Source organism: Lytechinus pictus, chromosome 3 (assembly GCF_037042905.1).
Source record: "Lytechinus pictus isolate F3 Inbred chromosome 3, Lp3.0, whole genome shotgun sequence".
NCBI classification, from domain to species: domain Eukaryota; kingdom Metazoa; phylum Echinodermata; class Echinoidea; order Temnopleuroida; family Toxopneustidae; genus Lytechinus; species Lytechinus pictus.
The window spans coordinates 21,885,654-22,007,549 of record NC_087247.1 but is presented as its reverse complement, the minus strand read 5'-3'; the positions used below and the strand labels follow the sequence as shown (position 1 = coordinate 22,007,549).

Here is a 121,896-nt window from a genome sequence, read left to right as displayed (position 1 = left end):
TTATTTTACAAATTTCAAATTGTTACTTGCTTGCGACTTAAAAAGAAAATGAATAAATTTCCCCTTATATTCTTGATTCAAATGTATTTACTCTCAGAATATTGTGCCTCACTTTATATGTCACTGATTGTTGGCCTATTATTGTTGCTGTGTTGACTTCTCTTGTTTTTCTTTCAACTCTTGTATCCCTTTCCCTCTTTCATGCATCTAACCTGCCAATTTAGGTCCTCAAGGCTAAGGGGTCAAACACGAGCGATTTCCAGTACGATGAGGAGAAGAATGAAAAGGTATTCATGATGAGCCAGGCCGATGAGGTCCGGGAGAAAGTCATCAAGAGACACCTCAAACACCGGCTTCCTCGCAAAAAGGGAATGTATGAGGTATGTTCTATGGTAGTTCTTTTATCGGGGGCTGTGTCATGAAAGTTTGATAGGGGCAAGGCGACATTAAACTTTTTTTTTTTTCTTTCTCTCTAATGCAAGGGTGAAAAAGTGCACGAGCCAGATTCTTTTGATATTTTCTTAATATTTTCTTCATTTTTCTTCGTGTTTTGGTCTCCTTTTTTAAAAGATTCTTTCATTCACTAATTAAATAATCATTTACAGGAGGGAGGTGTCCACTGCTCCATGTAGCGCTGCCCTTCTGGTTAACATTAATCTCGGTATCTAGATGATTGATCATAATCATTTTGATTGATTTTTTTAAAATTCGAATGTCAAGTTGAGTTGTCCGAGTATTATAATAGGCCTGAATTTTGTCTGCCAATCTACTCACACCTTTCCTTGTCTTCGGTGAGTTAAAGTAGTTGGGGCGTCACATCTGAACGTTTTAACCATGCACTGTACGTATAGTCCACGGCAAGTTGTTGTCTTAATCCATTTAAAAGAAAATTATTTCTTCATAATTATACTTTGTGTGGTGAACAAAAAGCAATTCTTGAAATCGATGACTTGCTAGACGAAGTACTCAGCAGAGGTACGATGGCTAAAACGTTCAAGAGTGACAGTCCCTTTTATGAGATGTCCGAACCTTTTTCCAACTGATACACCCATTATAGTTACCAACCCAACGTCGCTCTGTTCAGACGAATCAAGATCATCATTTCTATGACGGTAATCACTGGGAGGTCGGTGGAGTCGATCCATCTCGTGATAAGGACGTCGATGTCGGATCCGACCCCCTAGCAATGGAACATACCACCAGGAAACTTACCATCCAAGCTGTCAATCAGTGAGTAGAAATTCTGGGGCCCGTTGCATAAAAGTACCATTATGATAACTTTGCCATTCAATGGTAACTACCATGGTAATGCTGATCAACAGCCAATCAAAATCGAGGATGCTATATGCAAGTATCCGCTGCATGGCAAAGTTATTATAAAGGTACTCTTTGCAACGGGGCCCTATTTAGAATTTAAAAAGGTGAAATTTAATTATGAATAATGGTTAAATTGCCTTGGAAAAAAATGGGAGCAATTGGATACGATTCCGAGGGGGGGGGGGAAGAAATGGGGAATGTGCCTCTCTATTTTCGAATGTTGTACAGTCATCTATACGGAAGAGGGCGTCCTCCCTATATCAAGTAGATGGACCGATCTAGCAGGCTATGATTGGGAGTTATTACCATGTTACACCTTGTAAAAATTCCGGCCTTCTCTTCCATTTTCCCCTCCATCCATAGCAATCTGACTAACCCCGAAAGTGGAGTTGTTAGATGAGTCACAAGTTCATGATGCACTGTTTGTCTGGTTTTCCTTCCCCTTTCCTTTTGAGGCCTTTATCAATTTCAAGCTCTAAGCTTAAGATGTCTCCCACATTTCAAAATGCTATTTGTTTTAATAATAAAAAAAAAGAAATGTATCAGGTATAAATATATTTCAATTAGATTGTTAGAATGTATATATGCATATGTTATTCATTATGTCATTTGCTTATTATTATGTTATGCTAAGAAACAATGATTACACTTGTATATACTTTTGTTATTGGAATGTGGAAATAGATAAATCAAATCAAATCAAATGTTCTAGTTTTATTGATATATCAAAAAAACACAAACGAGTACAAAAGAAAATCAGCGTTGAGATGGAAGATAAAAATGATGTACTTATGACAGATTTCTTAGGACCCCGAAGAAGCAAAGCTTGTCACCAAGAATACGCAGCAGAAAATAATGGAGTCACTGGTATGAAAATAACGCCATATCCGACATGCATCAAGTTTGAGATGGTGAAATGTGGGAGAGAGGATGAATTCAGCCCATGTTTAATTTCACGTAAAAGTGAAGAATAATGTTGATGAACTTGATGGATGCCGGGGGGGGGGGGTGGGCTTACATATTTTTTTTGTCACAATCTGTGTGCACAAAGAGGCAAAGTCGTTAAAGGGGTCATGCGTAGGCGAATAGGCCTATACTTTCCTGGGGTGGAAAAAAATCAAAACAAAATAGGACGGCTTCCACGTCTGAATATATTGAATGTGCATGGAAGAAAAAAGAATAATTTATTTTATTTTAATCATTCACTTTCGCATCCTCTTTTCTTTCGTCTTCCATGCACTCCTCTCTGATCTTACCAGGGCCGTTGATACTGAACAAGAAAGGCGTATCAAGAAAGAATCACGTGACATGAGACGCGCAAGCGCAGTTTTGAGTCCAGTGAATAAAGAACTCAAATCCATTGTTCATAAATCAAAGGTAATTATTCATTCCTATTTGGCAATAAGTGGTGAAGATAAACATCCCTACTATTTAGATAAAATTGGATATAACAAATACATTAAACAATGGTTTAATCCTTCGGTCAGCTACTTTGAATCTTATAATGTTTAAGTGCAATTTAAGCGGAATGTTCATTTGTTTTAGTATTAAACTTTCTTCTCATGGGGGGGAATCTACCAGGGGCCTTTTGCATGAAAGAAAAACTCTTGATTTTTTTGGGGGACGGGGCAGAGTTTTTTTAATACGTAAGTTTCAATGGCATAATTTTGTTTGCCAGAGTTTTTGTTATTTGCCAGATTTTTTTCATGGCAAAAGTTTAATGCAACGGGTCTTATGTTGTATAATCTTCTAAAAATAATAAAAATTTTACGCTTTTTAAAACATTATCTTCATATTGTTTCAAAACATGGATGCAAATACTGGTTTACACATGAAAATTTTTATTTCATATATTTAAAATAAAAGTAAATGTTTTACGTTTTATTTCAGAAAACAGAGAAGAAAAAGGAAAAAGAGATTATCACGAAAGTGGAAGAGAAACTTGATACTGTTTTAGATCAACTCCTTCATACTGATCATCTGAAGTCTATGGAGGAGACTGAAAATACAGAGCGAGAATGGCGAATGCGACGAATGGAAGACCTCACAGATTTTGATAAGGTAATGGCGCATTCACATTTCCCCCAACGGCGGCCGTACGGTGAGTCGAAAACAGCCGTTTTAACATTTTTCTTGTCCCAGGTACACAGGTGGTTTGAATAAAAATGAATAAAACGGCTGTTTTCGACTCGCCTTACGGCCGCCGTAGGGGATATGTGACTGCAGCATAACATTCAATTCTGATTTTGCGAACAGAACTATATCATTTTAAATAACGGATGTACGGATGACGGTAAAAAAAGGACGCCATTAAAAGGCAAGAAAAAGTGAATATTAATGAAAAGGGAAAAAATCAAACGGACATAATACTGAACACTTCATCTAATCGGTGGTAAAATAAGAAAGTTATAGCAGAATCGCTTATTTTTCACAAGGCAGCTATATGCACAGCACGGTGATATGCTAATGAGAGAGTCACCTTCACTCTTTCTTTGGATTTTTGTTCATGAATTATTTTCCACATTTGACAATTACGAAACTCTTCATTGAATCCTTATATTCCAACAATGGCAATTACACATGTTTAGGAATGAATTAAAATAATAATGAAGAAAATAAAAAAATATTAATGTTAAATTACGATGATTCCAGTTCGATCAGCAATACCTTACATAAATACCTCGTATAAAATATGGTATCTTTTTAACATAATCACGGTAAGTGGTTAAATCTATTTTATATTGAAGGCTGAAGCTGACAAAACCCTACTGACCGAAGTCAAGACGATGTCGAACGTGGCCAAAGCACGACGTTATGTCGAGACCGAACTCATGGGAGCTTTCCACGACCTCGAAGAAGTTCACGACGAAGTCGAACACGGAGTGGACGATCTTTATCGTGAGCTCAAGGATGATTTTGTTCTTTCGTTCAAACGCACCACACATCTCATGAAAGTTCATGCTTTGGTAAGAAGGCTTATAGAAGGATATGACGAGAATAATTAACAATAAGAGGAACTGCACCGCCACCTCCAAAACATGAAACGCTCATTTTTTTTCTCCCATTACTAAAGTTTTACCTGTAGAGGTATTCAGGGATCGGAACTTAGCAATTAATTTCTGATTTGTCGTTTTGACGTGAGAGATCAACGAAAGGTCATACCAGATTTTACCTTATTGGGAAAATTATTAAAAACAAAATCTTATAATAATTATAATTCAAATGAGATCTTAAAAAAAAATAATGTGCGACGCCATGCTGCACTTCCCCCATTCGCATACCGCCCGTCATTGACTTCTTGTTGGGCATTTCACTATAGTAAAACTGTGCATTGTCCGGTGTCTTTATATGAATTTAGAATAACGCTGAAAAATATTGAATTAGAAATAAAAGCCGCTTTGCCTTTACTTTCCAATTTAATATATTTTTCAGCTTTATTCTATTTTTCGAGTTATACCTAGTCAGATGTGTGCGAAGCAACCAGCTTGGATGACGAATATCTCAATCTTATCACAATTTATGATTTTTAAAACAATATGATAATTTGACAATTTTAAAGATAATCACAAAGAAATATGAAAGTTTGATTATGTTAACTATTTTTGTTTTCAAATGTCTTTCCTTGCATGAATGTTGCAAGCCTCATTCGAAGACGAGGCAGAAAAAATTGTTAATTTCCGATCGTATTGGTCCTCTGCACGGAAATCTTTAGTAAAAGGCGAAAGATTTGTGCGCAATGCAGTGAACCCACGGACACTGAATGAACATCAAGAAATCAAAATGTAGATATTTGAAGACGATTGAGATTATGGTTAGTGTTCAAACCTTACCTAGACTCAACGATGTTCTCCTAATTAGAATAAGAATAAAGCAAGCGTCTTAGAATGCGTTCCTTCACCAGACTGGTGAACATAAAGCAAACCGCGGCCTTTACGAGTCAAAATGAATGCATAATGATTCGACGAACTAATCAAAATGGGGGAAATATTTGTGTACGCCTATTTCAAAACATACAAGCCTACAAAAATATGTACTTTTTAAATTTCATATATATTACCTTTTATGACGAGATAAGACCAATGGGTTTTGGATTCGTATCTTAAATTAGCTTCATCAACCATCAACTAAATACTTATTTTAAATTTACATCTTGATTTCCCTTTCTTCGTTTAGCATCCGTGGGTTCACTGCATCACGCACAAATCTTTCGCCTTTTACTAAAGATTTCCGTGCAGAGGACCAATAAGATCGGAATATAACAATTTATTTCAGCCCCGTCTTCGTACGGAGCTTATACTTAATTCAATGAAAGAGAAGGATATCTTTTAATTTATACACTCCACATTCCAGGGTTAAATTGACGCGCAAAAAATTATTTTGTAAGGACCACACTTCTGTTTAGAAATGGCACGGAATGGGCTAGATGTGACCCAGAAAGGTTCAGATTTGATCATCTTTTCTTCAGTTACGTAATAAGCAAAATATTGAAGGGCCAGATATGACGTATCGGGCAAATACCTAATTTCGACATAAATAAAAAAAAATCAAATTTTGTGATAGATTTTGACCCAATATTCAGAAAATTAATCATATTTTACCCTTCTCTCTTTCCTGTTCTTTCCCTTTTTTTTCTTCTTTTTTCTTGGTTGTGATTTTTTTTGGGGGGAGTAAGCGCCCTAAGCCCCCCCCCCCATCTGCACGTTACTGCTTTTCTTTATCACATCTGATCTGATTCTTGGTCAGTTTTTAAATGGAACGGTGCTTGACCCCAAACGAACTGATTACCGGGGCAATGTAAAATAATAATAAAAATAATAAATATTTAGAATATCATCATAACAGTACAAGAAAATATTTATAATTTATTTTTGGCATTATTCATCTTTGTGACAGGAAGAAAATGAACGTCGAAGGCGTCTTCAGGAAATTGAGAAATTTGTAGATGAGAAAAAGAGCGACCCCGTACACGATAAAGCAATGGATTCCAAGGATATGATGCAGGATGAACTTACTAGAACCTTTGCCACTGTACAGGTAAGTTTATGCAGAAGGATTGAGGTCTTCAGGAAAAAAGGATGGAGAGAGAAAGAGATGGACAGAGAGAAAGAGAGGGAGAGAGAGAGATGGGGGTGGGGGGTCAAGGAGAGAATGTGGGTGTTCTTTTCAACAGGCGTACGGCCAAGGGGGCGGTCGCCCCACCCCGACCATAAAACGCACCCTAAGAGAATAAAAAAGGGAGGAGAGGAGAAAAAGAAGGGTGAAAGGAGAAAATGGAAGAAAGGTAGCTCTGTGAGTTTTCCTACTTAAATAAAAACCGAAACGAGACGTTTTCGCTCTCCTCCTAATTTCATATATAAATTATGATTTCTCTCTTCTCGATAAAAAAATTACATTATTTATTTCCCTTTGTTTCCCACACCATTTCTCTAGCCTGGTTCCCCACCCCTCTCCGCCTTTGGCTTCTAACTAGTGTATTTCTTGTTACCAAGCAGTATACAAGTACATCTGGAGATTTTATAGAGTAGAATAACCGCCCTTCTGGTCGTAACAGGTTATTTCTGCCATATATCTGTCACAACTCCCCATAGGGTATATACCGCTTTTCAGCTCACTACTAGACAACAATATTTCGGGACAGGCAGGTTACTCATTTGAAAAGAGGTGGGCATAAAACTCATGTCGTACTTAAAGACTTCTGTTTAATTTGATGACAGTTCATTCCATATTCTTTCACACCCATCTCTTGTCTTGCGCCCTTAATTTGAAATTTGAATGTCACTAATGATTTCTTATTCATACAAAAGGAAGCGCTTGATATGAGTGAAAGAAATTACACATCTTCCTATTTTTTTTCAAATTTCGATAAATCATAGAGGTTTCCGCGCTTCGCGTGAGAAGGGATAATCACCCTCTTTGCATCATCCATTCCAGTTTTTTTAGCTCTATTTCCCTCGTAATCAAATTGTATAATCTAACAAAAATAACTGAAATAGAGCGGGTGAAGGCACTAAAGATATACCTGCATAGTTTAATGAAACATCTGCCCCTGATACTTCAGAGCCACAACGCTATGCGAGGGAAGGAATATCTTCTCCATGCGTACCCGTACTCTCTAGTTTGCGATTGAAATATATTTAACGTTGCGAAATTTGTTTGAAAGCAAATCTGATCTTACCAAGGAAGGGTTTTAAAACTACCTCAAGAATGCAGACGTTTTAGCTTCCGCACTTCGCGCGAAAAGAGAAATCATTGTCATTCCCTCTTTCTTAAATTTTTTTTGCGCGTTAACAATTTCTTTCCAATTTTCATAATCACAAAAAAGTCAAGTGAAGTGGAGCTGATAAATGAACTAGCGAAGAAAGAGACGACTTCTTTTAGATTCAATTTGATGAAACATCGAAAGCCTTCCCCCTCGCACTCACCTTTTTGGAGCGTTGATTTTCACATTATTATCCGGTCCACAGTTAGGACGTGCCTTTCGACTGCCTCTAAAGTGGTGTTCTGAACAAGCATAACGCACATCGCTTTTATTTCATTAAAAAGATTATCATTACAATGTGTTCTATGTACTAGAAAAAGATACCCAGACTAAATAATAAATTGTTAATCACTGGCTTATAGGGGTTGTAGGACTAGTTGTCCCCCTCCCCATAAAACGGTCACACCGAGGATAAAAAAAGAAATGAAAAAGGAAATAAAAGCAAAGTGGTAAAACATCCAAATAACCAAATTATCACGAAATTGTATTTTAATTTTAAAGGGAAAAGGTAAAATAAGCAAATTTATTTCTGGATAATTCGCCCGACCGATTCCCCGTACACGTTGTTATTCCAAATATATCCCTAATTCTTACTTTGTTATCTTTTGTATGTATTGTAAATATGTTTCTTCCTAACTTTTTTACATTTTGTCAATGTTTTAATCTTAAGTCAACCGAGTTTTTCATTTCCTGTATTATATGTGTACATGTATATTTATGTAAGGGACCCCCCTGTAAAACAGCGTTGATATGTTATCAACGCTGAGTAGGGCATTCCCTCCGTATTTTTACTGATCATTTCTTTGTAATTGTAAATATATATATCATTGTTATTATTTTTAATTGACGGAAAATAAATACAATACAATACAATTCCCTTTCAAAATGTTTGCCTCTTTAAGTTACACGTCTCAATCGTTTCACATCTACATAAGATTGTGTTAGACCTATACCTAAAACTACTTTATTCATTACTGTACTTCCATACTTCTTCAGCAACATTTTTTTTCTATCTCTTTCTTGTTTGGTCACTTGTCATAGTTAGCTGAAGCAGAAGAGGAGGAAACATGTCGGGCAAGGACTGAGGTCATGATGGGGGAAGCTCTGGGAGAACTTCTACATTGGTAAGTATATTTTACACAACTCAGCCCTGTTGTGCGAAATATATAAGAATTGTATACTAGTAGAGTAGTAGTAGTATAGAAGTAGTAGTAGAAGTAGATGTAGAGGTAGTAGTAGTAGTAGTAGAAGAAGTAGTAGTAGTAGTAGTAAAAGTTGTAGAGGTAGTAGTAGTAGTAATAGTAGACTAGTAGTAGTAGTAGTAGTAGTAGCAGTAGTAGTAGTAGTAGTAGTAACGTAACAGTAGCAGTAGTAGTAGTAGCAGTAGTAGTAGTAGTAGTAGTAGTAGTAGTAGTAGTAGTAGTAGTAGTAGTAGTAGTAGAAGTAGTAGTAGAAGTAGATGTAGAGGTAGTAGTAGTAGTAGTAGAAGAAGTAGTAGTAGTAGTAGTAAAAGTTGTAGAGGTAGTAGTAGTAGTAATAGTAGACTAGTAGTAGTAGTAGTAGTAGTAGCAGTAGTAGTAGTAGTAGTAGTAACGTAACAGTAGCAGTAGTAGTAGTAGCAGTAGTGGTCGTAGTAGTAGTAGTAGTAGTAGTACAAGCGGTAGTAGTAGGAGTAGTAGTAGAAGAAGTAGTAGTAGTAGTAGTAGTAGTACAAGTAGTAGTAGTAGGAGTAGTAGGAGTGGTAGGAGTAGTAATAGTAGTAGTATCAGCAGCATGTAGTATATTTGTTGTTGCTTTATTTTGCTTTGAAAGTATATCTTTTTATCTTTACATGATGTTTTATAATATTGATAACTTTTTTCCAACCCTCCCCAAACCGCAAACTAGTCGAAACAGTCAACTTGCAGACAACGCATGCGTGGAGGAACGAAAGCGACGAATCAAAGAGGCGGAATCAGAGCTTCAGTCGAGTCATGTTGACCCGATCAAGGAGCGCATGCGTGATGCTGTAAAACTAGTTCAAGAACAGATGCTGATCAAGAAGTTTCACGGCAAGAAAATACAGCCTCGATCTGAACCTGTAAGTCTGCTTTAAAAAAAATATAATATGGGCATTGATTGGAAATGATAATTATCACTCGGCTCAGTGAAATCAGCCATTTATCTTTAGCCTACAGATTAAACGTTTTTCTTGCACTTTGCATGCAGAATCTGATAATGCAGTGTCACTTTGCATGCGAAAGTAAGGTTTATTACCAATTATGTCATTAAAATTTGACTTCTGTAAACGTGTTCTTTTTTTGTAAATAAACTTGCCCATTGGGGCAAAAGTATGAAAAAAAAATTGTCATTAAAGGGGAAGTTCGGCCTGACAAATAAGTGTTATTGTAAAAATAGCAGAAATAATATAAAAATATCGGTAAAAGTTTGAGGAAAATCCATCAAAGATTTAAAAAGTTATTCGAATTTTAATTTTTTTGACTTGTGATGTCATAATGCGGGCAGCTTCCCATGTATTTTGAATTAAAAAAAAATGATAAGTCACTTTCTCGAAAAGTGAAATGGTTTTATTATACCTTTAGTATATCAACAGACAAATCATTTCACACCCGCTCATGGAAGAATTTTATACATCATAATCCATTTAAGAAAAAAAAAAAGAAATTTATGGATTTTTATTACATAACGTATGGTGCAGCCGCTCGTAAAATATGACGTCACAAATAAAAACTGTAATAAAATTCTAATAACTTTCGTTATCTTAAATGGATATTGACCAATATTTGTTACTGTTTTTCTGGTATTTTTAATAACAATCTTTTTGTCATAAATGGTGAACCTCTCTTTCAATGACATATAAATATGGCAGTTTTAGTGTAAAAAAATATTCTTGTTGACTGTATATACTCACAATTAGTCACAGTACATTGCCTGCTCGGCGTTATCGTCGTTTCCTCTATCAATTATTTACATAGCCAAACAATGCTAGTTCAGAGGAAGAGAGTTTAAATGACCAAAGATTACGCCAGATGAGGATGAAAGCACGAAGAAAATCATGCGTTCAAGGGTAGGTCTTCCTTTGTTCAGGGGTGATGTTAAAGGGGGGGGGGGAGTGACCATCCACATGATCGTTCAAAATTGGAAGGGTGGTGGGGGAGGGGGGAGGAGAGAGAAGGGAGAGGAAGAAAGAAAGAAATAAAGAAGAAAGAATGTTATTAAAAAGTGAGGTCTCAGTGTCACCTTCGTTCACCTTCGTTTGTACTTCAATCGAGAAAAGATCACTATAAAATTAAGGTCGTCTTACCCCCCCCCCCATCAAAATACCTGTTTTCATTGATAATGGGACATACTTTTCAAAAGTACCGACTTTGCAAGCAATTAAAAAATATGTTTTGTGTTGAAATTTAAAGCAGATGAATGAAGAAATTCACGATTATGCAACTGTAAATTCATTGATTAAAATGAGCATTAAGAATGTCAGCTGAATCATTATTTTGTTGCAAGCTTTGATTCCAAGTTGCCACGTAAGTTATTCATACACACACTTTTTGTGAAATGGTTTTATAACAGTGATATCTCATATTGCTATAAAAGAGGCCTAATAATTGCGCATGGGACTGTGAGCTGATGTATATAAGTCATTTTTTTTTCTTGTGCATTGTTAAAAATTCAAAATTACTTATCTTCATCTATAGATAAAGCTTCAAGTGCTGGGGTGTGGAAGGGGGTCGAGATTACATGTTCTATATATATATATTTTTTAATTTTCGTTTGATACAGATATTCGGATGTATAACAATACCATTCAAGCATCGATCTCCCTAGTCATGTATCTCATCTCTTCATAAACATCATCATACACAGGGTTCCAAAACGCTTGGCTATGATATTTTCTATGGACGAAGCTTAATTACTTAACATTTTAGAATAAGGCCATAGTGATGAAGGAGCAGCCTATTATTGTTAATTACCGAAGTATTTACCAGAATTAACATTAAATACAAATAAAAATTGAACCTCGTTCGTTTGAGTGTTTCTCATTTATTTCTTTAAAACACCAGACAACACCATATCATATATTGCACTCTCTTCTGTTAATGTATATCAATACACTAATAAATTAAGAATAAGAATTAATGGATCGGAACGGAAGAAAATAATCGTAAGATTTATAAAGAGAGTTGGGGGGGGGGGGGTAACTCGGAGGGGTCGGGAGGGGGTGTGGTGGTCGATTCTGGTGGTACATGGTTAATTGAGGAGGGTGTGTGTGTGGGTACCGGTCGAGGGTCTAGGGTCGGGTGGAGTCGGAGAAGTGTAACGTAGTAGAAAGACGTTACGAATTAAGGCGTAACAAAATGTTAGAAGTTCTATCCATAGCCCTGGAGAAATTCACTGCAGCTGTAAATCGTTTCGCCGCCGATCATTCTTGATTCATGATGATGTGACAAAGGTACGCTCATAAAACAACAAAATACTAGCCACTGGCACACTGTTGCAGACATTTTTACGAGGTAAGTCCCACTCGTGTGCTCCCATGTCAGTAAAGTTTTCCCTATCCCCAGAATTACTCTCGTGTCGATCACAAACACACAAAACTTAAAGGGTAGCGTGGTGATTAATGAATGATGTATTGATCTAAATGGTGATGGTGATGATAAATTGATGATGATGTCTGATGATGATGATGATGATATTTTTTAAATAATATGATGATTTCCATTTTCTGATGATCATGTCTTCATGACCATGATGACGACATGATCATGAAGATGATGATTGTCTGGATCACTCATTTAATTAGACTAAAAGCTTCAGTCTCTGTTTTGGTTGTTACGCTGAACTGTGTTAACTCAAGAATGGGGATGATAGTAAAATGTCAGAAATTGTTGAATAAATCCCCAGAAACGACGGTTATTCCTGCATGTCTATCACTTAATGAACAAGGTAATATGAGTATATGATGGATTTTGATGATAATTATCGATTGATAATTTATGAGCCAGTGGGGATTGTGGTGATGATAATCTAAATTAATAATGTTGTGATCTAAATGATTATGATCATCATCATCAATCATTTATCATCAAAATAAATGTTGTTTTTCATCATGATGATGATGAACAATCATTCATTATCATCGTGATCATCATTATCATCAATCATGATCGTATTCGTAATAATCAGACATCATCATCCTAATTATGATGATGGGTTATGAAGTAAATGACTTTGTAGATGGTGATAATATAATGTTACGGATGGTGATGATGATCTAAAATAAGTGAATGATCTTGATGATGATGATGCTGCTGCTGCTGGTTATGAGTATAATTGATGATGATAATGATGATGATTGTGATGATGATGGGGATCCATGATGATGATAATTGGGGAGAATGATGATGATAGTGATTGATGATTATTAGTCCTGGGCCTGGGATAAATACTCTTTTTGACATTGGATTGTATGACAGGGTAAACGATCGAATGGTTAGAACAATCCAGATTCCTGGATAATCAGAAATCACAAAAAAGTTTACCTTCTTAACAGGTGGTCACGCGTAATGAGTGAGCTGACTCGAAGCTGACTCAGTCGAGTGTCCCAGTACAGCGCCCATTTACTTGCACATCAATACAGATGAATGATGCACAGCCGCTGGTACAGCTCTACCTCATTGTCTAATGTTTTGTCTTGAAAGAGTTACAATGTTTGGAATTCATAGAATTTTGGGATAAATTTCATTTGTTATTTTGCATTCTCATTTTTCAAAGATTACAGCCATGTACTCTCATATTTCTTATTAATCAGTAATCAACATTCGATTAGTGTAAAAAGTAGAAGCCTGTTGCTGACTGATGGTTAACTGATTGAATGCTTCAATGATTCCGAGCTTTTCCTCCCGGGTCTAATGATGATGATGACACTGATAACGATTACTGATGATTGATGATCATGCATGGCTGTGGTGTAGTTTAAAAAAAATGGTAATAATGTAAATGATAATGATAAATTGATGATATTAGTAATGGTGGAATAGTTATGGTGGGCAGGTGATGGTGATGACAATGATATGAGTGATGTCAATGATGTTAATGATGGTGATAATGAGTTGATGACGACTGTCATTAAGAAATTAGGGGGATGGTGATGATGATATTCCAAATGAATAATATCAGGATGTAAATGATGATGATGACTAGTGACTAATGATGATGATGATGATTATTTGATATGAAACGTTGTGGCCCAGTGGATTAATCTCCAGACTTTGAAACAGGACTGTGAGTTTGAATCCAATCCATGGCATAGTAATTCCTCAAAACGCTGTGAGCACCTGAACTGGTTGCTGAGCTTCGCCGGGATAATATAGGAGCGCGTTGTGCACCTAACTGGGTGGATATGTGCGCAATACAATATCCTATAGTGATGATGATGATGATGACGATGATGATGATTGATGATGATGGTGGTCGTTGTTAGGTTGTGATGTTAATGATTTGTAGATAGTGATAATAATTGGTGTGTTGGTAGTGATGATTAACAATCTTAATGATTATCATGTTATTATCACATTTGTGATAACAATGACCGTGACGTATTGGTGGTGATGATGATGATAATAATGATTGAGAGTATGGTAAGGATGAATGATGGCTGTGATGATGATAGTGATGGTGATGATAGTGGTAGCTGGTTGTGATTTCACTGACTATTGGTTCTCAAGTTTGTATCATTATAGTTCTGAAGATGGTAATGGTGAAGATGTTCTGAAGGAAAATGTTGACGGTTAAATAATAACTGTAATAATGAAGGAAACAATTAAAATGAAGTTGGTGAACTAACATGATGGTGAGGTTAAAAGTTAAGATAATGACCGACAGATGAATATGTCATTAGTCTGAAGTAGTTGATGTCAACATGATAGTCTAGTCTGTTTGTTCTAGTAAAATATTAATTTTTGATAAATACTCTATACTTTTAAATTTATTGAATATAAATGTGATTTCACCCTTAGATCATGCCCCTACGCTGAAATGAAGGCAAGAAGACATCAACTCGGCATTGCAAATAATTCGCTTTGGAGAGCTATCAATCAGAAATAGTGTGGGATAAGTTCTCGAGAAAAGCACCAGTCATGGCCAAATTTAGTCTGTTACCTTACCTGATGAAGAAGGAGGAAGAGGAGATTGTGGTCTGGACTGTGGAAAACTGGGAAGAATCAGTTTTGGTCAGACTAGAGGAGATACCCAATCCGTAAGCAAAATACTTCTTCATAGTACTTCTTGATTGTAATTAAGAAAAAAAGTATTTTCTTCTTTTAAAAGTCAAGTCCACCCCAGAAAAATGTTAATTTGAATAAATAGAGAAAAATCCAACTAGCAAAACGCTGAAAATTTCATCAAAATCGGATGTAAAATAAGAAAGTTATGACACTTTAAAGTTTTGCTAATTTTCACAAAACAGTGATATGCACAACTCAAATGAGAAAGTCGATGGTGTCCCTCACTCACTATTTTTTTTGTTTTTTATTGTTTGAATTATACATTATTTCACTTTTTACAGATTTGACAATAAGGACCAACTTGCCTGAGTCATATAGTATTAAACAATGCTCATTCCATTTGTTCAGGGAGGAATTAATTGTTGTTTCACTTGACAATGAGGAGAAAAAATAGAATATTCCCTATTTCATATTATAAAATACAAAAGAAATAGTGAGTGAATGACATCATCAGTCTCCTCATTTGCATACCCACCTGGATGTGCATATAACTGTTTTGTGATATTAAGCAAAACTTTAAAATGTCATAACTTTCATATTTTACATCCGATTTTGATGAAATTTTTAGTATTATGCTTGTTGGATTTTTCTCTTTTTATTCAAACCAACTTTTTGTTGCCCAGGGTGGACTTGTCCTTTAAAAGCCATGAAAAGGGACAACAGTAATAATCATGACAATATTGTAATTCTGGTAATATTGTTAAAGGTTACTGAGCCACTGCTGCTTATTATAGTATTATAATTATAATATAATAATATGATAATTAGAATAATAATGATAATGATTATAATAGCAATCATCATAATCATTATGATAATAGTATAATAATAATAATGATAATAATAATAATAATGATGATAATAAAAATAATAATATTAATAATAATAATAATAATGGTATGGTAATAATAATGATAATAATGATAATAAAAATAATAATTATAATGATAATAATTATGATAATGATAGTAATAATTTGATAATAATAATAATTTATTAATAATGATAATAATAATAACAGCAATGATATCATTGTTAATAAAAAAATTATAATACCATGATAATTACAATGATCTATAATCTGTAATACTGCTAATAATTACAATAATGCAACTAATGACATCTATAGTAATGATAAATAGACATGAAGTTAGAAAACTCATTAGATTGAAGGGGTACTCGAGGCTGAAGATAACACAATTTGAACATATAAAGAAAAATCAGACAAAGCACTGAAAATATGATCGAAATTGGACAAGGAATAACAAAGTGAAGGCATTTTGAAGATTTGCATTCTTTTGGTGAAACAGTTCTGGGCATGTCTTCATGATTATTCAATGAGCAAACTGATGATATGGTATCCCCACTTGTTCTTTGGTATTTTATTGTATGAAATTAGGTTTATTCAATTTTTTCCATCAAGAACTAAAAGAAAAAAGGATTAACAACTGATTTAATAGTGCATTAGATATTCATTGCTGCAAATTATTTCATTATAAGGAAGATATATCATTCACACTTGCCATATGATAAAAAGGACATTTATGTAATAACATAAGAAAAAGGAAAGTGAGGATGTGACATCATCAGCCCACCTAATGAATATTCATGATCCGAATATAACTTTTTTCCCTCAAAATATTGCTTAACTGTAAGGGATGCCGAGTCCACATGGGGTACTATAGTAACCGGGGTACCGCAGGGATCAATACTCGGATCCCTCCTATTCTCGATTATGGTGAACGACCTTCCTAAAGTTACCTCAAAAAGTAGTGTGATGATGTACGCTGACGATACTATTATCTTTTACAGTGCAAAGAAAATTGAAGATCTCGAAACTGTACTTAACGAAGATTTGAAACACATCAGTAACTGGGTTAATAATAATGGACTAAGATTAGACCCCACTAAGACACAATTTATGATTTTTGGAACACCCCAGAAATTAGCAAGTACGAACAGACCCCTTTCATTACATTTGGACAATCATGTAGTACTGCAAGTAGACAGCTACAAATACTTAGGTGTAATATTAGATCCTGCCCTAAATTGGAAGGATCACTTACAACATGTTAGTAAAACAATTGGACCTAGATTAGCTCTATTGAGAAGATTGAAACAATTTTTACCACTAGATAGTATCAATATGCTAGCAAATGCTCTGGTATTGCCATTGTTCGACTACTCCAGCACTGCTTGGTCAAATTGTGCAATTGCGACCAAAGAGTCGCTTGTGAAACAACATAAAAGAATGGCACGAATTGTCCTTGGAGTTGGTACACGTACTTCCACAGATTATGTTTTGAGTCAGTTGAACTGGACATCAATTGAAAATCAGTGGAAAATGCAAAGATGTAAGCTAGTATACAAAGCTATAAATGGTCAGGCACCAAATTACCTGACCAATTTATTTGACAAAGCGAATTCTATTCATAGTTACAGAACCAGAGCTGCAATAACTGATGGACTTTTGATACCAAAAGCAAGGACAAATTCTGGCAAACAAGCTTTTTCCCATGTTGGTGCAGTGGAGTGGAATCGTTTACCGCATGATGTAAGGCAGGCACCTTCTAAACACACATTTACTGCAAGATTCTGGAAAGTGACCCAAAACTAGGTAACACCCCTCATGAAATTCCTTTAGTAAATGACTAACTCACCTAATACAGTAAAATATATCTTACATATATATATTTCTAACCAACTTTAGTATACCAATAAACAATTTCACGTGCCTGACACCATGTGGTTGCTGATTCCACTCCACTGAACTATATGTAGATGACAATAAGTTTTATGTGCATGTTCTGTAATTGTTTTCTAATGTATTTTTTGTTATTGTATTCCAGGGCCTCTAAGTATAACAGTGTTTGAACCACTGACAGAGTCACCCTGGTAAAATAAGACGTAATAAATAAATAAATAAATAAAACTTTAAAATTTAAAGTTATTGTTATCAAACTTTGATGACATTTTCAGCATTTTGCTCTGTGGATTTTACTTCATTGTTAGATATATTCAGCTCAGAGTACACCTTTAATAATGGTATAAGTATATAAATTACTCTATAGCTCATACATGAATTAACTAATGGTTAATATTTAACATTTATCACTTTCTATGATCTTTCAAGAAAATTACAAATGATATTGACTCCAATAAAAAAACATAGAGAATAAATCATAATCTTTGCCCCTCTCCTTCCTAATCAGGTCATGAAGAAAATGTTTTACATAGATGGCAGGTCGAACCCCTTTTTGTGGAGTAGCAACTTGGGGATGTAGGTGGAACCGTTTTCATGCCGAGCATCCTAAATTAGTATTCTGCAAGCCACAATCAATTGGAAAGGAGTGTACAGAAGTTACCAAGAATCAAATAAACAGGTATGTCTTCACAATCATGTATATTTCAAGTTAAAATTGGTGTAATATGTATTCCTTTACTAAGCAACATGTTGCTTATATGCCCTCCTCTTCTTCTTCCATCAATATTTTAATTCTCCTAGGAAATGAGTCAGTTTCCATGAATATGACATTTTGCCCATACATTTCATCAAGATTTTCATTAATTGCCTATTAAATACAACCAATATATTACTCAAATAAATTTGGACAAAATGTAATAAGTGATGCCATTCCCAATACATTTTTGTTTCTCCTCCATTCACAGATGGGTTGCAAGAATTGGAGGAATTCTTAGAAGCACACAATGCAAGAAGCATTCCTGAGGAGCTGGATCTGCTGTTCAATGCTGACAAATCAGGCTTCCTCCTTGGTGGTAGAGCATCGGACTTGGTCTTGTCCCTTAAAGGAGAGTGGGTAGTTTAGCAGTTTAAGGAGGCTGACAAAGGGCAGGTAAATGTGCTTGTAACAGCATGCGCGGGTGGCAGTTTTTTTGCCACTAGTGATTGGATACCAGGGTGATGGAACAGCATACCAATGAGTTCCAAGGGGCTCTTTCTTTGCTAGGACCAAAAGGCTGGATGGATAGTAAAGCCTTTAATGGTTTCATTGCTAATCTTTTCCAGCCCTATCTGGTCCAGATGAGAGTGACCCTTTCAGTGCCCCTGCTCATTGATGGCCTTTTAGCACATCAGACCCTGGCGGTAGCCAAGCGTTGTGAGGCCAATTAGATTCTTTTGGACTGATTTCCTCCCAATGCGACGCACATCATCCAGCAGTGTGATGTGTCGGTGTTCCAATCTCTGAAGGCATCGTCGAACAGAGCAGAGGAGCTGTTCCATTACTGTAATCCCAGTGAATACATCACAAGAACAACATTCTCTAACACGTTTGTGAGCGCTTGGCAGGAGCTCCTGTGAAAGCCAACAATTGCTGCTTCTTTCAAGCTGCAGGAATCTATCAATTTACAAAGCATTCAGTTAAGATCTACTTTGCCCAGCGGACCTGTATTGCTTTGTCGATCGTATGGATAGGATACCCCAGGAAGAGAAATTCCATCATCCTGGAATGATGCGTTCATTCCCGAGGATGATGACATGAGGTCATCTCAACCCGATGAACCTGACAATGATGCACCGTCTTCATTGTCAGCCCCATCGGGAATATGGAGTTGGTAGCACCATGGATCCCTCTTGTATCCATGGTGTAGCTCCATGTCTAGAGAGACCTCTAAACAAGATGTTCATCTCGACGTTGGTAGAAGAATACCTTGTTTATATGATTTAATTCGCGAATCAAAGGAGATGAAAAAGACATCTGCCTGAGGCAATTAGTGGAGAGGCGTTTATCAGATATGCTGTGGAGCAGAGGAGAGGGAAAACAGTGAAAGGAGGAGCGTGACCACAAGAGAGTTGAAACGGAGAGAAGGAAGGAATTTGAAAAGGAGCAATAAAAAAGACAGCAAGAACTTGGAGAGAGGATATTTAAAACACTGGAGATAAGAATGAAATAGAAGTTAGAGTGGATTAGAGAAATTTATGAGTGGAAAGCGAAAGAGAAGTAAGAAAGAGAGGTAGGGATTGAGAGAAAGAAGAACAAGAGTGGTATTAAGTGAAGTGAGAAGAGTACAATAGTAGAGGATGAGTTGTATGTATATCCAGAATGTATGTTGATCAATGATGATCAAGTGGGTGAGATGTGATTATTACAAGGCATGGATCCATCCCCAGTGTTCTGCCCTTTTTGATATTCCCATTGAAGATGTTCATAAGTATACATTTAAGTGTAGTTTCTATTGAATTGTTTCGTGTTACTATTTGACATAACCCTTATTGTATATAGACAGTTATCTTGCCTATTTTGATATTTATATTTGAAATATTTATGTTGTATTTCTATATTACCGTTACGTAAGATTTTATTTGTATATATGTACTTGCATGTATGTACCGTGGTGCTGAGAAGTTAGTGAACCCCACCAGAAAATGAATATATTTGAAAGTGTTCAAATTATGCCTTCTTTTAGACATTTAAAATATTACATTCAACAGAGTTTTTTTATCTGGGCTCGCCGGACATTGTAGTGTTGTTGTCTATGCTCAGCTCAGCATAAAAGAGTGCATTTTCTAGTGGGGTTCACTAACTTTTTAGCACCACTGTATATAATATTGACAGACTAAAATTCAAACAGAAGAAATGGGAAGGAAAATAATTTGGTTCTGTACTTATGCTATATTACTGTTTCACACTTTGAAATGACATGTACTTTGCGAGGTGTGCAAAATAAAATCTTTGTTAACTGAAGGAATTTTTTTTTTTGATACTATACACTCCCCTTATGATTAGGAACACCTTTAATATTGATAGAATTGGTAGATTTTAGTTTATTTACCAGTATTGCATCCTATGATCATGAAAGTTTGTCAATGATTTCAACCATCTAGGAGTATTTTAAACCTGACTGCATCAAAATTTGATCAGGTATGGCCGTTACCACCTTTGACCAGCAGACCTGTAAAATGCCTGAAAGCCTGTCAGAGGCTGTCCAAAGGCCGGGCCCAAATGCTGGGCCATGTATTATTATGAAAACTCAGCATGAGATAGTAGTGAGAAGAAACAAATGCCGAAGAATCAATTTCTAAGTCTATTTCTATGAGAGTTCTTGTACAGGGTAAAATGAGGAAAAGAAATAACCCTGAGTTTTACCATATAAAGTAATGGTAGCAAAAGTTTATTGAGTTTCCTTTTAGCAATTAAAAACATATCTACATGTTTACATGTTAATACTGCAGGTAGTACAGGTGTAATAATCTTAGCATTCTGCGCTACTGTTTTTATTATCAAAATTGAACTTAAACTGCATCTGATCTCTTTGATAAGATCTGTGTAGTTTGTCTTAGTGATTGACTATTTTAATACCGAGGGAAATATCTTCAGTTTCAATCACAAAAAGAAATAGAGTTTTAAAATTATTTTATGTAAAATTGGAATAGATTTCCTCCAGCAGCATTTTTATTACTGTTTTTTTTTTTGCTTTTACATTTTCAGTAGCAAACCTGACATTAGGATTTCTATTTGGGCCAAGAAAAGTGATTCAAACAAGATTTCTTACAAAATCTTGCCTGCAGGTCAAAGGTCATAGTTGCGCTGCATGTACCTGAGCAATTTTCTTTGCTATGATGTAGTTTATAGTGCTTCAATGATTTAGATACAGGTATTCCCAAGCTTTTGAAGGGCTGTGTACATGTATTTTTGTTATCATGTATGAAAATATTCATTTGTTCACATAAATTGAAGATTAAAAAAAAAAAAGTTTGCTTTGAGAATGTGTTTAGTTATTGTTGCTATAACAGATAGATTCCTGCTGCTTCTGTTGCAATGCACAGTCACCTGACCCTTTTCTCACTCCTTTTTTCAGTCATGTGTATTAATATCTTCTATGTGTATTTTATCTTCATATTTACAAATGTTTAGATGTGAAATTCATTGTCACATATGACACTCATGTTCCCATGCATGCTGTTCCATTTGTCAGCTTCATATTTTATTTGCTATTCGTGTGGACTGTTATTCATGTGACATGCTTATTCATATTACATCATTAAATCATATTACATGTGAAACGTTCTTTGGAGAAAAAAAAAATCAATTGTCAAACCTGTTTTAAAGATAATATGATTCAAGATTGATTTTTGATAGACATTGACTTATAGTTCAGACATGTATTATATGTAAATAGTTTTTTGTTTTGTTCTGCTCTGAAGCGCCTTGACTTTGAGCATCTAATCAAGATGGAAAGTGCGCTATACAATGTATTATTATTTCTCAAGTTGTAGAATTTAAAAATATCTTATATCTTATCTTATATGCTATTTTGATGTCCCGAGTGAGTCATTAAAAAATTTCACCTAAAAAATCACAAAGTTACTGACAAAACACATCATGAACACACAACTATTAAAATGTAACTTCTCCCAAATAATTCTAAATAATTTTTACATTGCAAATGCTTTGATACCCGGTAATCAGGATGTGATGTAAAATCTAATTTTACAACTCAGCAAAGATTTCCTACTGGTTATCCATGCCAGGCAATGAACATATCCCACATGAAAATAGCATCATATTATTTGGGCAAGGATACTCTTTCTGGACATGAATGTGTTCATGACAACGGTTAATCTTTAATAGTCTAGGAGATAGGGGGCTTTATTCAGAATTTTTGGTGTGGAAGGTTTGACAAGCTTATCCGGGGTAAAATTGTGCGCTGATTCCAAAAATGTCACTCTTATTGACCGTACTCACGCCATTTTTGGTCATTTTGGCCAAATTTTGACCAAAAATGACAATTTTGACCACTCTTTGGAAAATGGTCCTTTAACAGACTGCTTTTGTAGCCACATGCAATTAAAAGGGTATATCTTAAGTAAAAATGCACACAAATTTCAGATAAAGTGCTTTCATTTGCCAAATCGCAATAGCAGTGGTCATCTTGGCCATAATTTGGCCAAAAATGACAATTTTCATGATTTTTTTGGCCGAAATGTGTTACAAATATTGATCAGAGCTACGACTGGATGTTTTTTAGAAATCCACATCTATTTTCAAAATGTGCGCTAATTCATAACCATCAACCTCATGTAATTTATTCCGTCAGTTTTGACCTATGAGGGTCATTTTGGGTACTTTAGACATAACTCACCATTCGCGCAGTTTGCATTATTAACTGTTTAAATAGGCAGGAAATTGAGGTCTTTAGCATGTTTTATCTTCTTCCCTTATAAAATGAGAATGCATTTAAATGTCCTACTTGTGTAGAATTTTATGCTGATTCCAAATATATCAGTCATAATAAACTTATTTAATAGCTTGTGGTCATTTTGACCACTTATGGCTCTTAAAATGGCCAATGACATCAGTTAATTTTACCCCCAAATACTTTGAACGTTACCAGAACCATTACAAGTGTGCTGCGACACCTAATCATGCCAACATTGGTGTGTTAATCCTTTAAGTTGAACATCTCACAAAGTATTTTGACCTTATGTAATTCATTCCATCAGTTTTGACCTATGAGGGTCATTTGGGGGTACTTTATACATAACTGACCATTCACGACGTTTTGCATAATAAAGTGCACATATACAGTTCATTTTACCCCAAATACTTCGAACGTTACCAGAATCGTTACAAGGGTGTGTTGCGACACCTAACATTGGGGTGTGTTAATCCTTTAAATTGAACATCTCAAAATTATTTTGACCTCATTCCATCAGTTTTGACCTATGAGGGTCATTTGGGGGTACTTTAGACATAACTGACCATTCGCACATAGGCAGGAATTTGAGGTCTTCAGCGTGTTTTATCTTCTTCCCTTATAAAATGGGAATGCAAATGTCCATCTTGTATAGAATATTATGCTGATTCTAAATATATCAGCCTCAATGACCCTATTGAACACCTTATTGTCATTTTGGCCACTTATGGCCATAAAAATGACAAATAACATCAGTTCAATTTATCCAAAAGACCTCAATGTTACCAGAATCGTTACCAGGATGTGCTGTGACATCTAAGTGACATCTAACATTGGTGTATTAATCCTTTGAAATGAACATTTCAAAAGTATTTTGACCTCATGGAATTTATATCATTAGTTTATACTTTTGACCTATGAGGGCCATTTTGGGTAACTGACCATTCGTGCAATTTTGCATAATAACTGTGCAAATCGGCAGGAATTTGAGGTCTTCAGTGTGCTTTATCTTCCTCCTTTATAAAATGGGAATGATGCATAGGTCGTTCTTGTGTAGAATTTCATGCTGATTCCCAATATGTCAGTCTTAAGGACCCCATGGTCATTTTGGCCACTTTTTGGCCCCCAAATGACTAATACCATCTGTTCAATACTTCAATTTATCCAAAAATACTTTGAATGTTACTATAATCGTTACAAGGGTGTGCTGTGACACCTAACACTGGTGTATTAATCATTTAAATTGAGTGTCCCAAAAATATTTTGACAACCTTGGTCATTTTGGCCAGATTGTCCCCTGCCCAATGTGTATACTAAATTAGCCTTTCGTGAACATAGTGAGGAGACAATTCAGGATTGTGTTAATATTAGCATCAATTATTGTTAAATGGGAAAAGTTTGAAAGCTTTTGGGTGAAAATCAATGCAATGATTCCATATGAATCAGTGTTATTGGCCGAACTATTGGAATTTGTGGTAATTTTGATCACTTTTCCTCAATAATTTCTAGTGACCACACATTATTTGATTTAAAAAGGGCTCAAATGTTGCGTAATATAATTTTCAGCGTGAGCCACTACACCAATAATCAAGAGTTTAATGAATGTGATAAAAACCTTTACATCAAGTATATATAAGGTTGTTTGACCATGCACTTTGGTCATTTTCATGATTTCAGGCACATTGACCATTTTGTAATTCATGGGAACGAATTCAAGAATGATGTTAGATAGGACATATTACAAAAACTTTCTGCACCAGATTAATACAATGATTTAGAATATATCAGTCTTAATGACTACTTAGTGGTCATTTTCACTTTTGGTCCCTACAATTAGCAATGACAATTACATGTATCAAAAGTATTCCAATGTTCTTGCTCTATATTTTTGTAAGATTTGTTGTATCAATCATAATCAGTGACAGATTATTTAATTCAATATGATATTACTAATAGTACATAATCAAAATGTGACCATTTTGGTTACTTTGACCGTTTATCCAATGTGTGAATTTTGAAATAAACATGACTTAGCAGCAATTGTAGGTCTATGAACATGATGAAATGCGTTCAATCCCTTTTGATGGGAAATATTAAAGGATCACCTTGAGTAAAAATTGTGCCAAATATCATGTGACTGTCTACTGTGGCCCCTTTGATCACTGTATGTTCCTAAATAGCCAGCATTATGTTCCTTCTTTAAAGTCAAGTTGTACTGAGAATCATTACAAAGCAAAATATGTCACAGTGAAGTTCACAAAGAGTTTTGACTATCATTCATTTTTACCATCTTTGTTTTTTCTTGTACAGTGCTTCACAAACCTCACATTGGCATGATTGGTGAGCAGCAAATTTACCCTTCTTTTGAAGACGTACTGGGTAATAAAACACATTCTCTATATGAAATTATTATCTGTGCCGAATTTGGTCACTCTTTAACAATTTAGGGCAAATTTTCCACTTTCAACTTTACCAATCATGCCAATGTGAGGTTTGTGAAACATTATACAAAATGGCAAAGGTAATAAAAATGCATCATGGTCAAATCTATTCGTGAAATTCACTTTGACCAATAGCTTTGTAATGACGCACCTTTGAATTCAGGATTAGTGCCTTCCTCTAGAATATATTTATCTGTATATTTAAATTAAAAAGGAGGGAATGATGTTATGGCTACTCAATGACCACTTGGGCCATATTACACAGTGGTGAGGTATTTGGCACAATTTTTTACTCAAGGTGAGCTTGTGATATTTCCAATCGAAAGGGATTGAACGCATTTCCACAATTGCTCCTGTCATGTTTATTTACAAAAGTCATACATGCAATAAATAGTCAAAATTGCCAAATTGGTTTCAAAATTTTGATAATGTGCTATTAGTCATATCATATTGAAATCAATAATTGATATAATACATCTTATTAACAATACGGAGCGACAACAACATTTGAATCCTCTTTGATACATGCAAATGTGATTGGTCATTTTCGGGACCAAAAGCGACCAAAATGACCACTAGCTCATAAATGGTCATTGAGACTAATATATTTGGAATCATTAATCTACATTAATCTAGAAAAGTGTCTTAACATAACATGTAAATGATGCTAAAATGTCTCATTCCTGAATTTGCTGCCCCATATATGTGAAGTTTACATAAATATTTACTGTGTGGTCAAGGTGGCTAAAATCATGTAAATGACCACGGTGCATGGTCAAACAACCTTATGTATGCTCGATGTAAAGGATTTTATCACAATTATCAACACTCTTCACCGATTATTGGTAGCTCATGCTGATAATGATACTGACCAGCATTTGAGCCCTTTTTGACTCATCAAAGCATGTGTGGTCTCTCTCTTAGCTGATCCCTCCACTAATTGGAGATTCCTAGGGTCCATGGTCACTGGTCAATATTGAGAGAAACGTGGTCAAAATGACCAGAGGGTCCAATAGTTATACCAATAACACTGGTCTGTGTGGAATAATTTCATTGATTTCCACCAAGAAGCTTTCAAACTTCCCCATTTAACAATAATTGATGCTAATATTAACGCAATCCAAAATTTCTCCTCACCATGTTCGATATAACCTGAATTAACATACACAATTAGCAGGGCTGGCCGGGGGGGGGGGGGGGGGGGGGGGGGTCAAGGTGGCCAAAATGACCAAGGTAGTCAACTTTGGGGGTGCTCAATTTTAAGGATTCATTCACCAGTGTTGGGTATTACAGCACACCCTTGTTAAGATTCTGGTAACATTCGAAGTATTTCTGGATAAATTGAACTGATGTTATTGGCCATTTTAAGGACCATAATTGGCCAAAATGACCTTAAGCTGTTGAATAGGGTCATAAGGACTGATATATTTGGAATCAGCATCAAACTTACACAAGATGGACTTTTGAATGCATTTCAATTTTATATGGAAGAAGATAAAACATGCTGAAGACCTATGTGCAGTTTATTATGCAAAACTGCGTGAATGGTCAGTTGTGTCTAAAGTACGCCAAATGACCCTCATAGGTCAAAACTGATGGAATAAATTGCATGAGGTCAAAATACGTTTGAGATGTTAAATTTCAAGGATTAATACACCAATATGTTAGGTGTCACAGTATGCCCTTGTAACGATTCTGGTAACATTCAAAGTTTTTTTGGATAAATTGAACTGATGCCATTTGGTCATTTTAAGGGCCATAAGTGGCCAAAATAACCTTAAGATGTTAAATAGGGTCATTAAGACTGATATATTTGGAATCAGCATCACATTTTACATAAGATGAACCTTTGAATGCATTTCCATTTTATATGGGAAGAAGATAAAACACGCTGAAGACCTCAAATTCCTGTCTATGTGCAGTTTATTATATGCAAAACTGCGCGAATGGTCAGTTGTGTCTAAAGTACGCCAAAGACCCTCATAGGTCAAAACTGATGGAATAAATTGCATGAGGTCAAAATACGTTTGAGATGTTAAATTTAAAGGATTAATACACCAATGTTAGGTGTCACAGTATGCCCTTGTAACGATTCTGGTAACATTCAAAGTTTTTTTGGATAAATTGAACTGATGCCATTGGTCATTTTAAGGGCCATAAGTGGCCAAAATGACCTTAAACTGTTAAATAGGGTCATTAAGACTGATATATTAGGAATCAGCATAAAATTCTACACAAGTAGGACATTTAAATGCATTCTCATTTTATAAGGGAAGAAATAAAACATGCTAAAGACCTCAATTTCCTGCCTATTTGAGCAGTTAATAATGCAAAACTGCGCGAATGGTCAGTTATGTCTAAAGTACCCAAAATGACCCTCATAGGTCAAAACTGATGGATAAATTACATGAGGTTGATGGTTATGATCCAGCGCACATTTTGAAAATAAATGTGGATTTCTTAAAAACATCCAGTCGTAGCTCTGATCAATATTTGTAACACATTTCGGCCAAAAAATCATGAAAATTGTCATTTTTGTCCAAATTATGGCCAAAATGACCACTGCTATTGTGATTTGGCAAATGAAAGCACTTTATCTGAAATTTGTGTGCATTTTTACTTAAGATAGACCCTTTTAATTGCATGTGGCTACAAAAGCAGTCTGTTAAGGGACCATTTTCCAAAGAGTGGTCAAAATGGTCAATTTTGGTCAAAATTTGGCCAAAATGACCAAAATGGCGTGAGTACGGTCAATAAGAGTGACATTTTTGGAATCAGTTTTACCCCGGATAAGCTTGTCAAACCTTCCCCACCAAAAATTCTGAATAAAGCCCCCTATCTCCTAGACTATAAGGTTTAATTTTTTTCTGTCTCATTCGATATGTTGAATTGTTTGAATATTAAATTTTGCACAAAATATAATACAAATAAGTTTCTTGAAAAGAAGATTTATAAAAAGGAAACAAATAAAAATATACTTAATTGAAATGAGAATACAGTATCAGAAAATGCCTTGAATCTCACTGCTTCTATATTGCATACTGTTTGAATCCTATAGTTTATGATGGTTGTTGATTGAGAATGGAGAGTAATGTGAACGTGAAAATTATTTTAGGAGCATGAGGATGAAAAACATATTATTCCATATGAAGAATTTATGGAATTAGAGAAAGAGGTGTAACAATGGCATGGAAAGGAAAATTATAAAGAAGAATGAAATTAAAGAAAATAAAGAAATGTGTAAAGAGCAAAAACAAAGTAGGCCTAAGGCTAAACAAAACATTGTTGGAAGTTGAATGAATACCAAGTATACATTATAATAAACATAAACAAAATCAAATACAGAGAAAGAAATGTGATGAAATGCAACATTTATTTCAACAAAAGTACTTCTAAAAAGTGACAAGAACTTATAATAGAAAACTGAAGCTTCTATGAAATGTAAACAGAATTTAAATTGAAACAACAAGAAGAAAAAAATAGCCGGGGCTTCTTATGACACAGCAAAATATAATAAAGCCTCATAAGAAGAGAAATTGTTTGGTTTGGGATAATCATCATCAATCTTCCTTTTTTTAGGGGGGGGGGGGTAAATGGTTTGTTTATTTCTCCTTAAAATCAGTCACATTTCCCCAAATAATCACAATGTCGATAAAGTATACAATATTTTGAATGCATATGTAACAAATAATGTAAGGAAAGCCAGTTATCTCTATTTAGAAAGTGCAAATAGGGTCATCTATCAGTGGGTGGATACTAGTGTAGGCTGGGTGTAAACTAGTGCGAAAATTGATCGTCGTTATTGCCATCTATCTATTGTGATCCTTTCTTCTTTGTGCCTAGAAACTAAAGGAGCCTTAGAAGAAGGAGAAAAGATCTTGAAACTTGGTGGAACAGCAGCTAAAGCCTTTACAGCTGAAAGTGATGTAAGTTGATGTCAAAACTTTGTTTATCTCTTTGTATCTCTTTGTATCCTGACATTTATTATCACTTTTATAAGCCCTATCACATAATGCGCTCTATCTGACTATACCCTCTGAGAAACAATGAATGATTTTTTTGGACTTTAAAATCTTACTTACCTTAGCCCAAGTCTACACCAAAAGCAAGCTGATGTAAACAAATTATATAAGAAAATATGAATGAGAAATACTTTCATCATTCTCCTGTCAGTCTATATATATGATCCCCAAAAAATTCCCAACATTCTAGCCAGTTTCGAATATCATGCTTTTCTTCCTCTTCTCCTCTCCCCTCCCCTTCTCCTTCCCGAGTTCACACATAGGTGCAAAATATTTACATTGCATTAATTTGTCCCAAGCTCCGAGGGCCAATTCTTTTCTCCCAAGTGGGGGTTTTACAGACTTTTAATTGAAAAATCAATGGGTTTCAGAGTTTTTAGGAGATGTAAAGCTCTTTACAGGTTTGTTATCTTGACTTTTGTGCAGTGAATGATTTGAATAATCTAATGTAAATAACTCTAGAGGTCCCTTTTTAGCTCATCAGGCCCTAAGGGCCAGATGAGATTATGCCTTGGCGTGGCGTCCGTCGTCTGTCGTCGTCCACAATTGCAAAATGCTTCTTCTTTGTCATATCAAGTCCGATTTCAATTCTGTTTGCTTTATAAAAATATGATAGCACTAGGTGGGGGATTCAAAACTTCTACACAGAATTTTGAAACTCATTAAATATGCTAATTTATGTGCATTTAAAAAAAAAAAAAAAAAGGCTTCTTTGTTTTGTTGACCACTTTTTATTTTTTTGCTTACATCTGGTAGAGCTTCATGAGGTTCACTTAACTTTTACAAAAAAATTTGAAATTATGACTAGAAACAATGTTATGCTAATATTTGCAAAATTAATTAATGCATATTCTTAAAAATTCTCATAAAATGCTTCTTTATTTGTTGACCGATTTTGATTTTTCCTTCCATCTGGTAGAGCTTCATGAGGTTCACCAAACTTCTACACAGAGTTTGAAATTTCGAGTAGAAAATTATGCTATTTTATGCAAAATTTAGTCATAAATCACAGAAAATGCCTCTTCTTATTTGTTGATCGAATTTCAAAATCTTTTTCGTCATTTCAAGTTAGATTTCAATTCTGTTTGCTTTATATGACAGAACTAGGTGGGCATTCAACACTTCTAAAAAGAATTTTGTAACTCATTAAATATGCTAATTTATGCACATTTTTCAAAATTCACAAAAACTGCTTTTTTATTTGTTGACCGATTTTTATTTTTTTGCTTCCATCTGGTAGAGCTTCATGAGGTTCACCAAAATTCTTCACAGAATTTTAGAATTTTGACGAGAATTTTTTTTATTCTAATTTATGTGAAATTAATTAATGCATAAAAATTCAAATAAAATGCTTTTTCTTCTTTATTTGTTGACTGATTTTGAGTTTTTTTTCTTCCATCTGGTATAGTTGCATGAAGTTCACCAAACTTGTACACAGAATTTTGAAATTTTGACTAGAAAATTTTTTATGCTAATTAATGCGAAATTTATTCATAATGATAAAAAACGCTTCCTCTGTTTGTTGACCAATTTTAATTTTTTTTTCATCCATCTGGTAGAGCTACCTGAGGGTCACCAAATTTCCACTCAGAATTTTGAAATTTTGACTAGAAAATTGCTAATTTTTGCAAAATTTATTCATGAATAGAAAAAAAAAAATCTCCTTCATTTGTTGGTCAATTTCAATTTTGTTTGCTTTATATGATAGCTCCAGGTGGGGATACTAAATTTCTACACAAAATTTGGAAACTCATTAAATATGCTAATTTATGCATATTTTTCAAAACTAATAAAAAATGCTTCTTATTTATTTGTTGACTGATTTTGATTTTTTTTGTTCCATCTGAGGGCCTCATATACTTTTGTTTCCTTAATTTATGTCACCAATATAATTCACTACAGTGTCAACTGGGCTGAAATTAAAGATTGTGTTATATTTTGTTGCGAGATGCTGGATGAGCTCCACATCATTGATGTGCTAGTTTTCAATCTGGAGTAGTGTCGGCAGACAAGTTATTCATATTCAATAATAAGAAGTGCAATATAAGATCTAGTACTACAATTATGAGATTTAAGTAATGTATAAATTATTTATCTTTGTAAAGATGGCATCCATGGCTTAATACGTGATTCTTTTAGAACTTTTTATATCACTTGTTTTTCTACCTTTCTTGTTAATTTCTTTTTTGAATTTGAGCTTTGAATGTGTGTGTGAGAGTTTTTGCTACGCTCACAAATACCTTTACGAACATTATGAATGATTTCATACCATTTATTTCCATGTATAAAAATCATTTGTACTGTTTCGTCAAGATATTTGCGACCATAGCATTATATCTCTTGCTCTAACTGTCTAGAGTTTTTTGTTTTCATGTAATAGGGACCTTCCTATATTGTAGGTTCCAAATTATTATTTCATGTTAAAGTGTAAAATGAATACTATGTAATCTGCTATTTTGTAATAGATGAACTAACTTGAAGTGTTAATCTTATTCTATTTCAAACTCAGGGGAACGCCCTCCTCAATGGGACCAAACTCCATCAAGAAGGGCAAGACAGGATTTAGTAGTCCCTCAGCCAAATGGAAGATGCCCCGCCTTAAGAGCAACAGCGAGCAAACACATCTAGAAGAGCACCAGCTGGATGGCAGCTAGGTTAAAGTGTCAGATGGAAATCAGTTGGAAGAGGGTTGCATGACACGTATTATATGTACATTATATTCATGTTGTGTCTCCTGATCATGATGAAAAGCTGCACGCACATCACCCACAATGTGATTGTCTGGTTACATGTTTTGAAGTTATTCAAAGTCTCATAAGACTTACCTATTTTTGTATTGGCGAATAGATGAATGAAGTTTCAGATCACCTGGTGAAGGTTAAAGGTCATATGAGGTCAGTGTTTTATAAAAAAATGAATGTTGTTTTTTTTGGCGAAAAATCATTCATCTTAGTTGTTTCAAAGTCATCGCTACGCCCATGCTGAATCACATAATGTAGCAAGACTACCGAAGGTGCACCCCTTACAATTTTTGCTTCTTTTCATGGCAAGTTATTATTGTTTTGAGAATGGTAGGTCACTTAACTTAATCTTTGATATAGTATTCTGAAGTCATTATGATTGCTGGTTTGAATTATTTTCCCTGAAGTCACACAAACTGTCAAAAACACAAGAATTTCTTACAAATGTGTTTCCAATAATCTACCTAGGCCACTTGTTTGTTTCATGCACATGAGTTATCTATGATTTCTTTATACCTGAAATGAAGTGCAGTTTGAAACACCTACTAAAGGAAAATTACCAAAAGCTTGTTGACTGGTATAACAAGCGCAAGGTAGTTACTTTTCAGAACAAACTAGAATTGTAGGGAGCAGTTCCCGTAACATGCAAACTACCTGTACAATCAATTTTAAGATTAACTCTAAGTAATGTAACAAAAAAAATCACTTCTATTTTTTTGTATGACAAAGATTTGGGATCACTTGCAAATTTGATATAATTCTGATTGGTCACTGTTTGAACAAAATGCATGTGTATCAATGATCTTGATTTAACAGCCATTGCAATTGATTGCTACTTTTATCTAATGGAGCTCTTCCATTGACGAATGGATACCACGCGTGACCATGGGGTTTCAAAAAGCACCCTAAACAAGTATTTTCCGTGTTCTGAATATGCAAGAGATTTGTCATTAATACAAATATGTACTTCATATTAAGGGAAAATACATGTACACTCTTGAAATCAAGTGTGCACAATTTAATGGTCTATTTCATTGAAATAATGAATTTCTCTGAAAATAATCAGACATGATGCTCCTTATGTAATATGTCCAAGTTTATTAACACCATTAATCATGATTTATTCTTAATGTTGTACAATAGACAGTACAAATGTTCATGTTCATGTTCATGTTGTCCCAGCCTATGTTAGAATAATATAGAGATTCTTAGAAAAGATATTTTGATGTGCAATATAAACAAATCAAAAGTCACGCATTCTCAAGTACAATTGGTGCCCCATAAACTTATGATTCAATACAAATCATAGAATAATTGTATAATGCACATGATCAATCCCATATTCTGTGATTATTTAAATTTAGAGAATGCACAGTTTGTGCATAATTATGAAATTTCATATTACTTACCCTGATACCTGGGGGGGGGGGTGCATAATCCTACCCCCTCAACCTATTATGAGAGAATATTGAAAATTTATAATTTCAAATGTAGGGAAACCTTTTTTTGACATATAAAAAAAGGATTGAATATTTTAAGTAATTTAATTTTGATGGCTGTCAGAGTCCGTGTTAATTGAAATTTGTGATGTATAAATAACAATTTTTTTTACAAAAACGTAACTTCTTCTAATTCATTTGTGTGTGAGTATATTTAGGCAGATGTTCAATAGTATGTATCTACATGAGACTAAGTGATAATGATTATTGTGATGATGATGATTATGATGATGATGATGATTATGATGATGATGGTGATGGTGGTAATGATGGTGATGATGATGGTGATGATGATGATAGTGATTATGATGGTTGTGGTAGCGATGGTGGTGTTGTGATGAGGATGATGATGGTGATAATGATGATAGTGATTATGATGGTTGTGGTAGCGATGGTGGTGTGATGATAATGGTTGTGGTAGCGATGGTGGTGTGGTGATGAGGATGATGGTGATGGTAGTAGTAGCGATGGTGGTGATGATGATGATGTAATTTATTCAGAGCAAACCCACTCTTCAGCGTGATAAAAGTCACATGTAAGAATAATTCAGATCCCACGGCACGAGTTATTGTGCAATATTAACCTATAGAAATATATGTTATTGGTCAACCAATGGACCCTACATGATCCAATGGAATATCCCAGTAAAACCTGAGACATTGTGTACTAGCCCAACTCCCTAGAAGGCCAATTCATTGAACGATATCCTGATTCTGTATTGCACACTACTGAATATAACCGGTGAAGCATTTAGTATTATAGGATGGCCATTTGTTCCGTTAGGTTTTCCTTTGTTGAACTTCTCTATTTGGTTTTGTTAGGTATTCTTTTCACTTCAGTTTGGGATGTTCTTCATTTCAGTTTCATTAGATACTTCTGTTCTTCTCATCACATCAGTCATTGTTCTACTATTGTAGTCATCTTCATTCCTTTCCTATTCAGATGTGCTCATTTATTCCATCCTCACATCTGGTTCCTTTGTTAAACATTGCTCAACCATCCAGGTCATTTACCTATCCTCATCCCTTATTCTTTCTTTCTCATTGGTTAGTTTATGAATTGGGTTATTCCATTTTAGTTAGGTTGCATGTTATTTATTGTTTACCTTTAGATTATGTTCAAATTGAATAGACAATCCTGCCCACCCCTAAAAAATGATCTTGTCTTTTGTTGTGCATTCTTCACCCGGATTCTTCATTATACTTAACCATCCAGGTCATTTACCTCTCCTCCCTAGTTCTTTCTTTCTTATTGATTATTCTCTGAAGTGGGTTGTTGCATTTAATTTTGGGGGTGTTACACATCCCAAGTTCTTTCTTTCTTTTTGGTTATTTCAATGAATTGGGTTGTTACATTTAATTTTGGGGTGTTTCTCATCCATAGTTCTTTCTTTCTTATTGATTGTTCTCTGAATTGGGTTGTTACATTTAATTTGGGGGTATCCCTCATCCCAAGTTCTTTTTTTCGGTTATTCTCTGAATTGGGTTGTTACATTTAATTTAGGGGTGTACCTCATCCCTAGTTCTTTCTCTCTTATTGGTTATTTCTATGAATTGGGTTGTTGCATTTAATTTGGGGTAACAACCGATGGACCCTACATGATAAAATGGAGTGTTGCGCAATATTGCGCAATATAGTGTAGTATTGCGCAATATTACGCAATACCCAGCAAACCACTAATGGACCCTATATGGTGAAGTGGAGTGTTGCGCAATATGGTATAGTATTGCGCAATACCCATCAAAGAACTAATGGACCCTACATGATGAAATGGAGTGTTTCGCAATATTGCGCAATATAGTGTAGTATTGCGCAATACCCAGCAAACCACTAATGTACCCTATATGATGAAATGGAGAGTTGCGCAATATGGTATAGTGTTGCGCAATATGGTATAGTATTGCGCAATACCCAGCAAAGAATTAATGGACCCTATATGGTGAAATGGAGTGTTGCGCAATATTGCGCAATATGGTATAGTATTGCGCAATACCCATCAAAGAACTAATGGACCCTACATGATGAAATGGAGTGTTGCGCAATATGGTGTAGTATTGCGCAATATTACGCAATACCCAGCAAACCACTAATGGACCCTATATGATGAAATGGAGAGTTGCGCAATATGGTATAGTATTGCGCAATACACAGCAAAGAATTAATGGACCCTATATGGTGAAGTGGAGTGTTGCGCAATATTGCGCAATATGATATAGTATTGCGCAATACCCATCAAAGAACTAATGGACCCTACATGATGAAATGGAGTGTTTCGTAATATTGCGCAATATAGTGTAGTATTGCGCGATATTACGCAATACCCAGCAAACCACTAATGGACCCTATATGATGAAATGGAGAGTTGCGCAATATTGCACAATATGGTATAGTATTGCGCAATACCCATCAAAGAACTAATGGACCCTACATGATGAAATGGAGTGTTGCGCAATATGGTGTAGTATTGCGCAATATTACGCAATACCCAGCAAACCACTAAATGGACCCTATATATGATGAAATGGAGAGTTGCGCAATATGGTATAGTGTTGCGCAATATGGTATAGTATTGCGCAATACCCAGCAAAGAATTAATGGACCCTATATGGTGAAATGGAGTGTTGCGCAATATTGCGCAATATGGTATATATTGCGCAATACCCATCAAAGAACTAATGGACCCTACATGATGAAATGGAGTGTTGCGCAATATGGTGTAGTATTGCGCAATATTACGCAATACCCAGCAAACCACTAATGGACCCTATATGATGAAATGGAGAGTTGCGCAATATGGTATAGTATTGCGCAATACACAGCAAAGAATTAATGGACCCTATATGGTGAAGTGGAGTGTTGCGCAATATTGCGCAATATGATATAGTATTGCGCAATACCCATCAAAGAACTAATGGACCCTACATGATGAAATGGAGTGTTTCGTAATATTGCGCAATATAGTGTAGTATTGCGCGATATTACGCAATACCCAGCAAACCACTAATGGACCCTATATGATGAAATGGAGAGTTGCGCAATATTGCACAATATGGTATAGTATTGCGCAATACCCATCAAAGAACTAATGGACCCTACATGATGAAATGGAGTGTTGCGCAATATGGTGTAGTATTGCGCAATATTACGCAATACCCAGCAAACCACTAAATGGACCCTATATGATGAAATGGAGAGTTGCGCAATATGGAATAGTATTGCGCAATACCCATCAAAGAACTAATGGACCCTACATGATGAAATGGAGTGTTGCGCAATATGGTGTAGTATTGCGCAATATTACGCAATACCCAGCAAACCACTAATGGACCCTATATGATGAAATGGAGAGTTGCGCAATATGGTATAGTATTGCGCAATACCCAGCAAAGAATTAATGGACCCTATATGGTGAAATGGAGTGTTGCGCAATATTGCGCAATACTATACCATATTGCGCAACTCTCCATTTCATCATATAGGGTCCATTAGTGGTTTGCTGGGTATTGCGTAATATTGCGCAATACTACACCATATTGCGCAACACTCCATTTCATCATGTAGGGTCCATTAGTTCTTTGATGGGTATTGCGCAATACTATACCATATTGCGCAATATTGCGCAACACTCCAATGGAAATGGAGTGTTGTGCAATATGGTATAGTATTGCGCAATACCCAGCAAAGAACTAATGGACCCTACATGATGAAATGGAGTGTATCGCAATATCGCATATTGCGCAACACTCCATTTCATCATGTAGGGTCCATTAGTTCTTTGATGGGTATTGCGCAATACTATACCATATTGCGCAATATTGCGCAACACTCCAATGGAAATGGAGTGTTGTGCAATATGGTATAGTATTGCGCAATACCCAGCAAAGAACTAATGGACCCTACATGATGAAATGGAGTGTTTCGCAATATTGCGCAATACCCAGCAAAGAATTAATGGACCCTATATGGTGAAATGGAGTGTTGCGCAATATTGCGCAATATGGTATAGTATTGCGCAATACCCAGCAAAGAACTAATGGACCCTACATGATGAAATGGATTGTTTCACAATATTGCGCAATATAGTGTAATATTGCGCAACAAACCTTTGACCTTTTTCTTGACCCTACACCTCTTTCCCTTTAATATTCTTCTCTCTCTTTCTCTCCCTTCTTTGACCTTTTCTCCCCTTTCCTACTTTCTCTTTGATTATAAACATAGTATCTCACCATCCCTCTCTCTTTCTACTATGACATACCTTCTTTACCCTATCCTACTTTCTCTTTGATATACATAGTATCTCACCATCCCTCTCTCTCCCACTACTATGACCTTCTATACCCTATCCTACTTTCTCTTTGATATACATAGTATCTCACCATCCCTCTCTCCTACTACTATGACCTTTTATACCCTATCCTACTTTCTCTGTGATATACATAGTATCTCACATCCCTCTTTCCTACTACTATGACCTTCTATACCCTATCCTACTTTCTCTGTGATATACATAGTATCTCACCATCCCTCTCTCTCCTACTACTATGACCTTCTATACCCTATCCTACTTTCTCTGTAATATACATAGTATCTCACCATCCCTCTCTCCTACTACTATGACCTTCTATACCCAATCTTTCTTTTTCTGTGATATACATAGTATCTCACATCCCTCTTTCCTACTACTATGACCTTCTATACCCTATCCTACTTTCTCTGTGATATACATAGTATCTCACCATCCCTCTCTCTCCTACTACTATGACCTTCTATACCCTATCCTACTTTCTCGGCTCTGTAATATACATAGTATCTCACCATCCCTCTCTCCTACTACTATGACCTTCTATACCCAATCTTTCTTTTTCTGTGATATACATAGTATCTAAAGGCCCTGTCACATTGTTCCGTGCAAGCCTTGCGGATGATTGCCAGCAATTCACCCGCAACAAAGTTTTGAGCATGTTCAAACTTTCCTGCGTGCAAATCAGATTTACGTGTGTTCCGCAGGCAACTGCGTGCGAGAAGTAATTCCTCAAAAAGCTGTGTGCACCTGAATAGGTAGCCTAGCTTAGCCAGGTAATAATAATAGCAGGGCCCACTGGGAGAACAGTTTTCGGAACTGAAGTGGCTACCCTGGGTAAATATACCGTTGTTATTATCATTAGATACTGTCAATGCGGGGGCGACCTGCGGGTAGAAAAAGTCATCCGCAAGGCTAAACATGGAATGATGTGACAGCGCCTTTACCATCCATCTCTATTTCTCTACCTACTTTGACCTCCTTTTATATACCCCTCTCAATCTTCCCTTTTCATATTCATCATCTCTTACCTTCACATATTAAATTATTGTGTTGTATTCCCCTTTTTACCTCCCCTTAACTGCTTATGCTTATAATTATATATATGCATTAATTAATCTTGTTAATCTATTGAATGATGATGGTCCTGTGTCTATTAACAAAACTGACAACATTCAAAGGACAAGTCCATTCCAACAGAAAGTTGATTTGAATAGAAAGATAAAATTCCAACAAGCATAGCACTAAATATTTCATCAAATTCAGATGTAAAATAACAAAGTTATGACATTTCAAAGTTTCGCTTAATTTTAAATAAATTATCTGCACATCCTGGTCGTAATGCAAATGAGGGGACGGATGACATCATCCACTCACTATTTCTTTTGTATTTCATTATATGAAATATGAAATAGTTTAATATTCCTCATTGTTATATGAAAAAAAAGAGTTTTATTCCTCCTGAATATGTAGAATTACCATTGTAATAACATATTGAGGTTCAGTCAAGTTGGTCTGTATTGTCAATCTGTAAAATTTGAAATTTTGTATAATTAAAAAAATAAAAACATAATAGTGAGGGACATCATTGACTCTTTCAATTGCCTATAAATGAATTGTTCATATAACTGTTTTGTGAAACGAGCAAAACTTTAACATGTCATATTTTTCTTATCTTACCTCTGATTTTGATAAAATTTTCAGCATTATGCTCGTTTGATTTTTCTCAATTGATTCAAATCAATCTTTTTATTGGGTGGGCTTGACTTTTTTTAAGCACAAGAAAGTCAAGATGATCTTTAAATCTGAATCACTTTATCTTTATTTTCTCTTTCCTCTCATTTTATACATCAACAAACGGCCAAACACGTTTTACCTTTTCTTTACATTTTAACATTCTCTTTACATCCATGGACATGTTTAAATACAGAGTACTGTAAATATAAAATCATCTTTATGAATTATTTTTGTAATGTATTACATATTTGAACACGACATTATATTTGCACATTTTTTTTGTCTTCCATGATCAATAGAATAATTACTTTTTTAACAAAGTAACCTAACTTTTTTTCTACAATTTCTAAAGAACTGTTTGTCTTTGGTTACAAAATATCTCTAAATTTACAAAGGTAAATCTCACTCTCATACATTTGATATTTTAATAATCTTATTTCCATGAAGTAATAAAACTTTTCTTATGCATTTTTTGCTACAAGGATTTCAGGCCATCCTGAGCAAAATGTCACAATTGAACCTTGAACACATATTTTTCTTCTAACATTTATATAATGAAAAAGTTGATAAAACTACAATTTACTTTCTTCACAATTCTACATTCAAACACAGAAGAAAATATTTTGCAGCAATACATGATCATATACCTACACAGTGTTTTCCTTCTAGCTTTTTCATTCAACGGTTCACCGTTTCTTTCTCCATTTACTGGCAAGTCAGATTTTGGTGGGAACTTAATAGAATTCAGCAGTCTTTCCCAAGTCAAAATAACAATTCTCAATCTATTTCACATTAATTACCAAACATTCTTAATGAAATAATAAGCACCAAACATGCACAGGATTGCATTGAACACATTGCCTCATTAAAATGCACTTCATGGTTGTTTCTACTAATGAATTAATTTAAATAAGCTGACTAAAAAGAATACAAATTTAGGATATTTTTTCATAACAGTTGTCAGATCACTGGGCTCCATAACACAAAGATTAGCGATTAATCGTTAATTTGAAAGAACAATTCAGATTGGTTCCTAGTCAGTCAACGGAGCAAAATGTGCATGCAACGATGATCTTGATAGGCCACTTCATTTTACCGATTAAACGCCAACCTTTGTGTTACGGAGCCCTGATGATTTCTGTGAAATCTTTAGCTCTGGTTGGTTGAAAAATAATGGGTAAATGAAAACTGAGGCTACAGTCAAACCAACGTCTCCAGACTGATCAAAGCTATTATGTTACTTTATAAATGGAATATCATCAGTCAGTTTTGAGTCAGTTTCATTGGTGTGGCTACAGCATTGTCATTGGAGACAATTTACAAGAAATATTGCCCAGGACACTGATATGTAGAAAGTCTCTTACATAATGAAAGGCAAACGAGAGTTTCAACTAAGATTTTCATTGTAATGACATATATATATATATATGGGAGAGAAAAAAAGTACAGTAGAATTTTTTAATCAAGGGAAATATAAACATTGTAATAAACATACATGTAAAGAACCAATGAACATGTCCCAAGCAAAATAACCACTCAGGCTTATTACTGACCATTGTCAATTACCACATACCTAAAATGTTGCAAGAAAGTACTAAAGTCTTAATACCAGTTGATAAGAAAATGCAAATGGACAACTATGACGTACACATAGAAATTATTACTCTACTAGCCAAGTTTAAATATCTTCTGAACAAGAAGTGCATTATTTGTAAGAAACATGATAATCAGGCAAGAAATTGTATAGCACGTGATAATCCGTTCATAATAAGTTGGGGGTAAATTCACACTGACATTGCATATTGACCATTACAAAGAATTTAAAAAAAAATAAAAAATGTGCCCTGTATGGAAATAAATCCTATAACATGTGAAATGTAATCTAAACAAAGGAAATGTTTCTTTATTTTTTATGTAATATGGGTAATATTTAAGTATTGCTGAAAGAAACATGTGGGGATATTTCTAAAATAAATATTTGGACAAATGAAATAATGAATACAGCTCATAAGTCACACAGAACACAATGAAACTAAATTGAACCAAATTTTACTGGGACAATCAGATTGTCATCTATCAAAAATTTAGTCAAAAAAAAAATATAAATGTGTTGACTACAACAGGGGTGTGTTAGGAAGGTAGAAAACTAAAGCACAATATATTTGAAAATCTATAGGAATACAAAATCATTCCAATCACTGACAAAGCATTTTAAAAGGGGGTTTGATATCCCATGTGGCGTGCCGATTTTTAACCTTTCGGAGCCGGCTGGCTTCTGCAGAAACGAAATATCAGTATTTACTACTTATGTCTGTAGAAGGATTGTTTTGGATCAATTAATTTGGCAAATTTCAAATAAGTTATGGACAACAAAAATAAAAGCCCTCGTGATATTTGCGCATTTCAGAGCTCACTCATGAAAGATTTATAATTATGAACATATTTTGTATAATAATTAATGCGTGTTCTTGCATGAATCTGAGATAATTAACTTTTAATATTACTCGAATTATGGTTATTTTTGTTCGCTGATACCCGTCATGCCCACAAAATGTACTAATGCATCATTAAGAAATGGACAAGCCAATTGAAATCTGACTTAACTTTGTTGCTCCAAGAAACTATACCAAAAATAAAAATATTCCTATTATTGAAAACACCCGAGTGGCATTGTTGAAACACCTGTTTGCAACACATTATCTTGCCGTCGGCTCGTCACTTGGGGTTATGCAGGCTAGTACATTCCTTTCCTTTCTAACACATCCCTGACTACAACTTGAATTAGAACATTCCCCTGAATATAATAAACAAGATCAGATATATGAATATCCAATAATATTATGTACTCTGCCTTTTATCTAAGTTTGTAAACAGGAATACCACAAAGTATTTTGCAAGAATATTGTAAAATATGCATACAATAGAAAAGTGAATACCGAGCGACAAATTGAATGCCTAGAAATAAAGTATTAAATAAGTAGCGATTGACGATAGACTGAAAACCTTGCAATCATGGGTGGATCCAAGATTTCATAATAGGGGGGGGGGAGGTCAGAGAATTTCTATAAGTTTTGTTTTGCAGACATTTCTGACATGCGAAACAACAACAAAATATTGACTAGTTAAAAAAAAAAAAAAAAAACAATTTCCACTTCACTGCCAAAAAAGAGGTTGTCTATCAGCATAATGGAGGTAGAAACAGTGTCTAACCATTGGCCCCCCCTTCCCCTGATCCCCATGCCTGATAGCAATCCACTAATCAAATAATTGACAGATATAATACTATCATGATATTTAAACACAATAAGTTACTTGGTACAAAATGTACAGAGATATGCTTTCAAAAATAATGTAGCAAATCAACACTATTTTTTCATTGCACAAGTATGTTTGCGTACAGTTCATCCTCCTTCCTCCTTTATTGAAACAATTTTGTAATTACTTGCACTTATGAAGTAATAAACTGTGTCACTATAACATGTAATGGTAGAAATAATGCAAGCTGCAAGATTGTAACTAACATGCAAGTCTTTCATTATGATAATGCTTTTCAAAATAAACTAAAAACGTTTCTATAAAACCTGTTTTTCAACCTCAAGTTAAAAAAAATTGTCTTAAATAATAAAATAGAAATGCAAAGTTTGAGATAATCTATAAAGTGTATTTTTTAACAATATTTTGAAATATTCATGATACTTGGAGTGCTAGAGATTTGTGAGTATCACACTATCAAACCACTGTAGAACACTACTGTAAAATAATCTACAATTACCGTACATGCAGAAATGTTTTGAGAACAAATTTTGCTTTAAGAGACCATGACTATGAATGAAAGGCTATTTTCTCTTCTCATAGTTCGTACATTAATTAAAGAGACATTAAATACATCAACTGATAATGAGAATACAGAAATAATCATGATTTTTGATACATGAATTCACATAATCAATAATTATTAACCATTTCAAATTGGCAATAAATATTAAGTTTGAACTACTCTAATGTGAATATTTGAGAAGAATCTTCACAAGTACAATGGAAGGAAAAAATAAGCAGAATATAAAAATTTACTGCCCTATGAAAACTAGCAACACATACTCGCTAAGAGAATCAGATATCAGACCACATGTTCCATACTAAATTGTTATTCTTTTCTTAAAATTTTACTCCAGAATAGAATAATCAGTTTCATGCATTTTACTATTTAAGTTGAGTGATTTTCAGGCTAATCAGCTGCTAAACTGCATCATTAATCAACTCTCAACATATCAGAAAAATAATTTTTTAAAAAGATCAAACAATAAATGGGATGTCAAAAATATGAAATATGAATAAAGATAAGTTGTTCTAAACAGTAGTTACTCTGGTAGATCCAGTGGGACTAACCACCTCTGAACTACTTCGACTACTGTCATCTTTGTGAAACCCCATCCCGGAACAGTTGGTGTCTATCTCGCCTTTCCGATTTGGATTTGGGCTATAGTTATAGGGTGACACCAAAACAGGTACAACATTGTTGGAAGAAGGAGAGGTGTCATTCTGATGGATACCGAATGGTTTCTGGGGAAGTTTCAATCTCTGAGGGCGATGTGGTGATTGATCAACGGTAGTATCTGACAAGCTACGGCTGCGCTGGTTCTGGACATTTCGACGCATGCTCAACTCTCCTTCAAGAAATGTGTCGCTTGTTTCGCTTTTATTGTCGTCAAGACGAATGAAAGAGTTCAGTCGATTTTCACAGTAAAAATACTGCTCATCGGCTTCAATGGAATTACCATCCTCATCTACGGGGGACATACAGTCCCCCGATAGTCCGTTTGGGGAAAGGCTACCAGTTTGAGAGTGTGGGGAGAAGTCTCCCCGCTGTCCGTTTGGGTCAATCTGTATATCACCTCCTACTGATCCAGTTGTAACACCGGGACTCATTGGAGTAGCAGGATCAGTATCTACTTCTGAACAGCTTTCAATGAATTCCTCTGGCATCTCTTCTTTCATGATATCGCTACCACTATCCCATTCAACAAACTCATCAGGCATCTCTTCTTTGTCAATATCATTGTCACTATTCCAAGCCTCTAGCTCATCCAGATGCCTGTCAAAGCTGAGATCAGCCCCACTAATGTTAAGATCAGGTTCTAGTTCAGCCAGAGGAGGACTGGGGAGGACCTGCTCAGCGGACGACTCTGATTCTGTCTTGCCTTTGGTCTGAACCTTCAATTTTTTTGGTGACTTTTTTTCCTTCTTGGAGAAAAACCCTTTGCTCTTTTCCTTTCCTTCACTATCACTATCCGATTTCTTTCCACCAATCTTCAACTTGAGAAAAGAGAATCGCTTCTTATCTGCCTTTTTCTCCTTTTTCCCTTCATTTTTTTCTTCAGATTCATGCTTCTGTTTAGATGTTAATTTAGGTGTTGATTTACCTCCACTTTTTGATGAGTCTAAACTAGATTTACTAGATGATTTGGAATTTGAGTTTTTATTAAGTGATGGAAAAATATTTCTCTTTGCATTGACTGCTGGTGACTTATTTGAGCTAGGTAATTCAGGCTGGGCTGATTTCTGTCGAGAAAGGCTACCAACTTGATGATTGGTAGAAATACTACTCAAACTGTATGAGCTACTATGACGTGATGAAGAGTTGATACTGATGGATGCACAGTCCTTTACCTCATCTTCAGGCCTTTTCATCCAAACACCATCACCTTCTGCAGTTTCACGTGTTGGAGACACAATTTTACCTCCACAGTTTTTCACGGGTATGTTAAGTTCTTTGCAAAGATCCTTAGCTTTCAGTTGTGAATTTTGTTGTTCATCAGACGAAAGATCACTTTTAGTCACATTATCACTCACCCCAGATGCTCCCTTTTCTTTCTTGCTACTGATTTCAATACTCGACTGGCCCTTCTTTTTAGTGAATGTACCAAATTTTGATGGTGTTTGTGGTGAAGGTGTCTCCTCAGAAGATGATTTATTTACAGCGGGTGATCTTGGTCCTTCAGCTGATGAAGGCCTACTTGCTGGTTTGTTGTGTAATGCTCTTGTAGAGGCACCTGAGGGTTTAGGACTAGCAGATGCTGCCCTAGTAGTTTGAGGACCTGTTCTGACTCCTGTATTCCCAGGCTTTGCTGGTCTTGTATTTTGTCTACTGGCAGCCGACTTTGGCGGTGTACTGGAACGATTTCCATTAACATTTGGATTTGTTTTCACACCTGATGGCGATGATGATCTTTTGCTCAGACCTCCAGATTTCTGAAGTCCTGAGTTGATCTTGGAAGTTGCAGAGTTATTTCTTTGTGTAGACCCTGGTCCCTTTGTTTGTGGGATGGTCCTCTGCTTAGACACTGAGCTTTGTGAGGTTGTTGATGCTCTGGAAGGAGATTCTGATCTTTGAGATGTAGTAGACACTCTAGATGGTGACTCTGACCTTTTTGCAGGTGCATTTGTCCTTTGACCTGGGGAAGAAGATCTAGTAGCAGGTGACCTAAGACCTGGGGAATTAGTCCTCTTTGGAGTGATTTTTGAGACACCAGTGGGTTTACTGACTGTTTTGTTTCCAGTGGAAGACTTTTGACCCTCTTGCGACCCCTGGATACCACTGCTCGTCTTTCTCCATCCACCTTTAGACATAGATAAACTGGATTCACTTTCAGTCACTGATGGAGCCTCTTCTGATTGCACTGGAGACAGAACCTTCTCGTCTCCACTTAATGGATTCATTTCAGGAGTTTGTTCAGGGAGTGATGCACTATCTTTTGTAAATGTTGATTGTTTGAGCAGCACTGGTCGATCACCATCGTCTAAATCAGGTGAACCTCCATCACTTTCTAAGCTAATGCTTTTCATTTGTGATGTCAATTCTTCATCACCCAATGTAGAGTCATCGACAGGTTTGTTGGTAGATGGGCTTTTGTTCACAGGTTTTCTTGGAGTGCCAACAGAACCAGTTGTCTTTGTAGAAGGGCTGTTTGATCTTGAAGGCACCGGCATCTTTGATTTTGGACTTGCTGATCTACTTGTGCTGAGTGGAGGTTTTCCAGCAGGAGAGCCACGACCAGTTGGTGGCTTTGGTGAGGTTGAACTGCTAGGAGAGGTTTTGCTAGGGTTTTTTATCTGTCTAGGTTTGGGGATATTGCTGATGCTTTCTTTTGAAGACCTACGTGAAGAAGTTTCACTCTTGGCATCTCCATCTTTTTGAGAATCAAGGGAGGATTTCCTTACCGGCCTTGGTGGTGTGATGCTACGGGCTGAATTTGTAGTATTTCTTACAGGGGTAATATTCTTATTTCCATTAGGTCCTTTTGGTGAAGGTGTGAGCCTTGGTGGAGTTCCAGATCTTGGTGAAGTGGTTCTTGGAGGCGTAGTGGTCCTCCCTGCTGTCATAGGTGATGTTGTACGAGGAGGTGTGGTAGTCCTAGGAGGGGTTCCTCTACCAGTTGGGGTTGCACTCCTTGGTGGAGTTGTAGAAGCACTGCGAGTAAGGCCACCTCTGGCACCTCGAATAGCACCCCTTCCTCTTGATGTAGTGGGACTTCCTTTAGCAAGGCCACCTCTAGTTGCTGCAGGACTTTTTGGGGCCATAACACTCTTTGGTGGTGTGATAGATCGTATTTTGCCAGTAATGGGACTTCGGTACACCTTTTTCCCACCTTTAATTCCTTTGGGGCCATCCTCTTCCTCAGTTACAGATTTCTCCTCCACACTATCTGATGGTTTGCTGATTCTTGGTCCCCTTCTAACAGGTTTTGATTCATTTTCCTTGATGGTAGCAGAACTTTCATCATCTTCCATAGATGGACCACCTGAAATGACCTTGCCATTTATTTTCTTAACAGGTTTCTTGCCTTTTGATTGCGGCATGCCAGATATGATGCACTCATCCAGCAAAGCCTGCTCACTAGCAGCATCTCCATCAGATTCTGCATCCAAAGAACTAAGAGAACTGTTTCTTGAAAAACAAACAGGGGTGTCCTCTGTTGCAAACACTCTCCTGGAATCCTTGTTGATTCCATTGGCACTCTCAGTCGACCTTTGTTGTTGACTTTCTTCATCCTGCCACTGTTCAGTGAGATCTGGTCGCTCTTCTTCATCATTGTCACTCAATGCACTCAAACTTGAATTGTGGGAAAAGCAAGTTGGTGTGTCTTCAACGGCGTAGCTTAGAGGTGCCTCCTCCGAGCTCAGTCTCCTCATAGCCATAGAACTTTCACCAAGATGATTCATTCTGTTACCACTTATCCTGGACGTCCGTGTCTTTTCAGCGAGTCTCTCTTTTGCACTTTTTTCTACCGTTCCACGTTCATCTGCTTGTTGTGGTGATGCATCCTCTTCATCACAACTGAGAGAACTGAGTGAATCTGCCCTGGATATAACACCAGGGGTACCTTCCACAGCAAACACTCTTGGAGAGTCCAGAGGAGACATTGCACTCTTAGCAGCATCTGCATTATGATAATCATTCATGCTGTAATACTTTTTATCAGGACTATGAACCTGTTCAATGGGATTTGAGAAGGATGTTCTCTGCTTGGGAATCATTGTCTGCTGTCTACTTGAACCTCCATCTGCTTGTTTCCTTTTACTAACTTCTTTCATTTGAGCTTTAGCTTCAGCAAGGTCGGCATCCTCATCACAGCTTAATGAGCTTAGCGAACCATTACATGAAAAATTGATAGGTGTGCCTTCAACTGCAAAAACACGGGGTGTATCAGATGGAGTACTCCCCATGCTGACTCCAACACCTAAGGTACTTCTGTTCTGAGGTAAATTTTGAGAAGTGATGTTTCCATTGACATCTTCGGAATCAATGGGAGAAGTAAGGTCACTTAAGGATGTAGCATTGGATATTCCTGGTGTTCCTTCCATGCAGTAGGTTGTAACAGTATCAGGAGGAGGTGACGGATTGTTCACCCAGTCTTGCCCTCGTTCTTGGCTTGAAGTAGATCTGGTATCTGAGCTCATCTCAGGGATGGGAGATGGACTCTTGTGACGCACATCTGTACTTGGCAATCTCTTTCGAGGTGCAACTCCCTTCGGTGATCTAAACTTTCCAATGTGTCGGGGTGATCTGTGTTTGGCAAGTAGTGATGTACGAGGCTTGCTAGATTTGGATCTTGGGATGGCAGAGTTAATACACTCCTGTAACATGGAATCCTCTGCCTCCTTTGTGACAGAGTTAGTTTCAGACCTGGCATCATCCATGTAATGTAGAAGATCCCCTGAAGTTTGCACTTGATTATCTGATTCAATACCACTAGGTTTCTCCATGGCACTTCTGTCTGGATTTGTAATCATAAGTTTCCCATCTGATGAACTCTCGATCTCAATGTCTTCTATGCTTAGATCACTGAGCGAAGTAGCAGCAGAAAAGTTCACTGGAGTGTCCTCTGTGCAAAATGGCTTTGATACATCCTGCAGGGCAGTGGATTGAGCAGAATTTGACTTCTCAAAACTGACGTGCTTACTAGTTGACGGCTTTTGACTCACAGGTATCTTCTTGCTGGTAACATCTCTCTTGCTTTTAGATTTTGATGGCTTTGGTATTCCCTTTCTTCTCACTGGCAATGCTGCATTAATACATTCATCTAACAGACTCTGCTCTTGTTCTGAAAAGTCATTCCCACTTGGTTCAACGTTCTTTTCATCTGCATTCTCTTTGTCTTTACTGCCAGCATCTTCACTTCCCTCATTCCCTTCAGGTGGTAAGAGACGTTTTGCAACTGTAGCTTTGACATCGCCGTCAATTGTCAAAGCACTCAGGCTTGTAGCACAGGAATTGTCAATGGGTGTTCCTTCAGTTGCATACATTGTGGGCTTTTCTTCCATTTCAGGAAGCTTAGGAGCATTTTGAATATCTTCCTTGACATTACCCTGCGATGTTCTTCTAGGACTGGGTGGCATTGTATCACTGGGGCTATCTGGTAATTCACTCGGACTCACAAAACCACTAGCTGCACGACTGTTGGTATAAATTGAGCTTACATCATCGCATATATCTGGCACATCATCACTACTGAGTGAACACACTGAACTGCATCGGCTAAAGACCAGAGGAGTTTCTTGGACTTCATCATGGTGGTGAACGTCCGATGGGAGCTGCAGCAAAACTTGCTTATTTGTCATTTTTACAGGGGTTGGCTCATTTGGAGGTGTAGTGGTTTGTAGGTCATCACCAGGTGAATGAGCACTGTCATCTTTACTTTTCTCATCCTCGTTCAGCTCATTTAAATCAAGTGAACTGAGTGAGGAACATCTTGAAATTGGGCCGGGGGTTCCTTCTACACAGTATGTCTTTGTGTTGTCATCATGACTGCATGGTTGTGACTCTTCTTCCTCATGATGGCTTGATGCAACCGAATGTCGTGATCCTCCATGCTCTGATCCAAACTGAGACACCAAACTTGATGGAATCTCTTGATTCGATGAAACATTGTAGCTACTATCACGCACCTCTGGCTCCTCGCTACTCATATAAACAGTCCCACCTGTGTTGGTCTCTAAAGTTGTCTGGACAAACCCAAAACTTTCTGCATCCTCTCCATGTGACATATCATTTGCATATCTTTGAGAAAAATCAGTTGGCCTCTCATCATCTTGTGTGAAAGGTTCACTGTTATCCATGTTCGAGTACATACTTGATCCTTGGATTGTATCTAGGACATTGTGATGAGAAGATACTGACTGGTCTGAATACTGTTGTGGAAATATTCCCTGGTGTTGACTGGACATGTAAGAGTTACCTGTGGCCAATCCTTCGCGAGGTCTATGTGGTGAATTGCACTTTTGACATGGCTGGGATGAATTCTCTTCATTCTGCTCTCCATCACCGCTGCTTTGCTGTGAGTTTTCCTCTTTACATCCATGCTCTTCGGGAGGTGTTCTCTTTGGGCTATGTATCCCTGGTGGAAGATCTTCCTCAGAATACTTTAAACTATAGTTTGTTGTAGAGTCCATGTTTGTACCAAAAGCCTCATCTGCAGAGTGCACCAATGCATTGTTCTGAAGGTTCCTTCCAGTCCCATGCATGTTGAGAGAGCTGTCCGCTGATTGAGAGTGATCCATCTGAGATCGATTTTGCGCCAATCGTTCATGGATACCAGCTGGGAAAATATCGCTAGAAATACTGTTTATGCTTTCTGTAGATGATCGCCTAGCGACAAGGCCCTGCCCTCCATCAAAGCCAAAGGAGTATGAGTTGGAACGACTTGAAAGATTGGAACCCTCTGGTGGCATATGGGTGAAAGAGCTTGAGCGAGGACATGTTGGTTTTTGTTGGTGGCCATTTCTAGACTGGAGCCTGCTTTCAAGTGACTCTCGACGTGGACTCTCACTGCCCTGGCTTGAGTCATTTGGAAGACCAGCTTGAGCTACTTCTTGCATGATCTGTATTCAAGATAAAACAAATATTGAAAAGGAAAAATAAATATTCATATCAAACCTACTTCAATTTACTATTACACTGACTTTATGTTCAAATATTTAATACCAGTATTATTATACAAAAGAAAATCAATAATAGATGCATTCTTGCCTTCTGAAATAATCATCAATGAAAAAAATTCAAATCATGAGGATGTCATGGTCATGCTGCTTCTTACTCTTGTTTTCAATGAGAGGTAGAGGGTTATTTTTCCATTTCTATAGCACCATCTATTTAAATCTATTCAGAGGAGCTCTATTACTATTACCCTCAGCTCCAGCTGCTACTTCCAGCACTTGGTGCATTCCAGGAATTAATTCAATTTCAATTCTGTAATTAGCATAAGCTCTGTACATTGACCATAGATATTTAGGAGCTTTTGGAGACAAGTTTTTGAATTCTAACGATGCTGCTTCGTATTTGATTTGTTATTATAAATTATTCATTAAGATGGATTCAGATATTCAATAAGAAATTCTCCTAATGTTTTAATTTGAAGATAGAGTATTTAGATAAGGAATGGTTGAACTTTGGCTATGTCGAAGGAAGTTTCATTACCTGTGCTATCCTGCTTCCTCCATGTGGTTTCCCAGGACTATTCTCGACAGATCCAGGCTGACTTGTGGTGATTTGACCTTCACTTTCTTTTGTCTTCCCTTCTTGGAAGGAGTGATCATCACGAGTTTCAGGAGAATTCACAACATTTCCATGAAGTCTATTGCTTGGTGAAGGCGCTCTCTGCTGGCTATTCATGAGAGAATCTGGTAAAGGGGTGGCATTGGGATTCCAGATGGGGATTCGCTGCGGAACTGGCGAATAGTCGGGACCATGCTGCTGCCGAGATCTATGGCCTCGATTCCTGAGAGAGGCACGTTGTTGGCTTTGAAGTAAGCCATGTTGATCAGTTCTACCTTCCATCTCAGCATATGTGTCCTTCAGATTCTTATCAATCTCTGCTTGGAGCGCTCGTTGTTTCCTGACATGGAGTCCTGGAGTGCCTTCCTTCTGGCCATCCGCTGTGGTCAAGACATCAGGTCGCGATGCCATCAGATTCCTTAGTGCAGCTGAACTTCCCATTGCAATCATTTTATGCTTGGAGTTGATAAGATTCTTGAGCATACTGACTGCACCTAATTCCCATAAGAGATCCTGATCAGCCTTGTTCCTGGCAGACAGGTTCCACAATGTCCCACATGCATTGCTGACAATGGTAAGGCTTGAAGACTTCAGGTGATGAAGTAATATTTGAAGACAGTTGTGCTTTCTTAAAAGCTGCCTGTACTTTTCACTTGTTGCGATGTGGCTAGAAACATTCCTTAGAATACCACCACCGTTTTCAACAACAGCCGAGTTCCGTGTTGGACTTCTATAAGTTAAAGAGCCCACCAGAAACTCAAGAGCACCATTGACGGCACAAATGTCCGCCTTGTTCTCAGTACAGTGTGCTGAAAGGTTCCATAATGCACTTAAAACGCTCTTCAGTGTTGATTCCTTTTTGACTTCCAGAGAACAAGTCATTAATGCGACAACTGCTCCAGCTTCCCTTAGAGCCTTCTTGCTGGCCATATCTGCCCTCCAGGAGAGGTTCCTCAAAACACTAGCTGCTACTTGTCTTAGGTCCTCACTCTCTGCACTAAGGAGGGCCACCAGGGCTTTCATACATCCTTTCATAGAGCAGAGAAGGGCTTTGTTGGTGACATCCCCAAAGGTCAGGTTAGTAAGGGCCATCCCTGCATACCGTCTCAGAGTGACTGTGTACTGGTCGTTGCTGCTTCCGTGAACCTCATAATCTACTTGCAAGAGTTCAGCTATTGCATGAAGGCCACCTGTAAATAAGAGAACATATAATAGATTTACTTTCAATTGTCCATTTAGAGTAAAAAATTTTACAAAAATCATGCAGCTAGTAGTCAGATATTGATAGAAATAGTAAAAAAACAGCTGCATAAATCTATTGTTTTCAAAAATATCATATAAACCATTCATAAAACTCTGAAAAAGTGCTTATGTCACAGCAGACTGACCTTTGACATTTCATCATTCATAAAACAAATATTGACTTGATCAATATTGACATAGGATCTACCTGTATAGTGATACAGCTATGTCACAATGCAAAGGCACAAGAGAAATATTCTAATTCCAGCTACTTAACTATGCGCATTTGTATAATAAGTGCACAGATAAAATATGACATAAGACTTTTCCATCATAAATTATTATATAAATCAGGGAATGAAATTGAACACCATACAATGGTATCACTAAAGACAAATATAGCCATCTGAAATTTTCCATTTCAGTTCTAATTTTATATTGACTACAGCCATCACTTATTTACCACATATGGTTACAATTTATATGAACAATATTTATCTTCCATATTTGAATGCTACAGTCACACTGATGTAAATGATTTAAAGACCGACCGATGGGTTGTCATTGGGAATAACACAATAGCTTTTGTTGATCAGGGTTCCATTTCACCAGTGTGAGAGTACTAGAATTATACAGTAAGTACGAGTGTTGTAGCTAGAGATGAACTCCTACGGTGTGAGTAAAAAAAAACATGACACCTCACAAATCTCCAATTTAAGAAGAAAATGTGTCATGAATGCAAAACCATTATATATGACTGGAAAGAGTATCTTCTCCCAAATATCTTGATACCATATTAATGTGGTATGTCTTCACACTTGGATATTCAATAGGTATTCTTTGCAGTGATGTAAATTTTGATTTGTGCCAAATTAAGGCAGAAATGCAATAAATGAACTTTTGATGTCATAATCCTACATATTTGCAATCCTTTTTTATTGAAATTTACTTGAGAATTGATACTAAAAAGTTTTTATTAAACAATTATAATGTAGATTACTGAGAAAGTATTTTGAAATGGATTTTAATGCAACCCTTGTAGGATTATGACATCAGTGACATCTGTCATCTGGATTTGTTCTATGCAGTCATGCCTTACTTTGGTGCAAATCAAAATTTACACCACTACAAAGAATACCTCCTGATCAGCCAAAAGTTAACACATACCACATAAATGAGGTATCAAATTAATTGGGAGAACATATCTTTCAGGCCATGTATAATAATTACGTGTCTCTGACATATTTTCCCCTAAAATTGGGGATTTGTGAGGTGTCAAGCATTTTTTTGACTCACACGTTAGATAGAGTTGTGTTGTAGATTAAACCCTTACCTAGGTGGCATATTGCACTGCGATGCTCCTCATCAAATGAGAGCTTCATGAGAGCAGCCATAGCAGGACCAGGATTGTGATCTATTGGTAGAGCACTCTGACTTGATGCTGCCATAAAACACATATAACATTATGCTTATTAGAAAGGAAACTCGGGTACAGCAACTCTTTACGGAAAGAGTTATAATCAACTGCAACTCGAACAAATCAAACTTTGCCAAAAATTTATTTTCAACCAATGAAACATGCATATCAAGGACTGGCACTTCGTTTCTTAAGTTGTGTTTAAAAGTGACTCTTTCCGCAATAGGTCCATCATGCTCGCCCCATAAAGCATGTGATGGCCATTGATATTTATCCCATACGTAAAATTAGTTTCCACATTCTTTTCTCTCTTCAGTTTTCATAAGAATTTTTGCGTAGCAGCACATTGACCTGGGAAGCAGTTTGCAACAGAAAACACAATTTTGAACTAAGGTAACATAGAATTTCTTGATGCCAAAGTTGACAATATAAGAAATGGAAATTAAAATAAAAAGTGGTCATGTATAAAAACAAAAAAAACCAAATAATTGCAATACATTTAAGAATAAACATGCAAAAAAAGGATTGTTGTAAAAAGTTTGTAGGTGAGCATGTTTCTATTTTTATCGATTACGAAATAATTATAAAGCCGTTTGAAGTATATGGTTGCAACTTTGCTGAATAGCTCATTAGTCCACATCAGTTAATTCTAAGTTCAGTGCAGAAAAAAAAAAAACACTGGTTAACATAAAAATGACATTGTAAAGAAGATGTCAGACTGTTTTTTTGAATTATTTCTATACATTGTTTATATTTTCCCAAACCTTTCTAATTTGGATTTGAACTCTTCTAGAACATAAAATGTGAAAGCTACCAGACTCACCACTCTCCTTATTTTCGGTCTCCACAAGGGTGTCACAGTAGGACCTGATTTGTTCAAGGAGACGAAGGACACGCCCCTCCTGCTTACGTCGCTTCTCATCAGGGTTGAGATGTACAATGTTATGAAGGGCTGTGCTGGCACAGTCCCTTGCCTTCTGACTCCCCCTGAAGTTACCCAGCACAGACTCCTGGTCCGTTCCATGCAGGATATGGATTAAGAGGGGTATACAACCTGGTGAGGAATCAAGGAAAATGATATAGCACAGAAACTTCCTCATAAATGACAAGGATAATAATATTTCCTTTAACAAAAATGATATATATGTACCTTATAATATATTTAGCTCACTAAGACAAATGTACATTTAGAAAAAAAAATGGTCAGTAATAATATAACACAACAATTTTTGTAGAATATGCAGATTAATGGCCGAGTGTATGAAAGCAACAATTATGAAGTGCCATCAACTGGTTATTCTAATAATATTATCAAGATCTTGAACCTAGGAAAATACCAAACAAATGAAGTTGCCACCACTTCTAATTATTAATTCATGAAACATACAATCAATCTCATTTGCTTATCATCTTTATTAAAAAAACAATTAGAGCTGAAATGTAGACCAATGCCAAATTTGCAATTTTCTGGTCTTCAGTTCAGCGAGGTTATATGTGTGCCCCATTGAAACTCCTTTCTTGCTGACACCATTTTACCCTTGATCAACACCCATGCATCAAGCTTACAGAATACAGATATAACTTGAAATGTTTTAAATTCCTTACCAGACTGCCTCATAGCTAGACAACTATCGGCAGACCTGGACATCATGAGTAGCGTGCTTGCCATGTCATCCCTGTCATGCGAACCTAACATGGAGAGTAGAGAGTACACAAACCCAACCTAAAGGAAGAAATGGAAAATAAAAACATTTAATTGATTTCAATTTAATTCATTTATTTCTACAAATGTAGCACATATTAAAAAGATTTAATATAATAAAAGCACACTTTGAAAAAAATGATATAAAATTAGGAATACAACAATTCTACTAGCAAATGTACAAGTTGTCAGAAATAAAAATATATTTATCAAGTACAACCCCCAAGATTAATACAAAAAAGATTATAGTTTACCAATGAGAAAAGGAATAATAGGACATCATAACTGAGAATCATCTGTTTATATTAATGTTTTTATGCACATAATAAGTACTGAGAGGTTTACATTTATATAACAGTGAAAAACAACCAATTCTAGTTTTTTCGTTGTAAATTTCACAGCAAATACCATTAAAAGAAATTTACATGTAAGTATTCCTTTAACAAACCTAAACGTAGGTAACATTTCCTGCTTTTTAACTTAAATAGAAGAAAAATAATGAATTTCGATGAAAAAAGTCATGAATCTAAAAGAAATTAGCAATACTGCGAAGTAGAATAATCATGATCAAAATATCCTGAGAGAACATGCTTCAAAGTTTTTACCTTGACTCCGAGTTGTTGGTTGTTAGCACCAGCAGTAGAACTCTTCCTTGGACCTGTACCAGAACAGGATGATGATCCAAAACTCATAACACTAGATGTTTCCTGCTCACCATTACCACTCCCTGGACCACTCCCACCACCACCACCACCACCTCCAGCAACACCAAAAGGAATTTTTCCCAAGACCTGTTCCATCGTATCCCCATTCAGATTAGCACCCGCATGCAGGTTGTTGAGAAAGGGCCATGCTCCATGGAAGAAGGTTGGTGGACACGGCGGAGCAATACCTGTTCCCGTTTGCTGCTGTTGTAGCGGTTGTTTCTGCTGCAATGGTGGCTGTTGCATGCCACCTGCTTGCACCGATCCATCGTTTGACAGGTGTATATAGGGGCTGTCTGTAGCAGTTTGTGTGGAAGAGGTAGGATTTGGTCTTAGACCATTTGGTGGAGAACCACTGAGACCGAAGTCTGTTTTGGCATCGATGACCAGACTGGCTGCTCGTCGATGTGATGCAGGGCTACCATGGGAGTTTGAATCATGTGAACTTGCTGATGATCGCTTGCTGTTTGTACCTCCACCGGCTGCATTCAGGCTCTGACTGTACACTAACCTCAGAGCATCATCAGAGAGGGAAGCCTAAATGACAAAAAAAAAATACCAAACAAACATCTCAATGCATTTGTATGTTTTATTCTAGAGTAACCAAGATAAGTCAGACAATGACATATATAATAAATAAAAACATTAGTCATGCAGCAACAATGCTTTTATATTTTTTGACATTGATATCTCACTGATAATACATCATCTTTGGACTCTACCCTTTAGATACTTCATATTATCACAAACAAGTAATTTGTGAATGCACCTCCATACATGTATACATAAAAACAAATGCTATACTAATATAAGTTCTTTCAAAAACCTTTTTTTCCTGAAAAATTGCTAAGGACTTTGAAATCTGCTAATATATTAATAATTCAGACAAAATCCAAAAACCCTTTAGCAAATCGTAAGGGATACAGGTTCAAACCAATCCAAAGAAACTTTTAAAGCAATTTCATTTTATCTGGGAACAGAAAAGAAGACAGACAAAAGGCTTCATACCTGTGCACCCTGCTCCCATACTTGGGCTAAAAGTTGCTGTTGTTGTAGTTGCTGCTGTTGATGTTGTTGCTGCTGTTGTTGATGTTGCTGCTGTTGTTGATGTTGCTGTTGTTCTTGAACCTGCCTGAGCTCATATTCAATTGCACTTAGCCTCTGCATGCGCATCCGATGCCTTGCTGCGATGTCCTCCATAGATCCCAGTCTCTCTTGCATCAACTCTCTAAGCTGGCGGGCTTCGTACTCCAGCTGGCGCCGTGACATGTCAGTCTGAAGGGAGTACTAAAGATTGGTCAAGAATAGAAAGGAAATCTTTATTTTAGCAAGTTCAAATATGTACCAATGAACAACAAAGGTAAATGTTGTTACTCCATTGAGCAAACTCTATGGCATGTAAAAAAATATTCCCCTGTGAAAAAAATAGAAAAACGGCTCAATAAAATTCAACATCTAAAATCTTCTTTCACATTCCCTCTTCTATATATCTTAATATTGTTCTTGTAACTAGCAAAGTCAACTATAGAAGAAAACTTATCTGCTTGTTAGGAAAAATTCAAATGGATATGAAAAAAATTGTGAAATATTTGGGACCTTTTGCATTAGATTCAAGAGGTAATGTCATTAAATTTCATTTTCTAAATTAAGCAATACTCCAAGTACCCCTCAAATTCTTAGTAGAAGAGCATCAGATTTCTCAAGCCGACTACAAACAGCACATCAAGCAGAATTCCAGATCTATATATTGCACTGATGAACGAGAAACTCTGGAAAGTAATGTGTAGCTTGATATGGCACTACACATTATCTAGAATGGCGTCTGTCTTATCTCCTTCCCACATTGTAGATGCCTCACTGAAGACTCTTCAGACACTCTACATACCTCTCAGACGGAGACACACATCCAAATGCTAACCTGTATCATGGCAGCCATTGGAGCCATAAGGACATTAACCAATATATCATTATATTTATTCTATATGTAATTTGTGTTGTGGCAAAATGCAGTGTGGAAACTTGGAATACAAGTTTTTTTCTGAACATAAAAGTTGCAATTTTTTTTTATTTAAGCATATCTGTAAGTCCATGATAAAATTTGAAAAAAAAAATAAAATCAATTATATATTTAGCATGTATTTTTTTATTTTACCATCCCCTCCCCCATGGTCTAATTATCATCGAAATGACAAGAAATCAGTTGAAATTTTATACAAACACTTAAAAGAAAAAAAAAAACAGCTAAAGGGGAAAACATAGAGATACTTTATAGAATGACCAATTGATTTTTGTTTATTGTGGAAGATTTCGAATATGGAGGAATTTTCAATTTCCTTTGGCAAAACTCAAGTTTTCTTCAACTTCTTCATTAGCCTCCTTCTGGCACTTCACAGATGATATCACTGACTTGCGTCAATTCCTGAAACCCTCTCTGATGGATTACATCCGTTGAAATACCAAACATGACGTTGACATGTAGTGGACTTATTCATACCAAACTAGGATTCCATAACTGTCCTCATACCACGTAAACAATGAGAGAAATTAATTTTCCTTTGTTATCTTTGCATGAGGTAGAATTTTGCAAAACTTTGAAATATTATCAGGGATAACTTATTATTATATAAACTCCAAAACAGATATAAGTTTTAAGTTCATATCGTTTACTTAAATTTTTGTATCCAAAGTTGAAAACTTCATCAATTTACTAAAATGAGATACAGGTTTGCAGTGATGTTTTAGATTCACGATTCACTGAAGCCTTTAAAAATAGACTATGTACTAAGATGCACAATTACACATAAAAGTTTAAATTAGCAAATACTTTACCATAATCCCTTTCACCTCTTCATGATCAATTTAAAATATGGGTGAAAATAAAGCGATGTAATGGTTACTAGATTTCTTTTAAGTTAAATGTAAATTATGCAGGCAAATGTAAGGTATAATAAAACATAACTTAAGGATTGTTAAGATTAAGTTGAACATATGTAATTCAAAGTTCAATGCAAGTTATTCAGGTACACACATGACGAAGTTAAAAATAAATTAGGGTTTGGTAAGATTAAGTTGAACCTATGTAAAAAGATTAATTTGATGACAAATTGATGGAAGTTGTACAGGTAAACCTAAGTTTAAGCAGGCCTCTACAAAAAAAATTTCGTGAACAAATTTGCTTGCCCGATAGAAAAAACTGCTTGCCCTATTTGTTTTGTAATATTTTTTATCATGACGGCACTACTCTTATTTTTAAAGGTCATACAAAATAACAACAATTGAGAATCATGTACAGTACAAAAGAACACACATTTGAAAGTATATTTTCAGCAACGTAGGCCTGAGTCATTACGTTTATTTTGATTTTTTTTTTTGCTATTTATAAATGGGGCTTAATTTAAGGTAAAAAAAAAAATCTTCACCCAAAGTTGCTAAAATTTCATATTTTGCATCTTTAAATCCACGAAATGGTTATCTGTTTGCCATATTTCCTTAGAATTGTTTTGATTTAGTTGGAAACTATAAAAAAAGCTAGTGAAAAATATTCAACTCTGAAGAAGATCGTTTTATGATGTTAAAAAAAAAAATCAAAAGTGGAGTGGCTAAAATTTCACATTTTGCATCATTATTATTATTACTTATTATTTGTACTGCGCTTTTCCCATTAGGCCCAAAGCGCTTACAATGAATTAATTAAATGAAATATTTTAAAAACTACAAAGTACGAAAGAGATGAGTTTTTAATGACTTTTTGAAAATTGCTAATGTTGGAGACTGTCTAATTATTAGTGGCAGGTCGTTCCAGGATTTTGAAGCCGACACTGTAAAAGTTCTGTCACCAGCTAATGTACGAGTTAATGAATATGTGAGGCGAAGGTGATCACTGGCCGACCTAAGTGCTCTAGTTGGTGTATACAGATTCAAGCAGTTACTTAAATACTGTGGAGCCTGTTTATTCAGTGTTTTGTAGACAATCAAGAGTAATTTGAATGTAATTCTCTGTTTAAAAGGAAGCCAGTGAAGAGAATTAAAGAGTGGTTGGGAAGGATGATCTCGGGAAACCTGTAAAATTAATCGTGCTGCCCAATTTTGTAGTCGTTGAATACGAATTAATTGATTAGAGGGAATTGTAGAAAGGAGCCCATTGCAATAATCAATACGAGACAGAACCAATGAACGAACAGCATTGTGACAGGCAGACTGGTCAATGAACCTTCTGATTCTAGAAATGTTCCTTAAATAAAAAGTGACTGTGCTACAGATATGAGAGATATGGTACGACATTGACATGCGGGAATCAAATATGACACCAAGGTTTCTTATTTTTTCTGATGGTCTAAAGAGTGTACCATCAACATCAAGTTGAACATTTGGAAGATTGCGCAAGTTATAAGTAGAGGCCGCAACAAAAAATTCAGTTTTTTTGTCATTTAATTTTAGCTTATTCACTATCATCCACTGTCTTATATCTGATATACAATTCTGGAGTTTAACCAGTGCATTATTGAGAGCTCCAGGAGTCTTCGGATCAAAAGAAACGTATAGTTGTATGTCGTCAGCATAAAAATGATAATTGATACAGTGATTTCGGATGATGTCGCCAACTGGAAGAGTATATATTGAGTAGCCTATGGGTCCGACTATTGACCCCTGAGGGAGTCCAAATTCTAGAGTTATGGGATTTGACAATGTGCCGTCAATATCAACTTGCGAAGTCCATCCAGACAGGTATGATTGGAACCAGGATAAGACTTTGGACCTAACGCCTATTCTATTGAATAACCGAGATATGAAAATGTTATGATCTATTGTATCAAACGCGGCAGATAAATCTAACAGCACCATAAAAACTACATTATTTGAGTCGAGAGAAAACATGATATCATTTTTTACTTTGATCAGAGCTGACTCGGTGCTGTGACCTGGCCTATAGGCAGATTGGAGAGGATCAAAAATATTATTAGATTCAATATGATCAGCTAGTTGAGTACATGCCGCCTTCTCGATGAGTTTACCTAGAAATGTTAAGTTTGAGACCGGTCTATAATTACTGATGTCATTTACGTCCAACCCTGATTTCTTCAAAAAAGGTTTGATGATTGCTGAATGTGCTTGATCAGGGAAAATACCTGTAGAAAGAGATTGATTGATTACATTTGTGAGCAATGGTAATAAATGAACAATGTTTTCTTTCAAAAACCATGTAGGAATCGGGTCAAGTCGGGAGGATTTAGTAGCCGAAGACATAATGATTCTGGATACATTTGACTGAGAAAGCACCTGAAATTCTGCGAAAAGTGGAATATTTTGATTTTCAGTATCACTAAACTGAATGTTAACAGGTACAGTACATGCATCAAGTTCAGCTCTTATTCTCCTTATCTTGTTGACACAAAACAAAGAGAATTGATGAGCTAATCTGGTTGCAGATTCGTATAAGGGAAGTTGATTCGACTTCTTGTTCAAAAGTGAATGAATGATCTGATATACCTCCTTGACAGAACACGAACCTAACTTTTCTTTCAAGAAATCATGAGATGGTCATTTATTTTCCAAATTTCCTTGATTTTTTTTTTTATTATTGAGAAACTATCAAGAAAATTAAGAATATTCACCTCTCTCTTGTCTTTTCTTCATCATTTTATGATGTTACACTCGGTCCATATTTTTTTATTGTAGTCCCGCATGTAGACTTTCATGGGTTTTTTTTTCATGGTGTTGCAGCATTGATCATTGATCGTATCGTTTAATCGTTTTACACTTGGTCAACATGAAAGTCTACATGTGGGACCACAATAAAAAAAAAAATTTACCGAGTGTAACATCATCAGAAATCAGAGTAAAGAAAGAGAGTCAAGAAAGAGCTGAATATTCTTCATTTTTTCAGTAGTTTCCAACTAAATCAAAACAATTTCAAGGTAATATGGAAAATAGATGGCCATTTCATGGATTTTTGCAAAATGTGAAATTTTAGCCACTTTTGGTGGTTTTTGTATCGGCAAATTGCTCAAGTAGCGCATGCGCAGTCATTGCACACATAGAACGTAAGATGCGATGGCACGGTTTTTCGAACGAGGTACCTGGTGATAAATTATTGGTAATTGGCGCTGATTTTACATCAGTTTCCACTGTTTCTTTTACTAGTTTGACATAATCTGAGAGATAGTTGTGATTATCCCAAAGATATTGAAATTTAGAGGGTCTACTGATATTTTATTTCCAAAACAACCACTTGCCCGATCGGGCAATTGACTTTGAGAAATGCTTGCCCGCACGTCACTTTCACTTGCCCCGGGCAAGCGGGTTTGTCGCGCCCTGGTTTAAGTTTTAAATGAGTTAAGGTTCTGTAAAGATAAAGTTGACAGAACTTGGGGAAAAATATTCCTTTTAAGTTAAAGGTAAGATATGAAGTTAAAACTAAGATTAAGTTACAAATAAGTTAAAGTTTGGTAAGATTAAACTGAACTTACATGGTCAGTAATGGGCAAGTCTTCAATCCTCCTTGTCAAACTCTGTAACTGGGCAAGACATTGGCTTCTTAGGTTCTCCTCCTTAGCTTGTTCATTCAATATCAGCAACCTACACAGAACATATATAAAAATAAAAATTAAATTAAGTGAGATAGGGAAAAAGGGATAATATATAATATCATTATATAATTCATAAAATACATACAACATAAAAATATGCATTAAAACATCATGTTTTTATTTTATTAACAAAGGAAATAGCAACTGTATTGATATGATTCATCATATGTAATTGAAGTAAAGAGAATATGTGCATTAATTCCCAGATACTTGAATATACAAGATTTGATAAAGATAGATAAAAATTCACCCAACAACAACAATAACAACTCATTTTACTCCTGTTGTCCGAGAAAAGGGAGAATCTTGATTTTGCTGGCTAGTTAGAGAATAAAATAGAACCAGAAGAGATATCTAAATCAATGGAAAGAATGACCATTGTAAGCTGTCAATCTCTGATTCATTGACAATGAAAGCATAATTTGAATCAGCCCCTAACTATGGACTAATGATCCAATACTGAAAAGCACGAATGCTAGAAGTGACATCTGTCCTGATTACAAAAAATAATCATCATAAATCAAATGAAACTAGGTCAAGGTAGATGGGGGAATTAGAAAGACAAATTTAGCTATGTCTCTTGGGTTATTCAAGCACCATCTCTTGATGCTTTCATTCTTTAGTGTGCTTAGAATGATCTCTACATGTACATGATTTATGATCTTCGGAGGAAACAAGAAAATTCAGATTCTGATGAATTTTCAACCCTGGAGCAAAATAAATCTTAATTTATACCATCTACAATCTACACCCTTCAATTTAGAAAATAGCAGAAGTAAAAAGAAAAACCAAAGAAGAACATGAAGGTTGGGGAGGGGGGTATATATTAAGAGGAGAAACATGAAGCTGCTCCTTCACTGAGTTATTAGCACTGCTTTTTCACACACAAAATCTGACAGGCAAAAAATGATGAGAAATTTATCAATTCAAACTCATTTCCCTTAATGGATGCCCATGTTACACCATTGAAGAATAGGAGACAATAGATCATGTTTTGATCTGTATCTACATGTATGTCTATCAATCTCCCTTCTTCAATAGTAGTACAATGCTTCTGATATCATGGAATACTATAAGGATAATAAACAAAGTTTCTTTCTTTATTTGATAAAATGAATATTTTGTCTATGCTTTATTATTTTTTTAATAAAATGTTTTCATATAAAAAAGAAAGTTCCTACTTGAAAAAAATAGGAAAGATATAAAGGTCTACAAAAAAAGCCCAAAGGTCCAATCTGTCAGTCAGAAAACAATCCAAGTTTCAAGACTTGGCAAGGACATTGTCTAATGAGACAGAGAGAACATTACCCCAAGGTGAATACTGATGGTGCCTACATGTTTATATTACATACAGACATTCATGCATTCTAGCCAGACTAGTGACATTTGAGCTGTCTGAATATTTGTTTACCACGAGAAACAACATGGCTAGCTTGAGCCTGAGGGGATGAAATGTTAGCTCAGAAAAGAATTGTATCACTTAAGGCTACAGCAAAGCTGTACTGAAGTTACAAATTTCTTTGGATATTACAGCATAATGCAATTACTGAAGGGAGTTAGCATTAGGTTGGGTCACATACCGTGGATTGTGAATTCACGTAAATTCTGTGTGAACATCGTATTGAAACAAAACCTGGATGCATGCACAGTAAGGCTTTGCCCGAGGGTTGTCAACGTACAACAAGATTATCCAACATGAGGAAAATTAAGCACAATTTTGAACATCCATGACTTTGAGGCAGGAAATAAATTTCATTAACTGAGATGTGATTACAGAAACTTGTGAATATCAGTGAAGACACTGAATCATGATGCTGTCTACAAGTTTGAATATCTAGACATGGAATAACCAAGGAAGTTTCTTAAAAGTTCCAAGCTTCCATAAACCATCCTAAATTCTGATGTGAAAAGGTACATCCATCAGCCAACTGACAACCAACATCCCATATTTCATCATACCAGATGACGAGGGGCTTTCAGTTAGAGGATAATTGACAAGAATCAAGGAAAGAAAAAGAAAGAAAGCAACAAAATCCAGCCAGTTTATAAAAACAAGGAATAAAGTGTTTTCACATCAAAAGAAGATAGCAACTGTGAAACTGAACACAAGATTTGTGACATTGGTGACAAGACAGTGGCAGGCGGAACTCGGGATTAAAAAAAAAAAAAAAAACCAAAGAGCTAAGGCATAAACTGAAAAAAAATATAAAGCCCCAGATTACTATTTTTTATCATAGATGGGGTCAAATATTTCTACAGCATACTGAACAGACACTCATCATTAGAGAAACAGAAAAGAATGGAAGGATAACTTTGCAGCCTTTTCAGTATCAAGTTATAGGACGACAAATTACTTTTAACAATTCTCTTATTTTTTTGTTTGCAATTCAACCAAATGCTGACAATTTGAAAAATATTAGGTGTTTGCTTGAACTGCGCTAATAATGTCACATTGATGAGTACGACAGGTTAAACACTATCTTTCAAACAATTGAAAGAAACAATTCAATGATCATTTAAAAAAAAGAATAATGCAGATGCTGTGTAGTTCATCATCACATCCTAATATCCACTAAAAACAAATGTTGCCAATTTAGAATCTCCACTGGTATACTGATGATATCATGTTGGTGTGATACGAAGGGACATGTTTACCAAGCATCACAGACTCATCTTCTTCTAATTGTCTTCTCTCACCTATCTCAATTATCCCGCTAAACTCTCTCTAATCAAACAAACCATGGACACCTCTGACATTTATGGATACCCTGCTTCAGCATCACTGCTCTCCATCTCATGTACTCCCCAGTTATGCAGGCAAAGGCATTTGGTTATGTTGTAATAACAGTGTCTGTGTTATAAAACTACAAGTTGACAGTATTACCCAAAGACTTATGTGAAACAGTTTTGTATTATCAGAATGAAAGGCTCCTTCTGTGGGAATTCTGCCTGTAGATTATTTTTTCTCCAATGTTCACTTCCTTTTTTACATCACTTTCTTTAATCTTCCTTTTAATAACACAACCTACCCTCCTCCCTCTTCCTCTTCTCAAATCCTTTTATGCATTCTCTCTTCATACATTTGTAAAATTCTCTCTCATTTTTTCACATTCAGTTTTACACTGAAAAACAGAAATAATGGATAGTGGCCGATTGTGCAAATGGGTATTCCCCTTTTTAATCATTCTGTAGACTGTCACATTCCCCCTTATATCCTATATTTATATCCATCCATCTACAAAGCCCCTGACTTTCGTCTATTCTTTCTCTTCACTGTCATCCTATCTCTCCACCCCCTCCTTCTATACCTATATTTATGTCCATCCATATACAAAGCCCATCCCTTCCTTTCATCTATTCTTTCTCTTCATTATCCCCCTATCCCTCCATCTCCTCCTTCTCTATCCATCCTTCTCCTCCTGATTGATGTCACCTACGTGTGTGCTATCGTTTCTTGGCAGGGAAAGCTGAAACCATCAGTCAACTTTCTGCTATTTGCACATGGTACAGCATCAGAGCCCAGTGAAGCTGTGTATAATCAGTGATATCTTCTCCCTGTCCTCTGAAATAGTACAGGACTATAACGTCCTTTTGCTTCTTTCCTCTGCAAGGATGGGAACGAGATGTACTCACAACCATGGGCAAATGATATGTAAGCCAGGAAGCGTTGCCCAAATTCAAATTCAAACCAAAGTTAATTGTGAAAAAAAAAAGTTATGAAATACAATAACTAAAAGTACTATGGGGTTCAGCCGATTCTTGTCAGAACTAATCCAAGTATACATGTAGTCTTATTTCAAAAAGTGGTACATTCTTCCAACTTAATCACAAAAAAACAATAAATGCCAGGAAACTGATGTGGCACAAATTGAACATTTTCAGAAACATCTCATTTGAAATTGAATCATGAATTCAGAAATATACTGTAAGAATGAGAGATGAAAAAAAGAAAATGAGTACACAGCAAATATCACTGCCCTACATTTAGGAACAAATCAATTACGTTAATGTGCTTGGCTTACATTCATGGTGTTCTGATATTGATTGTGAAACATGGCATCTGCATTTGATGTACACACAATATTAATTACATCAAGCTCTGAGAGTAATTTGTAACAACTGGATCGATTGAATAGCAGTTGGCTGGAATGGTGATTTGAATGCTATTTCATCGCACTGCTTATTAGAATGCAATGCATGTCTCAAAAGATAACCAATTTCCATTCCAAATGATCAACTAAAATAGAGTCTTTGAAATTGTAATATAAATTCACATCACTGGTACACAAACTTTACTCCCACGTCTTTGGTTACACAAGCCCAAGCCATCTGAATGCCTCCTGGCTGAACCCCCATCTACATTTATAAATCTTCAAGCTACTTATCATGTTCATCCATTGGTGTCATGTGGAGTCTTCAGAGAATAGTTCATTCTACCAACTTACAAGCATCCATGTAAGATCGATACACACATAGCATGCTATCACTGTCACATTGCAATTTAGTGGGCCCAAAAAGGGGAGCACCGTAGACAACATACCAGATACATGTACTATGAGAAAGATCAATATCATCCAGACAGCCATGTAGGCAACATCAAAACCATTCTAATCTAATGTTCGATAATTCAAATTCGATCGGAGCCACAATATTGGATACATAAGCTTCAAACGAGCAATATAGCACATTTATCAGCAAAGGTATAATTGGATGATGAATGCTTCATTTTCTTCCCCTCTCTGAGACAGTACTATAATCAAGGAGTGGACTATATATATATTTATATATATCCAAATCAAATTCATTTACGTTAAAACAGGGATCGGTCAGGATAACACATGTACTTGACATTTGAATTTTTAATTTTTTTTTTAAAGCTCTTTTCGATATCTCTGTCACTGCCTGTCACTTGTCATGCAATATCTTCTCTGAAGCTATATTAAGAAAGCCATATGACTATGCCATTGTTTAAAGTTTAAACTTCTTCACTATCATGCATTCAGTCATTATCCCCCTCCCACTCCAAGGCCTGACTTTACCAGGGAAATGTTAATAATCAAAGGCCAATAATGACTAAAGAGTACTTTCCTTACATCAGAAGAGAAATGATCCTCATGAACTAATGACAAACAATTCTCCTAAATCAGCCACCCTTCTCAGGATACATACACCATTGCACACCATCCTTTCTCAACTTTTATAATTCTTATGATAATGATAATTTCATAACAATTACTTGCAGTCTTGAAGTACTTTTTCCCACACGAGACGCTTTCATACCCACTTGACAAACCAAATAAAAGAAAATTTACAAACACCCTATATCACAATCACCAGATCAGCTCAGATCACTAGCAGCCCAAGCAAACCAATCCATGCTACCTTTGAAAAATCCCTGTATAAGTTATTGTAATTTTGAAAAGTACTACTATCTTAGTGTGTATTTTTTTTCACAGATATTACCAGTAATTTACATCACACAGGCAAAGAAACCTGCTATTTTCTGATTGGTGTAGATGCCCTGATCAGAAAATGCGAAGCATTTTCCGGTATTGAGTGGGTGTAAAATCACTGTTGTAATGTCTTTTTTTTTCAGTCAGTTAATCTGTATTTTCTTACAAATTTAATCCATAGAAAGTCAGAGACACCTTCATTTATACTTAATTTGTTTCACTAAGAATATACAACCAATGAAATTGCATTTTGGGTCAACGTTTCATATCATGTCAATTATAAATCATCATACCTGTCATACCCTTTATCATTCTTTTGGATCCCAATCACAAACTAAAATGAAAATGATGAAAATATAATGAACCCCTGACAAGCTAACAGACATCACGTATGCATTTCAGATTCATCAACAGGAATAAACCGGCAATGCAAGAGTCTGCATGGAGTGTAATTAGGCCATATATACACTGTGCTTCCTTTCTCCCTAAAATATTCATGAGAATTCTGAATTGGCCACGGGAATCATCTAATAGCTCATCCTGACAAATTAAAGGCCATAAAATGAAGAGACCGAGACTAGTTGGGGCCAAAAGATAAAGTTGATGGGTAGCGAAAGGGTATCTCCTTCTGGCTATGATGTATTCAGAGTCGTTGCCTTGCAATCGGTAATTGGAATCTCACTACAAATACAGACAGATTGGAGTCAATTATTCTTTTTTTGGTTTTAGAGATTAGTTCAATATCAATGTATCAAGTGAAAATCACAGCATACATTTCAACTGGTAAATATTTTGATCAGATTCTTCCATCACTACTATGCTTTTAAAATTCAAACTCACTACTACATTTTATTACACAATCTTGGATAGACAGTTCATCATAAAAAATGTCCCCATATTGTTTATCATGATCATCAGATCATTATGGTATTATTGCTGTTCATATGGATACATGCACAAGTTCATGGTTTTAGAGACTCATCTGATCTACTTATATAAATCTATATATATATCATCCCCAAAGAAGAAGGAAAATAATTGTGAAATATGATTTTTGTTTTCTCACTTTATCCATGATCATCACAAATAAAAATGACAGGAACATGCTGCAATAAGACTCAGCATCAAAGAACATTTTCTAAAGAGCAGTCCACCTGCACAGATGCTCTATCATATTTCTAAAGCCAGAAAGCATCCAAGAAATATGAGCATATCAAATATCACAAAACAACTTTTACTCATAACGCTGCAGCTAGAATTTCTCATCTATAAGTGATCACCATCTACAGCGGAAATCCTTTGGGTGGAAGATGCACTCACTGTCTGAAAGTCAATCGACGGTTGCCACTTTGTTGACTGAGACATAGCCACTGTGTTAATCTAGCAAGGGTGTGACACATGGATTTAATCCAGCCATGTGTTCTGAAAGTTGGGAGAAAATTGACAGATCTAATGAACTGCAATAACCTTGAATGAATGTGAGGTTACCATATTTGTAATGGTATTTTTTTTTAGCAGGGTCATTGCCCCTTTAGGTCAACATTTTAGGTATAACAGCTATACTATCACAATAGGATGATTGGATAGCATGACAAAAGATTCATCTATTTTTCTTCAAAAGTGAATCCATTTTTTTTTGGCTAAAATTGTCTCAATAGTTCTTCCTCTCTCATACACATTCTCCTTTTCTCCTTCTCCTTGATATGAAATAAATATCTTATCCTCCTATTATGAACCATCTCTATCTCCATTACACATTCTTTTGTTAATCTAAAATGGACTCGTTCTCAAACCTCCTCTGCATTCACGTCAAGTATTAGCTATATAGGTCTATTTTATTTTATCAAAGCTACATCAAATTCCATATCCTATAACAAAGATTGACAGGTATGATCATGCATTCTGATCCTGACTACTTTATTGCTTAGAAAATGTAAGATACAAAAACATGCCATCGCATGCTCTATATCACCTTAGAATCTGTACCAACTGCCCTAAATTAGTCATTGTGTGTCACCCCAATGGGTCTAATATCCTCCATTTGGGAAGAAGATGAGAAGGGAAGACCATCTCCCATCCTCTCACCTGCATATCATCCAATGACCCGGAATTCCTTTCAATCTTTAGTCTTTAAACACAGGCCACTTATTAGTTGCAAGATATTAATACAACACTGTCTGTCCTAATAGAACTAAGTAACTGCAAAGTATCTTGCCATCCCACAGACCAAGGACTGTCACGACACATAAAAGAATCATTGATAGAGTTTTGAGAGGTTCTAAATATACAGAGATTAATTAATTGTTGCAGTATAGAGTCTGCAAGTGAGGACTATTCAAGCCTCTACTCCACAGCAGGAGAATCTTATGAAGATGTTAAGATACAGCCAAATGGCACTTCTCAGTGAGCCCCTCATCACCTGTCGATGCACTATTCAGGCATGGTAATTATCATAAATTTCTTTCACGCCGTTTTCTCTATCAAGTTTTCTTGAAGTAAGATGGAGAGAAGAGGGTTATGTGCGTGATACCTCATGCTTTCTTCTTATTATGTGACAAACATACTAGGCAAAATCTGATCCATCCCTTCTTTTTTATTCTTGACAACACAGGATATAGATTTTTTTACCCACAAAGGTTGTGACAAGTTTTAAATGATTTCAATGAGGTCTGCTTTTTTCGGTATTCAAGAACCCTCTCATATCAATCCATACATATGTGAGTTTATATTACTGTCTAGATATTTTTCAAAAATAGTCACCCATACCCTTTCTAAAAAAAATCTATCCACCACATGTATATTTCCCCTTCTATCTGACAACCTGCTGTGTCTTCGCCTTTCATTTTGCCAAACTTTCTTTCTCTTATCATTATCATCTCTCATTCATGTGGCAGCAAGACAGAGTTCTCCTCACTCAGTCAGTCCATTTCAACCCGATGTGCCTCCAGACCCTCTGAAACCCTCTTAATCCTCTATCCAGGTACAAGGCAAAGTGATGATATTCATCCAGGGACAATCAATGAATCTACCTGCCAGTCCACGACGCCGCCACCGCTCCGTCTCTCTCACCTGCCTGGCCTGGGTGTTTAGTGCACTCTTCTCATCTGACAGGGGCATATCACCTAGCCCTGATGATCTCTTTATACCTCTAGGGCATCTTAGAGGTACAGATGGAGGGTGATGACTCACAGAGAGATGGGTTATCTTCAAGACTCTCATCCGATCTTATCCTCCTCCCTCTGTAGTAGACAGTTTACATCTTGTAGCACTGAACCTCTATTCTCTTCGTAATTTGTTCATGTTAACCTTACACTTTTAAAGGACATCTACAAATCTATCTCACTGAGCAACATATTCGTCTTTTTCCAATCCTTTTAAAGGTGACTGATATACCAGTTTCTGTTTCCTCTTCATAAGGAAATTACAAAACCTCACAATTTCAAGAATTTCTGAAGTGCACCTTATATATGAGATGCAACTTTCCCCTGAAATCTGAAAATTTGCACGAGATCACTGACACTCATAAACTGATTTATGGGATCTGTACACCTTCCTGTATACAAAATTTCAAACTATAGGCAGAAAGATTCATGTAATGAAAACTCAAAAGAAAAATAAGAGAAAGAAGAGAGAAAAGAAAGAGGGAGTATTCATTCTCTCCAACATTGTTATAATGCTTAAAATTGGTTTCTTGTTACTATGAAATTTTTTCCTAAATGCTCCACTTCTCTCAAAGCATTAGGCATACTCCAATTTCCAGCTGAATCACCCCTTTCACTGTCACCTGCAATTGAAGACTAATAAAAAAAATCATACTTGACCATCACTTTGAAACCTAAGAAGTACAATTTTATTGCTAGAATTTTTTCATGACAACTCAATCAGGAAGAAAACACTTTCTTTTTTAGTACTGCAAGGCTTGTCGGCGTATCTAGCCCATCAAAGCTCTTTCTCCCTCTTTCCTCCATCAATCCTGTTTCTCTCTAGTATCTGGCAACATCACCAACTCCATGTTTTGGGGCCTCTTGCATCAATATGCGCAAAAACAGCTCGTTTGTCAACTGGCAATATTCAGGGGTACCCAGGATTGAATAACATGTTTCATTTCATCATCGATTGTGCCTTTGTGCTAGCCTACTGTAACATATCCCTGCATTGCTCTCTCATCCACTTATCTCTCATCATGTTGTGGTTTATTGCCTCATAGATGACACAACTAAAACATACAATATTCTTGCTGCTCATATTTATGTCACATGGGAGCTTAAAATCATAAATTTTTATATATTCCAATTAGACAATGCGTATCAGTTGCCATCTATTCACTTCTTAAATTACCCTCGCACGTCTACACACACACCCACGCTATACTTTATAATCAAATGAAGAGGGGGAAAACAACAGGCTATAAGCAGGATTAGCAAGTCAAATTTACCACTGCTTCCATTCCTAATGGGTACTTCCAGAATGCAAGCCAAGCAAAGAATTGCTGAATGATTCGACCACATCTCTTTCTTAGGAGAAATTCAATATCAGTCGCTACTGACCAATATCCCTGTGATTCCTCAAGGGAGTCAAGTCAATCTCCCAATATTTCCAATCAATTGCGAGCTGTATATCAAATATTTGCAATGAACGGTCTTATCTTGAGTCCAAACCAGGTGCAAAACTTAAGTCTTCTTGCAAGGAAACCCTTGACTATCCCTTCACATGGAGCTAATAAGCTGAAGAATTTGTTGTTTTTAAGTTTTTTTCCAATTTTAGTACAATATAAATACATGTATGCTTATTCCTTTAAGCTGTCACATTAATTTCAAAAATAGGGCTCAGGTTTTAGGTTTGAGTCAAAATCTATGATTACAAACATAATAATCCAAGTGCAGAAAATTAACAACTAAACAATTTCAACTTTTTATTCCCGGACAGTACAATGAAAAAACCCGGTGTGAATATGAATTAAGTAAACTAAAGACACATTTAATAGCATTGCAACACCATGAACATATTTCTAGAATAGTGATATTAATAGAAAAACACCCTTACACTTTTCATCACGAGAGCCAATTGAAAGGCATAGGCTTTTCCAAACAAGCCTGATTTCACAGAAGGTCTGTACCAGTTTGAGGGATGACAGCCTATCAAACATTATGCTCCTCATAAATGTCACATTGTCAAAGTAGAACTTGACAGAAGAGAATGGAAATGTTTCCAGCATTTACCATCTGCTCAACAGCTAGTCTGGATGATAGATCCAACCAGACATTCGAATCAATAAAATGATGTTTTCCAGCTGTTAAAACATGTGTATTATATGAAAATGCACCTGACATTCTAGTCCAGTCTGTTATACACACATTTGTTGGGCTACTGCCTGGTGGGGGGGGGGGGGGGGGGGGGGCGGGGGTGATATTCTATCGCATGTTCGACAGGAGCGAAGTGCTGTGGCCCAGTGGATTGTAGTTTCCAGATTTTGAAATGAGTTTATAGGTTCAAATCACAGCCATATAATTATTTCCTTCAGCAATGAATTTCTTGAAATGCTTTGGAAACACATCTTAGATGATAATGTGATGTACAATAGATAAGAACTGAATATTACTGTTAACACAAAATTGAAATGGCACGCTTCATCCCATTATATATTCCCTTTGTACTTTAAATGTTGTAAATAAAAAACTCTTGATTCAAATTTGTTTAATATACTGCTGTACTACATTTATCAATTTTGACCCCCCCCCCAAAAAAAAAAAATTAATATATCACTAACTTCCCTTTTGGTTCAGAGTGCGAACAATCCTCCATTGCCAGAATGAAACACAAAATTGTTTTGCACTTACCAGTTCTGTTAGTGTTTCCTTGTCTATAGGGGTGACTTGCTCTCTACAAAGATTTAGAGAGTAATATCATGGACCTAGTAGGTCCATGGTAATATCCACAAGACACTGTACTAACCTAACATGACTGATAACATAGGTCCATGCTGATAATCACACATTCCAGTGAAGAACATAATGAAATTCAATTTGATATGCAAGAAAGCTTATCTTACATGGCTATAGTTTTCTAAATTTTGTAATTTTATATCTTCGCTCACTAGCATCGCTCACTAGCATGACATCACATAACTGCAATAATGTATGTGTTTTGCTTCAAATGAATGCAAAGTTCAGAAAGAGTTGAATTTCAAAATAAAATGTTATCCTTGGTTCAGGCTCATATTTGAGGCAATTTTTTTTCTCATCAAAATTAATTCCATGATTCAGAGATTATCACATGGTTAACCAAATGTTCAATACACTACAGTTCACCACCAACCGTTAATGCAACTCGGGAAACTTCATTATAGTCATATTACACGTAGAACACAAAGTCAATTTGAAAACAGAGAAACAAATTGAAAGGTGGTGGAATCCATCCCTCATTCAAAGCATCTTCAGTCTAGGTCTCAAGACAGTAGAATTGAAAGCGAATCAATATGAATGTACATGTAGTATACAGGAGTCAGGCCTCCTCCAAGAATATAGCCTAGAAACTCCAATCAACACAATATACTCCTCCATTCCCAACGTAATTTAGCACACTCTTAAAAACAAGCAGGATGTTCAACCAAATGATAAAACAAACCCACAGCAAATATCAGATAGACATGATAGCCTTCAAGGCAAATTATCTAAACTTTCCTTGGACTTCATGTTTTGCCAGCATCCATAGACAAGGCCACGCCCCTTCCAATCACCATCATCCTCATAATCATCATTATCACCATCATCCGCTGCAGGCAGGCAGGCAAGGCAGAGCTCTGTAAGCTTCATGGACCAAGATACAATCGCATGAATAACATAACATTCTCTCACTGTCACAACAGCTGCACACCGGAACAGACAACAACAAACGTTTGAAATGCATCTATCGATCCTGCAGAAACCATCTTCACATGAGTTTAAAGACCTCTTGTGTGACCAGTCCCCAAGATAGATATCTAAAGTTGCTTCTCTCCCTGTATTTTTTGTATTATAACGTAGGTATCAAATCTGCCACTTGCTAATTTAACTATGATTGGATGCTACTTCAGTGAACTCAACCGACTGCACTTTTTACAAAGAAAAATAATAAAAACAGATAAGAGTTTCATCTAACATTTTGTGTTCTCAATGCAATAAAATTTTGTAAAATACCAATGCTTTGGAACTGAAAAAACACACAAAAACATGGGAGTATGCTTAGAGTTGATTCTCATGAATTGCATAAATTTCATAAACATATCTTGAATAATTATTATTGGTAGCAAAAATTGTTTTGAAAATTGTGTGACTGAATGCACCAAAAACCATAAAAACAGGAAATGTCAATAAGAGCTTCATGCTTTGAATGATCACAGTTTAAGAAGTACTGTATTTGAGCCCAGTTCCTGGATAAACAGGCCTTTGTTTTTCACTTGTGAAAATCTATGTCAAGCATTGCCCTTTAACACAGTCATGACATAGCTCCAGGTCCATGGGCTAATGTAGATAATGAGTTCTGTGAATGCCACAGAGACGAGGGGAATATCTATTTCAGATTGAATGTATGAGCAGGTATATGAGCTGTTCACACTGTCATCATACAGGGTGTTAAGGAATAGACTTCAACTTGAGCAAATGCCCACATAGAAATACATAAACCTCCATGGATTCAATCCAGAAACAGAAAATATAATCCATAATCGAATGACTTATCATGTATTCCCATTTAAGTATGGGAATGGCTTTCCCCCACATGAAAAAAATTAAAGAACCATCACACAACAAATAGAGAAGGCACTATGACAAAATACAAATCACATAATTACAAAGGTGGGGTGAAAGTTCAGATTCTCAACATCTTATAGGTATCCAAACATTTTTTTGTATGGAATGATTGCTCTGTTGAAAGCATGCTAAAATGAGGATTACAGGATATATGTAGCTTTGGAAATATATAGAAGCCACAAGATACTTGGTGACTGCATTAAAAATTATTTGAACATGAAACAGTATTGCAGTGAATGTGATTGACTGTGGCAGTGGGAATGCTCTCAGTAGATACATATCAGACAAGGCTATTGTATAGAAGGCAGTTCAATACTGATTGGCCTGCCAGCTCCAATCATTGCCATCAAGTACAGTCTAGCCCCGAGAGCAATATGAAATATTAACCCCCTGGCTTTCAAGATATCCACATCCTTCATATGTGCTCCAAAACAGGTACTGTATCTTCTACAGCAAAATATTTTAAAGCACAAGATCAGGACGCACCAACACACATAATCATGGCCATAAACATTTAAGAATTACAAATGTCAATTTCAAGCAAATTACGACATAAAATGAAAAAAAAAATGAAATTCAAAACAAATGAAAATTGCAAAAAGATTGATAAATAAACATCAAAGCAAAGATTTTTCAATTGCACATGACAGTAAACCCATTTTGTTTAGGATGTAGGCAGGGATATCTCAAATTTTTACTGTAAGATACCGAAAAATACTGATCCAGGATCTAGGGTGTTTAAAATAGCAAATACTAACGAATAAAATGATATTTTAAGTTGGAAGATGCAGACCATCAACCAACAACAGTTTAACTGAAAGACTAAATGATTCATTTTGGGTTTACATGTTTGCTCACATGTTTCTTCTTATTGATTGCAAGTTTTGACAAGGACCATAAGAATCGATGAAACTAGCCTTTCAATTCAGATTTCATAACTAAAACTAACTTGTTGCTAAAGAAAATGCTTCAGAAACAATCATCACTAAATTGAACATTCCAGTACAATCAAATAATTGAGAGAGAAAATTGCATCTCAAATTCCATTTTGCCAATGCCTATTTTGAAAGCAGTTTGGCAATTACTTAAAAACCCACCAAGCTGAGCGTGGCGGCAATCTAAAAGCACAAACCGAGGGGCCAAATGAATGAAAATGTCTTTTCTGCTGCCGCAAATGACAGGAATAGTCTCGTCTCTAAGCTCTTTTGACTACCATTTCACCAGCATATGGATAACATAATGAAAGTCTCTTAAAAGTAGTAGCAAATATAGATGGGGACATGAGCCCCCAACAGTTTTGCCCTCAAATTGCATTGTAAAAAACAACAAACATTCTAGAAAAATTGCTGCCTGATTTAAATAAATAACAAGTAATATAGGATTTGTATAGTGCACACATCTTCCTTGTTTTAGGTTTGAAGAAATAAAATAGAAATAAAATGATTTAAAAAAAATTACAAAAAAACCAATACATGTATATCTCAACCTTTTTCAGAGGTTTCATTCTAATTCTGGACCTGCCACTGCAAGAAAAAAAGTAAAATAATTCAGTCTTTACATTATGATCCTTAAGTTTTTAGTATAGTAAAAGATATAAAGTTCAAGTTCTAATCGAACATTTTCCTACAATTTCATGATCTCAAGAGATAAAATCCACAATAACAATTAACTGCTCAGCATATCAAGTACAATCAATAAGTTGAGAAAAAACACAGAATGTCAAGAAACCACATTAGACCCAAGCAATATCTCATTCAATTTTTTGTTACATTGAAAATCCACCAATACTCCCTCCGAGCAAGACTATGCTATTGGGGAGATCCATGCAGTATTCAGAAGTCTCCAAAATTCAATATATTCTCAAGCAGATTGGTATTTGATAGTGTTCAAATAATGCTTGGCATCAGACGATCAATAATTCAGCAACTAGTAAGGATTACAGTCTGAACTTGAAATTCCTAATTTGAACAAGACATAATAGAAACCAATGTCAAAACATGATACTACATTTATTTTCATACTTTATTGCATGTCATAGACAAGGAATTTATGTGTTATACTAATTTACATATTGTATTTGGGTACATTATGTTGTCACCTAATCTAACATCTAAATCACAACTTGTTGTTTGAAAAAAATAAGATATATGAAAAATATATAAAAGATAAATAAAAATTTGATTTGTTATTAAATGAAAATGTTTTCAAATACAATATTTCATTGGAACAAGCAGCCACAACACTTTCCATGGTATGATTCATATAATGGCCGGTATGTTTTTCTTTTGTCATCTCTTCAGGATAAAATCCTTCACAGGAAATCCAGTGACATATGGAGGTGACAACAGAGAGCCAAGGACATCACCAAATGGGAGAAATAAAGGAAAGACCTCTAATAAATTGTTTCCTGAATATGGCAATGGGATTTACTCTGGCTTTGAGCTCCAGCCAGATGGCAATGGGCTTGACATATATTTGCCATTAAGCTGTTCAATGTTAAACAATGTGTTTATTATTTGAGGCACAGTTATGATAATTCGATGAAAGGTATCTTGGTGTGTGGTTGAGACAGGTAAATCCTATAGGTATTCAAAAAGCCATATATATCTTCACACACTTTCTTGGAATTTTTCTCTTTTTTTCCAAAATCTAAATGTTATATTGGCCATTAGAAAAGGGTAGTCAATCACTGCACATCTTTGTTTGTGTGGTTTGATTTTTTATTTTATTCAATGTTCAGACAAAATAATTTTTAGACAAAAAAACTGCAAAATATTTTAATGTATCACTATCACAGGGACAAACCTGTCTGAGAAAATATCAAAAAGAGAGAAAGTGATTTTTGCAGTACAGGCCTATCTTTGGAAAAAAATATTCAGTTAATTAATTCAAGGCGTTACAAGACAATGGAATATGCACGCTGCTCTACCTTTTTCAAAGTAATTTTCATCGGTCATGTACCTCACAAACATCTTATGATTTTAATGAAATGATGCTGTGAGTTAATATGCTCCTTTGGGAAAATGGGTAAGGCATTTCATTTTTTTTTTGCAACGCTCATTAATCTGCTTTCGTCATTGTTGTAGTTCATCATCCTATCTCGTGATCATCATACGCCCCCATCCTCGAGCCAGAGCCTCGCTTCATCACCACTGCAGAGAGATTCATCATGTTTCAAGGACCACTTGCTGGACGGCCATCTCTTAGATTCTTAATTGCATGCAAAGTGAGTCAGATAGCTGTGTGGATCAAGTTACCTACCTCCTTTGGTTCTGGTACAGAGGAGGGTTGATGACCTGCTACTTTAATATTCATCATATGATGAAGTCTCATCATTTATTCATGCTTTTCACAGCTTTTTACCCTCCCTCCCCCAACAGGTTATATTCCACTGCCCTAGTTCCTGCCCGCAGGCTATTTCCCCCCACATAATATTACCATATGCTCTGCTCTATAGCTCCAAATAAAAATACCTTGACAACAGCAAGCAACCTGTCTTAGCAGTTAATGATTAGCGTTGTGTTATCCCTAGGAATATTCCTCTATAATTCACACAAATGTAAAATTTTGAAGAAAAAATAAGTATAATACCAATGTAAGATGATATAAGAGGTATATGCTTCTATTATATCTAGCACAAATATATTCAACCTGGATCCAATACACAGATTCATAAAATATGTTGGTGAAGATCCTTTTATTAATTAATGCCAAGATAATTAAAAAAGATAGTGAAACAGTAACATCATTGTTTCTTGAATTTCATTCATAGAATGAGAAAGGTTTCTGTAATGACCTTAGCTACATGTATGTATATAGGAAAACCACAATACATATTGTACTCTCAGGTTATTGTAAAAAAATAAATTGAACTTATTTGAAGCTCAACCAAGTGTAAAAGAATGGAGAAAAAAATTTCAGAAAAATACAGAAAATGCAACATTGCATTGTAATCTGTGCCCTATCTGAATGAAATGTATTTCAATTAGGTCCTACACAGCACAAAGAAATTTATATCCATCTTGCCATGCTAACAAATCATATCATTGAACACGAACAACATTTGAATACATATTAAAGAAACTTGATACGTGAATGATTTAAGACAAGAGGCTTTCAAGTACCAAGAAAACACAAGATGCTCAATAGATGCTGATCAGTACTTTCACATCTTCTAAAGATTAGAAATGACCTTCTGCTGGAACATGTCATCAGAATAAACATAAGTATAAAAATATGCAAATGATACTACTTACTGCAGCAAATAACTGCTACTCAATGTGATCCACGCCAAGCTTCCAATACTGCACTTTCCACAATGTAGACAAGCTCATGTAATGCAAGGACAACACAACGAGGCTCCCTTGTTGCCTCTATCTATTTTGACTAGAGAAATGCCCATTCAGATTTAATTACATGGCTCACCAGGCAAAAATGTAATATATCAGTCTAACTGTAAACATGTCTCCGGCTGGTGCTCAAAGTTAAATACGGATGCACAGAGACCATGGATCTTCATAATGCTGTTAGGTAAACTGAAAAAAAGGGTATGCATGGAACCTTCAACTTTCCCTGGTGTATACAATGCCTGTCAAACCATTTCCTATTCTTTGCAAATATGGTCATGGTTTGATTGTAAAAACTAAAAGAAAATGTAAAAGAGGTAAATACAAAAGAGATTAATCTTGAAGCTGAAAAACTTTATCTGTTTTCATATTTTTGAAAAGACAGAAAACAATGAAAAGTTCAGGATCACAGGATTATGTGCCTTTAAAAGAGTCTACAATACAAAACTAAGCCTGGTCTATACATGTAAATGATGAAAAAATATTACAATAATTCAAGTAAACAGCTAACTTAAAATATTTATTCTGAATTATATTCCATATTCATACCCTTTTCAATCCAAAATAACTTCTCTGCTCAAGTTTTTAATGTTGTTTTGATATCAAGATGATATAAGTGCAGGCCTCAAGAAAGAAGTTTGGAGGGGCATGTAGGCCAGGCACAGGACTCCAAGGCCAGACAGTCACTGTGGGGCACCATGGCAACTTTTACAGGATGATTTAATGATTTAAATCTTATTTATGAGAGAAGGGCACCACAGCCAAATAAAGAAGGGTACAATTAAGAGTGGCCTCATCTTAGATCAAAAGAAAGAGGACATTGCATCCAGTAAAATGGGCCCTGGAGGTAATGGCCTTTGGCGGCCTCAAGCCATTTTTACAGTATCACTTCTACGAAGAGCTATTTAAAAAAAAAAAAAATCCAACCAATCCAGGTCAAATGAATCCGTAATGAGAATGCAATTGTTGACAACTTGTTAGTAGAGCTAGAGAGTTGTGGTGCACACCCACCCCGTTATTAATAAAAAGCACTTAACCTGAAAGGAACCTGCTAATGGATGGATCCATTATTCTTGACAAGGTAGTATTAATTGCACGAATACACATGGACGTAGGAACTATCTTATCCATTTTGGTCCTTTGCGCCATCAACACTAACGTTTTACAAGAATAGCGTTCATCTGTGGCTCTTATATCCTAGTACAGAATTAAGCCTGTTCTTGCACTCATCGGTCAATTATCCATTTACTACTTTAAGCTTAAGTATATGGAAATTACATGTAAATCCTCTTTCAACTCTGAGCCTACATGTAGCAGTAACTCAAATGAAATCTATTAGGCTAAAACATATGAAAATAAGCTCTTACACTTTGGGGCATGAGAGCCACTTGACATTAAATAGTTTGGAGTAGATAAAATCAAGTCAATAATCCTCTCAACAAGTTAAAAGTATGGTTGATATTCAAATGGAAAAACAAATTAGATTTTATTATCAAGGAAATGAATGGGAAACTTAATAAGTTATTTTTCTCAAGTTGATCATTGTCAAGAAAACCACCTCCTCAATCGTGTAATACACTATCGGATAAAAGTGTAGGAAGAATGCAAATGATAAATGTTTTCTAAAGGAAGGTCTCCTCCAAACCAAGTTAGGCACAGTGAGCGATATGTTACTTTCTCAAACATGAATAGTGAATAATAAAATAACTCTTGGGAACTAGAAAGCATTACACTGAGTAGTCCTTCTCACAATATGAGGAGACCATGCATGATGAGCGATAATGAGTTTTTCTGATTGAGTATCTTGATTAGCATGCCAAATGAATTTTAAATCACAGCTTTTACTGTAAATCCTTGAAGTTTCACGTTTTTTTTCCTAATCATGAAACATGACTGGATATGATTTAAAATACCTCATTAGTTTCAAAGGACTAAATGATTATCCTATAAATATTGAAGGTTTAAAGCTAGAATGGCATTATACAGTCTTATAGAAAAGTAAACTTTTTAATGGCCTGAATCAAATTGAAATCTGTTTTCACTAGATGAAGGTCGAACAAAAAATCTACCCGTTTTGTTTAAAAGGGGTATTTATTTAAAGGTTTCTTGGATTTGATTATGGTGACAAAATTGTAGTGACATTTTATACCAGAACATGTATGAAGAATGTGATGATCATTCTAAACATCAAGTTTGTGTCCCCTTACAAATTCCACTGAAGTCTGAGAATGTTTAATATTACTAATGAACTTTTCATGAAGACATTAGCATGATGCATTTACACATCAAAACATAACTTTTCATATATTCATTATCAACTCTTTAAAAAGAGAAAGAAAATCAAATTGGAACCATGATTCTTGGAAAGTAAAATCTGTTTTTGCACTGCAAACTGTGCAGTGTAGTTAGCACAACAGACAATCAGACTGCAAGGACAAACCAGGGACATCCTCGGGTGAATTATTGGATTTGCCTCCTCTCAAAGAGGAAATTGGAAAGCTAGAGTCAAGCGTCTGTGAGTGTGTTAGAAACAAAATTGGGTTATCTGATAGCAGGCCCTATCTTTTCCTTTATATTCCATAAAGACGTGACAGACAGCATAATCAATAACCTATTTTGTACGATAGAGAATTATTGATTTGAGGCAATATTTACCAGTATCATCTAATTGGTGCACGATGAATCAAAAGGAGAAGTAAACTGTATCCATGGAGTGTGTTTACAGAGGGTGACATATTTTGCAGAATAATGCAATATTAAAAACAAAAGCACTTGTGAGGTAAAGACACTTTGAAATAACACACATGTAGATGGGAATTAAAATGTAGAAGCCCTTACAAGGAACCATTAGTTACATTAACGAACCTATTATTATATTTGGGGGACGGTGTATGGAAAAAAAAACATAAATCAGATGGTTACTCTGCTCCAGATAATTTTTTTATTCTTTCGTAGAAAAATATATTATAGAACTGGAAATATGATGCTATTCCTCTCAATCCATCTTCATTCAATGTATTCACTCAAATAAACTTTTTATTTCTATCATAGGAAAGATTTATAAACTCAATACATCATATATATCATCATTCAATTAGTTTTATCCATAGATTTCATCTACAATATACTGTACAAGTAATATTGGAATAGAATCACTTTGAGGAAGAAAAAAAAATTCAAATAAATGTCATTGCTATCACCTTGCTAGATGCATGAGAGCTTTTATGATTCCATGCCAAGAAAAGCCCATCACTTCATTTCCTTATTCACTCAACCATTTCAACCACAGAACGAGATCATGTGGAGCTCAAACTAAGTACCATCACTTTATAGGGTAATCAAGAAAAATGGCCAAAACCTACTCCACAGAAACTATCTTTCTGGTAAAATTTTCACCCATGTTTATGTCACAAACTAACCCCCTCCCCGAAAAATATTTCAAAAAAAATAAATCTGGATGTCCAAATATAATCACATAATAATTTCAGTGTTTTTTTTTTTATCTATACCAGGAATTTTCAAATTTCATGTCAATTTCAAGTGAACATTTACAATATAAATTTCCTGGACTTTCTGTACCTTGTTCTATGGGCCACAAAAAAGGAGAGAAAAAATATAATCTGGACTCAGTTGATTTTCCATGTGTTTCATTTTTTGTGTTCAAAACTATTACATATTCTACATTTACCAAAGAATGCACAATTCTGATGTTCATCGTTCACTGTCAAAACCAATATTTAGCATCATTCCAAAGTCCCATCTTTGATTCATTATATTGCAATTGCACAAAGGAGCATTAATGCTCCCTTTCAGATTCATTTACAATGTCTGGAAACGCGAAATGACTGATTTCTTAACACTGCATGGGCATTGTTTTTCTTTCCTGGTAGCAGCAGCTCTTTACATATCATTACATCCAATACTCTTCAACACATCCTGTCTTAAGACGTCAGCCCTGCGGCAGCCTGAGACTATTCGTTGGTCTCCCTTTCTCTTTGGAGGTGGTAATACTGGCATGTGATTAATGACTTCAGCCTAATGTGTCCTGGCCCTACCTTTACCCTTTTAAAAGCAGGATTTGAGCTGTCAGAATGAAGGGGCTCTGGCTAAGCATGATAAATGATGTATCTCAACTCAAAAATATATATCTGCACTTTCATATTTTCTCACTTTCTCAATACATGGTGAGATGTGAGCGAGGGATCCTATACCTCCATATTTCCACGAGCTCTGCACCTGGTATTCCCCAATTAATATGTCAACTTTTTTCTTAATTCACAATTTTATGACAAAACTGACATTTGTGAGTATTGTGGCAATAATAAAAATATATATAAATGCACACTTCTTGTTTAATTTAAGAGAAGAAAGTAATAATGTAATTTTATTTTTATTACTTTTTTTTTAGAGTGAATTATTGGGATGAAAAATATAACCTCTTATAAAAATGAATGAGACCTATTATTTTGTTTTATATTGATGTGCATGAGCAAAAAGCACAATTTAGAATTTCTTAAGACATTGAAAGATAAAAGCATAAACTTCTGATGCATTAAACTTTAATAATAAAAATTGCTTCAGAAACTTTACTGGACAGCATGTTTGGTTGAACATTTATTTTTTTTCTTGTGGATGTATTTATCAGTGTAAAACATGAATAAAAATACATTTAATAGCAATCAAATAAAAACTTATTTGACTTCTATTTGATTTTTTTTATTTTTCAATAACAATTCAAATATCTGTGCCACAGCAATGTTTGAATAAATCAAAATTCTAAATTGTTGGGGTGAAAAAGAGAAGAACATGCCAATCGTGCCCAAGATTTACTGAAATTAATTATAAGTGTGCACTGAGAATAACATTTTGACTGCTCAATTTATGACTGACCGAATCCACAAATTATACCATGCAATCCGCAGACAAATGTTTGCTTTAGATGTGACGTGTGTTTACTCCCATTCCCTCGCTAGTCCACCATCTTCAATCCTCATCTCTCAAATTAATAATGAATCTAGATTTATTTCTTATTCTTCCTCTCTTTCTCCAACATATCATGGCTTCATTTATCTCACTTTTGACAGCCGTAAAACTTTAATTTTGGTGCTGGTGGATAATCTCTGGAACATCTTCTTTTTTCAATGATTAAAGTCAATGTTGTGACCATATTAGATAAGTTTTTAACAAAATAGCATTCAAGATTTTATTTCATGAGCAGTGATATGTTTTATAAATAAATTCAACTGAATGCAACATACAAAAGCATCGATCCTGATTCTATAATATCATTAGGGAGTCCTGTTTCTGGTTAAAACAAAATATGTTGGCTACCTCCGAGCTGACCTACATGCTCACGTCCAGGTCAACCTGCTCGGTACTGAGTGCGGTGGCTGGGCTTGAAATGATTGATAATCAGCATTGATAAAAAAAAATCACTTGAATGCTATACTGCAGTAACCATGTTCTATGTTTGCGTTTAGATTTGTGACTCACGTTTGTGATTCTAACTTAAGAAAATCACCTTATGTTGCATTGCAATCTATACTGCATTCTGATCAGTAATCCAAAATGGCAACAGATGGCCAGACAAATTTGAATGCCTATGTTTACAAGTGATTAACTCCTACATAGTTCACAGCTCAGGAACCCCCCCCCCCCTTATACACCAGCCCCACTAAATCTGCACTGATTGAAAAACATAAAGATATTGTCATCCACTAGATAAAGGCACACCATCATTCCATTCAATCTTTGAAAGAAAGGAATTTATTTGTAACATTCTATCATGCAACTACATACATGTATTTTCATAATTAAAAGGATAAGTCAGTTATATATTTTTTAAAGAATATACAGTAACTCTTGGAAAAAGGCATAAATGATCTTCTACTTCTGAATATATCCTCAAAGTAATTCATAAGAACCAATCTTGCAAAAAAAGAATAATCTTCCCTTCAAATTTTTCCAAGTTCTCTAATTAAAACTGTTTCCAAAATTAATTTGAAGTACATGTACAGGAAATACAACTAAATATTTCACTCAAACATGATAAAGTGTTCATTTGTATTAACAGAAATCATAAACCATCACCTACAATAGGAACATGTACATGTGTGTTTAAAAAAGGTTTTTTTCTATCTAAACATGGCTAGTTGAGAAAAATGGTTCCTTCATGTATTAAGAATGCTTCATCTTTTCTCAAACTGTCATGTTCTCAAATACCAGCCCTGACCTTTTGCAAAATGAAGATCACAAGAAAAGTACATTCACATCAACTGTCAGCATAACATATGAGATTCAAATGATAAGTCTGAGAAACATTTATACCATACTCCCTGTATTACTAAATCCAAAAGTGAGCAATACAACTCACTGAAAAGCATGTCTAACAGTTTGATACGTACCTACAATTTGCCATAAATGTATGGAAATTAGTTACACAAGACAAATACACTACACACAAAACTAATTGATGTAAAAGATAATACTTCTTGATAACCCTGGCATTTTGTTTGGTTGTGTGTTCAAGATCAGGCACATCAAAATGGAATTCTGCCTACAATAAATTGTAGAGTTGAGAATATGAGAGTTATGACAAGCACGTCATCCGAAAGAATTGATGATGGATATACCTTATTAAAGATCCAGCAATCTCCCAGATGCGACTGTAGGTATAATGAGAGATGATGCTACTCTTCAGCAAACTCACTGTAAATCCATCAAATTGAATCAGTACCTCCTCAAATGACAATAAATCCTCAAATTGGCCTCAGATGGTCAAACAAATTTTCCTGAAGATCAATCGCCACGATAATCCCCGACACCTTTTGCCGGTCCTCACTCCGGAGTGAAATCCACGTCCAAATTGGCAATACTCTTCTGTATATCTCGCATCTGTGCGTGACAAATGTGTTATGAACCTGTGAGTCACCCCTCTAACCAAAGGTATGGAGCCTCCGTCCGACTGTAGCTGTCACCGCCGCCGTGAATCGTACACATCAATGCACTACACCTTTGCTTTTCAGAGCACACCTTTTTTTATTTTATGTGCTTGCTTCATCCCGAGGGCATAGAGCCAAACCATGCAAGCATCTCACCATATGTCGCTGAATGATAATAAGATGCAAACAACTGCCTCTTTGCTATCTAGGACATGAATGGTCTCATCCGACAGCCCACCATAAGTGACATCATCCCTCTTCGCAGGTAAAACCCATCAATTAGGCCAAACTGAATTACATTGTCCCTTTCTCCCAAGTACCTTCCAGCCCTATATGCCACTAAAGCACACTTTCACTAATTTTAACGATGTAATATCTCCCTACCATACAACTTGAGAGTTAGAAAAACTGTAGAACATCTGAGAACGAGACTAGGTAAAAGATGTCATATCACTCCGCAGGTGAGAGCAAAGGTACTTCAAATGCTGTTCTTACCTGTCGTAATCTGTCAGTGCCGCTATAATTTATTGGCAACACGCTTTTCTCTAGGTCCTCTCAGACACTCTGTGGGCGCATTAATTCTAACACTGTGAATAGCTCATTTTCATCTCTCACCACCTTGGTTTGCTTTTTGAACATCTCAGCATTTTCCCTCATATTAGATTCTAAGAAGACTGACTAAATATCTAATTCAATTTACCCCCCCCCCATCTCTCTCAACACAAACCCTTTCATCTTCACGAATGCATATCGCCTACAATTGTTAATCTTAAAATTCATATATGACCAGGTATTATAATATATCATTAGCAGAGCACCAAGTAATCTATGAATGGATGGAAACAGCAGGAGACAAATAAAACAAGAAAAAAAAAGCAAGAGAGAAGTGAGATGGGTAGAGAGAACAAAAAAGGGTTTTTGTAGCTAATAATCACCACCTAAAGCTCAGCAAAGCTCGGGCATGTCATGGTCAAATCAATATATCACGCTGTCTTTGAATGGAGTTGGCTTGTTAATTAAACTCAGATTAATAAAGGCGGACGATTCATTTGACTGATTATTTGACATGCAATCTAGAGGAGGTATCAATTTGATTTTTCATTCCAAATGAGCAAGTTATCTCTATGTACATGTGCCAGGTTTTTTTTGTCACTAGATAGTAAAACCTGTTTTTAGTGACCACCTACTGTATACACTATAATAACCTGGTGTTAAGAATAAAGCCAGTCAGTGATACACCAGGTGGTGTTACAGTTGCCCCCTGGAGTTTGAAAATACACCAAACACTGGTAATTAAAAAAATAACACCACTGGTTATTAAACTAGCACGATGAATCAAATATTGGTGTAGATTTGCTTGCACAAGTTGTAAATCTTCTTATGCACCAATCTAAAGTAGATATTGAAGTACTGAAAAGATAAAGCTATGTATATCAATCTGTTTCCTATTTGGTCATGCTAACCACAGCCTTCAAAGAGTTTTCTTTTTGAAAATGCTAATCACAGCCCAAGGGTATATTATCAGAGCTGTGGAAACTGATTGAATCTATTTGCAAAGGGCTTTAATACAACACATTAGTATGCATGCACTTGCATGAGCATTATAAGGAGTTGAAAAACTAATGAATGTGGTATGGCAGGTAGTGATTTAAACCCAGATTTCTTTTGAGATTTAATCACCTGCTTTGAAGAAGATGTTTTTCTTACAGATTTGGTCCCTTGCTTTAGCAGCAATGGGTTCATTAGGCAAATTGCATCGATGCTTAATTGAAAAATGCTGTCGTCCTTGACGCAATTAGCCGGCTGAATCGCTCCATGCCTATGGGGGCAGCATATCATGGAAGATTGATGGAAAAGCATCATAATGCAAAATGTATGAATTGATGTGTTTTACACTGCCCATAAGAGCAATCTAATGATATCTGGGACACATGATGCTGTTCCTTTTTTTATGGAAAGAAAAAAATCACTACCAATATGTAAGTTATCATTGTAATCTGTTCAGCGATAAAACAGTGTTAATGAGACAACTCACAAGATAATGAAAAACAAATTGAATACATGAGCAAAAATAGACCAAGAAGCTTTAAAAGAGAATAGCCATGGCTGAGAGACTTCTGCAATAACATCAGGAATGTAACTGGTGAGAGCCAAAAAGATATTTGAAGATAGCACTTACTTTGAAGCCCACGGTAAAAAATTACCATAGTAAACACAGCACCCAAATGGATAACAATAAACATTTATATGAGTGCTCCAATACTTCCATCAACAAAAACTATGTATGCTGTATCACTCAAATATTCAGTCAGAACAAATGACCCCAATATGAGTTTGATACCAATGAAATTGGTATCAAACTCATACTACACCATGAATCATATCTTCGGATGTAGACATTCATTTCGAAAGGGACATATCCTGGTTTGAACGAAAGTGGTTGCCAATTTAGACTCTACTGCCATATAAGAATACACAGCTAAACCAGCTAGAAAAGTACAGACATCAGACCACTGCCGATGCCACTTTCAATGAACACTATGGAAAGGGGTGGTATAAAAAGAAAAGTGGTGGTATTTGAAATAGAGAGAGAAATGAACAGGAATTTCCTTGAAATAAAACGAGGTTGGAGACGAGGGGCTGCAGTACCACAGTTGTTTTCAAGGAACTCATAACTATGCTGGGACAGCAACGAGATTGCTCTTTAATGCATCTTGGGATGGCGTCCCTTCAAGGCCAATCAATGGTGTGCATGCCCAGTTCCACATCAGGGGTAGAGGGGATGAGGAAATAGAGGAATAGAGAGAGAGAGAGAGGTCAGAAGTTTGAAAAACGAGAGGTAGAAAGAGAGGGTGAGAGAAAAGAAAAACTAGGAAGAGAAACAGATATGGTACAATGCAAGGATGCATTATAGAGAGAACGAGAAACAGGATAAGCAGATAAATGAGATGTTAAAATGAAAGACATAAAAAGATAGTACAAGACAAACGGAAAAGGCACCGACAGCAGAAATGATAACAGCAAGAAATGTTTATTAAAACATGGGGTAAGGAGAAATCGAAGAGGCCTTTTTGAGTGCTTCTAAATGATTCTTTCGCTCACACTTCTTTAACATAATTGGAAAGAAAATGATTTCTGCTAGCATTGATCGATATAGATTGCCCATTTCAAGTCAAACCATAATGCTTGTAATTTCTAAACATTTTTCTTGAAAAGCTAGCAATTCAATGACATCACTGATATTCTCCTTTTGTTTCTCATTTATCGTCACTTATTTGACTCCTTATTTTCTTTCATTCTCCGAGGTTTTGTATATTCTTTCTCTTTACTCCTAATTTGATTTGCGCATGTTTCTGCATCTCCCAATTTCTTCATTTATTATTACTCACCCCAGACCTCTTTCTCTATTTCTTTTCCATTCCTTTAATCCTTGCATTTTACTCTCTTTTTTCATCCTGTTTCCATACATGTATTTCCAAACTTTTTTTTTAAACCATTCAATTCACATCAATATTCTCATTGTCTTCTACTTTTTTTTATCATCTCTCAAACGTTACCATCTTTCCATCCTCCAACCCCTCCATCCCATCTCTCACCATCCTGTCTTACCCTCTCACTCACTCTACCCATCATCACGTACAACCAAACAAACATCCTTCTTCTCTCACTCTCATTCTTGTTCTCGCCTGCGACCAGATGCGTACTTCCCTATTAATGAGGCAATACACGAAATTCAATTTGGTAGTTGTCCCTTTCCCTCCACCTTACTCCTTACAGCATTAGCATCACAGGGTTGCTAAGTTTAGAGATACACTAAATGTGGATCAAGGCTGTACTTAAGGCATCAGATGTTAAAATAAATTGTTTTAACCAGTATTTTTCATGCACCGATGTACTTCTACTACATGCATGTACCTTATAACCTTAATGATATTTATATAGAATTGTAATGTACTGCTTCTTATAGTGCAAACCACCTGAAAAAGTAAATCAACATCAAAGGGGAGGTAATTGGATGTGTAATGTTGGTTTAATCTTTAGGGTACATTCTCATTATCCTTCAAAATCATTTGCCATCTCAAAGAATACAAATTCCATAATAGGCTGTTATATTGGTGTAGGTGAACACAAAGGCTGTATTTCACTGAGCTTTCATCAAAATAAGCTTATTCAATCAATAAAAGATGAGATTCACCAGCATCCAATAGCAGTAATATTTGTCCTTATCAGAAAAAAAGGAGCTTTCAACGCAGAAGCAAACTTTCATTAAAATTCATCTTCTCAAGGCTATCAGTGATGTTACATATTTTTTTTCTTTTCCACATGGTTACCCCTTCATTTATTTGAAAATTCTAGATAAAAAAGCATCATTCCTGACTTGCCAATCAATCCCAGTTTGGTCCAGTGTGAACAATTCTGATAAACAGATCAATTCTGAATGGACTGAGAAAAAGACAAGCCATTGGTCTACTGTTGGACAGTTGAAACAAGGTAACAGTAACATGTGAAATAACTTGTGTTTCAATTCATTGATCGCTTTCACACCATCGTCCTTGTAATCAAAAGGCAAAATGAAGGGGATCCAATATACAGTAGATGTAACACCTACATGTTGAAGGTCATATATTTGTCTTGGCCTGTTGACCAGTCGATATAAACTGAGATATAACCGTAGTGGATTTTTCAATAAAACTACCGAATTTTCAAATGATTAACTATGGTCTATTGGAACTAGTACATGCATTTTTTTCTTTGCCAAAGAGGATTTAATGCTCTTCAAGTATAAACAATACATAGAGCTATCTTTAGATTGAAAAGCTTTCAGTCAGGATAACGGACATGGAAGCAGGAAATTGGGAGAAATCCCATACCCATCCCTGTACTGCAAGAAAATGTTTTTCTAACATTTCGGATGACATCTCCCTCCGCCTTCCTACTCCCGAACAGCAACAAACCATGCAACTAATCTGGAAAGTTGCCTGATCAGGACTGTCCTGCAAAAGTGGCCCGAACCTCAATCAAAGGTCACTTCACTGGAAAAAGGGGAGTCTGATTGATTTCCTTCCCCAGAGTCTTGCTTGAGTAACCTATTCTTTCTAACGCTTCAGTCACACCAACGAACCGGACCCCAGACCAATCAAAGCCATATGTTATTTCTAATGACATGTCATTGGTCGGTGTGGTGTCGGCTTCGTTGGTATGACTGTAGCATTACCTATCTATCTAGTCAACACCAGAGATACCTTGGCTAGTCCCATCTGTAAACAATGATCCCTTCTTTGGCGAGATGGAGGAATCAGAGGACCGGGAGGAGACGGACCAAACATCAATCCGTCCATGCTACCGGTATTTTAATCAGCGCCTCGGACAACAAACCCAGGGTTTGTAATTGTGATTTGATTGGAAATAGAGAACAGGTAATTCATTTATGAATTCCATTGCTTGCAGGGTCTGAAAGCAAGTAACGGGATGTCGCTGAAATAGTGCAATGTCTACTCCTTCCTCCTCCCATTCATCCTCTCCCACCGTCTCTGGTTCTTTCTCTCTCACTACTCCCTCTCCTTCCTTGTTTATTTCGCTCTAACTTTCTACACCAAATTTTCTTTCTTGCGTGTAAATTTTACTTTTCTCAATTCACTTTCCATGTATCTCTTTCTCTCTCTCATTTTCTCCTGGGGTCTTCCTACCTCATCCATTTGCCGAAGGGAAGAAACAGCATATTGAAATACATACATTTCAAGCAGATGTGAAGCAGGTGTCGCACTTTGTTCTACATGTTGGCCTACTGTTTCCCAATTCATCATGATTCGGCATTTTGGCATTAGATGATACATGTGTACATGTAGATGTTGGCGCCAGCATGGAACTGTTGGCACTCAGAGATTCTCCATCTTTCCTTATAACTTATATGATATAGCTTTTTTATTTTTTCTTTCATCACTTGCCAATCCCCACCACTCAATTCTCTCACCTCCTCTCTAGCTCTCTCTTTTTCTCTTTCCCCTATTCCTTCCCCCCTCTCACCTTTCCTCTCCTCCCTCCCCCTCTATTTATCTATTTCTCCCCCCCTCCCCATCCTCTCCCCCTCCTCATCCTCTTCCCTCCCATCTCTTCTCTTCTGTCTGTACTATCCCCATTCTCTCATCTCCAAGGAATAAATTGTGTTTCACAGGAGACTGCATCCACCATGCACACTGACCTTTAGAAAGAAACTACCCACTTTGGGCATAGAATTTGTCATGAATGGATATAAATCTAGTTATAAAACCTGAGTCATCGACCAAGAGGGACTATACATATTCTTTTTTTACTATAGTATGGCATCCACAGAATATTAATTCCACTAAAGGTGCTTGATATTTGAATTATAAAATGGACAAAATGATCAATATTTCATACCATTAATAAAAAGCTTCATAAAATGGCTAGAGCAAGGTGTAAATTTACCTGCTAGAATACACCCTCTGTCCTTGTTCACTTTTACTGAGTCCATGAAATATTCTGAAGATGATTCATATAGTAATCCTTTAAATCTTGAACTTCAGCATTTGTCACTGCATCAAAAACTTTTTTTTTCCAGTCTGAAATGACGTAAAGGCCACAAACAACAACTTGGAACTAAAATAACAAGATTAGTAAATATCACTCTAAATGGTCACAAACAAAGTGATAGCTACAGCTACAATAAACTTGGGGGGCTTGGATGATTGAAAAACATCTCCACAATGGCCACAATATATGTAAGCTGTGTTGAATGTAACTGCAATGCTCATGATATGATCTACGATAGGTTCAAAGATATTTGTGCTGATAGTTGACAAGGACTTGCCACATGTGACAGGGGATCAAGATATATCTAATATGATGGGATAGACTGATCCTATCACTGCTTCTGTAAAGGGATGCTGGATTTACAACCAATGCCCTTCCCCCGAAAAATGGGAAGGAAAATATTATATTTACAGAATACTTGTAGGACCTACATTGTATCTGATTTTTGTGAGATAGGAAGAAGGAAAATAGTGATGTTAAGGCCCTAATTTAAGAAAACTATTAATGTCAAATGTAACTGTGATTCAATTAAGTCTCAAAAGTGATATTTCTTTGGTAGTCCAGGTTTTAATCCCCAAAATGATTATAAAATATGAACAAGAAATGGGGGGGGGGGGGTGCTGCATTATTCAGGAGCATCTTGAAAAATTAACCAGGTTTAACCATGATTCCATCACATATATAGAAAATGAATTTCTTTTTTGGTCAGTCCTTTAAATTCCTAAAATGTTTATGAAATGTGCGTGTAAGACACAGGAGGTCCATTCCTCTGTCCTACTGGATAGAAAACAGATGGAAATTTAAGGTAGAAAGCACCTAAAACATGATTTAAATGATTGTAATTCAAGCCTTGTACTTTATCTTCGAGATCACTTTTAAGAGAAATATTATGTTCAGCTTCCTGTTTTTCCATGTTCTCTAATATCACAATTCCCATTTTGTCTTGTTTATATCCCATGGAAATTTTGGTTACAATGTACATGTACAGTAACATTTTGGAGTTTTTTTTAGTCTGAAAGCAGATACCAGGCACCATTTAATGTTACATCATGGTTAATGTGTGAGTCAGCCATCATGAATATTTTTTCTTACATGTATTTAAAGGGGAAGGTCCACCCAGATGTAGGACATTTTAATAAAAACAGAAAAAGAGGAAAAAGTCAGAAAAAATCTTAACTAATCCCAGATTGGAAATTATCATGAATTAATCAGTAGGTTCGTAGACACTGCATTCAAATACAAAAAAAAAAAGGCAGCGCCTAATTTTGAGTGTCCCTCAAAATGGCTCAGTATGGAGAAAAATAAACCGTGAAGAACATGTACATATCCCAATATCATCATTGGTTACAAACAACCCCTGTATAACATAAGCATTATAACATTAATAAAAACAGAAAAAGAGGAAAAAGTCAGAAAAAATCTTGACTAATCCCAGATTGGAAATAATCATGAATTATTCAGAAGGTTCGTAGACACTGCATTCAAATACAAAAAAAAAAAAAAAGGCAGCTCCTAATTTTGAGTGTCCCTCAAAATGGCTCAGTATGGAGAAAATAAACCGAGAAGAACTTGTACATATCCCAATATCATCATTGGTTACAAACAACCCCTGTATAACATAAGCATTATAACATTAATAAAAACAGAAAAAGAGGAAAAAGTCAGAAAAAATCTTGACTAATCCCAGATTGGAAATAATCATGAATTATTCAGAAGGTTCGTAGACACTGCATTCAAATACAAAAAAAAAAAAAGGCAGCTCCTAATTTTGAGTGTCCCTCAAAATGGCTCAGTATGGAGAAAATAAACAGAGAAGAACTTGTACATATCCCAATATCATCATTGGTTACAAACAACCCCTGTATAACATAAGCATTGACATTAATGATAGGGAAATTAGACCATTTTAAAACTTGACTGCAATGTTTCTGTCATTATAATTTTTTCAAATTAAACTGAAATCAACTTCCCCTACTGTAGCAATATTAGGACAATTTGCAAAGTACAATGTACATTGGTTTATCACTTTGTGTAGATAAAGGTCATTATTTTGTCCCTTTTTTGGCACGGATGTGTTTACAGTATACATAATCCATTGTTATTCGTTTCCATCAAATTTGACAAATTTAATAGCATAATAATTCATACATAGGCCTACAATGTACATGTTAAAGACAGCTACAGGTATAAAGTTTGATACTTATGTAGAATGATACAATAATTTTATTTTTCTTTATAAAGACCTGAAAATAGATAAATCTTAGATAAAATTTGGTCATCAGGTTACACCTGTATATTACAAAGGGAACAGATATCATTCAAGACATTAAAAAACCATTACTATCTACATAGTATTTGGGTAATCGGGGGGGGGGGGAGCAAGAAATAGTGAATTTGGCTTGGCTGCCACTTTTAGTATGCACAAAAAAAGAAAAAAGAGATTAGAAAAAAAAAGGGATTGAAAACGTAGAAATGTGAAGGAAAAAAACCTCTAGAATATCATAAACAACCAAAGATGCTAGATAAAAAGTTGGAAATAGGACTGAATCATTTGCCCTGAGCATCTTTCTTGCCTACATACGCCACTGATTGAGCTATAAATATAAAGCAAGATATATATGAAGTATTTCTTATCAATATCAAATTTGATTTCCATGGCCTTTACCAGTTTGACCAATATCCCCACCAGTTATCTTGTCACATTGGTGACTGTATCAGCATGGCAATCTCAAACATCTTACAAATTAAATTTGTTCCTATCTCCGTCTCTAATGAAAACAAATCACATCCTATCCTGTAAGGTTGCATCAAGACTAATCATTGGTCCGTTACATGGGACAATGTCTCATCCCATCAATCAACTAGCAAATCAGGGAATATGATGGAATTGAACATTTTGGGTATAATACAGTTTGGCGGTCTAATCACAGGCATTTCGTTTGGTCATTGATATCACTTATCCAGATGAGGGTAGTCTGTGGGAAAGACCCGATGTTGATATTTAAAAACAAATTAAGAAATTTTGAGTTACACCAAATGGTGACATCTATCTGTCCACCGAGTGTGGGAGTTGCTACATTGCAGTACCTATGAACTGTGGTGCCACAGTCTTTTTTTCACAGACTCTACATGATGCAATAAAGTAAAATAGAGTCTGTTATTGCAGACTATTGATACCCTGATCAATTTTGACACATTTAAGGATTTGTCTGTTAAATCTCTTAATTCCTTTCATTGTGTTCTATGTCATCTTCCAGATTCCATCTTACCCATCCTAAAATATCTTGAAATTCGGCACCCGTAAGATGATTAGCTCAACTAGACCATGCAGTTTAATCAAATCAAATGCTTAGTCACTCATGAAAGTGGATTCGACCAGCACTATGGAGAAAGGTATGGCGCTTTTGACGAAAGCACAGCGTCATAAATGCGTACTCCAGCGCAATTCCTTGCAAAATTGTGTACCCTCCGTGTCTAAATTGTCTGCCTTCTGTGGGTCTCAAGTGAGTGTGTGCTGCAAGCAGTCTATAGAATATTTGAGCATACAATGTTTAAAACATGCATATTTGAACAATTTCAAAGGTTGAGACATGTGTTTGCTTGTATGTGTCCCCACAAGGAGACACATCACATTATCAATGGAAGAAAAGTGTAAACATTTTAAACCACAAAAAAGATTTCATTATATCCATGAGCTCTAGAAAAATAAACAGACATTCAAACAAAATGTAATATCTATTTCAGATCTTCTACGAGATAGTAAGAAATGCTCTCTCTAATATACATATTGAATGTTGTCCAATTGAAAAAGACCACTCAAAATTCCATGTAATTGGAAATTGATTTATGTCTAAATTGATAAAAAATAAAAGAATTCTGTGTATGAAACTCAAATTTTCATAAGATAGATTTATTTGATGATTCATAAAGAACCATGTCTGCTGCCACTTCACAATAAATCAATACAACCAGGAATACTACTCTCTTCATCCTTATACATCTAACCTATATTCAATATTAAATTATTTCTGATCTTTCTAATATACATGGATTTACACGGCCATATAATGAAATATTCAAAGCTAATATTCAGCGGAGGCAGCAGAAGAGGTACATGTCGTCATCTTTCTACGCATTTGGATTACTCCAAATTACAATGAAAAACTATCTAAGAGCTCGCTAATGAAGTCTTGTATGAGTCATCAGGTAATGACAAGGAGAAACAGATGCAAAACTGATCAGGCATTCTCTTCAACTACTGTATGACACGAGCCTTATGATGATTAATTTAAGTGATCAAACAAACCATTAGCAGCTACAGGATAGGAATTTTGTATTAATTGAAACAAATTAAACTTGTAATTGAATGTAATGTATCGTATACTAGCACTTGTGTCCTTTAGTATATACATAATGCAGCTCTGTGAATCATAATTACATGTAGCTCTCAAAAACAGATTCATTGCAGCAACACTAAAGAGAATGCTTCTCCAACTATTCTCTCCCTCCTCTCATAATTTCTTTCTCTCATTTTTTTTCTTCTCTATCCCACTAACTGCTTTTATTTGTATAGAACCTCTTTACCACCCTCCATCTCTTTCTCTGTTCCTTCTATTAAATTTGAACTGACTCCCTCCATTTATGCACTTCTGCATCTTTCACTATATCTTGCCATCAATCAACTAGTAAAATTATTTCAGGCTCATTCCGCAGCACAATAATATGATTTCTATTACCCGTCAATGACAGCAAAGGACTCTCCTTAAGGCACGATGCCAACAGACTATGAAGGCTGAATCCCATGAAGCTGAAACCCAAACCTCGGCATACTCCAACCAAAGACAAGGCTCGACAAGAACCCACAAATCCAGCTGCATGACTTTGAATCAATTAAAATGCATTTCCAAGACCAGTGGATATGATTTTGATTGAAATTCATTGGATAATTAGGATGAATGAGAGGGTAGTAAATTTGGAGGCTTGTTGAACCAGCTGGACCACAGAGTGGATGATTATCCCTGGTGACATTGGTATTATGGGGGTAAGAAGGGAATATGATGATGAACTGTCAGATAGGAAACTGTCATGATGGGGGAAAGATGGAGATGGATTGGGGTACAAGAAAATGGTGTGGGTTGATAGAAAGAGAGAGAAACACTTAGAAGAAACAGGGGCAATAAGAAGGTGTCAGCCGATGAGGACAGAGAGCCTGGAGGAGAGGGTCGTTTCTTCATCCATATTCAATAGGAGCAAAAGTAGATTCAGTGAACAATCATTTTTCACAAATAGAATATGTGATACAGCACAAAATGTACAAATGCACACACACACACACATACAAATGCAAACCTGTCTTTTTTTCAAGCTCTAAAAGACATATAAAGAGACAGGAGCAATTAGGAAATGTACAATGTAAATGAAAGAAGATAGAGGGCATGAAGAATTGGGAGGAGCCATATTGTTACTATAGTTACTGAGAATAAAATTAGATACAGCGGAACACAAATGAAAAATCATAATTCACATTGCACCATAAAATGTAAAAACATAAAAACTCAAGTACAAACCTGTCTCTTTCAAGCTCTTGATGCCTCGTGAAATGATCTTTGGTTTGACTTAAGCTGCTATCAGTCCCACCTGTTCCTAATGATGTTGGTAAACTATGAGGTTTCCCAGGCAACATGGCACCACCTAAAGGAGGAGTATCAAATATGAAACTGATTATGAAACCTGAATCGAAAGTCAAGAAATCTAGGTTCATGTATTTTGACAGCTATATTATTCATGAAATCAATTTTCAGAGCCACAGTTCCATAAAAAAAAATCATTATAAGAAGTATCAGTAGAAAGATATGAAGGATAAGAATAAATTTCTACAATAGAAAATCATTACTGGAACAGATCAAATATACAGGCCTGCTTTACAACAATTGACATGACTGAACAATCAGAATGTCATGCTAATTTCAACAGGAAGAAAAATAACATGAAGGATACATGTAAGTGTAAATTGCTCCCCCAAAATGACATAATTGCAAGGAAAGTCATTTCTGGAACAGATCAAATAAACTCCACACATAAATGGCTGGCCTGTCAGAATGCCATATTAAATTGCATGTCCATGTAACAGATGAAGAACAAAATATCACACACGTGATGACTGAATCCATCCTGAAACCATTACTTAGTAAAAAAATTGACAGCTTTGAAGAAGCAAGTAACATATTATTGACTCAAACCACAAATGCAATCATCACTCTGCAAGAAATTGACAACTTTGAAATCATTCGGTTTTAGACTCCCTGAAAACTCACAAACATCCAAAGAGGGTAGTGGATAATATTTGCTTTACTGAAGTATTCCTTTAATATTGCTGAAATATATTCCCCAACACAGTATCGATCTTCCTTCATTTAGTAGATCTGATGGCATGACTCGTGAAGAGTAGTATATTGGTACGAAAATGGCTGACCGAGAGAGAGTGCGCGCTACATCTCTATGGGCAGGTTTCTTAAAGTATCACTTCATCTACGGTTCACACCCATAGAAATTGCACACCCAAAAAATATCCTGCATCCCTATTAAGACATTCCATAACCATTAAAGTGCACGCCCAATGGAAACTACTTGCTCCCTTTGCTTTGTAATAACTTCCCGACTCAGACAAACTGTCTACCCTTTAATACTCCCAAGACCCAATTTCCATGGCGACAAATTAGTATTTAAGTCATTCACCTCAGTTGTGGAATTCAGAACATAACAGGAGACAGTGAGGCAATGGCTTGCCGACTCATCGTTTAGGTTGGTCGTTGGTGTTGAAGTAATAAGCAAGTAAATGGTGGATTGGCGCGCAAACGAATTGTAAGTTTGATGGGTTTGTTTATTTCAGACGCCCTTAGAATATGTGATGATATCACCATCCCGTGCCAGCCGAATTCATCCACTCCTTTAGATTCAAATTTTCTTTCTTTCATTATTTCCAGTAAGGAAGATGTATATTGGCCTACTTTTGCCAAGGCTACTTAATGCATCACAGAAAATGCTTATGAATGCTCATGAGAAATTAAAAACATCTAAATTCATCCAGGGATGTATTTGATACATGTAATACTCAAAATGAATGATATAGCTTTCACCCTTCATTGAATTCCCCATTCTCCAAAATGAAACAACATTCAGGAAGACTGATGTTTGCCATTTCTGACAGGATATATCCAGAAGTAATGGTTGCCATGACAACAATATAAGTTATGAAATATGGCAAGGGTTGTTAAGGACTGATGGATGGATTGTCGGCAGGGCTTTTCATCCTGAAAAGAAGAACGATTTCCCCTTCTCTATCACTGTCTCATAAACTTAAAAGGGGTAAAAATTAGGACAGAATCATTTACTGATCAAATCTGTGCCATGAATTCCCCCATGCCTTTATCACAGTCATAATAGGGATCTATGGATCACATGATTTCTAAAGTGAAAATGAGATGCTCTTCAGGTTTCAAATAAAAATATGTAATTTTACTACTTACAGTGATTGAATTAATTAAGAATAGGGTTCAGGCAAATGTGATATGCAAATTTCTTTCATACTCTTAAAGTAAATTTGTTGTACTTGTCTTCTGATTTTAACCCAATTTGTCCTTCTCGCTGGGAAAACAACATTAATAGCACAATACTGGTATTTTGATGGTTGGCAGGGCATACTTTTTAGTAAAAAAAAAAAGATATTATATTCTAAAAATTGTTCTGCAATAAAAATGCATAGAAAAACATTGATAGGAGGGGAGAATACAAAATAATTTTGGAGTATGCAATTAGCACTTTATTTTATCCCCAAATCAAGCTTTGAGGTTGATAATAAATGTAAACATAAAGATTTGATGTGAATGGGACTTAAAAAAATGATACACATGTTCAGAGACAGAGAGATGGAGGAAGATGTGGTAAGACTGAAAAGTGAAACTACAGAGAAAACTGGAAGGAAGGGGACCGGCAATGAAAGTGAGAGTGAAAGAGAGAGGGGAGAAGAGGCCTCTTTATAGATGAGTATTCTCTAGGGCGATGCCTGGTTATCCTGCCAAGCCTGGCACAGCATCCTGCTAAAATACATTATGTATTAAAAGCCTGGATTAAAGGTCATCTTGTGTAAAAAATATCCAATAGATACATACTGTTGACTTGAAAGGTACTAGGACCTGCTCCTGTTGATGTTGCTGACGATGTTGCTGCCGCAGATGTTGTCATGGCAAGACCGTGGATAGTGACTTGAGCTCTGAGGTCATCCTCCCCCATGCCTGGTTTACTGGACTGAAGGTGCCCTACAACTGAGTCCAGCTTGTTAAGCTGGCTTGAGTTGTCTTTCAGCTCCTAGAATTCAAAACAGAGAATACATATGATTGTAATTCTATACACCTTGAAACTAATAAAAACAAGCAGATTCCTTGCAAAAAAAAGATTGATTAAGAAATTTGTCAGAGAACATATATGAACAAAGTAGCTTACACATCAACAACTTCATCAACATACAACAGGACATATGCTGTGATATCCTACCATACTTTGAAGTAGGAAACAGTGTTTCATCTTTAAAAAAAATAGATTTTACTGTAATCCAGTCAGAACTTGAAACCATAGAAATAGATGATATTGCTAATGACTGTTTTATTCATTAGAATAAAAACATTATTATGACGAATGACTTTCTCCATCAGAACAATACTCTGGATAATACATTTGTGGTAAAAAAATAAAGGATCGGCAAGTGAAGAGGATTCAAATGTGAAAAAAAATAATCACAAAAGATTAATACATCGTAAATGATACACTGCAATTTGGACCTGATTATATGAATGCTAAATACATGCACATATTACCATTTGACTGACCAGTATTAATACCTCTGATAAAAGCTGAACTAATAACCCAATTTTATGTGTCAGCATGCATATTGTTAATTGCACTCGATGCATATTCTCAGATCAAACAATAGATATTAGCCTCATGTACTGTTCATGCAACTATTAATCATATCCACCTGGTTTATGACCCTAAAGTCAGGATGATACAAATTAGTGCTTAAAAATAATACACTGTACATCCACAATGAAAAGAAATATTAAGTGATGCCCCCCCCCCCCCCAAAATAGAATTTACTTTTTATTTGTAATAAAAGTTAATTTATTCTTCGACACACAATGAACCTTTTGTTTGGATAAAATAAAACAATCTTTGTCTTTTTTTTTTACAAACAGAGTTTGCTTTAAAATGTATCAGCCTACATGTAGGCCTATATTCTTTGTCACATACCAAACCAGGGTTTTCTTGGAAATCAGTGTTATTGATCTTATTATGTCTAGAGTCTAGACATCTTTACAATAAGTACAAAGGAGTAAAAGGAGTAAAGCAGGTTTAGTTTTCAGCATCATATGAAAAATAATCTCTCTGTCATTTCTCAATGGACATTACTAATTGCCTAGCAAATTAAATGGATTGTTATAAGGTGACTATTAAGCATCACAACACAAAGGAGAAAGGTGCTAGACGACTTTCCTCGAGAGGATAATTATTGACTGTGTTTGTGACCTTATTGCAAGCATTATGCTTATTAGTTGTTATGCACTGGTTGGGGCATTCAGCAAGTAAGAAGTGAAGTTTTCCCTGAATGCATTTCATTTGCTTCTTTGTTAAGCATGGAAAGGAGATTCCTTTCATTGCAACCATCATGAAATGAGATGCAAAATTTAAAACCATATTTCCCGTCCCACGAGGCAGTCCGGTGATCCTTAACACAGATACTGATCTCTAAATGTGTCAATATATTTGCACAGCATGGCTTCTGCATGCAACATGAAGCTACCAACGACATGGGTGCAAATCAGGGAAACATTCCATGAAACAAAGAGTCAATGATATCCACTGACTATCTGTTATAAGCTACTGAAATCTGTGCATCTAATTGGCTCAGGGCACATTTGGCAGTGAAAATCTCTGACAAGATGTTTCATGAAACAGTCTCCTGATGTACCCCTGATGCAGTCCAGCCATTATCATCCACATTTCATGTTACCACTTGAGAACATCAGGAGGACCCTCTCCATCCACATTCACCATTCATCAACTATTCATGATGATGGCATCCATTCATTACCAAAAACTAGAGCAAATAAGTCTCCACGAACTACGATCCTGGATTGAGATAGTGCATATTGGATAGCCTCACCAATGCGCCAAAATGCAGAAGCAGTGAGTCATAAATCAATAATATGCATTAAACTTTTCCTGAATTTGGAGAATCTGCATATTCCATTACCATCTTTCCTATCCATTCTCCTTGCACTTACATGTACAGACATGCTGCTAATATTTCAGCACATTTCTTGACCTTCCAAAATTTCATATATGCACTTGTTCATAAATAAGTGAATTTTATGAATTTTCTTTTTATATTCCAATGACCTTTCCATTTGATTTTTAATTCTTTGTTTCACAATATAAATACAGCTATCATATTTCAACTGTGATAAGCAGAAAATTGTAAGCCTATGTATTCAGCTTACAACGGAGAGATACATGCATAATTCAGGAAATGCAGTTTTGCTGGTCAATCTTTCTTTGTGCAAAATGTATCTTTCTTTGTGCAAAAATGTAGCACTTCATAATGGGTTTAATCAAATACTACATAAATATTGCACCCATGCAATTTTTTAGCTCTTTAAGATAATCGATTAGTCTCAGGTCTAGGCTGTTCAATCTTGTAAGGTTTGATCATGAGCCTGCACCAGCAGACTAGTTTGCTACGTTCTCATATTTTCCCTTGATCTCCTGCAATTTTAGAGGCACTTTATATTGAATGCCAGCACAAAGTGACTAGCTGTCATTGTTATCATTACCAATGTCAGACAAACCATGGTCACATGTACATGTAAGTAATCCTCAGACAATGAAAGCCTCATGCCAATACCCATGAAAGAAAGTGATGATATATTTACTCTGGAATGAAAAACGATCCCCCGCCCCAAGTCGGTACCTACACCACCACTGGGCACCACGCTTCCCCCTTTAAAGTGTGCTTCCTTAAGGGGGTACGCGGAGGCTGTGTAATATGATGCTTTCATTATGATGAGTTTTAGGGAGTAAAGGGACAGCCATTGTCAGATCATGTAACATCCCAAATCTAATCCATATCGGTATGGCCATAGCTGTCCCGTATTTATCAACGAGGACCAAACCCGGTATAATATTGAATTCCCCATCTTGGAGTAGGATTGGAGTTACATGATGGCATGTCCCAGTTGTCAGATGGTTTAATCTCACTGGGTAAGATATAAAACTGGCCTAAATATTAATTACATAGCAAGGTGGGAGAGGATGAGGCATGGATGAAAAATTGAGAAATATCTTTAAAAAATAAGAAATATATAAAATGAGGAAAGAGGGGGACAAAATGTAGAGGAAAAAAATAGGTTTGGAGAAAATGGGTGGTGAGGAAAGGACTACAGGTTGTTATTTAAAAAAATTCAATCCAGCATTCTTCTATAATTCTCCAATGAGTAAACTAAGTTTTGGGAAGTACATTTATGATTTAAAAAATGTAAATGAACAAATAAAGAAGATTAAGAACACAAAAATAATAAAGCAAAAAAAAGAGGGAGAATACATATGTAGGAAAATGTATGAAAGAGCAATATCATTCACATAACTGTATATATATTATTATTTGTATGTAAATGATCTATACATTTAAAGAAGTCAAATCATTTACCAATTAATATATACATGTAGGTAAAATGATTTAACAATGCTTCTAAATGCTCTGAAAAAAAACAAGCACATTAATATATGAAAGAAACAAAAACAAGTGGAATGCCTCTGGCCGTCTCACCTGCATCACGCGATTCAATATAGCAGCAGTGCTGATTTTGAAAACTACTATAACTCGCACAAGATGTTCAGTGATACTTGGTCACTCTTATTTCCACGTTTTATGAACTAGACCAATACACTTATAGAGATATGATGGCAATTCAACAAATACCCCCAACGTGGCCAAAGTTCTTTGACCTTACATGACCTTTGACCTTGATCATGTGACCTGAAACTCGCACAGGATGTTCAGTGATACTTGATTACTATTATGTCCAAGTTTTATGAACTAGACCAACACACTTTCAAATTTATGGCTGTAATTCAACAAATACCCCAATTTGGCCAAAGTTCATTGACCCTAAATGACCTTTGACCTTGATCATGTGACCTGAAACTTGCACAGGATGTTCAGTAATACTTGATTACTATTATGTCCAAGTTTCATGAATCAGATCCATAAACTTTCAAAGTTATGATGGTAATTCAACAGATACCCCCAATTCGGCCAAAGTTCATTGACCCTAAATGACCTTTGACCTTGGTCATGTGACGTGAAACTCATGCAGGATGTTCAGTGATACTTGATTAACCTTATGTATAAGTTTCATGAACTAGGTCCATATATTTTCTAAGTTATGATGACATTTCAAAAACTTAACCTTAGGTTAAGATTTTGATGTTGATTCCCCCAACATGGTCTAAGTTCATTGACCCTAAATGACCTTTGACCTTGGTCATGTGACATGAAACTCAGGCAGGATGTTCAGTAATACTTGATTAACCTTATGGCCAAGTTTCATGAACTAGGTCCATATACTTTCTAAGTTATGCTGTCATTTCAAAAACTTAACCTCAGGTTAAGATTTGGTGTTGACGCCGCCGTCGCCGCCGCCGTCGCCGTCGGAAAAGCGGCGCCTATAGTCTCACTCTGCTATGCAGGTGAGACAAAAATGTGCTGACTGTAAACAAATTGGTGCTTTCTATAAAATGTTCCATAGTTTGTTGATAAAACCAGTATAAAGTCCTTCATGTATGATTTTGTCGAATTTGTCCCTTTTCCATCATGGTTTCATTTCTGAATCCTATATTCAGCTGTTCAAACCTGTCTTCTATCACTTCATGACCAGGGCATAACTGAGTCAACTTCTATCATCTTCATCAATGTCATGAGACAGCAACCATTTGTAAACATTTGAAATGAAAATCAATACACACTCTTTAAAGTGCATATGTACTTTCCAATGAGATAGACAGAGGTACAAACTTTTTGTTGTTGCTGCTGTATCATAAAGAAAGGAGAATTTGCACAAAGTTTGCTTTGTTGGTAAATCTAGAGAATAATTGATAAACAAACTTCACAGTCTGATACAATACTGTGCACTCTGAAATGAGCTTGCATAAAATGAAATACTAAATCACTGACAGTGAGCCTACTTTGAAAATGGTACATTTTTCTAGTTCCTAGCAATAATACTTGATTAAAATCTATTTGCATATTACCTGAACATCAATATTCCCCAACCATTCTGCTCTCCAAAGAAAGTTTTTTATGAACAGTGATTGAAAAACCAATAAAACTAATAATAAAATAAATAAATAAATAAAATAAAGTTGATAACAAATATTTGGGAGTCTGAATGACCTTAACTTTTTGGCTCTTTGCATCGCCTGAAATGCTTGTCCTCGGAGGTGAGAAATGTAACTGTTCTGTTTCAAACTGTGTTTTATTAGCTTAGCAATTACCCTGGGAGTCTACAACATATTCCATGACCCCATTTCACTGTGGGGAGACATTAGATGTAAACCAAACGTTAAAGGTGGTCTCTCCGAAGGGACCACAGATAAATAAGGTCTCAAAATTTAAATCAAACTGGGCTTAAATTGTTTTACAGCAACAAACCTGTAAAAAGTAGCACATGGAAATTCACTGTTCTGTTTAGCATTAGTATGTTTATCTGAAATGTAATTATGTAGCCTCTCAAAACTTGTAGTTCCCAATGCATCAATATTTTTCTTATTAGTTTAAACACCACCCAGCCCCCCCAAAAAAAAATAGGAGGGGGAGAAAATGAATTATGAACGAATGAATGTTACTTTGTTTTAATTTGGAAATACACCTTCCAATGGGGAAAAAAAGAAAAACAAATACCAAGTAAAAATCAGTATACGAATGGACATGATATCCTATACAGCTATATAGGAGCCATCTGGATCTGGAGCTTATAACAGAAAGGGTTGCAATCAACTCAAAATATCAAACGTACATGTAACTTGATTTCAAACTGAACAAAAGAGTGCACATTGGACTTGAATTTCATATTCGAGTTCTAGAGATATGCAAACCCCTGATAGTACATAATGTACCTGTTTGAAACTTTAGTTTCATATAAAATGAAAGTGAGAAGTTCTTACCATCTTGAGATGTGAATTCTCTGCCTTGAGAGACTCCACCTGATGGAGAAGCTGGTCATAAGATGACATCACAATGCCCCTGAATCAATAAGATAGAGATAGAGAGGGGGGTAGAGACCAACAGAAAGAGAGAGAAAAAAAAGAGTAAGAGAACAAAATAATGGAATGCCTGTGTGTCAAATCTAATAAAAGCTAAAAACAAACATTGAAAACATCTTTTTGAGCAGTTCAGTGTTTCCACTTTGAAGGAAATTTACAGAATTCTGGGAAATCCAGATCATTTTCAGGTAATTTTCAGGAAATGAAAAAATTCCAGGATATCAGAAAATTACAATTAAATGTAGAAACGTTCAATATTCATGTTATATATATTTAAAGAATTGTTTGCCTCATACCTGGCTCAAAATTTCTGCTTGCATTGCTATTGACCGATGTTTGTTTAAAAAAATAAATTCCAGGAAATGTCTATAAATCTCAGGGAATTTTAGATTCAGTTTCGTAAAATGTGTTTTGGATCTGTGGAAACACAGGAGCAGTTGCTTATTGTCATAACTGCACTTTAAATTTTACTATAGATTCATTAAAGATCTAAATGTGCAGCAAATATTTCTTTCAATTACAATTGCACCCAATTATTCTAGAACTAAAGTAAAAGGTTTGGCAGATCTTTTCAGATGACAAATGTTGATGAAATGCTCTCTAGACCTACCTCAGAAGGTGGTCTAAAAGCAATGATTTATTGATGGAAATTAATGATTCTTTCTACATGCCATTTGTGAATGGACTTCTGTGCACCATTTTCTATTTCACAATTTAATACATCAAAATATTAGTGGGCCATCAGACATAAGAAGGATAAGGGCAAGGACAAGTTCTAGTCTCCAGTGAGATTATATAAAGTAATCATATTTTTACAATATGAAATAGAATCATCTATAATACCAGAGGCTCCCTTCTAGATTATTCAAATCATTGAGAGTTAATCCTAGCACATTGTCATAATCACCAGCCTCTAATCCCCTCCCTGTGAGATACATGAAAATATTATAAGCTTTCATGCTTTAACCATAATCCTTGTTTACATCAATATATCAGATGATAATACAGTAGAACTTCTTAAAAAGAAAAAAAAGACAAACTGAGTGGGCCAGGGTAAGTTTCTTATCTTCCTATAATGCATGACCAATACCTAATGCATTTTTGATCTCCATAACAGATCCTCCTGCTAAGCCCATAAGCATGCAAACGCAAGGGCACGGTTGTCAGCTTTTCACAATATCCATTAAAAGAAATATAATGCAGCAATATTTATGCGCCCTCCGGCTCGATGGGCGCAATTCTCCCCTCGCCTTGTCCAAGCTTTTAAACACCATTAAACAGATTCCACCCCTGTCTCTGAGCATTATCTGGACATGCAAAGTAATTGGAGCAGTTTATTTTAAATAATGAAATGGAATTGAGCTCAGAGATTGAGGACAGGGGGGGGGGGTCAAGCAATTGTTTTTCTTTTCCATAATTTTTACATTAAATGCCATTTGCATTAATTTCCAACTGCTGAGAGAAAGCGAAAGTGAGAAAGAGCAAAAAGGAAAATAGATGAGGGAAGAGAAGACTTATACCTTGGTCACATTTGCTCTACGGCGGCCGTACGGCGAGTCAAAAACAGCCATTTTAACATTTTTTGTACCAACTATATAGGTGGTTTGGATTAAAATTAATAAAACGGCTGCTTTCGACTCGCTGTACGGCCGCCGTAGAGCAAATGTGACCAAGGTATTACAGATCACCCAGAAAGAAGAGTTAATTATTTGAAGTGTGAAAGGATTACCCAGCAAACAAAAAGTTCAGAAAGAGAATGGGGAAGAATGAGTTTGAGGCCAGAGGCTTATTACCTAAAATATGAAAACAAATCTGTGAAAATATTGGAAATAGTCGAGACAGATGATACCCAAAAGCTGGATTAGTAGGTTAATTGGAAAGTGATTAATGGAGCGAGAATGACTGGATTTATAAGCATGAGATGGGGAATGGCTTGAAGCCTCACAAATGAGGCTGGATTATGCAAAGAAAGAATGGGGACAAGAGCAAATACCTAACAATAAAGTATATCCAATAACATATCAAAATGCAAAAAGGAATTAAATGATAATATCGATAAATTTTTATATACCTGTATTTGCAGTGATAAATCAATATTAATGAATAACCTGAATGAAAGGAGGATGTAATATCATAATCATAGGTGGTTTTTTTTTCATATTAATTTATCAATTCTCCACAGGTGCACTAGTTACATGTACCACAGAGATATTTTTCAGGAAAATATAAAAGGAAAATGCATTTATTTCAAAAGTTGTCTTGGAATGTGATTTTAACAGGAAAAAAATGTAAAAATATGATATCAAACACTGTACAATGTAGGCCTACATGTACAGTCAAGCAGTGACAAAAGAGAGAGATAGATAGAGATTATGTGTGAACAAGGTAGACACTAGACAGGATTTTAAAAAAAGCGGTGAAGGCTTTGAACACATTAGGTGCTGACTCACAACTTAGAGATCAATACTGCATGGATGCATCTTGTCATTTTGGCCATTTTTATTATGACCCATTCTCTACTATGAAACATCTTACTTCCACACAACTGCACTAATGTATCCAATTTACACAATTAGCATTCCCGAACTCTACAGCAACCGACCTCGACTATTGGCCTTGGGTTGCCCATGGACTTGGATTGGAAACAGTTTCTCATAAATTTACAAAATAAGCTCTCAGAATGATCAATTATAAAAAGCACCAAAATTTTTTTTTCTATCTAAAATTTTGATATGATTTTGCAGGATATTTGTTTGAGTTATTATTTCCAACAGGTGTCCAATGAGCAACAAATGAAGCAATGGACCGAAGAACAGTGTAGAATTACCCAAAGATGAGATCTAAATGATTTATGCAATTTGCTTGTTAAATGGAGGGTGTCATGTACTTTGAGCTTGGCCTTGATACAATTCAGCAATCATTCCACCAAATATTCAGAAACAAATTGAATGGAAACCCATGCATTGGTTAATGCAAATTTGATTGAGCTTGTCAGTGTGGTCAATTTCAGTTAAAATGGAAAAAAAACCAAATGCACTCTGATAAACTCAGAGATTTTTAATAGGTTTCTGAACACATTGCTGATTGAGAAGATATTCTTACACTTTTGGAAGAAACAAATTATTGTGCAACAAATTTTGTCACTGAAATTTAAAACACACAAAAAAGAATTTCCAAAATAAAACAGAAAGAAGGTCAGATTTTTTTTCAATTTCTTTGTAGGTCAGGCGAATAAATCAAACTTGTGCTTGATATTTTTACAAATTATCGTATGTGGTGGTGAAAACTAGATTAGACTGAAGTTCTGCTTCAAATAATAGCAGAATCAATCGCTACCATACAAGTGTGTACAGTGTAGTACACAAATGTGATATCATAATTAAAATACAGCAATGTTTTATCTTTAAATACATAACCTCACATTGTATAGTTATGTACAAACAAATGACCAAGTCAACAAAATGCAAGTATTATCAATATATCATTTTTACTGGTTCTTTTATCTCTATTAAAACACCCCATGTTGTCAATCACTATTTACTGCAGACATGTACAAACATTAAATTACCAACCAGTGGTTGCCAAAAAAGGCCAAAGTTCTCAAGGTATCATTTTCAAGATTTTTTTTTTCAAATAAAGCATTCTATCTGCTCATCATTAATGCAGGTATAAGCCCACTTGTGGTATCAGGCCTCAACATGTCTATATCTACTACAGATGACTACAGTACATGTAGACATATAAAATACACGTACTGTAATCTAAAGAGTTACATTTACAACACTCTTCAGTAATTTGCCAATACTATGCTCTCCAAACCTGGACATACTTAATGTAATCCTACATGTTAGATGTCAATTAAATCGTAATAGATTGCATGCCAAAAGAGTTAATTTGTTTTTATAACGAAATCATGCCAAGTGCAGTTCTTGGATTACATGTACAATGTATATCCAGGTTCATGCAGCAGCGTAACTCGAGCCTGGGGTTGAACCTTGTAAAATGAATGAAATTCCCTTTAAGATATATACATGTACTAATTTCTTATGTAATGAGGATGACGGAAGCAGGGTTAACAACTATACGTGTACATACATGTAATGTACATGTACTGCTCAATCTAATACTTGAGCTTGCTCAAAAAGGTACGCCATGACTCACCAGTTAGATTATAATGCATCAAAAGGCACTGAGCGCAATGTTTTTCATTAAACGTGACCATCTCTCTCTTTCAGATTCAATTCCAAATACACTTGCAGTTTATGATGCAAATAAATACACGTAGCAACAAGTATTGAACTTTTTTTTTTCAAGTTTCACTTGAAGGAGTAATGGGGAAGTGCAACAATTTTCATTATCAAATAGAGGCAAATAATCAAATTTGCATATAATAATTTTTACACATATATGTATACTGTATGAAATTGGGAATAGAATAGAATTATTGTAACTGGTTTAATAACGAGGAATGTGCAAATCACAAAACATTTCACTATTTTGAAAGGAATTTAAAAGTAAAAACATTTCTACCTTGCAATCGTTATGAAATCCTGTTTTACTAGAAAATCCAGTATTATAATTTTCTATATGACATTCTCCACTACGGAGTCTCTGAACGCTGCAACAATTCAAATCTTTTGATAAAATGTGAGTATCTTACATACACAATCATTAAAAGAAAGTGAAAGTGAGATAGCAAATATATCTGCCACTAGATTTGATAGAGGAGTTTGCTAAAAGCTTAGCTAAATCCTTGATTCAATTGTCGAGAGTTGCTACTTCATGCTAATATTGACTCCTGAATTTGAATGCACAAATATTGGAGGTAGAACCAGTCATTTCTTTTGCTTTTGCAGCTTTACACAGGAATGATAAGAGCATGTAATATGTAAGTTCAGACTGCTATCAAGACTAAGACAAAGCTCATATAATGAATCTATTCAATTACCAGGTATTGATTACAAGTAGGAGCAACTACAACAAATCAGTATGTTGCCAGAGGTACAAAGACTGTTTATAAAAGAAAGAACATGTACTAATAAGAAAGTAAGCAATGAATTGTCAGAAAGATACATCTGTCAAGAAATGAATAGTACATGTACCTATAAAAGAAGCATGTTGTTTCTCAGAACTAGGATAGTCATGTAAATAAGGTGCTCCCTCAATGACTATAAACCTTGAATTTCATTAACATATGCTGACCTGATACACCGACTTAGTAAAAGTAAAGCGAAAAAAAAATCATCTAGATTTATATTCTACAGGATAAACAGCTACAGTACATGCATATTGCATCATTATGAAGAAAAAAAAACCTAAAAATGGTAGCAAATAAATCTAACTCTGCTATTACAATGTAGTATTAAGGCATGGTTCATAACAAATTGATTCTACTGGTTCTAGGCACTAGATGAGAAATATGCTGAATTGAAGATGGTTTATCATTCATGGAAACATATTGCGTGCTTCAAACCCAAGGAAGTTTATAAACAATGGTATAAAACAGTGTACATATGGGTGATAATAGAGATCCAAGTATTGCTTCCAATTATAATCATGAAGCTTACCTGATCCTGACCAATCAACTCTGAAAATCCATTGACAGTCCAATCAATATGCAAAAGACAAAAAGATGCTGATCTGATCCTATGCTTTGTTTTTTAACAGTCTATCCCAGCTGGAATAAGGTCAATGAAAAACTATGTCCTGTATGGGAAAATTTAATGAGAACTAGAGTCCAGTGTGAAAGCTAGATTCACCCTTCAGAGTCAATGAGTCACCATTTCCCCCAGCAACGCTGCTGCGCTGTGTCTACTGCAATGCAACCTGTTAGTGGTCCATGCATGCAACCAATATACAGTTTTATGGAAATCAAGAGATAATGAGAAAGCAGTGAGGTATCTCTCCAAACCGGAGGATGGGTGTGTTTGGAGGAATCCAGTTAAGAGGCACCGCGAGAGGGGCGCTCCGATTGATGCACCCCAAAGCAGTTAGCGATGGATGGACAAGCGCTCGGACACTGCCGATGGATGATTGGGAGAGGGGTATGGGAACAAAAAATGGGGGTCATCCACTCGATAGCGAGCTCTTATGCTAAGCAGCTCCGGCCAGTGACGACATAGGCATACACAGACACACACTTCTAATGTACTCGCATGACCGGCCCATGCAATATCACGCAGTTCGATCACGTAGCCCGGGTTTTGAAGAGTCTATATGCGGCGACTTGCTTCACTCACTATTCCCATCCCACTTTCGTCATCATCCAATTTCATGCACAGCAAACGATACCGGCAAATGGGAGTTGGAGGAGAGAGAGAGAGGAAGAGAATAGAGAAGCGATGCTACTCTCTCATGCAAATGAGATGGAGATGATACTGTCTGACGTAGTCATTGGAGTGCCGTGTGCAATGTCGAGGATCCACACTTTTATTGATGTTCAAGTCAGGTGTGTGTACATTAGAGGCACAAACAGTGATGGTTTGGATTAATAATGCATACAAAATGCATGGCATTTTAATCCCACAATGAACAGACATGAACACCGATGTGCATAACCCGGTGCAATGTATTTTGTCGGATAAAAAATCAAATCCTATTCTGCTACTCTACAGGTATTTCCTTTCTCCATCCACTCCCTGCCCCCTATCACTATATTCCCTCCCCAATTCACTTCTGGCCCTTTTCACTTTCTTTGTCCCCCAATTTTTGCAAACATTGTCAGAAATTATTTTTGATAGAATCATTCAAATGAGATAATTACAGGAAATCATAATTTTCAAAATGATTTTCTAAATGTGGTAATTCGATTGAAGTCCCCCTTTCCCCTAAAGAATTATTTTTTATACTCTTTTTAGTATTACATGTATGCAAGATGGAACAATGCAACCGCAGGGTGTTTCATAACTTCTTTGAAGCACTTACCCAGTCGGGCAAGTAAATTTTCAAATGGTTGGAAAATACGCTCAAAAATATGTTTCACTTGCCCCCCCAAAAAAAAAAAAAAAATTCTTCAAAACAAAGATTTACTGCTTCAAAATAAAGTATTCTGGATTACATAACATTCATTTTTTTCTCTTTTTAACATGAATTGATTGACCATTGCAATCACATTTTTTTTTCTCAAAATGATTTTATCTTGCCCACCACAACCAAAATTAGGGTCAATATGCCATTTCAATTTCAATTTATCTAACCATAAAGAATAATCAATATGTAAATCATAAAGTGTACATAATTACACAATAAATAATACAAAATGGCTAGGACCATAAAAAACAAATTGCTTGTAGAGAACGGCTCAAAAATACACATTTTGCAATAAAAAACATTTATAAAAATGTAGTTAAAAAAAGGCAAACTTCATCTGCAGACATACATGTACATTCAAACACACTCACATACACACTCAGGCCCTTCATAATTTTTTAAAACATGTATTTTCCTGTAAACACATGTTTTCATATACTTTGTAGGGGACCAAAGTCTTACCCTCTAAGAACAATTAACATCTACATGTACATGCCTTTATTAACAAAATTTATATGCTTTGATGTCAGGGGTTATGGATATGAGGGGGGGGGGGCTTCAGTCCCCCTCCCCTCACTTTCTTCAGTAAACATGTACAAAAGTGTGAAAATTACCATCAAATTGTGATTTACATGTAATGCATGTTGAGCCACCATTTCACTTCCAAAAATCTTTTTTTGTAACCCATGGGTGTGTTGTAAAGTAAAGTTTATGTCATTAAACAAGGAATTATATAATTTTGTTTTAATAATAATCAAAATGCGATGTGAAAAAAAAAGAACAACCAATGATGGCATTTTGAAATGTTGCTGTTTCATATACATGTAGCAGTGCTGCAGGTTATTGAGCTACAATTACATGTACAGGTACATGTAAAATAGAACAGCCAATTCATAAATTAAGCAATAGCTGTATAAGAAATGTTTAGTGGTTGTTGTTTTCAGGATTTGCTCAGTTTGCAAAGGAATGCACTACCCTTTACCCTTTTTTTCATATTTTTTACAGAAAAAAGGACCCCAAAATTGCCAGAGGGTATCATCAAAATCTCTGCACTTGATCTCAACTAGATGCCTCTTGACCTAATTGCACTCGTGTTCACACCAATCCATTTATAGGAATATTTTGTTTATTATGATGAAGAATGCCAAACATGCATTAAAGTTTCACTAGGGCATGATGGATTATGATAAGACCAAATAACAAAAAATAAAGTCTGTTTTATTTTCTAATTTTCTATTTTCTATAGATTTCACGATGGCCTCCATCTTAGATGTAAGAACATCTTTTATTATATATGACGAGGCCTAAAAAATTGAGTGGGACGGGACAAGAAACCTGTTTCATAATTTGTTTAGGCCTAATGGAAAAACAGTAATGGTCTACATGAACATGCATATCACAGAGTGAAAGCTAAAAGGGAAAGTTCACCCTGACAAAAACTTTATGGTAAAAATAGCAGAAAAAATAAAAAAATGATTAAAAAGTCATTAGAATTCTAATTATTTGATTTTTGACGTCATATGCGAGCAGCATTCCTACATAGTGAATGGTAAAAAAATCAATGAAATGTCATTTTCTCAGAAAATTGTTTTTCTGTACCTTTTGTCGACGAGGGTGAGGACCTGACGCAAATGGCAGGCCAAAAAATGATGTCATCTTGTACCAATCGTCTATGTCAACTTACATTATGTTTGTAAAAGTGCTCAATGACAAGGTACATGTATAATACACCTTGCACATCTAGGACCTGTTTCATAAAACTTGTTGTGAAAACAAATTTGCAATAACATTTAAAAGCTACTGAAATCATTCAATTTGATGATTAGCTGTTAGTAATTGTTGTAGGAATTGTGCAAAAATTCAATGTTCTTTATGAAAAGAGACAAAGATCTATTCTGCAAGATAGCATGCCACTTTGGAACCTTACCTTTGATGATAAAAGTCTTCAGCTACACGCAGTTCACATTTCACTTCTCACTTTCAACTCGGTGTCAAATCTAATTAATAGAAAGTCATTTCATCCCTTGCAAAGAGCTAATGACTTCATGTGAAGTCAGATTTGAGTCATGATTCTCTCAATTATATTCCTTTTAAAGCAATCAGGAAGTCGTTGATTAGAGACCTATCACCTGGCATCAAAGTCGTATGATATTACGACCTACTTTTGGATCAGAGAGTATTATTTTCTTCAGATATCAAAACCAGTTGGCTATTTTGAGCACAAATACATGTACTAGCAATGGTGCAATTTCTACATCAAGAATCATACAAAACATTTACATGTAAAATGTAGCACTATTTTTTATATTCATAATCCCACCTTCCCCACCCCCCCCCCCCCAGAAGAAGAAAATACATATACATGTACATGTATCTAATCATCCTTGAAAGTGAGCTTGCTTCTTACCTGACATAAGATGGCGCTATTCATATTTCTTTCTGAAAAGAATTCCACATACACTGTATATACAGTGTACAGATATACAGTCTTATATACAGTCTTAAGATGAGTCTTAAGAATAATTTCACAGAATATCCTGGTTTCAAAGAAAAAGCAGTTATTTATAATTATTAATTGGGAAATCTGGGATTTTTGTAACACTAAGGTTTGCAATTTATCGTTATTAATTATTGACATATTATTCTCATTGGTTACTAATCAGTGTTTGTATCAATTGCACATGGAATGGCGATCTTGATTGGCTAATATCATTTCACAATTAATTGGAATTACATGTACATGTTTTTGCATTAGGAGGCTGTGGTGTTACATCTGGGAGATGGGAGTTTCGGAACAGTATTCTAAACTAGTGATTTGTATAATCCTACACCAGGCAATCGTTTAATAGTCACTAACAATTACCGGCCTCCGCTATAATTTCATGTTTCAGGTGTTGAATTTAAACCCGAGTAGTGCTGTATTCTTTGTGTCTACTGAGTGGAAATAACATGCTTTATGAATCATGCATGAAGGGCCTAAGCCTATACCAGTTCAGACTACCGAAACTTTATATAAAACTCATACAATGTTTGAACTCTATTCAACTTTGTTCAGACGATTCACAGAGTGCCGGCACATTAAAAAATCAGTTGTTGGTTCTTAATAAATTTTATACAAAATGACGCTCAAATGTCAAGGAGATTATTATTTTTTTTTTTTGTGCATTTTGTTTCTGAATATGATATCCAAAGCAGGTAAAGTATTTTTTTTATTTAGGGTGACACACAGAAATGTAATGTACATGTATATCACACAAAGACGATCTGCTACCATGTACTGTCATGAATGGTACTATACATGTAGGTCTAGACTACAGTGCAGGCTCTTTAGTTTTCATTATTGAATTGGTTTATATGCAGGATTCATACAACACAAAGTGATCAGTTACATACCGGCCTCCATTTGTACATATATATGTAGGCAGGAAGGGGAAGAAGTAAAATATTATAATAATAATGATTATTCATTTGTAATTAAGAAATTTAAAACTAGCAATTTTTAATAATGATGTATACAAATGTACATGTACATAGGGCTACATGTACACAGATTATGACCGGTATCATGGTTGTTATCAATATGAAGAGTAAAGAAGTGCTTAATATAAAGATTGAGAAAATATTTTTAGTGAATTCAATCCTCCATCATACATGTAGGCCTATTATATGTAAGGTACTCTACATTAAAATGAATGGAAAATTTTACACCTCCACACAGCAAACTGCCAGAAGTATGAGGTTTTGATAACTACTCACTCGGTGCTTTAAGTCACAGATCATATTTCTATAATGGACATCCTTGTCTTTTATATTGATAAATGTATACCCCCTGGAGGTGACAATGTAGTGAACCAACATTACCACTAATAAATTTAGTACTATTCCACATAATGAGGCCTACATATAACACAGAATAAAGGAGAAATATCCCCCATCCTAAGGTATTTATTCATTTCATCAATGTTGTAACGATTTAAGTTTGAATATAAATCATAGCCTAGATTTTAATGATATTTACCTCAAAATATATAAAGCATCCTCCATCATTGATAGTCATCCAAAAATAATGACTAAAAAATGAAAAAAATGAAGATACAGTACACCTACCGACTGTTTCACTTTGTGTGTACACTCACTGTACATGTATTAAAAAAAATATAAAAAAACAGATCGCTCTAATTGGTGCATGTTCATGTAAACATAATTTATAATCCTTATCTGAATTCGCTTTATCTTGGTCTTTGTACTCATCAAAAGCTTTTTATTATCTCCGCTACTCTTGTATCACCACTTTAGATGTGACAGAGATACCGGTAAATAGCCATCTTGGATGCATTATCATATTTTTTATGGTGAACATGTTAAATGCAATATGTGCTTGACAAACTTGTCACATGAACACACAAACACATAACAAAATGGATTTAACAAATAGGGTTATAACATAAATAAAGAGGTTGATTCTGTGTAAACCAATTGATGCTCCATAAAATATGAAAATAAATAAAATTCACTCCATCATTCAATATCTTTTTTAATCCACTTTCATGTTCACTCCTGGAGTACGGAGCTACAAATACAGCCATATGCAGTCCTATATCTGAACCTTTCATTTGATATGCCCCTTCATAAAAGCAACTGCAGTAAACAGGCGTAGTGGAGAGGTGCAATTATCGGCTGATTTTGTTTTGAGTTGACCTTGAAAAAGCTTGAGGTTAACAAGACGGTTTCCTGAAACCGCTGAGAAAGTGTTGCAGTAAAATTGCCATAACTTTTGTAAATTATGACCACAAATCTGAGTGATATTTATATTTTTGGAAAGAAGAATGATTACTTTAACTGTTCATCTCTTAGTTTTGCTGTTTGTGGAATAAAAAATGGTCGAAAAATTTGCTCAAATTTCAAATTTTCAGGTCTTTGGCATGAACGAAGCTAAGATATATCAGAAAATAACTATTAAAGTACTTTGTGTGAAAAATCAGTTCTTGTAAACGCAGGGTACCGATATGTCTGGAAATAATCCAACTCCTTGTTATTTCCAACCTGAAAATTTTGTTTTCACGCCAAGTCAGCCCACTGAAAATGATAACGTCATCACCCAATTTCAGTCCCGTATACACACTTTTTTGTTCTGAAGACGGTGAAGCTCAGTCATTGGCCTGCCATGCCAGAATGTGCAAAATCCCTATTTACAGGTATGTATTGGACAAATTGATGAGAATTTGGTTTTGCAGCACAGGAATAACACGTTGACCAATGAAATGTAGCTTTGTGTAAGCGTCATTTTATCACTGATCAATCACGATCATTGTATCTCAATAAAGTAAAATACAGACGTATGAATTTTTCATGAAAAAATGAACTCTGTCTCCACGTGCGTGAATGACCGTTAGAAATTCAAAACAAATCGGGCGTTTTCCCCGAGTTAATTGCACCTGTCGGCTAGGCCTGTAAATGCCTAAATGCAAAACATCAGCACAAACACAAATAGATCTAAAGGGAACATACATTCCTCCTCCCTGCAAGTCTGCAAGTTTGTAACCCTCATTCATCCCTTTCACTGAAACTTCAGTACTCATTCTTATTGAAGTAATAAAATATTTTTCATGCCTGTCGGCTTCGATTTGGATTGTCCCTTTTCATAATAATAGGTCATTTGTGGGAGAGAGTGGGGCGTTGCTTTTGTTTTAGTTTGTCAGAAACATATCCACTTTTTTCCAGCGAGAAACCTTAGTTAAAATCTTGATATTTTCCAACATAAAAAGCTGTAGAAAGAGTAGAAAACCTCATGATTTTTTTTTTTGTATTCCAGCATTTTCATTTCATGAACATAATTCTGAAGTGCATGATGAAAAACCTCCACACATTAAATTTGACATGAATCTCAGTCCTTCACGTTTATAATTTCGTGGAGCTCAATAAATCGCTCTCCTTATTTTTTTGAGGAGCTCAATT

General features: G+C 35.7%; 3 protein-coding genes, 1 long non-coding RNA gene and 2 other non-coding genes across 7 annotated transcripts; 3 read left to right on the top strand and 3 right to left on the bottom strand.

Moving 5' to 3' along the window:
• The first annotated feature begins 229 nt into the window (after nt 1–229).
• On the top strand, nt 230–11,721 carry LOC129256460 (centromere-associated protein E-like). Of its 2 annotated transcripts, XM_054894657.2 has the most exons (9): nt 230–380; nt 1,058–1,230; nt 2,577–2,694; nt 3,208–3,378; nt 4,065–4,283; nt 6,211–6,351; nt 8,618–8,700; nt 9,464–9,656; nt 10,552–10,647. In XM_054894657.2, the coding sequence occupies exons 1-9, from the start codon at nt 294–296 to the stop codon at nt 10,645–10,647; spliced, it is 1,281 nt and encodes a 426-aa protein (XP_054750632.2). In that variant the 5' UTR covers nt 230–293. The 2 variants fall into 2 exon arrangements, with proteins under 2 accessions (XP_054750632.2, XP_063953931.1); XM_064097861.1 differs by lacking the exons at nt 230–380; nt 1,058–1,230 and adding an exon at nt 11,357–11,721 and having other exon boundaries at nt 2,439–2,694; nt 10,552–10,643.
• Nucleotides 4,957–5,073, bottom strand: LOC129258071 (U5 spliceosomal RNA). The gene has a single exon (XR_008584216.1). It is a non-coding gene; the product is annotated as a U5 spliceosomal RNA (small nuclear RNA).
• On the top strand, nt 5,491–5,608 carry LOC129258073 (U5 spliceosomal RNA). Its single transcript, XR_008584218.1, has one exon. It is a non-coding gene; the product is annotated as a U5 spliceosomal RNA (small nuclear RNA).
• A 124-nt stretch (nt 11,722–11,845) lies between the features above and the next one.
• On the top strand, nt 11,846–19,806 carry LOC135153738 (uncharacterized). The gene is made up of 5 exons (XR_010293244.1): nt 11,846–12,087; nt 14,593–14,831; nt 17,296–17,476; nt 18,072–18,242; nt 18,529–19,806. It is a non-coding gene; the product is annotated as an uncharacterized LOC135153738 (long non-coding RNA).
• A 20,011-nt stretch (nt 19,807–39,817) lies between these two features.
• On the bottom strand, nt 39,818–63,445 carry LOC129257619 (adenomatous polyposis coli protein-like). The gene is made up of 8 exons (XM_054895995.2): nt 63,341–63,445; nt 57,882–58,160; nt 56,775–57,410; nt 56,073–56,190; nt 55,291–55,521; nt 54,384–54,491; nt 51,731–52,998; nt 39,818–51,135 (listed from the first exon to the last, which is right to left on the bottom strand). The coding sequence occupies exons 2-8, from the start codon at nt 58,140–58,142 to the stop codon at nt 44,104–44,106; spliced, it is 9,654 nt and encodes a 3,217-aa protein (XP_054751970.2). The 5' UTR covers nt 58,143–58,160; nt 63,341–63,445; the 3' UTR covers nt 39,818–44,103.
• A 21,108-nt stretch (nt 63,446–84,553) lies between these two features.
• Nucleotides 84,554–118,406, bottom strand: LOC129256461 (adenomatous polyposis coli protein-like). The gene is made up of 4 exons (XM_064096634.1): nt 118,349–118,406; nt 108,814–108,892; nt 102,708–102,903; nt 84,554–100,230 (listed from the first exon to the last, which is right to left on the bottom strand). The coding sequence occupies exons 2-4, from the start codon at nt 108,880–108,882 to the stop codon at nt 100,025–100,027; spliced, it is 471 nt and encodes a 156-aa protein (XP_063952704.1). The 5' UTR covers nt 108,883–108,892; nt 118,349–118,406; the 3' UTR covers nt 84,554–100,024.
• Nucleotides 118,407–121,896: the final 3,490 nt, after the last annotated feature.

Coding starts and splice junctions, on each gene's coding strand:
- LOC129256461 (XM_064096634.1), bottom strand. CDS start 108,882: ATGTCATCTTATGACCAGCTTCTCCATCAGGTGGAGTCTCTCAAGGCA. Junction 102,904..108,813: donor AGAATTCACATCTCAAGATG/GTAAGAACTTCT, acceptor TTTGAATTCTAG/GAGCTGAAAGACAACTCAAG. Junction 100,231..102,707: donor TAGTACCTTTCAAGTCAACA/GTATGTATCTAT, acceptor CTCCTCCTTTAG/GTGGTGCCATGTTGCCTGGG.
- LOC129257619 (XM_054895995.2), bottom strand. CDS start 58,142: ATGTCACGGCGCCAGCTGGAGTACGAAGCCCGCCAGCTTAGAGAGTTG. Junction 57,411..57,881: donor TATGGGAGCAGGGTGCACAG/GTATGAAGCCTT, acceptor TTTGTCATTTAG/GCTTCCCTCTCTGATGATGC. Junction 52,999..54,383: donor CAGTGCAATATGCCACCTAG/GTAAGGGTTTAA, acceptor TCTTATTTACAG/GTGGCCTTCATGCAATAGCT.
- LOC129256460 (XM_054894657.2), top strand. CDS start 294: ATGATGAGCCAGGCCGATGAGGTCCGGGAGAAAGTCATCAAGAGACAC. Junction 1,231..2,576: donor ACCATCCAAGCTGTCAATCA/GTGAGTAGAAAT, acceptor TGATCTTACCAG/GGCCGTTGATACTGAACAAG. Junction 2,695..3,207: donor CCATTGTTCATAAATCAAAG/GTAATTATTCAT, acceptor GTTTTATTTCAG/AAAACAGAGAAGAAAAAGGA.